The 140,718-nt window shown below is 35.7% G+C and overlaps 16 protein-coding genes across 25 annotated transcripts in view; 7 read left to right on the top strand and 9 right to left on the bottom strand.

Moving 5' to 3' along the window:
- Positions 1 to 3,427: 3,427 nt before the first annotated feature.
- LOC132054542 (protein BEARSKIN2) lies at positions 3,428 to 6,599 on the top strand. Its single transcript, XM_059446528.1, has 3 exons — positions 3,428 to 3,703; positions 4,871 to 5,139; positions 5,864 to 6,599. Exons 1-3 carry the CDS (start codon positions 3,538 to 3,540, stop codon positions 6,386 to 6,388), a joined length of 960 nt encoding a protein of 319 aa, XP_059302511.1. The 5' UTR covers positions 3,428 to 3,537; the 3' UTR covers positions 6,389 to 6,599.
- Positions 6,600 to 9,877: 3,278 nt separating this feature from the next.
- LOC132052132 (uncharacterized) lies at positions 9,878 to 25,854 on the top strand. Of its 2 annotated transcripts, none has more exons than XM_059443508.1 (18): positions 9,878 to 10,197; positions 10,907 to 11,054; positions 12,486 to 12,593; positions 12,976 to 13,157; positions 14,273 to 14,468; positions 15,491 to 15,748; positions 16,629 to 16,775; positions 17,011 to 17,089; positions 17,338 to 17,451; positions 17,518 to 17,708; positions 19,478 to 19,596; positions 22,183 to 22,306; positions 22,420 to 22,491; positions 22,911 to 23,037; positions 23,199 to 23,313; positions 24,885 to 25,075; positions 25,178 to 25,290; positions 25,426 to 25,854. In XM_059443508.1, the coding sequence occupies exons 1-18, from the start codon at positions 9,878 to 9,880 to the stop codon at positions 25,690 to 25,692; spliced, it is 2,871 nt and encodes a 956-aa protein (XP_059299491.1). In that variant the 3' UTR covers positions 25,693 to 25,854. The 2 variants fall into 2 exon arrangements, with proteins under 2 accessions (XP_059299491.1, XP_059299492.1); XM_059443509.1 differs by having other exon boundaries at positions 9,892 to 10,197; positions 17,539 to 17,708.
- A 1,918-nt stretch (positions 25,855 to 27,772) lies between these two features.
- Positions 27,773 to 39,450, top strand: LOC132052133 (CLP protease regulatory subunit CLPX3, mitochondrial-like). Its single transcript, XM_059443510.1, has 15 exons — positions 27,773 to 28,894; positions 29,518 to 29,579; positions 29,699 to 29,787; positions 30,580 to 30,659; positions 32,519 to 32,569; positions 32,767 to 32,841; positions 32,999 to 33,076; positions 34,948 to 35,004; positions 36,453 to 36,523; positions 36,618 to 36,717; positions 36,850 to 36,954; positions 38,361 to 38,423; positions 38,594 to 38,716; positions 38,821 to 38,976; positions 39,126 to 39,450. The coding sequence occupies exons 1-15, from the start codon at positions 28,025 to 28,027 to the stop codon at positions 39,198 to 39,200; spliced, it is 2,055 nt and encodes a 684-aa protein (XP_059299493.1). The 5' UTR covers positions 27,773 to 28,024; the 3' UTR covers positions 39,201 to 39,450.
- Positions 39,451 to 40,799: 1,349 nt separating this feature from the next.
- On the bottom strand, positions 40,800 to 42,023 carry LOC132053911 (putative F-box protein At3g10430). Its single transcript, XM_059446004.1, has one exon. It carries the CDS (start codon positions 42,021 to 42,023, stop codon positions 40,800 to 40,802), a length of 1,224 nt encoding a protein of 407 aa, XP_059301987.1.
- A 1,397-nt stretch (positions 42,024 to 43,420) lies between these two features.
- LOC132053912 (F-box protein At3g08750-like) lies at positions 43,421 to 45,279 on the bottom strand. Its single transcript, XM_059446005.1, has 2 exons — positions 45,121 to 45,279; positions 43,421 to 44,725 (listed from the first exon to the last, which is right to left on the bottom strand). The coding sequence occupies exons 1-2, from the start codon at positions 45,277 to 45,279 to the stop codon at positions 43,421 to 43,423; spliced, it is 1,464 nt and encodes a 487-aa protein (XP_059301988.1).
- A 6,209-nt stretch (positions 45,280 to 51,488) lies between these two features.
- Positions 51,489 to 53,758, top strand: LOC132052134 (chlorophyll a-b binding protein CP26, chloroplastic). Its single transcript, XM_059443511.1, has 6 exons — positions 51,489 to 51,799; positions 52,228 to 52,312; positions 52,429 to 52,479; positions 52,559 to 52,679; positions 52,795 to 52,929; positions 53,320 to 53,758. Exons 1-6 carry the CDS (start codon positions 51,580 to 51,582, stop codon positions 53,578 to 53,580), a joined length of 873 nt encoding a protein of 290 aa, XP_059299494.1. The 5' UTR covers positions 51,489 to 51,579; the 3' UTR covers positions 53,581 to 53,758.
- Positions 53,759 to 54,455: 697 nt separating this feature from the next.
- On the top strand, positions 54,456 to 64,810 carry LOC132052135 (protein STRUBBELIG-RECEPTOR FAMILY 5). Of its 4 annotated transcripts, none has more exons than XM_059443512.1 (16): positions 54,466 to 55,331; positions 55,960 to 56,092; positions 56,240 to 56,311; positions 56,423 to 56,488; positions 56,675 to 56,746; positions 56,832 to 56,903; positions 58,529 to 58,600; positions 58,669 to 58,734; positions 59,923 to 59,988; positions 60,061 to 60,374; positions 60,665 to 60,969; positions 62,278 to 62,549; positions 62,786 to 62,906; positions 63,947 to 64,083; positions 64,168 to 64,324; positions 64,440 to 64,810. In XM_059443512.1, the coding sequence occupies exons 1-16, from the start codon at positions 55,184 to 55,186 to the stop codon at positions 64,569 to 64,571; spliced, it is 2,205 nt and encodes a 734-aa protein (XP_059299495.1). In that variant the 5' UTR covers positions 54,466 to 55,183; the 3' UTR covers positions 64,572 to 64,810. The 4 variants fall into 4 exon arrangements, 3 of the variants coding, with proteins under 3 accessions (XP_059299495.1, XP_059299498.1, XP_059299496.1); XM_059443515.1 differs by having other exon boundaries at positions 54,473 to 55,331; positions 56,418 to 56,488; positions 56,649 to 56,746; XM_059443513.1 differs by having other exon boundaries at positions 54,474 to 55,331; positions 56,418 to 56,488.
- Positions 64,811 to 66,283: 1,473 nt separating this feature from the next.
- LOC132054543 (reticulon-like protein B22) lies at positions 66,284 to 68,172 on the bottom strand. The gene is made up of 3 exons (XM_059446529.1): positions 67,782 to 68,172; positions 67,010 to 67,079; positions 66,284 to 66,729 (listed from the first exon to the last, which is right to left on the bottom strand). The coding sequence occupies exons 1-3, from the start codon at positions 68,157 to 68,159 to the stop codon at positions 66,617 to 66,619; spliced, it is 561 nt and encodes a 186-aa protein (XP_059302512.1). The 5' UTR covers positions 68,160 to 68,172; the 3' UTR covers positions 66,284 to 66,616.
- Positions 68,173 to 69,189: 1,017 nt separating this feature from the next.
- Positions 69,190 to 75,529, bottom strand: LOC132052136 (uncharacterized). Its single transcript, XM_059443516.1, has 5 exons — positions 75,062 to 75,529; positions 74,120 to 74,918; positions 71,847 to 72,257; positions 71,424 to 71,620; positions 69,190 to 70,022 (listed from the first exon to the last, which is right to left on the bottom strand). Exons 2-5 carry the CDS (start codon positions 74,550 to 74,552, stop codon positions 69,777 to 69,779), a joined length of 1,287 nt encoding a protein of 428 aa, XP_059299499.1. The 5' UTR covers positions 74,553 to 74,918; positions 75,062 to 75,529; the 3' UTR covers positions 69,190 to 69,776.
- A 17,632-nt stretch (positions 75,530 to 93,161) lies between these two features.
- Positions 93,162 to 108,511, top strand: LOC132052137 (V-type proton ATPase catalytic subunit A). Its single transcript, XM_059443517.1, has 21 exons — positions 93,162 to 93,294; positions 94,281 to 94,407; positions 94,599 to 94,654; positions 94,754 to 94,810; positions 94,942 to 95,053; positions 95,166 to 95,203; positions 95,319 to 95,420; positions 96,104 to 96,160; positions 96,264 to 96,335; positions 96,432 to 96,533; positions 96,652 to 96,714; positions 96,792 to 96,924; positions 97,307 to 97,413; positions 98,037 to 98,231; positions 98,306 to 98,391; positions 98,504 to 98,621; positions 107,399 to 107,496; positions 107,595 to 107,673; positions 107,927 to 108,015; positions 108,154 to 108,285; positions 108,327 to 108,511. The coding sequence occupies exons 1-20, from the start codon at positions 93,217 to 93,219 to the stop codon at positions 108,266 to 108,268; spliced, it is 1,884 nt and encodes a 627-aa protein (XP_059299500.1). The 5' UTR covers positions 93,162 to 93,216; the 3' UTR covers positions 108,269 to 108,285; positions 108,327 to 108,511.
- Positions 108,512 to 110,037: 1,526 nt separating this feature from the next.
- Positions 110,038 to 112,162, bottom strand: LOC132052138 (uncharacterized). 2 transcript variants are annotated; one of them, XM_059443518.1, is made up of 3 exons: positions 111,668 to 112,161; positions 110,563 to 110,671; positions 110,038 to 110,307 (listed from the first exon to the last, which is right to left on the bottom strand). In XM_059443518.1, exons 1-2 carry the CDS (start codon positions 112,047 to 112,049, stop codon positions 110,619 to 110,621), a joined length of 435 nt encoding a protein of 144 aa, XP_059299501.1. In that variant the 5' UTR covers positions 112,050 to 112,161; the 3' UTR covers positions 110,038 to 110,307; positions 110,563 to 110,618. The 2 variants fall into 2 exon arrangements, with proteins under 2 accessions (XP_059299501.1, XP_059299502.1); XM_059443519.1 differs by lacking the exon at positions 110,563 to 110,671 and having other exon boundaries at positions 111,668 to 112,162.
- Positions 112,163 to 114,332: 2,170 nt separating this feature from the next.
- Positions 114,333 to 119,440, top strand: LOC132052139 (uncharacterized). Its single transcript, XM_059443520.1, has 2 exons — positions 114,333 to 114,729; positions 119,200 to 119,440. Exon 1 carries the CDS (start codon positions 114,448 to 114,450, stop codon positions 114,706 to 114,708), a length of 261 nt encoding a protein of 86 aa, XP_059299503.1. The 5' UTR covers positions 114,333 to 114,447; the 3' UTR covers positions 114,709 to 114,729; positions 119,200 to 119,440.
- Positions 119,441 to 119,913: 473 nt separating this feature from the next.
- On the bottom strand, positions 119,914 to 121,222 carry LOC132052140 (uncharacterized). Its single transcript, XM_059443521.1, has 2 exons — positions 120,795 to 121,222; positions 119,914 to 120,270 (listed from the first exon to the last, which is right to left on the bottom strand). The coding sequence occupies exons 1-2, from the start codon at positions 121,118 to 121,120 to the stop codon at positions 120,042 to 120,044; spliced, it is 555 nt and encodes a 184-aa protein (XP_059299504.1). The 5' UTR covers positions 121,121 to 121,222; the 3' UTR covers positions 119,914 to 120,041.
- Positions 121,223 to 122,651: 1,429 nt separating this feature from the next.
- LOC132052142 (F-box/kelch-repeat protein At1g51550) lies at positions 122,652 to 126,364 on the bottom strand. 2 transcript variants are annotated; one of them, XM_059443523.1, is made up of 3 exons: positions 125,818 to 126,364; positions 123,056 to 124,048; positions 122,652 to 122,952 (listed from the first exon to the last, which is right to left on the bottom strand). In XM_059443523.1, exons 1-2 carry the CDS (start codon positions 126,248 to 126,250, stop codon positions 123,078 to 123,080), a joined length of 1,404 nt encoding a protein of 467 aa, XP_059299506.1. In that variant the 5' UTR covers positions 126,251 to 126,364; the 3' UTR covers positions 122,652 to 122,952; positions 123,056 to 123,077. The 2 variants fall into 2 exon arrangements, with proteins under 2 accessions (XP_059299506.1, XP_059299505.1); XM_059443522.1 differs by having other exon boundaries at positions 122,652 to 124,048; positions 125,818 to 126,363.
- A 2,549-nt stretch (positions 126,365 to 128,913) lies between these two features.
- Positions 128,914 to 135,731, bottom strand: LOC132052143 (uncharacterized). Of its 2 annotated transcripts, none has more exons than XM_059443524.1 (9): positions 135,348 to 135,731; positions 133,650 to 133,913; positions 133,437 to 133,539; positions 132,662 to 132,741; positions 132,503 to 132,580; positions 131,018 to 131,109; positions 129,942 to 130,053; positions 129,609 to 129,734; positions 128,914 to 129,525 (listed from the first exon to the last, which is right to left on the bottom strand). In XM_059443524.1, the coding sequence occupies exons 1-9, from the start codon at positions 135,648 to 135,650 to the stop codon at positions 129,409 to 129,411; spliced, it is 1,275 nt and encodes a 424-aa protein (XP_059299507.1). In that variant the 5' UTR covers positions 135,651 to 135,731; the 3' UTR covers positions 128,914 to 129,408. The 2 variants fall into 2 exon arrangements, with proteins under 2 accessions (XP_059299507.1, XP_059299508.1); XM_059443525.1 differs by having other exon boundaries at positions 133,650 to 133,847; positions 135,348 to 135,729.
- Positions 135,732 to 139,262: 3,531 nt separating this feature from the next.
- LOC132052144 (uncharacterized) overlaps positions 139,263 to 140,718 on the bottom strand; it is a 4,078-nt gene continuing 2,622 nt past the window's right edge. For 2 of the 3 annotated variants that reach the window (XR_009413943.1, XR_009413942.1), the window contains one exon: positions 139,263 to 139,461. The gene's annotated coding sequence lies outside the window, so the exon portion shown is untranslated. Of the gene's footprint in view, positions 139,462 to 140,531 lie in introns of those variants that run through there. The other variant, XR_009413944.1, reaches the window with a different exon arrangement.

Consider the following 140,718-nt stretch of genomic DNA (forward strand, 5'->3'; position numbering starts at 1 on the left):
TCACAAGTCAAATATACATCAAAGTTCAATGGGACTTGGATGGCTTTCATAAGTAGCGCCTATTGGCCACTTTCGGGTGTCATGTCTTTGAAAAAATAGTCATTTTCATGGAGTTTGAGATGACAGTGGCTATTTTTCAATTACAGGGGTTGAAAATTGGCTAATTTGTATATTTTCTACCTCCATATGTGTGGAAAAAAAAAAAAGAGGAAAACTTGGATCACAATATTTCTAAAAACTTTTGACTAACACAACCGCTATATATATAAATATATATAGTCTTCGTCCTTAGAGAATTAAAAATTGTTAAAACTGAAATGTCAACTGTCATGCCACGTGTTCCATCCTATTTTTTTTTCTTGGGTTAAAGTGAACGTCCCATCCTATATTATGAGGGAAGTACAATAGAAAGTCTGCAAAAGAAGATATAAGTAAATTTTTTGAGGAAAACAAAAACTATTACCAACAGTTAAAGAAATAATAAACGACTGTTAAACCTAGGTGATTTAATCAGTAAATCAATCAATGTTGGAGAAACACAAACAGACTTGTTCAAGAAATGTCGATCGTCATGCTAACGAATTTTTATGTGTGCATGGAGCAAATCATATAGACACATTGCTTTTATTTTTTGGAAAAATATGTTTAATCCTCATCAATGAATATATATTATTCAGTAAATTAACAAAGTGGGATGCTCTTTAGTTATCTGTTTATTTGCATCCAGAATCTCCTGCCACTCTTTTGTTGCCCTCATGAGAACTCACACATCAGTGGTTTCTCATATCTAATATAATCAAAACATTACTCCTTCTAGTTGAAGACAATTAAGGTTAGCCATTCTAATAAATTTAACATATATATATACTGTAGTACTAATCCCTGGTTCAACCCGTAGCAAGCAGTAAAACATTCACATGCATGCGTGCTACATTAATAATATCTGTACGTAAGCATATACTTTAAGACTTATGATTAACCAATGGTACTACAATATTGACAGTTTCACCTTTATTAGTTTTAAGTTCAAACATCATCAGGTATTACTGGACTTTAACACATTACGACACACGCAAAAGACAAAAAGAATCACTGATTTCCCTGATCCGTTTAAACTTGTCTTAAATTTGGTATGATCAGTATCCTGGAAATGTTTGAAAGTCATTAAATGTGGTTATCAAAAAATCATTTTCACCAAAACGGAAAAAATGACTTCTCTTCCTTCTTGGCAGAAGTCATTTTCTTGCAACTATTCTTTTTCGTGATTTTCTTACACTTAATTATCTTATCCTCCATATTACTTGCTTCAATTAACAAAACTTGGTTATTATTACTAATATTCAGTACTCCCTCCAGTTCAAAAGAGTGTCCACTTAATTTTTTTTTTTTTGGTTAAAAAAGAGTGTTCATTTACCAAATTAAGAAAGAATTAACCTTATTTTTTTCATATTTGCCCTTATTAAGTGCTAAGTGACCAAATCTCAATATCTATTTAATTAGGGGTAGTTTAGTTAAATTATCTATTTTTTAGGAGTTAGAATATTCATAATAAGTGGTGTTTTAGGCTTTTTATTTTATTTCAAAATAAGTAGTGCTTTATGATTAAAAAAATAAATTGATCTTATTCTTCCAAAATCCCCCTTATTAACATAAACTTAGAAAGAGGTAAAATTTAATTAGAGGTAAGTTAGTAAAAACACTCCTAATTTTCTAAGAGTGAGCAATTTCTTAAGGGGTGTACATAAGCTAAAAACATCACTTATTACAAAATGGAGTGAGTACTCCATTACTATTGCGGAAAAGTGTTATTCCGTTATTTTCAATGAAACATGACCTTCATATCATGCCTCGTGAAGAGTTTAATCAAACTTTCAAACAATATAATCAAGATTTCAAGTCTAATTTATGCTCATATATATATATATGGGTTGTGTGAAATACAGAGAACTTGCCACTTATTTTGTGATGGTAAAACAGAAGGCATATATAAAAATAAATGAAAAGAAAGGAAGCGTGAAGTTGAATCAATGAAATTAATGAACTTCCTTAAGGTCGTCCCCAAACATGTGCGAAGCCCGAGCTATGGAGACTGCATACTCCAACTTTTCACATTATATACAGGTTATTAGGATCCCCAGAAGGTATTGTAGCTGTTTTTCGCCAAAGTTTGCTTAATAAACAATCAAATGTCCCTTTATTTTATTTCCTCGGGATCATTTATTTCTTTTAATAGTACAGGAAATTCAGGTTAAAGTTTGTAATGGGACGCGTTTGTGCAGCAAGTGGACTTTAAACAAGTTGATTGATTGTATGCAGGTGCATGGCCAGTTTCTAAAATTAAAATTGAACCCGGAATTCATGCAGCACCCATGACCAAGGGCGTTGGTCAATAAAGTGTACTCAAATATTTTAGATAATTTAGGGTTTCAAAGTTAGGAGGGGAAAAATAGGTGATGAAATTCTTTCATACGCCAAAATTTTGATGCGCAAAGTTAGTTTTAACTTCGACGTAATAATCGAAACACACACAAACTTATACTCAAGTGAAATAATCGAAGTGCGCGTGCCAGTTGAAACCTGGTATATATTCATGCATGCATGATGGAGATTTACCCTTGATTTATGATATTATATATTGCTTCTTGTGCTAATAATAGTAGCTAAGGCTACCTGGCAATTCCATGCAAACAATTGAATTCTTTTTCTCAAGGGATAGAGACCAAGTACCTACTATATATAATAGATAGAGATTGTCGCGTAAAATCACCTTGGCAAGTTGATACTATCTATTCATGTTATATATTGTTGGAAGAAGGGAAAATTGCCATCAACAATAGAAACGATATAATATGACATGGGAATAAGGCTAGTTACCTCAGTAATTCTTATTAAAATGGATATAATTTACTAAAACTTCTCTACTAAACCTAGCTGGACTAATAAACTAGTACAAGCAGAGGCGTATGTAGCATTGTATGTAGGGGTTCAATTGAACCAATGACTTTCGATACTGATTGAAAGATAAATTTATGTGTATAAACCTACTAAAATGATAATGAACCCCTAACTTTAAAAATATAATGGGTTCAATGCTAAAAACTTAAGCTTTTTCAACCACAGCATAGCTCAAATCATTGATCAATCTCTGAGTACAAGTAGTAAAATACTTGGACATGTGACTACCTCCATTTGTCTCGTTCACCTAGCTAGTTTTATGCGTAGAGTTAATATAATATGTCGTCCATACTTCAATCTCTACATATGCGCGTATATATTTAAGTCTCATGGTCATATTCTATAACTTGCAATTTACTTAAGCTTTATGAGTTAGCACCGGCGGCGTTATCGGACGTCAACTTTCTCTCCTCACAATACCTCGTTGACAGTTGGAGACAAGAGGATCTATATAAAAGCCCATCTCAATCAAATTTAAAGAAGGAAAGAAAGCTTCAGAGGGAGTAATATTTACACAAAATTAAGAGATCGTAATTAATTTTTTGGGGTCAACTACTGTGGGAATTAACAAGTAGAGTTTGCATGGCAACATCTTCAAATGGCGGTGTTCCGCCAGGGTTTCGATTTCATCCAACAGAGGAAGAGCTTCTTCATTACTATTTGAAGAAGAAGCTTTCATTTCACAAGTTTGACATGGAGGTTATCAGAGAGGTCGACTTGAATAAGATTGAGCCCTGGGAATTGCAAGGTATGCATATATGGAGTATCATTTATAGTTAGGTAAATATGATCAATTAATTATATTCATAATACCATATATAGTGGTATTTTCTTGATAGTACTATCGTTTAGTTCGTAAATCATTTTAAGAAAATGTAAGTAGCTACAAATTTCGTTGCTAATCTTTTGCTAAATAACTCGTAGCTAACAATTTTTTAATAATTTGTCGCTAATTTGGCGTTAAACCGTCGCTAAATAGGATTAGCAGTAAATTATGTTGTTTAGCTACAGAATCAATCCATCACTAATTCCTACTCCTCTTTTTCAATTTGTTTATCTTACTTTCCTTTTTAGTCTGTTTCAGAAAAAATGTCTCTTTTCTAATTTGGAAACTCTTTAATTTCAACAAGCTACATGACATTTTTAAGACTACAAGATTAAGAGTATTTTGGTACATTATACATATTTTTAATTTAAGACCATAAAATTCAAAGTCATTTTTACTTTGTTAAACTTTGTGCCCAGTCAAACTAATTAAGTCAGACAAAATTGAATGGGGGGAATACTTTTTAGCAGGGAATGGAGCTACGCTTACCTAAGCACGAGAGAGTTTATCATTTCTAAGTTTGTATTTTTGGATAACTAACTGAAACAAAATTCAAATTATAAACGATGCCTATATTTTTATTTACTTAATTATGTTCTCAATATATATATATATATATATATATATATATATGATCGAAACTTAAAAGCAGTTTACTTTACTTACTCCCTCCGTTTATTTAACACTTTTCGTTTTATATATATATATATATATATATATATATATATATATATATGATCGAAACTTAAGCAGTCAAAGAGAACATATACTTACTTTTATTACTCCCTTCGTCCCAAATTGTTTAACACTTTTCGTTTTTCGAGAATCAAACGAGTTGGTCTTTGACCGTAATTTTTTCATATGTCTTTTAAATATTTTAAATTATTAATTATGGTGACTTATAGTAGTTTTAACGTAGGTTCCAAATATATAAATTTTATTTGGAAAAATTTAAGGATTCTATGTTCAAACACACGGCCAAAATTAAGAAATTTGACTATGAGAAAACACAAAGTGTCAAACAAATTGAGACAGGGAGTACTTAATTATCTCTTCAACAGTTTTTATAAGGCAATATTTCATGTACAGAGAGGTGCAATATTGGATCAACACCGCAAAACGAGTGGTACTTTTTCAGCCACAAGGATAGGAAGTACCCGACAGGTTCAAGAACAAACCGAGCAACAAATGCCGGTTTTTGGAAGGCTACAGGGAGAGACAAATGCATAAGAAACAGCTTCAAGAAGATTGGTATGAGAAAAACCCTGGTCTTTTACAGAGGAAGAGCTCCACATGGCCAAAAGACTGACTGGATCATGCATGAATACAGGCTTGAAGATGCCGACGAAAATCAAAATGTAAGTTGATCCATCTCCATTTCTCCTAAACTGGCCTCTCAAGGGGACACAAAAAGAAATGTTCCCTTTTTAATTTGAAAGAAAAAACAATTAGGTACCAAAACAAGCATGCATGTGGTGTGGACATGTGGCATACGTACATATTGCTGGTTGAAGTCTTGCATGGCAATCGCACGCATGTATGACAGTCAAAGTAATTAAATGACCCTTATAGTGGTGATTAATTAATCAGTGAATAATTTCCTGACTTCACCTTTTTACCACAAAATCTTTGATTGTGAGTGTCAGCAGTTCCCACCCTGCGTGTGTCCAGGAATTTGTTATCCATAACAATCTCATTTCAGCTGAATTCTCGAAATAGCTGAAGAGGCTAATAAATGAAAACAATTTTATAGAAGTGTTTGAACATCCCATTTAAAAGATGTGATTTATATTCATGGTTCAGAATTGCTCTAATATATGTATGTAGAAGTGTGTGATCATGTCATTTAAAAGTTTAAATTGTCAGAACGATCGCATTTGAAGAAAATATACGCACCCCTTCTTCATGCAGTGCAACCTATTTATTTTTTGTGTCAAACACGTGAATTTTTTTTAATGTATAATGGGTGGGGTGACTCAAACTCATCAAGACATTTGTCTGATCTAATATCATGTTGAAGTACACATTTTTATTTATTTAATTATATTTTTAACATTACGTACTTAATTTTCAAATGTCCAGGAGGATGGCTGGGTGATTTGTAGGGTTTTCAAGAAGAAGAACCTCTTCAAAGTAACTGGAAATGAAGGTGGCGCAGCAGCTTCAAGCCACCAACAACCTCCTCGAACCAGCTTCACACACAATGATCACAACCCATATCTACTACACCAACTACCGCTGCACGGCCATGACTTAAACTATTCCCATATCCCAGTTGCTACTGATCTGCCACAATACTATTCACACAATAATACTAATATTCAATTAGCACAAAACTTCAAGTCATCATTGGGATATCATCACCAACACGAGTTCTCATCATCAGGCGCTCAGTCAGCACCTTGTGAGTCCGGCTTGGAGGTAGCAAGTCACGATCATCATCAGATCAATATGAATAATAATGATCAGTGGGGAGTTAATATTGATCGCCAGCTTGTTGATGAAGATTCATCCAAAGTTGCACTAGCTATGGGATTTGATCAATCTAATCAAATCAATCAGCTTTCGCTGCGTGGAGAGATGGACTTTTGGAGTTATGGAAAATAAAGCCTATATATACACAATTATTCTTTGTATTAATCCTGTTTAAATGATTATATTTTGCGCAGTATATATATTGAAAAGACGTCTCACTTAATTACCTAATTATAAGCTTGTTTGTGTACTACTATTGGATTCGGAAAAAAAATTGTATGTGATCCTCCTTATTTTCTGTTAGTTGTATGCTAGCTAGTGATCATCACTGGAATGTAAATCTTCATTTTATTTTATTTTCCTTTTCAAAAATTCAATTTTTTTTTCCTCTCCCCTTCAAAGCGGCCGGCATTTCTCAAGGCCTTAAATTTATCATCTTCTATTTTCTTCATCTTTAGCTTCTTGTAGAGCTGGGATAAGGATGACACTAAACATTGTTACCTTCTTCAGTTAGCCTTTCAGAAATAGTTCCACTGACATCAGTAGGAATTAAATGTATCTCCTAATTTTTGAAAAGAAATCAACTCATGTGCCAGCCACATGAGTTTAAGGAAAATCTTAATGACGACCATTTTGCAAATCCAAATGTTCTCAACAGTTTTGAGAGATAAGATGATTGGGCGAAGCTTGACGAACTGTTTGAGGCTTAGAAGAATCTCCAGTGATAAAAAATGGCGTCGAAAATTAGGGAAATAGTTTTGGTTAGAGTGCGATTAGGATTCAACTTACCTTTTTTTTTAAATATTGGGTAAATTAATAATTATAAATTAAACAGGTAATTGAATCATTTAAAAATTATTATAATTACTTTTAAAGTTACGTGATAGTGTAGAAAGTTGTGTACACTGCCAATGCACAAAACTTAAACTCGTTCAAAAATTTAAGTTATATACACTATCGTCATATATAGTGCGAAAAATTCTATGATGTATGTAACTTAAAGGGGCCGAGTAGATTTATATACTAGTAAATCATCGGAACTACTTTTTTTGGCGGTACAATTGGAACTACCAGTTCAAGGGATTTATTACATACACTAAATAGAGTTATGCACAACATTCAAACACGATTCTATATCAGTTTCTATGAAATCGACTAGTTTTGGTAGTATTGTTGTTTATTTTGGTACCTACCAAATACGAATACACATTTATTTTAAAATGCATTTGCTCCTATAATAACCTGTAAATCTATACAATTAAAGCGAGAAAATGCTTAAACAACTGACTATATATAGCAATTGAGACAATGATATGGATGAGTATTCCGGAGTCACAAAAGAGAACACACAAAATTCAAGTCAATCTACAATCTTGAGAATATAAGAGCAATGTTATGAAGTTCAAATCTTCACAAGTAAAAATTAGGAAGAACAACGAGAAAGAGAACAACAAGAAGAAGATCGAAGAACACTTTTCTTTGGAAAAGAAACGATTGCGTGCTGCTGCCTGCTGATATATGGAGGGTTATTATTGTTTCCCTTTAAAGAGTGACTTTGCAATTAGTTTTAAAACGGTGGCTGATTTTTAATAAAATTGGTTAATAGTCAAAATCCTTCGAAATATTTAGGGAAAATTATATTTGGGCCCTTGTGTTTTTGTCCATTGGGTAAACAGCCCATGGAGCATCATTAATTGGGTTATTTTCACTTTTGTCCCTATTTTGGAAGTTTTTGTACGGATTGTTCTTCAAAACACCGGTCTTTAATTTTTGCCTCAGCTGCTTATTTAATAAAAATATTCAGATTTACTTTGCTCGGCATAAGTTCATTAATATTTTTATCTTTGAAAATTGAACGGTTGCCTCGCGCGGCACAAGTTTTGTAGGAATTAAGTTGTGCAACATAAGTTGTTTAATATTCTTCAGATTATGTTAAGTATTGAAAGTTTTATCTTTTTCAGCATAACTTGTATAGATGTTATGATACATATGTTGAAGCTCAACACAACTATGCCGAGCGAAATCTAAACTTATGTCGTTTTTCAAATTATGTTGAATGCTGAAAGTTTTGTCTTGTCCGGCATAACTTATGAGATATTATGATACATATATTGAAGCTAAATGTAAACTATGCGGAGCATGCAAAACGTGCTGAACAATAAAAATTAAAGACCACAAATTTGAGAGACAAAAATTAAAGACCACCCCAAAACAGGGACATTTGTGCAAATGATGCTAGTCTTTAATTTTTGTCCCTCATACAAATAATTTTTCGCTAGGCATAAGTTTATGTTTTCACGTAATAATATTTCACAAGTTATGCTCCGCATCCTTAAAAATTTATGCCCCATGCTCTTATAGAATTTACATATTTTTGTGCAGATTGCCCTTCAAGCGCACTGATCTTTAATTTTTGTCCCTCAAATTGTTGGTCTTTAATTTTTGTCCTTCGCTTAAAAAGTGGCTGAAAATACCTCGAGGTTCTGGGTTTGAACCCCCACTCATTCAAAAAAAAAAAGAAAAGAGAAGTTGCCTTGAGAAACCTCTACTTTAAAGCCTAACTTTTGCCCGAATAGGCCTAATTTGGGGCAAAAGTTAGGCCTTACGGCAGAGGTTTGTCTTGCCTAATTTTGGACAAAAATGCCTTAAGGCCTAATTTTGCTACGAAACTCTGCTTTACGATTTTTTTGAATTTTTGACTAAGGCGGGGTTTGAACCCAGAACCATTAGGCGAAGCACAAAAATTAAAGACCAGCAATTTGAGGGCCAAAAATTAAAGACCACCTCGAATAAAGGCAATCGTGCAAATTGCCCTAGAATTTAGGGGACAATTCGCATGAATGCCCTTATTTTGAGGTGGTCTTTAATTTTTGTCCCTCAAATTTGAAATCTTTAACTTTTACCCTTCGCTAAAAATTTCTTAGTTTAGGGTTCGAACCCCGCTCAATCAAAATTAAAAAAATAAAATTGGCAAGGTAGAGTTTGAATTCGCAAGGCATAGTTTTGCCTTCAAAACTCTTCCTGCATGCAAAACTCTGCCTTAATACCAACAATTAGTGCTAAAATTGCAAGGATAGCACCACCAACTGCTGCTCCAACAATAATACATGTACTACTATATTTCTTTTACTTTACGGATGCCCCTGGATAACAGCATACACATTGACTCAGACTTCTAACTATCAACTTCACTAAGATGAAAAACTAAGATGCAGTTCCATAGTGTTCCAAACAATAATTTGAATTTTCAGCAGTCAATTAATGCCTAAGGTAGAGTTTTGCGAATCCAAATATCTGCCTTGCAATTTTTTTTTTTACTGAGCTAAAATTCAAACTCAAAACCTCAAGATATTAGGCGAAGAGCAAAAATTAAAGACCATCAATTTGAAGGGCAAAAATTAAAGACCACCCCAAAAGAAGGGATCCGCGCAGAAAAAAAAAGGGAATTTAGGCTGTTGGATTTTGAAGGGCAAAAATGAAAGACGAGCCCATTTGAAGGGCAAAAAGTAAAGACCAGCCAATTTGGAGGGGAAAACGTGCAATTTCTTCAAAATCAAAACAAGTGCTTTAAATTGGGAGTTATTTTTTTCTTCCATTGAAGGCGTTCACGAGTAACAAGCCATGGAAGAAGAAACAAGTGCTGAGTTTGATGCCTTGGAACATCCCATGGAATTAGAGAGAGAGAATGAAGGAGATAACTCTAAAAAGGCTGACAATCAAAGCGAAGACGAAGATGAGGAAGACGAAGAAGAGGAAGAAGAAGAAGATGAAGATGGAAGTGGGGAGTATAAATTCCAAATAGGAGCAGAAATGGATCCTTTAGCATTCACTGAAGAAGATGCCAATGGACTCCAACCATACCAGCAGTTTGAGCGCCTGGAACACCAATACGAAGCTCTCGCTGCCAAAAAACGCAAAGCTTTAGCCCTTCAACCTCCCAGGTAGTAATTTCGACAATGTCAAGCAAAATAAAACAAAATACCTTAGTTTTTCTTGTATTGTAGTGATGTAGACGGGTTTTTTTTTTTTTTTTACTAGGATATACAAAAAAGTTTGAATTTTTGACATGAAAACTGATACTTTGCCCAAGTGCATGATTTAAATTTATTTCCAACTTTCCTTTCAGATAGTTCACGTAATCAATGCTCCCCTCCTCCTCCTTTTAGTCTTAAAATTTCAGCTCCAGAATAAACATAGAATGGTAAATAATGACCTTAATGGTTGCCAGAATTTTTTTATTTGCAGTTTTGATACTGAAAAAATTTGATTAACAAAATCTCTATCCGCATTATAGTCAGAATAGTGATTGGAGAGATGAAAGAATATGTATTGAGGACTTGTTGAATGCTGACACACACCAATTTTCTTTGAGATAAGTTAATACATAATACACATATTTGTAAGTGTCAAACACAATACTCAATGAAATTTGTGCAAAGTCTTAAACTTAACTCTATTCTAATTCTCATATTCTAGCACTTCTGACTAATTTTGTGATTCTCGTAACTATGAGTGGGGGTGGTGTGATTAATTATCTCTTTGATTGCAGAAGTGTTTACATGCTTCTTCTGGATTTTGGACACTTAGCCGCTCATTGACCTTCATTTTGTATTAATTTCTTATACCATGTTTGGGGGTGGGTGAGTGCAGTGAGGTCCCAGCCAAGAAAGTTAGGCAAGAAGACCCTCAGGAGGATGGTCCTAGGCAAGAAGACCGTCAAGAGGATGGTCCTGGAGCAACCTATGATGAAATATTGGAAGCTATGAATTATGGGATGAGGAGGAGAAAATCAAGGAAGGTATGATATCCTGCTTGTTGTTTGCTTTATAATCTGTAGGGTAAGGTATGTGTACACTCTACCCTCCCCAGATCCCACTTGTGGGATTACACTGGGTATATCGCTGTTGTTGTTGTATTTAGCAGTCTGGGCAAACTTTGACACTCCATTTACAAAATACTAGATCTAATCAGACCATAGGCCCAGACCATGGGCCGAAGCCCAACCTTGACATTTCATTTTTTTTTTTTTTTGCAGTCTTTTATTTTTGGGTTCTTGGCTATTATTTTTGTTCGAAGAATTCTTAACCGAACCATAAAAGAGATTCTATAATAAACCTAAACATCTTCAGCTTATTAAAGTTTAGAAGACCAGAGAATAATTAAAATGTAAATATTTTGTTTAAATTCAATAGTGTAACTGATTGCATCAAGGCAAAGCATATTGTAAAGAGACACATTTTCTTATGAGTAGTCATTAGTTGAAAAACTAGAATCACCAAAACATAGTACTTTATTTTACCATTACCACCTTATGGTTTCAGATCCTTATATGAGGTCTTAAAGTCAAGGTCCTTAATTTCAAGCTTAATATCTCTAATTGTATCTCATTACAATCAGTTTCTTTTAATATGGTTGTTAAACGATAATGAATTACATGTAGCATTAATCAGTTGGTAAAAAGATTACAAAAGCAAGCTGGTCATTGGGACTTAACTTGGACTTGGAAGATGTTATGGAAGACTAAAGGTCCATCAAAGGTGGCACATTTTGGATGGGTTGCAACTAGGATTCTGGGAGTGCTTGTTTAACTCAGAACAGATTACAAAGAATTGGTTATGCCATATGCAGTAGATTAATCATTAATGAACACTATGAGTTTTGAGCATATGCAACAACGTCTTGCTTACCTAAGCTAGCTTTGAGGATAAGCTTGTTGATCTCCAGTGCTAAGGTTATGTCACACCAAGAGACACTTCCAGCTATAAGCTTAGCTAAGCAAGAACTCAATGATCTCAACTGGTAGTGGTTGTGGTGCTTACCCAATGAGCTTTTGGCCTTGAAAACGTTTGCACTATTCATGGAAGTTATATGGTTTAAGGAATTACTAAACTTACTGATTCTAGAAGAATGAAATGGATTTTTACAAATTAGTTTATGAATTATTGTCAATGTTTTCCCTATCCAATGCTCCTACCTTTACTGTTCACGCACCTTGTGAAGCTATCAGTTCTTAATATATTTTGAATGGGCTTTGGCTATGTTTTGACTGCTCAGAACAGTCTGCGCTGTAGCCTTTTTCATTGCAATCAGTTTATTAGGTAGTCTTTTGCAACCTGTCATTTTTTCCCCTCTTTATTCTGGTTGCAAGTTGTTTTTGTTTTTGCATATTGTAAATATTGTGCAGCCACTAGTAATCTTCTACTACTATTTTATGTTTTACCATATGTAGCTCAAGAAGAGAGGTCGGCGGAAGGGATCAAAGAGTAAAGTTAGTCCAGAATTGAAAAGAAAACTTGGTGATGCCACTCTTCATTACGCACATGGCCGTTACGAAGAGGTATGCAGCTAGAGTCATGCATCCTTGTTCTGTAGCCTGATCTTGCTTGATCTGCATTTATATTTCTCTGCTTTGCATGTAGACATGATACCAATATGGCATGAAAAGCACAATTTTATAAAGATGGCACTTTCACTACACAGTAAAATATATGAATTGACACATGAAGTTGCTATTTTCTCTTTTTTGTTGTCGGTAATGGTCCTGCTAAAAAAAATGTACCTATTTTTTCTTCTGAACATTTGTTCCTACTTGTTTTTTATTGATATTTTCTGTCAGTTATATGTAAAATTTGTGCATACCTGTTGAAGAAGGTTTTTTCCCCGTTCTAGATGGATTTGCTTTAGGAAGGGTATCTCATTGTTAGTGTCCTCTGTTGCAGGCCAAACGTGTGTTGCGTGAAGTCATTCGTCTTTCACCAAACCTTCCTGATCCATACCATACACTTGGCCTGATTTACAATGCTATGGGCGACAAAAAGAGAGCTATGAACTTCTACATGCTTGCAGCACATCTTTCACCAAAGGATGCATCTCTGTGGAAGCTCCTGGTCGCTTGGTCCATGTGAGAATTCGTTGGACTTCTTGTATCATTGTTTCTTTTTCTTTTTATCCTTTCTTATCTTTTTTTCTGTTGTATATATATTTCAAGAAAATTGCAGTTGCGCTGTTTACTCATATATGGTGTAAAAATATGTCATCCTTTTTCCTTTTCTTATTTCATATAACGCTTTATTATCATTCATATGTGGAGTAGATTCCTGCATATATTTCGAGATCCAGTGGTTAGGGGGAAAAGGTTATCAACTTGTGATCAAATCTTTGTCCCTTAACCGTTCAGTGATATCCCAAAATGCTGATCCCTTTCTGAAAATGGGCTTCCTCTGTCCCGTTTCAACTATGGAAGTTATTTATTATTCCCTAATGGAAGGGCATCCTTTGCCTCTCTACCTCCCAAGGTAGGGGTAATGTCTGCGTACACTCTACCCTCCCCGAGACCCCACTTGTGGGATTACACTGGGTATGTTGTTGTTGTTGTTGCTGAAGGGCATCCTGTGAAAACTAACACCAAAATTCCATTATCATCTACTGGTTTCTTTAACCTTCTGAAAAAGTGAAGGAGACAGATATGCTGAGATGGACGGTTAAGGGTTCTTTGTGTCACTTTTGGTTATTAAAGACATTGCCAGAGATGAACCAAAAGGATACAAATATATTTACTCCTTGTGTGATGCTTAATGATAGGTCCTAAAGGAGCTCAAATTGATATATTTGTGGGGTGCATTTGGTATCATTCTGCATTAGGAATTAAGAAAGCGTCAGCTTTGTAACAATCAAAAAAACAATCGAAAAAAGAAAGCATCAGGTTTGTGCATGTTGTGATACTGATGCACAAAGTTCAGTTATTCTACATTTTGAGTGACGGAAAGATTTCCTGTTGTATCACATCTCTTGGTCATTTAATTTTAGGAATGCTTTATGTATAAGACAACAGGCATCTGACCTGTTTCCTTTTAAACCCATGATGAAATAGCGGATATGTAATGTTCATCATGTTTTTATTACCGATATTGGGTTTTGTTTTCAAAATTGTTGTCTTGCTCCCTGGTTCCTGTTTATTTTGCAACATTTGGTCCTTCTTGAGTATTGACATTTTAAAGATAACTTGTAACTGTTCAGAGAGCAGGGAAATAGGAGACAGACCAGGTATTGTCTTTCCAAAGCAATAACAGCAGACCCTGAAGACATTAGTCTTAGGTATCACAGGGCTTCAATATATATTGAACTTGGAGATTATCAAAAAGCTGCAGAGTCATACGAGCAAATTGCTCGTCTATGCCCTAATGAAGTTGAAGTGCTTAAGACAGCTGCTCAGGTGTCTGTATCTATCCTTCCTTCAGAATCTGTTAAACTTTGCTGTCTCATTGATTTGCATAAAGTTGTTTTGCCCAAGCACCAAATGGTTACATGTTGAATGCCTCACCTTCTGCTATTTTTGATCCATTTCATTTTCTATAGTCGTTTTAATGTTGATATCCTTTGTCTTTTATATTACTGAAGACAGCATGCTTTACTTTAATTTAGGTGTGAGGCTTAGTCGTACATCAAGTAAACAAATGATCTACAATTGACTTTTATTCAGGGAGAAAAGAAGCTATACATGAAGTAGAATTTCGTTAGACTACATATGCTGATATAAATACTGTTACTTATTCCTGAAAATTTGCACAATGGAAGTAGGAAAATAGTTTTATATGACTGTCAAGTTAGACGGCACAAACATGTGGACATCACATTTCTAGAAGATACAGGACACTGCAACAGGTGACATGGAAAATATTTAATATTACTAGACATTTTAAGAACAATAACAATGATGAAGAAATGACAATAGTAATAATAATAACAGGACATGACAATTCCAATTAAACTTCGGATTGCAAGGTAAAAGAAAGAAAAGTTACAGTCATGTCACAAAGGTCATTTCTCCGGTTCATTGATGATTGAAGACAGGAAAAGAATATCTGGTAGATAAGTTAATCAATCAATCAACTATTTCTTAATTCCAAATTAGTTTGGATCGACTATATGAATCCTCTAAATTCCATTTTGCTGTATTCGGGCTTATTACATTCCAATATTGGTAAATAAGTTGTCTTTTCGGGCAAATTAGAAGTTCTCTAAAACTAAGCCTAACTCTGTTAAGAGTGAACTTAGATCTGGAAAATTGATGAGAACATGCGCAGAGAATCATTATGAAAAACTGTTGCTTTAGTCCGATGAATACATGATTTTATCTTTTTTATTTTGTCTATATATGATTAATGCTGCATCAAGTAGAACTACACTCATATTCCACTGTTATGTATGAAATTGACTTGTCGTCAACTTCTCCAGTTGTACAGAAAATGTGGCGAACATGAGTGCTCTGTTAGTGTCCTGGAAGACTACCTGAAAAATCATCCAACTGAAGCTGATTTAAGTGTGATACATCTGTTAGCTGTGTTACACATGGAAGACAATGCACATTTAAAAGCTCTTGATCTAATTGAGTGTGCAAAGCAGAGATATTTTACTGGGAAACAGATGCCTCTTAGTTTAATTATCAAAGCTGGAATATGTCATCTACATCTTGGCCATATAGAGGAGGCAGAGGTTTGTTGGAGCTTGATCTTAAATTTTCTTGTTGCTTATAGAAGTGCTATCACTCGTAGTAACTTTGCCATGTTGAGTTCTTTATGCAATGTAAAGGCTGATCAAGTGCAGTGGTCCGTCCAACAATAATTGAAACACAATATTCTGATGAGTATAACAGTGGAAGTCTGACTATTGTTCTCTTCTCTACTCGCTACTGGAGTCCTGGCAGCTGCACTAGCTTACCAGATGTGTTCTATTTTCCTCTTATTATTACATGCGGGTGTTGCTGTTCAAGGGAAAATATCCATCTGAGATTCCATTTGCAAGCTCCTGAAAATTTCTATAACATAACGATGGAAAAGCTAAGTGTGGTCGAGATATGTTTAACTAAAACTTTGTACCATTAGAAATTAGAAAGCTAGTTTCAGTTATTTGAGACCATAACTAGATGTTATGGTGCTAGATGGGATACTAGGTTAAGTTAAAGCTAATCTACTGGGGAGACCATACAGAATAGGACCCAAAGGGGACCTATAACTTCAAGCTAATGAGCTAAAGTGACTCTAAAGTGGCCCAAGTACTAGGGTAGTTATCCGAGGTGAAGATTGAGGCACAGGAGGACTCTGACAAAATGAGGCCTCCAGAAGTACTTATACATCTCAAGTTTGGCTAAATATTTGTTAACTATGTCCTCATACCAGAGTTGGAACCCTGTAATGTCACAGGTTGTAGACTTCTTTAGTCTTTAAGCCCAGAGCTTAATCTAACCCTGAAGTGATATCCAATCTTACCTTTTCCAAATACTTTATTGTGTTGTCTCTGAAAAAAATATATGCTAATTCTGTATGAATTTGAACTGAAGTTATAAGCTATTCTTACTTTGTCAAGCAATGTGCAGATTATTTTCAGTGCTGTACATTATGAAAATGCATCTCAACATCCTGACATAGTTACCGAGGTCGCAGACTCACTTATGACCCTTGAATATTATGAATCAGCTTTGAAGTACTATATGATGCTTGAAGGAGACGACAACAAGAATAAAGTAATGAAACAACACTCCCCCATTTACTACTTCTATGTACATTGCGATATTTTATCCTTGCACTTGGAAGCACGTGTATATACGCCCTTTCTGTACTATCTAGAAGACTGACCATGCTCAGTTGATCTTTTATTGAGAGGAACTCTTGTTGGAACTATTAATTAGTAAAGCATATCCATCTTTTGAAACTCCTTTTATTATCTTTTGGTGGATAATCAATTTCAATCCTTTTCAGGGCTATGTACACTTGAAAATTGCTGAGTGTTATGTATTTTTGAGGAAAAGAGTACAAGCAATTGAGTACTTCTATAAAGGTATCCACATAGCATATGATATGTATATGTACATATGTATATGTACATATGTATATATATATATATAGTGGGTGTGTTTATGTATCGGTGCATAGAAATACTTATAGCTCTGGTGAGACATAACCTACTTCCTCATCTATGTACCGTCCTGCAGAATTGGTTCACTTTATGTTATGTTAGTAATTTCCTTAGTCTGTTGATGCTTCAAATCTACGCTATGTCTTTATCTGATTGATTTTTCTTTTCAGCTGTAAATGAACTTGAGGATAGTGTTGATGCTCGATTAACTGTGTCATCGATCCTCCTTGAAGAAGGCAAAGATGATGAAGCAGTTTCTGTGCTTTCCCCTCCAAAAGAATCAGGTATAAATTATTTACTTGGGATACTTTAGCATTCTATTACGTGGATCGTTGTAAACTTCTTTTAAGAGCTCTGTGGTTCATTTCCAGAATCTTCAGTTGACTCAAGTTCTGATAATCCAAAATCTTGGTGGCTTAATAGCAAGATAAAGCTGAAGCTTTGTCAAATTTATAGAGCTAAAGGGTCACTCGAGACTTGTGTGGATGTTATTTTTCCTTTGATTCGTGAGACGTTGTTTCTTAAGTCTGTCCAACCGAAGGTAAGCTTACTCTTTTCAATTCTCAGAATGTGCTAGTGTTAGGTATGTTTCTTTTAAGTGAGGGGTTTTGGGGTGGGGGAAGACATGATAGTTTCTTCATGCAGCACAAAAGATCTACTTATAAAAGAAATGAAAGTTCTAGAGTTGAAACTTGCATAGCAGTCTTTCATTGTCACTATACTTACTAGCTTACACCCCTGGGAAACTTGCTCGGGAAGCTGCAGTCACAACTTCCTGGCTGGGATTTAACTGGTATACTGCATCAGTCAACCCTAATAGTCCTTGCCCTTGGATTCCTGGACTTCATGGTGATGAAAATGAGAGTCAAAGCAATAGGGCTCCATCCATGTTGAGTTGTTTTACAAGGCTTGTTGTGAGTGATTCTTGCCTCGCCCAATCAAAACTCTAGAGAAGAGATCTTCATTTATGCAGTAGATTCTCTTTATGCGAGGAACAATCAGAGGGTTCGAATAATCTATGTTACACTGCAAAGTCACCTTTCAAATCTGGAGGCTTTTACTAAACATCCTGGGAATTAGTTGGTCAATTCCTAACGCAACGGTAGAATTTCTAAAATGTTGGAGCAGAAGAGGTCTCAACAAAACAGAAGCAAAATTTGGAGTGCTGTTTGTTTTTCAGAAGGGTAACAAATATCATATGTGTAGCACAAAGGCTGCGCTAAAACCTTCTGCATAACTAAAAGAAAACATAAAGATATGTTACCATTATTAAAAAAAAAAAAAAAAAAAAAAAAAAAACATAAATATAGCTTTCTTCTACCTCCTACTACAAGGAATCAATGATATCTAACATTGAATATTTGAATCAACATCCTTTACAAGATCTTCCTTGCACCAAAAGTAAAACAAAAAAGGCAATTCATCTAATCTTTAGAATGGAATTCTTGTTCCCTTAAAAAACCTACTGTTTATCCCTCTCCAAATGGCCCATCATATGCATCCTGGGATAGTCTTCCATCTCTTTTTTGTCCGCTTAATCCTCGAGCTAAATTCGAGAAAGCAAGCAACTCCGCTGTGGTCCTAGGCATGGTTTATGACAGTCCTTTCATACTCAAGAAAACCACATAGTGTATAAGTAGGTGACTGCTACTTTCAGCTTCTTTCCCACACAGATAACACCTTGAACACTATTGCATTCCCCTTTTCTTTAAATTGTCTTGTGTTTCGCAAACATCTCTTACTACTAGCCATACAGAACAAGCTACTTTGGGTGGTATTCTCACTTGCCGTACAAGCCATAACCAATACTGGAAAAATATGTGCATTTGCTTTTAAGTAAAAGTTATTTAATCAGCTTGAATAAATTTCCAATTGTTAGCATCATTTCAACTCCCAGAGATTACCTTGTATCTAACTTGTTCTGAGTGTTGTTAAATGCGCACTTAAGCCCTAAAACTCAGTAAAGTCCATGTTGTGCGCTTCGCCGAGTTTAGTTAGCGCTTTAGTATACGTGTCAAGGATCTAAGGCATGTGCACCTTCACCAATGGATTTTTTTCTGTAAGGGCATATACATAGCTTAATCATAATTTTTCTTTCCCTTTTTTCAAATAACTATTGTTTGGGCTTATAGTTGCACTTTTTCTGCATTGGCCATTTTTTACTTCATTGGTGCTTTTCTTCGCTAAAGCCCACACTATAATTGCACTTTGCGCTTAAAGCTCCAACATACATTTTGACGCTTTTTTTGCACTTTCATTTTTGACTACTCTGCTTGTTCTTTCTTTTAATTGTTGGATATATTTTTTTAGGCTAAAGTGCGCCGGAGGCTGTCTAAAAGTGTTCTATCTCAAAGAATCAAGGTTTTGGATGATCACCAAGCAGATACCATCTTTCATGGCTTTAAGCCTGTAGCTTTGGCATCTGATCTGTGAGTTTTACTTTTACCATGTTGTTCTTTTGCTTTCCACTTTTAAGCTGAAGATTCTACGGGCAAAAGTAGCCAACCATCCAGTCTTGTTCATGAAATGTTTTGAAGAAAAAAGATGTTCTGTTCGCGAATGATTTGTTTCATTTACACTTATATCATTTTCTTAAATATTACTCCCTCCGTTTCAATTTGTTTGTCCTAGTTTGACTCAGCACGGAGTTTAAGAAGATAAAGAAGACTTTTGAATCTTGTGCTTTTAAACTAAAGATGTGTGTAATGTACAAAAATGCCCTTTGAATCTTGTGGTCTTGAATACACCATGTAGGAGGTTGAGGGTAAAGAGTTACTAAATATAGAAACCGGCATTCTTTTTTAAACAAAATAAAAAAGAAAGTAAGACCAACAAATTGAAATGGAGAGAGTAATAATAATGTACATAACATTCTTCACGATTTTCTTGATTTTCAATCAGCTCCTAATCTCAAGATGGCGAAGCAAGTTGAGTTTGCTTATTTTGAATACAAAAGATGCTAAAAAGTCACTGTAGTATTAAACAATAGCCGAATAGTATTGCCAGAATGTTCAACAATCGCTCAAATGAAAATTGATGCTATAATTCTTTCCTTCAGAAAGTTCATGGTAATTGTACATGCACTTAGAAAGATGTAATCTTAGTCACCAAAGAGGGTACCCTGACACAAGTGTTCAGACATCATAAGGGTAAGTTTAATTTATGACTATTCTGTAACTGGAAAAGTCGCTAAAACAGCAAGCGGAAAAGTTGTTGTATGAATGCTTGCCAAATAGATTTGGTGCCACCAGAAGGGCCACCATAAAGAGGCTTCATGCTGCTAGAATAATCATTGATAGAGATGTAGTAATGCTGGACTGCGTATTGAAGATGTTATTAAAAGAATGACAAGAATAAGTGAATTGTCAGCAAAACAGTCATCGGAAAGAGGCATGGTACTGCCAAAATGATACCACTCGAACGGTTGCCCAGAAAGGTGTGGTGTTGCTGGAGTCATGCAAAGAGGTCTGATGCTGTTGAAACAGTTACTTTAAAGAGCGTGGTGCCGCCACAATCGTCACCATACAAAGACTAAGATTAAATTGTACTATGAAAGAAAGAGAACTTCGGTTGAATAAGTAACGTATGAAAACCACAGTTAAGCAAAGTTAATTCGTCTCCACCATGATTGTAGAGATCTTGGTACTTGCAAAACGAGAAAAGAAGATTCGATTTTTTTTTTTTTTGGACATTGGTAACATTAAGATTTTTTTTTTTTTTTAGGACATTGCAAAACGAGAAAAGAAGATTTGAAATTTGGTTGGTAATATCAAACAAGAGGACTCCTTGTATAAGGAGTTTAAAGCTATACTCTATCTATCTCATTATATGTGATAATTTGATTAAACATGGAGTTTAAGTTGTTTGTTTGACTTATGTATTATACAAATGATAGTAGAAGAAAATATTAGAGTGATGGTTTAAAAGTTTATATGATAAATAATCATCACATTAAAGTTTAATACGTGAATAGTTCTATTTATTTGAAGTCTTGAAGTTAATGGCAGAACCTGGATTTTCACTAAGGTTATTCAAAATATAAAGAAGTAAATACATGAAGAAGCCAAAGAGATTTAACATCTACTATATATTCATAGAAAATAATAATGATCGTGTATATACGGTTTATGGGCAAAGGTGGTCCAGATGAACCCCCTAGCTCCGCCCCTGCTTTAAGGTAATAAAAATGGTATAAAAATGTAATGCTCTTAAACATTTTGGGACTTCACAAAACAGAGTGCGTCTTGTTTATGGGGATGATGGGAGTATTAAACGAGCAGTGTTCCCTAATTTGTGAGATTCCTAATTATTATGGAGTATTCTACAAATCTTTCTGATTCCCATGATGCCATGACTTCAAAAAATGACATAATCATTAAGTATATTCTACAAATTATGATTCTTTTGACTTTAAATAATAGGTTAAGGCTCTTTCTCTGTAGGGAGGGAGGGGCGGCTAATTGGTTTAGTTAATCCTTTTAGGTTTTCTACTTGAGGTCTGCAAATACCAATTAATGTTTTAAATTCTGCTGAGTTCGATTAAATTACAACCTTATGATGTGATGCCTATATGATCGGGGGAAAGGGGGTGGGGGGGTCTATGTTAATCTCTTTGTTTTTGTCATCCTGATATTTTTGTTACTTTCTCCGAGGCCCATCTTTTGCAAATAGTCATGGAGAGAGCTCCAACAGGGGGAACTAGAACATTTGATCTTGTGCATTATGTTCTTGCCATATGCATATCTATTTGAGAATTGTTTGTAGATTTTGGAACTTGTATAATTGGCCATTTTGAAATTTTAATTTTCTTGTTTCCCTTTTGGGCATTTCCTTAGTCTTCGACAAGCCCCTATTTTTCTTAAATTTACCTGAGTTACCTTTGAGTAACTCTTCTAAGCTGCTGAGTTTTCCAGTGCAATCTTGTTGATCACGTCCGTAATGTTTATATTGATCTGCAACACCTATGGCTGGCCGGTAATGTCTGAGCAAATAATTAATCTTGTTGCTTTTGATAGGTCAAAAGCTGCAAGAGCAAGAAAAGTGCTTCGGAAGAAAGAAATGTTAAAGGAAGCAAAAAAAGCTGCAGCTTTGGCTGCTGGTGCTTCCTGGAAAAGTGATGATTCGGACAGCGAGTCTCCTGTGAGAAGCTTATAGCCAATGTCTTCCGTAATTGTACATGTCACCTTCCGGTTAAACCCTTGATTTTGACCTAATATTTCCTCTCTTTCTTGTATGCTATCGTAATTCTTAAGGAGCACGTATACCAAGAGCCTCCACTACCAGATCTTCTCAAAGACGAGGAACACCTGTGTCTTATTGTAGATGTTAGTATTTCTTGCTTCCCATCTCATCTCTTTCTTTTATTTTTTGAATACTTCCTCTCCTTTCTTTCCTTTTTTTGATTGTTATCTCTTTCTTTTTCTTTCTTTTCCTTAATGAGCATGTAAGTTTCATGTGATTGTTGCTCTTGTTCCGTTTTCACACATTGATGCACTTATTGTTTTTATTCTGTTTTAAACAACACATGCTTACAATGTTTATATCAGTACAGAGAAGGTCATTTAGTCTAAGCAGAGGTATGAGATGTCTTCTTTGACATGTGTAGTTGGATATGACAACATACGCAGGAAATTTCGATGCTAAATGGATCTCCAATTCCCTTCTGATTCATTGCTGGCCCTTTTAATAAGTACTTGTAATTCTGTCATACTGGAAATTTTCATTTAAAAGTTCTTTTTTGTAGCTCTGCAAGGCTTTAATATCCTTGCAACGGTATTGGGATGCACTAGAGATCATTAATCTCTGTCTAAAATTGGCATCCAGCACATTGTCTGTTGAGAAAAAGGGGGAGCTGCAAGCTCTAGGAGCTCGTAAGTTTCAACTTTTAGTGTTAGCACTCTCTCCCTTTGCTTTTGTTTGTATAAACTACTTAGAGATATCTGTTGACAGGTTGAGATATACTTGGTTGAGTAATGTTGTAGAGTGAGACAGAGATGCATGCTTGCTAAAACGTTCTTTTTCTATCTTGTAGAAGTAGGATATAACATTGCTGATCCCAACCGTGGGTTTGATTGTGCACGTTCCATTGTCAGTGAGCATCCTTACAGCTTTGCAGCATGGAATTGCTATTACAAAGTAATATCAAGGTATCAGCAGAATTTTATCAGTATTCTGAACACTGTTCTGTTTTCGTGGTTGGTACTATTCGAATATGTCATGCTAGTGGAAATAGTTTCTGTTTTCCTTGTTCTATAACAGGTGCTTGGCGGAATTAACTGAATAATAGAGTAAATTAACTGTTTGTAAATGTTTGTTTGCACCCTCGCTGATTCTGCTGAATTCCTGTGAGTTGAGACTGGGAGTGTGTGGCACATAAGTTTCTTGTGCCTAAATTATGTTGGAAATATTTCGTACGGTGCATTTAATAGATTTACAGTATTACATGCACCATTAAAGTAACAAGGATTGTGTTTGCGTTTGGGCATTTTGGGGACTAAGTAACAGTCAGCAAGCACCGACATAGATTGTTTCTTAGGATTTATGTATCCTAAATGCACTACAGAAAGTTCTTGGAGGGACATGGCCGTCATTGGTTGTGTTGGAATTCACCGCCCTGTCCAGTAGTATTTTGAGTATCACATTAAAGCTTTCTTTTTTTTTTAATCGGTAAAAGTTAAGAGTATCACATTAAGGCTATCAATAGCTATTTGATTCATGCTCCTTATTTGACTACTTTCCTTTAATAGAATAATAATATTTTGTGTTATTTGAATTCACTTTGACATCTTTAAGCTTCCTAGCTTTTCAGGTTTTCCAATTATTATTTCCTATAACAAATTAAAGTATAATGATGTATTCACACCCGCTTGTATTAATATTTTTGCTAATCTTGTCTTATTTCCCACTACCTCATCCCTGTTGCAATCCAGCAGCCTGCTTGTCCAGTAGCATTTTGAGAATCGTAAAGACTATATTGAGATAATTGTTTATGCTCCTTTTCTACTTTGTTTAACCTGATTTCTATTTTAATCTGTAGATTGACTTCTGTCCTGCAATAGCAATTTTACGATTATCAAAAAGTTAATGGACATAAATAATAGTATTGTATATTATTTTGAATTCGCTTTGACATCTTTAGATTTCTAAGCATTTCACGTATTCCAATCAATCTTTGTGCTTGCTAAAGTAGGTTGTTCAGTTTGGGCAGGAGGGACTATTTTATGCATTTAATGAAAATACAGTTGTCAAATTTGAACTTTAACACAATTAATTGCTTCTTTTTAGTAACTTCAGTTGGTTTGTCAGCCTAGTAGTCGACTAGTCATTCAATTGTTTTCCTGCAGTTTTGAAACTATAACATCTCTGCGATCTTGCCATATTTTTTTGAATGTTATATTCAAAGCATTCTGTGATGAATTTTACAATCTCAAAAATTCGATTATTCATGCATTCAGTCCTTTTGTAACTAAGCGGTGATACGCGAAAAATTGATTTTCAGTTGAGCATCAGCGGAAAGTAGTTACTTGAGATTTGATAGTGCAGTAAATCTTGGCCAAAATAAGATTTGAAGCCTTTCAAGATATAAAAGAAAAAGAAAACCCATCCTTAACGAACAAATCAAAAAGAGAACCCTTTTTTTTACATATTCATGACTGCATGATTTTATCTCTGATTTATATTGTAACTTGTTTGTTTGATCATGGATGATCATGTGCAGACTAGATAATCGAAATCCAAAGCATAGCAAGTTCTTGAACAATATGCGTATCAAACACAAAGATTGTGTACCACCAATTGTTATTGCTGGACATCAGTTTACCACGATCAGTCATCATCAAGATGCGGCTAGAGAATATTTAGAAGCTTATAAGCTGATGACAGATAATCAGTTGATAAATCTCTGTGTGGGTATGGATTTCTTCTAGCAATCAAATTAAAGAAGGCAGAGTTGACATCGTTTTTATGTTTCATGATATCTATTCAAGGTTTGACTTTTGCCTTTGTTTCCAGGATCTGCTTTAATAAATGTAGCTCTTGGATTCAGACTTCAGAACAAGCATCAGTGTGTACTACAGGGAATGGCTTTCCTGTATAATAACTTGAGGCTTTCAGGAAACAGACAGGTTCTACTTTACAAACCAATTTGACATTCGACTTTTTTGTAACGACCTAAATTTTTAGTCTTTTTCTTTTCCACTACGTCAACGTAGTTAGAAGTGTTGGGGCATTTAAAGGAACTCCTTGAATTTCTTTTGCAGGAAGCGCTGTATAATATTGGTCGAGCATGTCATCATGTTGGTCTTCTTTCTCTAGCTGTCATATATTATCAAAGGGTACTTGACACTCACGAAGACGATTATCCCATCCCAAAGCTTCCTAATGAGAACCCAGATCCCGTAGAAAATAGAAAACCGGGTTACTGTGATCTGCGCAGAGAAGCAGCATACAATCTGCATTTGATTTACAAGAATAGTGGAGCACATGACCTGGCAAGACAGACATTGAAAGATTATTGTACAGTATGACAATGACAATATGTGCCATAATGGAACTTATTGTTCTTGAAGATTTGAGTTATCTGCAGCCTAGACCTACTACTGAAGTTATTTCGGGTCAGAAAATACATCTCTAGTGTAGTACCGAACTTGTATGTTATAATTATTCGCCTCTATCAAAGTGATCTTATCCTGATTGGATATGGATCAACAACTTAAACCAAACAACCAACCGACCAAAACAGCGTGAGCAAAAGAAGTTAGTTTAAACGCTCCCATCGTGAGGTGAACTCTAAACCAAATATTCACACCATGATTTATTCACATTCTTAACCAAACATCCTCATTCAGAGAGAAATGAAATGTTAGTATTGTAAAATGTCAATATAGACATGCATCAATTTTCTTTGACAAACCCAAAAAAGGATGACATAAAATAAAATGGTGAGATTATCTCGGATTTCCTTATATGGAATTTACACGTTTGATTGTATAATATGGTGGGTGATGGAGAAGAAGAAATTTGTATTAAATATATAAACGCCATAAACAGCATATATGAAGGAGCCGTCAAGAGTGTGAAAATAGTAGTAAGAGATATATAGGAGTTTCCTGTGACAATGGGTCTGCACTAGGGATCAACATTGAGCTAACCAACACAATACAAGATGTGGTTCTATAGTGTATACTATTTGCTTATCATATTGTGTGATTGACGAAACAAGCGAGAGTGTCAACCAAAAGCTTGAATCATGGAGAAGCACCTTAGATGCATACGCTGCAAGTTTAGTCAGCATAAGATGAGCGATGTTGATGTGAGACTAGCCGAGACTCTGGTGCCAAAATGCGATTAGTTTAGATACCTAGGCTTGTTGTTTCAAGAAAACGGGATAATAGTTGAAGATGTTACTTATAGAACTAAAATTCGATGGTTGAAATGAAGAAGTGCTACCGGAGAGTTATGTGATAGAAGGATGCCTACCAAAGTGAAAGGTAAGTTCTATAGAACAACTATATGAGCATCAATGTTATATGGCAGTGAATGATGGGTTGCTAAAGTCCAAATCCACAATATAGAATGTCGCAGATATGTGGATGCTAAGATCAATGTGCAGCCATACAATATTCGCTAAAATAAAAAATGAACATACTTGCCAGAAGGTGTAAGCAGCACGCGTGAGATGGTCTGGTCATGTCTTGCATCGACCTACAAATGCACTGATCAGCAGGTGAGAAACTATGGTAAGTGAAGTTTTTTAAAGAGAATGGGGTAGACCTAATATCACATGGAAGAGCATTATCTAGAAAGATATATAAATTCTTGGAACGGGGTAGACCTAATATCACATGGAAGAGAATTATCTAGAAAGATAAATAAATTCTTAGAATCAATACATAGTTAGCTAAAGATACGACATGATAGAAGAAAATGGTGTGATATCTACTAGTTGGACATATATCTTAGACTTGTAAGAGAGAACTTTTAATATTATTACTATATATAACTTATTTTTCATTTTTTATTTGATATGATGATGACATGAATTGAATGAAACAGTAATGATTAATGTAGATAAGACATTGAAACACGCCTAAACTATAGTGAAATTGATAACTACACATTTAAACTATGCCCATATGACCAATGATTAATGTAGACAAGACATTGAAACACACCTAAACTATAGTGAAATTGTTAACTACACGTCTAAACTATGCCCATATTACCCGCTGGACTTTCTTTTTAGTATTATTTACCCCTTTGCTAATAGCTTTGGTAAAGAAAATAAGTAAAAACTTAAAATATCCATACCCGCACCTATACAAGACCAAAAAGAGGGGTCTTAATAATTAGAATATACTGCATTAATTACAGGAATGTTGGTGGAAAAATAAATTACAGGAGTGTAAATAATTTACAAAAAATTACTTAATTTAACATCGTGGAATCTACATTAACCGCGGTAGTTCACAGAGGTTGCATCGGTAAGTGGATGGTAACTGGTTATCCGTGGGGTTCGTGGCAAGTAAGAAATGAATTATGACGCGGTCAAAACTCAAAATTTTTGTCCCATACCCTTCACAATTTTTTTGGTCTAGAAAGTAGAAACTCTAGTGTCATTTTTCCACATTCGTACAAAAAAGCTCTTACCTTTATCTTCTTTTTTTCATTTATCAATAATAATACTTCATCTTCAGTTATACTCTTTCCGTTTACAAAAACATCACCACCCTGTAATAACAATACTCTAATCATCTTCACAGATCCCAATCTCACATCCTTTTCTAATTTAATTTTATGTTATTCGATTTAATCATATTGTTTGGATTGAAGAACAAGTTCAGCTCGAGGTAATAAACGATGTCAGGGATATGGAGATGGAGAAATGTAAAATACACACAAGTAGTGCAAAGAACAAGAATAACCACCTCGATTTATCGAAACCAAGAAGACAACCAACGACAACATAGGAATTATGTGAATTGGTTACACGTGGGTTCACATATGAAGCGTAGAGAATCACTAATTGGGGTACAGGAAAGGTACAAATGGGACCGAGGTGGTGGTTCTTCAGATGAGTATAGAACATCACCAAGAAGGATTAGGGCTGAAGCTTATTGTCCTCGTTGTTCTAAACATATGGATCTTTTGTTTAGTAATCGTCATCATCAACTAATTCCTCCTTCATCTAATAATGATGATTATGACAAGAATAATAATAATAGTAATAGTGATTCGAAAGAAGGGGGTTCGGGTCCTTACCAAGCAGTGAATCTATGTCCTAATTGTAAAACAGCTTATTATTTCAGGCCATATAAGATGGCACCATTACAAGGTAGTTTTTTTGAGATTGGGAGAGTGAAAAGTAATGGTAATGGGAATGGTAATAAGAGAGTGAATAATGAGGACGATAATGGGAAAAGGCAAAGGCCGTCGTTTTGGGAGTCGTTGAAATCATATGGTGGTGAGCCACCTGAGAATTGGCCCCCACCACCACCGGGTAATGGGTTGGCGGTGCATACACCTCCTGGTCCACCATTTGCGCCTGGATTGAATCTGATTCGGGCTGCTGGAACTGAGGGGAAGAATGGTGGTGGTGGTGGCGCGGATGAGGGTAGTGGAGAGAAGAGTGGATGGGGTGGGTCGAATTTGGGGAAGAATTTGCCAACGCCAAAGGAGATCTGTAAGGGACTTGATAAATTTGTCATCGGTCAAGAGCGTGCCAAGAAGGTCCTTTTTTCATTTTCTTATTCTTTGAATCTGTTTGTCATTGTTTATTCAGTGAATTAGTCAATACTGAGAGTCTGAAACTTTAATCTTTAACTGTGATCATGCAACTGAATTATATGTGGTATATCTATTAGTTGTTTGTTCACTGAACTACACAAATTCTGAAAGTCTGAAACTTTAGTTTGAACCTGTGATCAAGAAACAGAATTGAGTCTATCTACGGGTGCGCAATCCAATTGAACTTTCAACTTGCAATTTCAATTAACAGTACTTTCATATTACTGATGTCTTTGTAACTGTCTTTGCTGGGAGTTTTGAGGGTGGACAAATGTCCCTTCTTCTCTTTTCCTTGAGAAGTCTGTTACTTTGGGAGTTTGAGCATAACATATTTCCATTTTTCATTTTATGCCTAAGGAGATGCATATCGTTCCTGGGAGTCAGAGAGTAAATTGGACTTTGATGTTTATGAGCTTCAGGCATAATCTTTTCTTTGTTGCTCTGTTTAGAAATGGACTAAAGGGTAGACTTTCTCATTGTTTGCACAATATGTTCTACGTGAGATAAATGCTTCGAATTTGTACTGTGTTTGCTTCGTTTTTTTCACAAAGTGATTCATTTGGCAGGTGCTTTCAGTGGGTGTTTATAATCACTACAAAAGGATTTACCATGCTTCATTGAAGAAGGGGTTAGCAATCCATTGATTCATGATATCTTTGTATCCTATTGAAAAATTCTATTATCTTTCTTTTTCCTTTCTCTTTTTTACTTTATTTTCTCCATATCAACCGTATACCTCTGTGTTAGGTCTGGAGCAGAATCGGCAAAGGATGATAGTGAAGAAAATGTGGAATTAGAAAAAAGCAATGTGCTTTTGATGGGGCCTACTGGATCAGGTAGAAATCAACTTTTCGTCTTGTACTTCCAGTCAGTTACTTATGCAGATCCTTTTTTGAATAAGAGTTACTTATGCAAATCCTTAACCTAAGAACCTTCAGAGATTGTCAGCTAACAGAAGTCTCCATACCGAAAGCTATCTGGCTTTAGTTTTTCTGAAACAGGAAACTATTTGCAAATCCTTAGTTGTTTTTGTGAATGTGCCTTTTTACATTCTGGTACTTCGTCTGTTGTTTCCTTAAACTTTTGTTTAGCCCTGGAAACGTTGACCTTCTGTCAGTTGATATTTTTTGTTATCAGGGATGTTCCAAAATTGAGAACCTTTATTGAGAAACTCCCTACTTACTGTGTCTGGAAAATTGGGGCTGTAAAAACGACGGAGATGTGGGAACTAGTGTTCCCCTCATTGTTCAATGAGAAATGATAAAAAGAAAAACAAAGGATGAGAAAATGTTCTCTCGTTGCAGCCATGATTCGTTCTTCATCAGAACACCTTGTCCACTATTTCTTGTTTTGTCTACCAACCTAACCAGGGCAAATTGGAGTTTCTTCTTCTTTTTCCTGTACTTATTCTTCAACAAGAGTTTAATTTTTTTTTGTAACGCAGTAAGAGTTGCAATAAATATAGATTGCATTAAGAATGTGCTCAGTTTCATTTTATGTTTTTTATTTGTACCTTCCTTAAACTAATGTGTGTTCTCACTAACCAATCATATTTTCTGTTGACAATTTCTTATTTGTGTGGAAGAAGTTGTGAAACTTGGAACTTTCTAACTCTGCTTTTGGAACAGGGAAAACACTACTTGCAAAAACCCTTGCACGTTTTGTGAATGTGCCTTTTGTTATTGCAGATGCAACAACCTTAACTCAGGCAAGTAAGATGCTACTTGATTTGAACTTTCCTCACTTTGATTGTTTCTGTTCTTATTTAATGAAGAATAAATGGTGTGGAGATTGGGGTGGTGGCGCAGTTGGCTAGCACGTAGGTCTCATAGCTTCTGAGTAATCCTGAGGCCAAGAGTTTGGACCTCTCTCACCCCATATCCAATTTACAAATTATTAAAAGGACTTGATCAAAAATGGTGTGGAGTCCATCCTTTTACTGGCAAGGTGCTTGCTCTTCTTTTCTGGCCCTTTTGCTGTCACTGACCATTGCTCCTCTGTAGCTAGGTTATGTCTAATTTATCCCGTTACTCAGTTTCATTCTCAATGCATAGGTGTTCTTCTCTTGAAGGTCAAAGAACATAGAACCTGAGTGGTTGTTTGGGAACTTTTGATATCACAGATCAGATATAATGGAACTCTAGGTTGGAGTTGATTTGGTTGAATATTCCCCAGTTCATGTTTGATCCTTGTTTGGCTAGATCTAAGTGTTGTGATTTTACCAAATCGTAGTTTGGAAAGTCATCTAATATAAAAACTCCACAATACCTCTATATCAATGTGTCAAACAGTACATGCCAATGCCATATAATGACTGATAGAATATCTCAGTAAGCTTTAATTTACAGGAAATATATGACAAAACAACAACAACCACCCAGTGTAGTCCCACAAGTGGGTCTAGGGAGAGTAAGATGTACACAGACCTTACCCCTACCTTTGTGGGGTAGAGAGGCTGTTTCCAATAGACCCTCCGCTCAAAAGAGAAGTATCGATTGTAAGAGAAGTGACAACAAATAGCAAGACACAAAACAAATGCAACAACAAATAGGGGAAATGATACTTTATTATCCAGTACAAATTTAATCCATTATTTATGTATGATGATAAATCTTTTTAATCGTAAAGAAGAAAAAAAAAAAAAAACATCTTCTTCTTGTGCTGGTGGGAGGTAGTACCCTGGAATTAGTCAAGGCGCCTGCAAGTTGGCCAAGACACCATGGTTATAAAAAAATGTTGGTGGCTTCACAGAGCTTCAATAACCAGTTAGCACGTGTGATGAATTTCGAAGCAATGCTAGAATATGGGCTGAGAAAGTACACTCTAGAAATGAAAGTAAAAGGACAAAGGCTAGTAGTGAAAATTCCTGAATCTGCTGTTTCCAGATCTCTTACTAGAATATGGGAAAAGAAACAGCTTTAGCTAGGATCATGTGCTTGCCACTGTGGTATACCGTATAGGGAACAGGCTGCCTGAGGGGCTGCAGTCCTCAATCCTTGGCACAATCTTGCAGAACCTTAGCTGGTTGCAGCTGCAAGTCTCTGCAGAATCTTCTCTTCACAGTCCATATTCTAGTGCTGTGTGTATACTTACTTTTCGTACTAGACTTCAATTATATTTTACATGAATCCTTCAAGGTAGAAAATAACTGCTTAAACAATTGCCAATAACAAACTGTTTCCATTTTGCCAGACCAAAATTGCCAATAACAAACTGTTTCAGAAATCACAGAAATATTTCTACTATCACATCTTTAAAATATTTCAGCTTGAATCAAGCTACCTCATGGAGAAAAAGAATTAGATTTTCCCCTTGCTAAACTATGATTAGAAAATAGGATCAAGTTTCTCCCACTATATCTGGATTTAAATTGTTCCCAAGCGGGAACACCTACATCTAAAAGATTGAAATGATTGCTATCTTTTTATTAATGCTCCAAGTGTGAGAATGTAAGCACAGCAGAATCAACTTGTAAATGCTATTTAGTTGACATTTCCACATGGTGCTCGTTCTTTCTTCATTTACTTTTTAATGTCCAACTGAGAAGCATTTTTACCTATCTTACAGGCTGGATACGTTGGTGAAGATGTCGAATCCATATTGTACAAGTTGCTTACGGTATAATTCCTATTAAAGATTCATAAGTTTGCAGATTACTGGCTGAGTTAAGCATGTGTTTGTTCTACATATTCTTGGTGCTCTGAATTGTGGATGTCTGCTGAAGAAATTTGTTTCTTCGGGACTCTTTTATTTTTTGTTTCATACGAGCTTATGAAATTCTGGAAAGAACTATTAGCTTTTAATTTAACATGCAGGTTGCTGAATTTAACGTGCAAGCAGCACAACAAGGGATGATCTACATTGATGAAGTTGATAAGATAACAAAAAAGGTGATCTCTTTTGCCTCTTTTTTGTATATTATAATTATTTATAGCTTACTTGAAGAAAATTTGTATGCCTTATGCTAAAGAAATTTGATCACTGTGTAATCTTTTTATCTGACATTTGAAGGATATCACAACTGACACCTATTTTATTCTTATGCAGGCTGAGAGCTTAAACATTAGCAGAGATGTTTCTGGGGAAGGAGTTCAGCAGGCACTGTTGAAAATGCTAGAAGGAACTGTGAGTGCTCTTGGTCTTGGGCCATTTATTAATTTTTTTTCTTTAAAATAATAAACAAAGTATTCATTGGCTCTCTTTGGCTATTAATAGCTTCCAGATTTGTGTTCAACTAGGTTCTTGCAGATAAGTCCAAAGGCTATTATAGGTTTCAGTTCTTGTATATTAGGGTAGGATGAGTTAATTTCTGCTGCAAATTTATTAGAAAGCTATTAATCAGGATATGCAATCCTATCTAAAACCACTATGTCTCAGACTCAAACAAGTTAGGTCGGCTATATGAATCCTCAATAACCACGTTTCTCCATTTAAATTCATCTCAGGCAAACATTATAAAATAAAAAGAATGTACTGGAAATTCTCGACATTTTCAACTGGCATAAAAATCTCTAATAGAGCTAAAAGGCTTCTAGAAAGCATAGGGACCTATAATAAACGTACTAACACTGAAACATACTCCTGGCTAATTGGTATTGCCTAAATGGATCTTTTTATTTAATTGTAAAATAAGAATAGATTCTGAACTGCAACCGCCATCTAATTAAAGGAAAAAAAATATAGACCTAGCACGTTTGGAAGAATTCAACTTTTAATGATCATGGTTGAATTGAAGACTAGTAGATTTTCTGATTGACACTAGTCTAAGATAGAATACATAAAAGAACTTGAACTTTTTTTGAATTGGTCGTGAATGAAATGAGAGCTCCCCTTATTGGAGTTCAGGCGACATTAAATAAGGAAATTTTGGATTAGACTATATAATATAAGGGAAGTTTGGACTAAGGTAAGATCTTAAATAAAGGAAAACTGCACATCTTTTTGTTTATTTTTGGTGTAGTTTGGAACTTGTAAATGAAGCTGATACAGTGTTAGACCTACTGGAATCCCTACAGAAAAAGTTCTTATATAAAGAAGTTACGTAAATTCTGAGATTCCTAATTATGACTGAAGTACAAAGAATATTCTACAGTATTAAGTTAATCACGTTAATGCATTTTAGCATATAACTAAATTAATTATCTCGCCCTTCAACATGCCCCTCAAACACGATGTAGTGAAACAAGTTGAGTTTGCAAATCATAACAGGAAAGTCCCGGCGAGTATGCTGGAAAAAGTTATTGTCGAAGAAACAGTCATCTTAATAGTATCGTTGAAATAATCTCGCCAAAATAGTGAACAATCACCAAAAAGAAAAGCATTGCTAGAATGCTTTCGTCTTAAAACTCGCAGGTAATTGCACAACGAAGAAATTGCTTTGTTTCTTGTATCACACACGCAAAGGAATTTATCAACTTTCATGGTTGATACTTACAATGTGTGCTGGATTTCTATGAATTTTTCACTTAAAAAAGATGTTTATCCAACTTTTTTCTTGTTAATTTTTATTTCTCATTTATGTTTCCCACGGTGTATAATCAGTGGTTCCGGATCTGTTCCCCCGCAAAAAAAAAAGGGCGTAGAATGTTACCTTCTCAAAAAAAAAAAAAAAAAAAAAAAAAGGGCGTAGAGTAAGCCTTGGTATTATTTATCTTTTGTCCTTAATTTTCTTGGCAAGTTCCATAGAGCCTGAAAATATCAAACATGAAAACTGTTCAAAGACTGTCTTTTCCATTTCGACATTTGATTCTAAAAGATCTTAGACGAAATCTTTGATTGTTATCATGTTAAGCTTCACTGTCCTCAATTTGTTTTCTTTAGTTTCTGTATTGCTGTAATCGTGATGCTTATCATTTGTGCTTTAAAAGTTTGGCAGTATTACGAATCTTGCTGCTATATCACTTAATAATTCTCTTGAAAACAGCATCGTCCTTAGCTAATGATGTAGGCTGCTGCCCTTGTTAACCAGCAATAACAGAAATATCTCTTTAATCCAGATTGTGAATGTACCTGAAAAGGGGGCAAGGAAGCATCCTCGCGGTGAGAATATTCAGGTAAAGTGGATGAGAGTGTGTTCGGTTCTTCTTTTCCCTTGTTACCATTTTCAGAGTTCCGCAACCTTTTTATTTTTTTGGGATAAAGTTATAATTTTACCCCTGTAAAAGGAAAACTCTAGTATACAAGACGTATACAGAATACTGAATCTCACCAAAAAAAAAAAAAAAAACATGAATTCTGCTGAGTGGTTACTTGTTGTTTATAGTCTGAACCTCCTCAGTGCTGAAGGTCGGAAAGAGATGTGTATCAAGTTTTGAAAGGTAGCCCTTGTAAGCAAGCAAACAACCTTTTATACTAATTTGAATATTGTTGGTGCTTTAAAAATTTACAAAACAACATAAATGGTTCCCAGAGCTGTACAACCATGTTTTCTATCTCTTCAAGAAACCTGTAAGTTCCTTTCCTTCAGAGTTGTGCAAGTTTAAGATACAATGTAATGTTTTACATAGTAATGCATGGCTACTGTATAGAGCCTGAATGTTTTCTCTCAATCTCAACATTATATACAGTCAGTTCATTGTTTGCAGTAAGCCGATGTTCTTTTGACCTGTCATTTTTTTATAACTCTACAACTGTGGATGTAGTAAATTGTACGGATCTGTCATTCTTTTATTGGGGAGATAGATAATAAGGTGAGGAATCAATAGGGATGGAGGAAAATTAGGAAGCATTGAGGATACCGATATTGAAGCATAGGGCAGAAAGTTATGGAAATTTGAGCACAATAAATATCAGAGACAAGGTGAACAATGCACATTTAAAGTAGGTGCAATCTACCAAGCAAACTATTTGATTCTTTTATTATATAAGGAGATACTCCCTCTATTTAAATCTTTTTGTCTGACTGTCCTTTTTAGTCCGTTTCGAAAGAGTGCCTCTTTCCTTTTTTTTGCAACTCTTTAATTCCAACTTTTCCACATGGCATGTTTAAGACCACAAGATTAAAGGCCATTTTGGTACATTCCACATATCTTTAATTTAAGACCACAAGATTCAAAAGTAGTCTTCTTTACTTTCTTAAACTCCTTGCCAAGTCAAAACCAGACAAACAAATTGAAATGGAGGCAGTAGACAATAAGGTGAGGAATCAATAGATAAGTTAGATGAGGCGACGTCCTATAGATAATGTTCCATTCAGAGATGTTAAAAATTGGATCTCATGCTCTGACTTAAATGTAGTGAGACTTGTTGTAGATGGATTTGTTGATGGTCAACATCCTTAGGTCCACTTCTAGATGTTAACAGGCATGTCAATCAGTTCAGACAAAATAAAGTCAGGTGCTACATGTAGACACTTTCTTTTTCTGAAGTGGAACCGTAAATACATCAATGATTTTTAGCAAATTTCATTAACAAAACCGAGTGTCTTTTATGCTTCACTTATTGGATTCTTTTTTATTTCTTCCCCTATGAATTTTCAAATAGTATTGCAACATTTATACAGATAGATACGAAAGATATTCTTTTCATCTGTGGTGGCGCATTCATTGATTTGGAGAAGACTATTTCGGAGAGGTAATTTTATTTTCTGAATTACTTTCTCTAAGCGCATCAGGAACTATGACTTTTGTGAACTATGATGGCTGACAAAGGGTTCCCCTTATTACAGACGACAGGATTCTTCTATCGGTTTTGGAGCTCCAGTTCGTGCTAACATGAGAACTGGGGGAATAACAAATGCAACTATAACATCATCCTTGCTAGAATCTGTAAGAATGATGATCTAATTTTAATTTATATTTTTTTTATATGCCTGAGACTATGAGTTATGACTTGTGTGTAATAGAATTTAATACCTAGTCAGCTGCTGTTCCTGAAAAAAAATCCTTTCATGTTTCCAGGCTGAAAGTAGCGATTTTATTACATATGGCCTCATACCAGAGTTTATTGGACGCTTTCCTATTTTAGTTAGTTTATCTGCACTGACTGAGGACCAGCTTGTTCAGGTATTTTTATTTTCTCTGTTGCTTTATTTTTATTTTGCTACTGTAATCATTTACTGCATTGTATATGGAAAGTAAGCTGCAAATCATTCAGAATTGGAGGTTGTCTCTCATTCCGATGGTTGTGCAATTGGTCTACTTCATAAGTTTAGTTTACCTAGCAATTGTGTTTTCCTTTTATCAGAAATACTTTATCTGGAATAGCTCTGTTATGATTTAAGCAGAACAAATATTGTTAAAGTCCAGTTGGCTCTCTTATCATCAGTTACCATGAAAGACCCTAGATTTATAAATGTTGAGAATGATTGGTTATTGGTTAATTGGCGTAACGTTTCTTAATATATCCGTTGATTAAATTTGTTAAAAAAATGTTACTATATCAACTGTTTTAAGTGTTAGAATTTTAGAAGTGTTCAAGTTCTTAAGTTAGATGTTTCCCTACATTGAATAAATATCAAATGTTTATTCTGGTTGATACTTATAGATAGGTTTCTCTTCTATCCATAAAATTACCAAGTTACCACTATATTCTCCTCTTGTTTTCTCAGTCGCCAGATTTATGTTCTTAAGTTCGATATGGCCAAAGTTTCTCTTTCTTCTATAAATGTACTATTCGTGTATATTTCGGAAACCAGATGCACCACTAGAATGCCTTGCGAGTGCTTGAGTGGCGCCGTTCGTATTTCTGTTAACTAGTCCCAGGGTGCTGTGCCTTCAAACTTTCACTGACCGTTCCGACGGCAACACTACTCTTCCTGTGAACATTTCTGTGGCACCATGCCTGTTTCTGATGACCGTACTGGTGTGGTCGAGTCTCTGGCAATATTTTTCAATCACTTTCCTAAAAACTTCCTATAGAGAATCCAATTAGAATTTTCCAGGATTTCCCAGCAACTTGGCCTGACAATGTTCAGGAGGCTTTTGGGTGGCTGGTCAGTATAGCTGTTAATTACTCTTTTGTGTTTTAGCAGAGTCAAATCCAAGTTGGTTTGCCCATGCTGGGACATTAGTATTAACATTAGAAATTGTAGTGTTCTGTTCTGAAGTTAGAAATTGCCCCAAGGTGGACAAGTATGTTTGTTGTGTTTTGACACCTCTAAATAGGTCTTGTCTTCATTAGATTATCAAGTTTTAAACACATGACTTCTCTTTTTAATTTACTCTCACAATTAGAAAATTTACAATGTATCTTAGTTCCAATTATACACCCCCTCAAAGGATAGTAGCAAAAGGCTGAGGCCTAATTTGTTATTGTTACTAGTCCCCCTGCCTAATTCTTTTTGTTCTCTGTTTCCTTGCTTTGATTGTTCTTCTCTTCCCTCATATTTTTTTATTTTTTTTGGTCTTGAAGTTCCTGTTTTTTTCCATATTATCAAGTTGGTTAACTTCATGTTTCTTTTTTCTGACAGGTCCTCACGGAACCCAAAAATGCTCTTTGCAAGCAATATAAAAAACTATTTAGCATGAATAACGTAAGTAAACTATGTTTCATTCCTCTTTTCTCACTCACACCCACCTCTACAACCCCTTACCCAACAAACCCAAGGGCCAAAAAAAACATGAACATGCACATCCTCGAATCCAGAAGAGAGACATTTGAATATATTACTCAACTGATTTGGACTTTCACATGCTTGTTTAGACTAAGCTACATTTTACGGAGGGAGCATTAAGATTGATTGCCAAGAAAGCAATGGTCAAAAATACTGGTGCTAGGGGATTGAGAGCCTTACTTGAAACCATCTTAACTGATGCTATGTATGAGGTAAATAAAATATGTCCAAATCTATTTCTGACAGGAGCTTGACAAATCTATAAGAGCATGAGCAAGTGTTTTTTCATATTTGATTCGCTTGATTGAATGTGCAGATTCCTGATGTCAAAGCTGGAGATGATAGAGTAGATGCCATTGTGGTGGATGAAGAGTCAGTAGGTGCAGTAAATGCACGTGGTTGTGGTGGAAAAGTACTTCGGGGAGATGGTGCTCTGCAACGGTATCTTGCGCAGGCACACTTGGTAGATAGAGTATGATCTGAACTTTCACTTGTTTAGTTTATTCTCTCTATAGCCCGTCTCTTTTCAACGTAATAATTCTTCTCATAAGAATAAGCTTTAGATTGTGTAAGTGGACATACGTGCACACTGTTTGACGTGTGGATAAATTCGATTGCCAGGAAAATAATGGTGCGGCCGAAACTGAGCTGCAGGAGGGTGAGTCTGAAGTCTCATCCAGAGCAATCAGCATGTAAGATTATTAGAACCACACTCCTAGGATTTCATACATGGTTTTTTTTTTTTTTAGAAAAAAAAAATTCCATTTGTTGTAAAATGTAAATTCATAATACAGGGTGTTGATCCCCTTGTAAAACATCATAGCAATCTGCTTCCAGGAAAGTCAATAGAAAATAGAAAACGGTATACAAGGAAAATGTAACCATTCTAATTTGTAGGCAGCAGTGTACCGATTCTTTGGCAATGAGAAAACTTTGATTCTTCATATTTCTCAGTGATTTTGTGAAGCAAGAGGTGGTCTCTTTCGTGGATCATAGCAATCAAATTCTATTGAAAGGCAAGAGTAATACCTAATACGGTTTATGAACTAGAGATAACAGAAACTTTTCAGACTGACAGGAATAACTTCTCACTAGTAGGAAGTTGTCAATTTTTCACAATTGCGGGAACAACTTTTCACGAGTAGAAAATTGACAAAATAGCATATTAAGCGGGTGTTTGGCTAAGCAGATAAGCTGGTCAAATTAGCTTAGTAGGTTCATCAATTCTCACCTCTCTATTGGTGAATTGGAGTGTCAAAATGTTATCTCTCTCTCAAAATTTTGAACATTGCTATAAGTTGTTTAAAGTAATTTCAAATGTGTGAGATAAAAAAAAAAAAAAAAAAAAAAACAAGGGGGTGGGAGGGAGGATGGTGATTTCAGATACTACATCAAGTGTGGGAAAACAAGAAAGAAATAATAGTGTTTTTATATATTAAGATGAGAAGAAAACTATTGTCATTCAAGGAAGACGTCCAAACGGTTAAATATTCTTTTAGTAAGAGTAGAGAAAGGATTTGTCTCGGCTAAAGGAAGTACAACAATAACCATGTCTATTTTTCAAATAAGTTGGGGTCGATTATAATAATTACTTGCCATGTTTCGTTTAATTTCATCTGACAGCAACATATTGCAAAATCAAAAGCAATAAAAAATATTATATATTTCCTATTGATTACACATGACGTGCATTTACTGATTTGATGTAAACATCGGATGTAGGTAAATCTTTACATATTGACACTGGAATATTAGATGCGTCCATGGAATTTGGTTGTTTTAGCGAAAGAATGCCATAACATCATTTCCAAGAAACGAAATCTTAAAAAGCAAGTGTTGATCGTCATTGCCCAGCGATTCTATTCAAAATTAACAATTGGTTAATTTAATAATCACTTACAGAGTTCTTTTATTGTTCAAAGTTATGACACAAATTTCACATTCTTACTTATTTCACTTTCCTCTGGAAATAAAATTTGATTGGTCATATAGATCAGTCCAATTACATATATTGCAAAAGGAAAAAACATGATGTTATTGAACAATTAAAAAGAGAGAGGCTGATAATCAAGAGGCTAAAATAGAAATTTAAAAGATCCAATAAATGAACACAGCAATATTTCTAAAACAATTCTCCAATTGTAGCAGATGTGAAGGACTTATTTCTAAGGTGTTCTGGGGTCTCCATTGAAGTCAATCAAACAAATTAAAGAATAAAATGGAAACTAAATCAGTACTTAATAGTGCCATTGCTCTATCCAAAGGATCAGAAGTAGTAATCACAAACTTGTTATTTCAGTATCTCTGGCCATATCCATCTTCAAGTTCCAAGCTCTCAAAATAGCGCCCACACAGTGACATAAACGATCTTAAATCTTGTTCCTTTGGCACATGAAAATATTCCATCTTTTTGGTAACCAGATCATAAGAGTAGACTTGCTTGAGAACACGAGTTTGTAAAACAACGAGGAGAAGCTTATCAGCATTCCAGATTCCCAACGGGATTGTCCTTTGGGGGAAAGGTTCTATAATGAATTCCTTAGTCCAAGAATATGGTTTTAGGCCACTAATTTTATTCCTCAGCATCCATATCTCAGTATCCCTAGAACCATCCTCAACGGAAACAATCATGGCAAGGGATCCCCTCAGAACCATAAGCCTTCTACGAACAAGTTTAAAATCAAATCCACGATCATCAGGAACGTCTACAAGCTTAAATTCGTCCTTAATCAAATCAAAACAGACAATACATTCCACAGAGAATGAATTAGCCAACCAATACACAAAGCCATTCAGAGAAATCTGAGGTCCCAAAGCAACAGTTTGGTTAAGCAGAGTGAACGGTATTGTTTTCCATGAACCCGAACTCAGGGTATAAACCCAAGCCAATTTCGATGATTCATCGTTACTCCGAGTCTCGAAGGGGACTCTCAAAATTTTATAGTCATTACTTTGTTGTACATAACCTAGTTTTAGATAAGTAGATCTGGAACCTAGTTGTAGATAAGTAGATCTGGTAAATCTGGAGCACTCAGAAGGTATATTAATGAATTTCGATCTCCGAGTTGCAGGATTCCAGAGAATGAGTACTGGTGAGGTATAAATATCCTTCACCAAACAGATTAAGCCATTGTAACAAAACACTAAATCCGCGTAATCCTTAAGGTCATCAGTACCAAAAGGTAAAGGCAATTGGTGGTTAATAGTGAAATTATATTGCTCAATGTCGCATGCAATGGGATGAAGATGGAGCAAAAAGAGATCAGGCCATAAACGGCTATGATTCTCCCATGCAATAATGGGTGAAGCAGGACGAGAGATTTGATGAGTAAGGTGTAATTTAATGAAATTAGGGCTTTTGAGGAAATTGTACCATGATTTGCAGACAGACCTAAACCGGAGCAACACCTTAACGGGAAGCCGTAAGAGTATCTGCACCACTGCGTCTTTCGGCAAATTGCAGGTCATGATTGAGTACTCTTCTTCTTCATCGTAGTTACTGTTATTTTGATCCGCCATGGAATTAAGCTGCAAATCCGTTATTAGGGTAAAATAAACGAAGCATACTAAGAAGGTGTTTGGCTAAACTTATAAGCTAGGTGAATTTGAGTGTTAAAAGTATTTCTCTCAAAATATTCAACATTGTTATAAGATTTCAAAGTATTTAAAACAATTTCAGATGTAAAATCACATCAAGTTTGGAAAAACGTAGAGGAAAATTTTACCTTTAAATATTAAGAAGAAAACTGTTTTCATTCAAGGCAAGAGGTCAAGTTGACGTAGGGGTCTATCTTGGCTAAAGGAAGAATTATTTTGTTATTATCAAAATACTATTCAACTATTTTCTTCATCAGTTGCTTTACTACTCTTCTTCCTGCTTGTCATTTTCTTTTTTAAAGCATATCAGAAATATAAACGATGAATGTTTTTTCGCGTCTTCCCAAACCGATATACCTATTTGTAAGGGGCGCTTCAGTTTGGGTTTGGATTTTCGTGCAATATAAGTACAATAATAACTATGTTTGTCCCCAAATAAGTTGAAGGCCTGTTATATAAATCATCACTGATCGTGTTCTTTATTTAAATTTATTTCAAACCAATATTTTATAAAATAAAAGTGAAAAACACTGAAAATTTTCTATATTTTCTACTTACATAAGAATCTCTAATAGGAATAAAAAGAACTCCTAGAAAGCCTCTAATAGGAATAAAAAGGACTGCTAGAAAGCTAGGGTCTACAAATAAATGTACTTGGAAATACGTAGCACATACCACAAAATGGCAACTATTGACATTGCTTTGGCATTGTCAAAGGAGAATACTAGACGCGTCCATGAAGTTGGTAATTTAACGAAAGAATGCCATAACCTCATTCCAAGAAACGTCATTTCTTAAAAAGCATGTGATCATCATTGTCGAGCGATTTTATTCAGGAGATACAATTGGTGAATTTAATATTCACTTACAGGACTCTTTTATTGTTCAAAGTTATGACATAAATTTCAGATTCTTACTTATTTTAATTTCCTCTAGAAATAAATTTGATCTGTTATATAGATCAGTCCAGTTGCACATATTGCAAAAGAAAAAAACATCATGTTATTGAACAATTTAAAAAGAGATAGGCTGATAATCAAGAGGCTAGAATAGAAATTTAAAAGATCAAATAAATGAACTCAGCAATATTTCTAAAACAATTCTCCAATTGTAGCAAATGTGAAGGACTTATTTCTAAGGTTTTGGCGTCTCCATTGAAAGCACAGTAAAACTAATCAAAGATAGAGGAAGTTAATCAACGTAATTAAAGAATAAAATGGAAAACAAATCAGTACTTAATAGCACCATTACTCTATCCAAAGGATTAGGAAATAGAAAATCCAAAAATTAATAGTAGCAGTAGTCACAAACTTCTTGTTTCAGTATCTCCGGCCATATCCATCTTCAAGTTCCAAGCTCTCAAAATAACGCCCATGCATTGATATAAAAGTTGCTAAATCTTGTTCCTTTGGCACATGAAAATCGTCTCTCTTTTTTGTAACCAGATCATAAGAGTAGACTTGCTTGAGAGCACGAGTTTGTAAAACTACAACGAGAAGCTTATCAGCTTTCCAGATTCCCAACGGGATTGTCATTTTGGGGAAAGGTTCTATAATGAATTCCTTAGTCCAAGAATATGTTTTTAGGCCACTAATTTTATTCACCAGCACCCATATCTCAGTATCTCCAGAACCATCCTCAACAGACACCATCATAGCAAGAGATCCCCTCAAAACCATAAGCCTTCTACGAACATGTTTGCAATCAAATCCACGATCATCAGGAACGTCTATAAGTTTAAAGTCGTCCTTAATCAAATCAAAACAGATAACACACACCACCGCACCTGAACCAGCCAGCCAATACACAAAACCATTCAGAGAAATCTGAGGTCCCCAAGCAACAGTTAGGTCAAGCAGAGTGAACGGTATTGTTTTCCATGAACCTAAACTCAGGGTATAAACCCAAGCCGTCTTCGACGATTCATCGATCCTCCGAGTCTCAAACGGGACTTTCAAAATCTTATAGTCATTACTTTGTTGATGATAACCTAGTTTTAAATAAGTAAATCTGGAGCACTCAGAAGGTATATTAACGCATTTATTTCTCCGAGTTGCAGGATTCCAAAGAATGACTACTGGTGAGGTATAAGTATCCTTTACCAAACAGATTAAGCCATTGTAACAAACCTTGAAATTCGCGTAATCCTTAAGGTCATCAGTACCAAAAGGTAAAGGCAATTGGTGGTTAATAGTGACATTATATTGTTCAATGTTGCATGCAATTGGATGAAGATTGAGCAAAAAGAGATCAGGCCATAAACGGCTATGATTCTCCCTTTTGTAAGCAATAAAGGTTGAAGCAGGACGAGAGATTTGATGAGTAAGGTGTAATTTAATGAAATTAGGGCTTTTGAGGAAATTGTACCACGATTTGCAGACAGACCTGAATCGAAGTAGTGTCTTTACGGGAAGACATAAGAGTATCTGAACTACTGCGTCTTTGGGCAAATTGCAAGTCATGATTGAGTACTCTTCTTCTTCATTGTAGTTGCTATTATTTTGATCTGCCATGGAATTAAGCTGCAAATCAGTTGGACTACACAGAAGTATGCGCAAGGTATTATTAGGGTAAAATCCAGCAGTCACGTTGGACTCGAGCGGTGCAACAACGGTGATTGCTATCTACGATTGAGAACTTAAATGAAGTGAAATATAGTACTGTACTAGTAAGCAAACAAGTGAAGTGTAATTAAGGTGACAAAATCAGCCTAGCGGGTCATAAGTTTGGGCTGATTATCGACGTTTCCCATTTATGGGATACCTAAGATGACATAATAAACATATAGTGGATGTTGACATTTAGTAGCTATAGTTTAACTTAATTACTTCTCATAGCAAATATTTATATATTAATGACATTTAGTAACCGTATATATATATATATATATATATACACACACAAAGTAGAATACCCATCACACTATTCACTTCCAACCCAACCCTCCCATCTCTCTCTCTCCTCTTCCCCACTGTTCCACCGCCGGCCACCACCGCCGAGCTCCGGAATCGATTTATACGTTTTTGAACGAGCTAAAGAGAATATTGACGCCGCCATGGTGCATAGCTGAAAAGGAAAGCAAGCGGAGCTCCGGCAAAATAGATTGACGCCGGAGACGGCACAACAACCACACGCCGCCAACCACCGCCTCTGTTTTACGACTCCTCTGTTGCGCCATTGTTCTCCCGTCTCCGATCAAAAAATTTCAGATCTGAAGGTGTAAGTGATGATGACGGAGAAAAGAAGGTGTACACAGATATGATTGAAATTTTTGACCGAAAGTTTTTTTCCAGATCAGTGTATACATACACTGTATACATATTTTTCGGAAGTTTTTTTTTTCAGATCTGTGTATACATATGGTGTATACATACACGGTATATAATATTTTTCGCATTTTTCGAAAAAGATCTTTTTGTATATAAATGAATAGAGTGAATTAGCGCCTGTATACAGATGAATACAATCAATTTTATTTTTTGTATTCAATATTTTGAGTGTATTAGTTTTTTTTTTTTTTTTGTGTACATATGTTGTATACAGTGTTTTTCACCTGTTTTTGTTAATATTTTTGGTGTATCTATGTTGTATACGCCTGTATTTGTTGTATACATACCGAAAAATATGGCGTGTTGTTAATTTTTGGTGTACATATATTTTTATGTATTCATTTTTTACTCGCTGTATTTATGAATATAGCAAGCTAATTTATGAATACAGATAGTCATTTTCATGAAAACAGTGAAAAAATAGGAAAAAAAAACTTGTTGTATTCATGAATACAGCGAAAACAAAAAATGAATACAGTGAAAAAAACGTATACAACCGTTGGTAGCTGGGTTGGTGCTACAAAATGTAAATATTGAAACATTTGCTATGTGGCTTGATTAAAGCCCAAATGTTTGTCATTTATGTAGTTTGCCCTTTATTTATTGAGAAAATTACATCATTTTTTTGTGCGGATTTCCCTTCTTTCGGGTTGCTCTTTAAATTTTGCCCCTCAAATTGGTGGTCTTTAAGTTTTGCCCTTTGCTTGAAAAGGTGGCTGAAAATACTGAGGTTCTGGGTTCGAACTCCCGCTGAGGCATAAAAATAAAAATAATTTCGCTAGGACAAGACTTTGAAAAAAGTTTGCCTTATGCGGCATAAGTTGCCTTAAGGCATAACTAAAGTTATGCCGGATCCGGCATATGTTGCCTTAAGACATAAGTAAAAGTTTGCCTTATACGGCAACCTATGTTGGCTCCAAAGATAACTTTAGTTATGCCTTAAGACAACTTATGCTGTCTCCGGCAGAGATTGCCTTAAGGCATAAAAGTCTGCCTTATAAATTGCCTTAAGGCATAAAATTTATGCCGGATCCGGCATAACTTTAGTTATGCCTTAAGGCACTTATGCCGGATCCGGCATAACTTTCCCGAGCTTTGCCTTGCGAAATTATTTTTTATTTTTATGCTAGAGTCGGGGTTCGAGGGCAAAAATCAAAGACCACCCCAAATGAGGGGCACTCTTGCGAATTTCCCAAGTTACATCATAAGTCAAGTTTCTAGAGTTAAGTACATAAATAGTACAACATTTAAATTTCTTCGAAAATAACAGATTTTATGCGTTTAAGGAAAATATTATACGAAAAAGAATCCGCTAAATTAAGGATTCAATAATATTTACTTATTATTTTTTATCATTTATCTTCCTACTGTTGGGGATAAACTAATCTCTATCATATCTATTTATCTCTCTTTTTCAACAGATAAACATCTATTTTTTTCTCACTTGTCTTTCTTATACACACCTCAACTGCTACTACATCTTCTCTTTCTTATATACACCTCAATTGCTACTACATCTTCTTATTCATTTCCATTCTTCGGTATTGGCTGTTGAGAGTTTTCAAGGATTTGGGTAAGGCTAAGGTTAGAAAAAAATAGATTGACTTACGTTAAAATATTTGTTAAGAAAAATTAAAAATATATTTAATTAAAAAAATAAATACATTTCAAAATAACATATTCAAAAGACAATTATCATATGATGTATAACTGCATATATAAATATTATTTGAAAAACACAAAATTAAACGAGGTATAAAAATTTATCATACAAGATATAATAAACTTATACGTGATATGTGAAATGTATGCAAGGTTTAATAAAAGGCATATGATGTATAAAAAAATTATACAAGATATATAATATTTATTATAATATTTATTATACAAGGTATAATAAAATGTATATATGATATAAAAAATAGTTATAGAAAAATTCACATATTCATGATATATATTTTGTATAACTTTATTTCTGATACAAATTTAATTTCAAAATATTACTTGTATGATATTTATATAATAAAAAAGAATTACAACCATGTGTATTCTCAATATTTTGTATATTTTCTAACGACAACAATGCATATGCTTAAAATATTACTTATCATACATTTATACAATATAAGTAAGATCAAATTTTGCTTTATATATTTTATATTTAATAAGGATGAAGAAGATATGGTATTGAAATTGAATGTGATCGTTTTGGAAGATATTGGGAAAAATGTAGGAACATAGGTTTCCTTATAGTACACAGGAAGTTGCTTTAGCAAAAAAAGTAGGAGTGTATGGAGGCTTCCTTATACATTGAAAGTTGTTTTGCTATAGAACTCTTAATTACACTACTAGGAAATATTTGCTGCACTTACTTGTTATCAATATTTTTATATTATATGTAAATATTTTTATATTCTTTTCTACTTACGTTTTTTTCTCTTATTTATTCGCTCATCCCATTTCAGTCCATAAAAATTTGGGTTGATATGCAGTTCAGATTGAGCCAAGATAAATCTTGTCAAAATATTTTCAATTTCTTTTATTTGATACGTTATTTATAGCTAATAAAGAAAGAAAATAATTTTATTAAATACTAAAAAATTATAAAAGAACAAACAAGAAAATTAAAACATCATAAGAATTGGACGGGTTGGGCTAATGATCCGCTTTTTAGCCCATTTTGGTCCAACTTATTTTAGCCCACTTAATTTTTTTAAGTGAAACTTACATAAACAAACTTTATTTTTAATAAATTTTCTAACAATTTATACTACTTTTCTATATTTACAAACCGTAGCTAGTTTTTGTTGAGTTCGGTTGTATTTCGTATTTTTGAAATACACGGAAATACAAAATCCGGCAGAGTTCGCGTTTCTGAAATACATGGAAATACAAAATCTGACAAGGTAAAAATAGGTTGTATTTATGGAACAAATTCTCTTCTTTTATTTTAAATGGTAAATCAAATTAAATCCGACATCACACATAACTATCAAGTTCCATAATGACTTTCTCTCTCTAAATTACTCCATTCCAAACTTTTTGAATTCAAAAAACTCAGCACGACGATTTTCCAAAAATACAGAAGGCTCCCAGAATACATCGTTTTGTTGGATTCGATTGTATTTCAATTTTTTTAAATGTACCCAGAAATACACGTAAATAACTATGTTTCAATGTATTCGGAGACATTGTTCAGTTATATATAGATCATTCAAACAACACATACAGTCAAATACATCTAATTTTCCCAAAAATATAATCAGTCAAATATATTAAACTTATATTTACACTCAAAAAAGGACGAAATACACTCAAATTCTGAGATACAAAGAGATAGAAGCAGGAGAAGAAACCATGGATTTCGGTTAAATCTTCGGTGAAATACAAAAAAATACACAAAAAAATGACAAATACACATTTTCTCCTTCGAAACATCAAGAGCCAAGTATCCCTTATTTTTTATTTTTTTTTGCCACCATGAACGGAACCAATACCATCGCTATCGTCGCGGTTCGCCCACATTCCTCTTCAACACATCTCTCCATCATTGATTCCAACTCCTAAACAATTGCGCTTCCCGGCCTTCTGATACAACTTGATCGGGAAAACTATTACCTTTGGCAATCTACTGTATACTCTGCATTTGAAGCCTTTGATTTGGAGGCTCATCGATGGATCTAACATTCCATCTGCCACTATCTCAATCACTGCTCAAGCCACGTCTGAATCCACACCAAATCCGGCCTTCACAAAGATGGAAAAAGCGGGACAAAATCCTTCTTCTTTGGACAGAGCAGAATCTTCCATGGGTGAATAGGATCCATTTTTACTTCAAACCACAAAGTACAGTGAGATCAGAGAGAGAAAGAGAGGGGTGAGATCTCATAGATCTGGGGGTGAGGATAGGTAATGGAGAGAGATAAAGAGAGGGGTGAGATCTCACAGAGCTAGGGTGAGGAGATGAGTAACTAATCGACCGTGTATTTAGGGATAGAGTAGCTAATGGACTGTGTATTTAGGAGATAAGGAAACACAGTAACTGAATATAGTTGGGTAGCTATGAAATGTAATTTTAGAATAATATAGCTGCGAAAATTAAATATTAAATAAGGTAGTTATTATTCATAATTATATTAAATAAGGTAGTTATTATTCATAATTAAGTCTTAGGGATAACTATGACAAGTAATTTTCCTTTTTTTAACCCGCCCATTTATTAATTCAGCCCATTATGATCCGCCCAAATTCAGCCCAACCCGTCCATTTGACATCTCTAAGCGTAATGAATTCTAAATTGAACGTACTAATGGTTTCTTATAGAGAAAAAAATAATGGTTTCTTTATTTTAAATGGCTCATGTGCTTCAAGTAAACTATATTAACGATAATTATTTCTGTGTATATGTTCAATATATAACAGGGGCGGAAAATAAATCAAGAGAAGTACGTCCTGATGGTTGCTTCATTTTAAATGGTTCATGTGTTTTTCACAATTAAATTTTAACAAATATAGTTACCTCTATGTATACTTAATATAACAGGATACAAAATGAAATTACTAAGGTGTATATTTGAATGACTATTTTAACCAATCGGAAATATATTAAAGAAACATTGTATTAATCAAATTCAAGATCGCTTTCGAACATACAATCCTAAATCTCAAATTCAAAATTAATGATTATTTTGCTCGTTCTAACTTCTAAGTCTTATTTCAAGTCATATAATCCATGATGTTTCCTTAAAATAATTACTGTGATATATTGGTATGATAGTCTTATTTTCCTATGTAGTCCCCACTCTCTTCAACGCAGCCCTTTTCAAGACAGGCGCATTGAACCGTTGCCTAAGTGAGCGAAGCACCAAGGACGGAGGTGCACCTAGCTTGAGATCTAAGTAAGTGTGGAGTCAGAATTTTCTCTACGGGGTTCAAAATATCAAAAATTAAATATATGAAGAAGTCAAAGGAGGTTCAATATCTACTATATATACATAAAAATAATTTTAATCATGTATAAACGATTTTTTTCCCGAAGGCTTAGTTATGAACCATGTATAAATGTTTTTTTTTTTTTTTGGTAGGGGTTCGGATGAACCCCTTCGGCCCTATGTGGCTCCGCCCCTGAGTGTCACGACTCAAATGAATTTTAGAAAAAAATAACTTTAACTATGCTAACAAGAACATATGACAATAATTATCTTTCATGAAAATGCTTTCTGAGAAGTATGTGAGCAATGGCGGAAGTAAGAAATTCTAATGAGGTGATTAAAAAATATTACGTTAATTACAAAATTATATAAAAGAAATTCAATAACTTATTATATATACATGAAAAAATTATTACTTATATACATTGTACAATTTTCCGGCAGAAAAATTCAATTGAACCACCGTTCCCATGTATAGCTCCGCGGCTACATGTGAGCTATTTAAATTGAAGAACCCATCATCATGGAGTTCTAACATCAAGCTCTTCCTCTATTATAGTGCTTCTAATATAATTAGGCTTAGCTGTGAAGAGAATTAGAGGAGGATGTAGAGTATCGGTATCGGTTTCATTAAAACTCAACTTTTGATGTAATGTATAAATTTATTTTTAAAAATCTATAAAAATTGCAATAAATAGTAAATATGAACTCATAACTTTATACCTATAGTAATAGTTTCAATACTATGAACCTTAAAGGTAGAACCATAAAATTTAAATTTGAGTCCACCTTTGAAAAAGAAAAATACCTGCACCAAAAAGAAAAGGGAAAAAAGAAAAATGCTACTCCTAATTAAAAATAGTGCATAACAATAAAAAGAAAAGTTATACTCCAATAGAAAAGGAGAAGGTATTGTTGCAATATGGATAGGGTCACGTTATCCAAGTCTCGTCCAGGAGTTTTGAGATGCATGCCATGTCAGCACTATCATCTGCCACATCAGAAACTCCTTCCTATCATAACCCTGCATCAGATTACACACCTATTCCCTGGAATTCCAATCACACCCCGACATTTGGCACGCCCACATCCACCAGAACAAGCTTTAAGCCAGTGTTTCTACTCCAAATACCATCCTCAATTCTCATTTCTCATCATCAACTCTTCTTCTTGTACAACTGATCTCAACCTCCGTCTAGGCTTCACCGCTAGCGCGCCATGGCTGCAGCTACCTCTCTCTACGTGTCGGAGATGCTCGGAAGTCCGGTCAAGTTCAGCGGTGTAGCAAGGCCAGCTGCTCCTTCTCCATCATCCTCTGCTACCTTCAAAACTGTTGCCCTTTTCGATAAATTCAAAAAGAAAGCTCCTCCCCCTCCCCCTTCCAGAGCTAAGGCCGCTGCTATCTCTCCTGCTGACGATGAGCTCGCCAAGTGGTATGGTGAGTAACATTACTCCTTCCTGTTGGTGAATATATAGTAAATTACAGTCTTATATAGCAGTGTTTGATTAGACATGAAATTTAATGAACATACTCATAATGATTAGTGACTGTCAGACAAAATAAAGTTGAGGAGTATGACACTTTCTCCCTTTATTTCTCCTAATTAACTAACTACCCGCATGTGCTTGCTGCTATTAATTAGCCGTACTAAGCTGTCTATATAGAGAGCAAGGTACAATTTCAAGTGAAGACAGTATTTTTGACATGGAACTTAAATATAGTACAACAACAGGAATACTAAATTAAATATAGTATGTGAAAATTTTCACTAAATTTTGAAACAGAACAGAAGACTCCCCCCTGCATCCCATTTTACATCTTCTCTTTTATGTTTATATATGCTTAAACTGTGCGAATACTTTCAGGACCTGATAGAAGAATTTTCCTGCCCGAGGGTCTCTTGGACAGATCAGAAATCCCAGAGTACTTGAACGGAGAAGTTCCCGGAGAGTAAGCTCCGATCTACTTCAATCTTTGCTTGTGTCCACACATTTCTCTTCTTGAAGTACTACATCTCATAATTTCTACGAGTATATATGTGAGAATTTTGTTTGTACTTGCTGCAGCTATGGTTATGATCCCTTTGGTCTCAGCAAGAAGCCAGAAGACTTTGCCAAGTAAGTGTTCTGGTGAAACGAATTAATTAGACTCTCAGCCTATTTCTATTCTAGTATTAATATGTTCGATCCACTGCAGATATCAGGCATACGAGCTGATCCACGCCAGGTGGGCTATGCTTGGTGCTGCTGGGTTCATTATCCCTGAAGCCTTCAACAAATTTGGTGCCAACTGTGGTCCTGAAGCTGTTTGGTTCAAGGTATATATCACCATCAGTTGCACCTTTCATTTGATCCCCAAGAAAATTAAATTTCCGAAATTGAAAAAAAAAAAGATACTTATACAATCCTGAAAATGAAATTTCCTGTTTGTAGACTGGAGCTCTGCTTCTAGATGGAAACACATTGAATTACTTTGGAAAGAACATTCCCATCAATCTTATCCTTGCTGTCGTCGCGGAGGTTGTTCTTGTTGGTGGTGCTGAGTACTACAGAATTATTAATGGCTTGGTGAGCTCCCGGCCCTTTTACCACGTTAATATTACTCCTCCTTATGTGACACACTTACCCCTTTTAGTCCACACATTTTTAAATCTGAAAAATAATCAATGTTACACTCCTCTTCTTATCCTTAATGAGGAATTTTTACAAGTAACTACATAAATCTTATGACATGTTTAAGGCCATAAGTTTCAGAAGTCTTCCGTTCTTCCTTAAACTCCGTGCTGATTAAAACAATTTCACATAAATTGGAAGGAGTGCTTACAATAGTAAAGTTGGAATAGAGTCCAAGTTTCCACCTAGACACTGTTTGCGACAATGTAGCCTGGTCATAGCATATTATGTTTTCTAATAATTAATTAGAGTACTGTGGTTGTAATAAATTGTATTGGGATACAGGATTTGGAGGACAAGCTACACCCAGGTGGTCCATTTGATCCTCTAGGCTTAGCAAAGGACCCAGACCAGGCAGCAATATTGAAGGTAAAAGAAATCAAGAATGGAAGACTAGCCATGTTTTCTATGCTTGGATTCTTCATTCAAGCCTATGTGACAGGACAGGGTCCTGTTGAGAATCTGGCTGCCCACTTGAGTGACCCCTTTGGCAACAACCTGCTCACCGTCATTGGTGGTGCTAGTGAAAGAGTCCCCACCCTGTAATTTTCTTACAAGTTCTTTTTGGCCTGGAATTGTACAATTCTGTAATACGTTTCAGAGCTGTATGTGAAAACCAGGTTGTAGTTCATGAAGACAAACTGTACTTATTTTCATAGAGCTCCTTCCGTGGCCACATTATTCGTCCTTCAATATTCTAATCACATAACGTTCGTCATATTCATTGCTGTTTTGTTACTATTTATTTGGATGGATGACACTTATCTTGTTTAAATTTCAAATTTCTAGGTTAATATTATTCTAATCATAGTTAAGGAGAAAGATTTTGGAAGAATAAGAAAATCTCATCTTCCAAATCTTTTGACACCCATTAAAATCATTACTTTCATTTACATTGTACACATCGAAAAGCAAATTGGGACGGAGAGAGTACAAGTTTCTGTGTTTTAACTAATATTATCTCTGTTTCAATTTATGTTTTTTAAGTGTACAAAAGATGTGACTTTAGGATAATTTATAATTTAAATAATTTAGAAAAAATGTAAGGAAATGTAATAAAAAAAATTATCTCGTAATTATAAGAATAAGTCACAAACTTTATACTAACTTTTATCATAAATTTTCATATACATTTTTTAAGTTTATAAAAATAAAATTTATATATTTAAAAACTACATAAAAGAGGTACTATAAGTTATGATAATTTATAATTTAAATAATTTAGAAAAAATGTAAGGAAATGTAATATACTTCTTCTCAACCCGGAAACGAAAAAAAAATTATTTCAGAAAAGAGTCAACCGAAAATTTATGGTGTTTCAACATGCCACTCCCTATATTTCAAATAGAATAAGCTCACTTAAATCAAAACGAAAGAGATTTTGTCAATTTTTATGTAAAAAGTGGCTAAAGATGGAATATTTCTGAAACACCGGTTAAAACTTAATCAGCGGTCCAAAATTTGCCATTTGCCAACTTCTCCCTAAAACATAACTATTTGTTAATTTTACCCGATTTTCAAATAAACGATTCAAACCCTCAGGCCACAGAAGCATCACCGTAACCAAAACTTAAGTATATATATTCTGTTATTAATCAGTGTTTTTGTTCCCTTCATGCACTCTCACGAATGAATTATTTACAAATACAAATGAAGCATGGATCAAAGGTTGTCCTGCTTTTGGGGCGAAGCAACAGCCAAATGGCAATCCAATCACAAAAATTGCCTGATTTCATTCCTTTTCACTCCCTTGTCCAAATATTCAGCGTCGTTATCCTTTGGAGCATTTCCAATCCCAATTCAGCTACCACCATTGTTCATCACCAGTCACAAAACATTCTCCAATTTTCTCCTCATAATTTTGATTCTACACCTTCCCTTCAAGATATTATCACCTTCTCTCTCTCCAAGCCTCATTGTTCATGCATTAATACATTTATTCGTCTGTTTATCATTCCCTTCGCGCAGTGGGCGATTGGGGAATGATCTCAACTTGCTCTTCGCGTAGGGCAACAACATACAAAACCTTGCATCATCACTGTCCTGGATTCCTTCTAATTATGTAGTATAATTTACTGATCTCATACTAAGGATAATAACGTTGTTTTTATTGGTTTGCAAAGTACTTATATATTTTTGGGCACCTATAATGATGATAAGGGCCTTTATTGAGATCCTAATAGATATGTTTATTTTAAGAGCAAAGTTACTGCTTCCATGCACTTTCCTTTGTTGGATCATCCTTACAAGCTCCTTCACCGTTAAGGTGGTGCTTTCAAAAACAGACTCCCGCCAAGGTACTATCATTTCCTCTTTTGAATTCTTTATGATGGACAGATATTTACATTGCCGAAGTTTAAATCACCAACTCAGCTTTCTCTTGGAAAGTAATGGACAAATTTTCAATTACTTAGAGCTATAAGAAGGGGAGTCTTGGAGCAACGATAAAGTTATCTCCGTTTGACCTATATGGTCACGAGTTCGAGCCGTGAAAGCAGCCACTAGTGCTTGCATTAGGGTAGGTTGTCTACATGACACCCCTCGGGTGCAGCCCTTCTCCGGATCCTGCTAACGTGGGATGCTTTGTGCGGTGGGCTGAAAGGATAAGAAGGATCCAAAATTTTGAACTTAATGTGTTCAACTTTTAAGATTTTTTGCATTAAACTCATTTTACTGTGAAATTTATGGGTTTAGATCTATATTTAGTAGGTGTTTACGTATATGTCTATATTCCATTTCAAAAATTCTGGGTTCAGATGAACACAAAGCCAAGGCATCCGCTTCTGATAAGAAGAAGAAGTCTTGATAACTCAAACTTGAATCTTCTCGAGCAACATAACCTATAAAATCCAAGAAGTATTTTAGCTTGCATGTTATGCATTTCCTCTTTAGAAATGTGGATATAAATTTTAATTGTCTATACAGTTTCAGCCCTTAACGACATGTACCAGTATTTGAAGCCCCAATCCAAACTTGATGGATGGAAATCGGGTGGAGGAAACCCTTGTGATGATTCTTGGCAGGGTATCAAGTGCTCCGGTTCAGATGTTACTGAAATGTACCTCTTTCCTTTTCTTTCCTTTTTATTCTTGTCATTTCGTTTACTACTTATACTACAATATTACATAGGAAAAGAAAAAATTGCCTTCCGGTTCTTTTATTAATCCATGATCTGCTTGTTCCAACATTCTAAATAATGTTGCAGTGATCTATCTGGCTTGGGGCTTACTGGATCGCTAGGCTTCCAGCTTGATAAGTTGGACAAAGTCACCTACTTGTGAGGCCCGACAACTCTTGGATATTGGAAATTGGGTTTATATTATGTGCTTTAATATGTCGACTGAAAGAACTGGTCCTGACAAAGATGAATTTGAATGTCATAGTGCAGTGATGTGAGCAAAAACAACCTGAAGGACAACATACCATACCAACTTCCTCCTCACACACAACACCTGTAAGTAGGTTGTAGACATAACTGATTGTGAAGTTTCTCCTAAGGCTGCAACTTTTTGTCACCTCCTTTCGGTGTCTTATTGGTCCGACTATTTATTATACTATCTAGCATTAAGCCTTATCCAGAAGATTTTTTTTCTGTTGATATGGCGCCCCACCAGTCCCTCATTGGGTTCTTGTTCAGCAGAGATCTTTCTGGAAATCAATTCGGAGGAACTGTGCCTTACTCAATTTCTCAGATGACCGAACTTAAATCACTGTAATGGTTTTTCTCTTATTCTTTTTTTTTAAAAAAAAAAATTGGGCTTCATATCAGGTGTCGATATGCTCTTGGTGTTGTGCAGGAATCTTAATCATAATAAGTTAAGCGGATCACTGAGTGATATGTTTGGACAACTTACAAAACTCACTGAGATGTAAGTATTCCATATTTAGCATCCAGCTACTCCCCTTTTGCCTTTTTCTTTGGTTCTTTAAGGTCTTGCCTTCTGCAAATTATTTCATGAATGGCTGCAAGTAAATATTAGAGACGGACTGTGGAGTGAATGGTTCTGGAAGTAGAAAAGTTCATTGGTATTAGTTGTTCCAAGAAAATGTTTGCTTTGCCTTTTCCTGACTATCCTTTGTCCGCTGTCTGTTTATTTCTGATCTGAATCTACAACAGCAATTAAGAAATTGTTGCTAGATGTGGAATGAGAACGAACAATGTAGATGTGTTAATAGTGGGTTCCCTCGTCATATAGATTGATCCTTCTTCTTTGCTGCTTGTAGTGCTGGAGTATGGAATCCACATATCTGTGATTATTCATAAAGGTGTGGGAAAATATGTGGATTGACTCGATTAGTCGATCGAGTAAAGTCTTAACTGATGGAGAAATTCTGATCGCCGCTCTATAGCCTGGAAATTTAATTTATAAAACTCCTTCATTCCAATTGGAATCCCCATATGACTTGAAACGAGTAGCCCTGTGCACTAAGCTCCCGCTATGCGCGGGTCCCGGGGAAGGGCCCGACCTCAAGAGTTTATTGTACGCAGCCTTACCCTGCATTTCTGCAAGAGGTTGTTTCCATTTGACTTGAAAAGAGGTTGTTTAAAATTAAAAGAGAACAACTATGACCTGCTAATCAGTTTTCTTGTTAATGGATTAGTGAAAATTGTATACAATAATATACCCAGTGTAATCCCACAAGTGGGGTCTGGGAAGTGGGGAGGGTAGTGTGTACGCAGACCTCATTCCTACCTTGTGGAGGTAGAAAATTGTATAGAGGTGTAAAATTGTTAATGCTACTTTTTTCGAGGATTTTGGGGATATCATAAGACTTTATTTCTAGGGAGGACATTATTTCAAGATGGACCAAAAAGGTAAGTGAGACATTCAATTAGAGAGTTTATTTGTTTTCTGGTGGATTCTTAGTGTTTCAAATACTCAGCATAACCTCTTTCCCCCATGAATGAGGGAATGAGGTTTTACTTGAATATTCTTCATAGGTGTTTCTTCAGATCATTACTTTCAGTACCAGAAACAGCCTCCATGGCGACAAGTATCACCTTTGAGAATAACCTTTGCCCTTCTTCAGCACCATATAACACTAGTGTATCATCAACATATATGATATGTGATATTTCAATTGAATTTCCGTTTATACCATCAATCCAATCCGTGCAACCATTCATGTTAATCACTCTGTTGTGAATCAAGCTGAGAGTTTTATTACTACTAGGAAACCAAAAGTGCTAATGGATCACCTAGTCTCAATGCCTAGACAGATTAGTCCTCATAGAAGCACTACTGATCCGATATTTAGTCTAATTTTCATTTGTACTTCCTACCAAACAACATATAAGTTAAAATTATCCTGTTAGTCCAGTCCCTCTATGATAACGAAGTCAAGTAAGATAACGATGCTTCTACGGCACCCTCTCGCTTCTCTGTCTATACATTCCTGCGTATCAACATGCATATATATATTCATAAGTGTTGTACAGTGTCTAGTAATATACTTGTCTAGTATATCAACTAACTGGTGCAATTTTATCCAGGGATCTCTCCTACAATTCAATATCAGGCAGTTTGCCTCAGAGTCTTAAATCCCTCTCAAGCCTCAGCAAATTGTAAGCTAGTGATTACTATTTGGGATCAAAATCTTCATTGGAGCTAAACATTTTCACTCTGCATGCAGGCACATACAGAACAATCAGTTTACTGGACCAATAAATGTTCTTGCCGATCTTCCGCTTGATGATTTGTAAGTTGAACTGTTAGTACAATTACAATTCTAAGTCATGGTTCTTGCAATTCCAAAGTGTATTAAGTTTTCCTGCATTATGCTAAAACTACAATTCTAAGATGCTCAGCACCTTTCTAGCCCCATCTCTCCAACCTTCTCCCCTCCCACCCCAAAAGAAAAAAAGAGGAAAATTTCCAATAAAATGCAAAGCAAGCAAGTTTTTCATTTTTCTTCATTTATCTTATTTTCTAAATCTGAGTATAATTGGTGTATTAGGTTGTCTTTTGGGTTATACCATTGCTACTGAGTTGATATATGCTTATTCTGTAGATCAGATGCCACCTTGTATGCCTCTTTATTCTAAAGTTAGCTTTGATTTCACATTTGTAGGTTATGGTTGATATAAGTTTGTTTCAAATGCAATACTTGGTCTATCTTTAGAGTTATCTTTTGTTCCTTGATAAAGCTAACCAACTGTAAATTGAGGGGCAAGCATCAAGACACTTTTGCTTTCTGCATTAGAATTACATATAGCATATTTACTCAAATTTCAAGGGCTCTACAAAAGGACCTCCTGCTTAAGTAAGAAGTCATATCTTTGATCAAAAACTCTGTTCCACCTTTCACTTGGTTAACACAGCTAAAAAATTGTTGGACTTCCATTTTTCCATTGGCTGTACAATGATCATAATATAGGTTAATGAGAAGGTTCTTGATAGTGGTCATAAATCATAATGCTTATGCCAGAATGGAAATAAGGTACGCCAACAGTTACAGATTACAGCACAGACTCAAGCACTGTCTAACTTGTGTAGCCCAAGTTTTACTATGACTTCTAGTACTTTTTCTTATGAAGACTGTGACTTCTAGTACTAAGAGGTCTATGATTCAGAAATATACTAAGAGGTCTATGATTCAGAAATATATTTCTCTTTTTTCCATTTGAGAGAGGTGAGGTTTAACTGCGTGACTCCATGCATCTTCCCAGAATGCCTCTTGTCTCTGGTCCAGGCAATCAATATACAGAAAAAGACCTTCATATGACACCGATAGAATCACTAGTAGGGAAAATTTGTAATCACGTACTTTTTCTCATTATGCCTTAAATGCTAGCTTGGATTTGAGTAAGAAACTATCGCAAAGCATGAAGTGTCCTCGGGTGTTTATATGTAGCTAAGGCAGTGTATTCAACAAAAATGCTGGCAGGAATGTAGCAAACAACCAATTTAATGGCTGGATTCCTGATGAGCTGAAAGACATCAAAAATTTAGAGTGAGTGCTGGATGAACTACTGGTTAGTTAGTTTCTTCTATAATGCCCTGATATGTATATTTTTTCTTAAAGGACTGGAGGGAATAGGTGGTCTTCTGGACCAGCTCCTCCTCCGCCTCCAGGGCAGAAATCTAAACCACACAGCAGGAAGTCAGAAAAGGAATCTGGGAAGTCCGGCGTGAGTATAGCAGCCATTGCTGGGATAGTACTGGGTGTTTTGTTGCTACTTGGTGTTATAATTGCTCTATTTTCAAGAAAAAGATCTTCATCAACTTCCTCCCATTTTGTTGAAGAAGATAAGTTTAGCCAGTGTCAACGTTTTACTCCCCTTTCATCTCAGGAGTTATCTAGTGGCGTACGTGCCAACAGCCATGACGACTTCCGAGGTAATTTTACGTTTGGGTTTCCAACCCCCTTTTCACAAAAAGAGAGACATAGAGATTCTTTGTCCTCTCAAATCTCAATAGTGTCTCTAAATATTAAGCTAAGTTTAGGTTGTGCTATTATTATTGTTTTTATTTCCCAGGGGCCAATAGAGATTTATGTCCACTTTCCCCCTTGATGACGAACTTGAAACCTCTTAGTTGAAAGTGGAGGGCTCTCCCCACTAGAGTAACCTCTCTTGTTGGTCAGAAGTGTATTATTTTGTGCTTCTGACAGAAAATTATGTCCTCAGATTCATCATCCGCTACAGAAAAGCATTTGCAAACCTCTTCCTCAATGAGTCTTAAGCGTCTTGCTTCAGAGCGTCACAAGTCATTTAATCAGAAGAAGATGACAAATGCTCCACCTTCAGATCATCTCAAGTCATTCAACGATAAAGAGGCAAATCCTTTGAATGTTAAAAGAAGCAGTTCAGTTAACTTAGCTCAGTATCCATTAGCTGATTTGCAGAATGCAACTGGTAACTTTTCAAGTTCTCGCCTTCTTGGTGAGGGATCAATTGGTCGGGTATACAAGGCAAAATATCCAGATGGCAGGGTAAGCTTGACCTGATTTATAGTGCTGCTTAGTTTTATGGTATATTTGTTGGTAATTCGTTCATGAATTGGTCGCATAACCTCCATTATACATCATGAGGGATAGGATACACTAGATAGATTAGTCAAAGGAAAACAGAAGAAAGACAACACACAGATATATATGTTTAGAGCTAATACTGTTCATGAGTAGTTGAAGATCTTTGATATTTGAGCTTTTTCTCAGTTTTGAAGGGTTCGTACTCATGTAATACATAAGTTCATGCACATTCTTTTCCATCCTGCTTTGACATTCAAAGTAATGTTTTCTACAGTCATTTCTAGAGGAAAAAATCCTGTTGGGATCATTGGTGTTTGAGAAGGGTACCAGGGAACCAGCCCCAGTCTGGAGTTTGAAGTGTTCCTTTTGAAAGATTGAAATAAAGATGGAGTCCCTTATCTTTATAATTCTTGAAACCCTCATGGTAGTACTTATGGATAATAATACAGATGGTCTTCTACTGCTGCACGGGAGTTAAAGTAAATTAACTTACATTTATTGTGCCGGCATAATGCTTGAACCCATCACGTTGTCCATGTTAATCATTGCATAGATGATCATGTTCCACTACATGTGAACTGTGGTAAACTGACTTAAATTTCCTGGTTGGCCAATAGCCTTTGTTTATCTAAGATTTGACCTCTCATTGTTTCCTTAAAACACTATAGAGAGGTTCTGTTCAACGAAAGTGAGTTTCTTCCAGACCTTTAGCAGATTACTTGCATGATAAAGTTTGTTCAGCAATATTTTTGTAGGTACTGGAAGCATACTTGTTGACCATAGAAATTAGTCTATAATGATGGATGGATGTGAGCTCACTTCTCATCAAAGTCTTTGAATTTCTTATATCAGGATTTTATATCCTAAAGATAGGGATTGCTCAGATATCTCTGCATGGGAATTTTACATATTCCGTTGACTTCTACTTTTGGAACCTATAGCACATTTCCAACTTGACTGGCAATAATCTCTAGTTGCTTTTATCTTCTTTCGTTAGCTTATTATTTCAAAGTCCCTTGAGGGACAGGTTATCTTGTTTTTCTATTCCTTGCGGCAGATAATTGTAATGTGAAAGTGAACATAATATATGTCCCAAGCAGATATCTCATGCTTGATTCAACTTAAACCTGAAAAATACTTCTGGTGCTACTTATTGGTTGGCTACCATTTCTAGGGAGGTTCGCTGATGTTAATATGGTCTAGAAGTATTCAATCAGATCTGTACTGTATGATAAACATAATGGAGAAATCTTACTTTTGAATTACCAGGTTCTGGCGGTAAAGAAAATAGACTCCTCTTTTTTCCAAGATGGGCCGCGCACAGAATTCACAGAAATTGTTTACAAAATGTCCAAGCTTCGCCACCCAAATATAGCTGAAGTTCTTGGTTATTGTTCAGAACAGGGACAAAATATGTTAATCTTTGAGCATTTTATAAATGGTTCACTCCATGAATTCCTTCATGTGTCAGATGACTTCAGCAAACCGCTTACATGGAATACAAGAGTCAGAATCGCTCTAGGCGCCGCTCGTGCTCTTGAGTAAGTCAAACTCTTCGTGTTGTTTCTCTTGCAGTTGGTGCTTTCCTTTAGTGTTTGGTGTTGGTAATAAGTACTATTTGCACTGATTAGTGCATGTCTTTAATGGTGATTGACATTACGGTTTACACTGTAACTGATATTCCATCGAGTCCCACATGATCTTGATTTATAAGAAACACTCTGGTCAATATGGTTCTCCTAATTAATCCTATTACATGATTTTAACTTGTATATAGGTACCTGCATGAGGTTTGTTCTCCATCCTGTCTCCACAGGAATATAAGAACTTCAAATATTGTGCTAGATGCTGAACTGAATCCTCGTCTCTGTGAGTGTGGCTTGGCAATGTTTCATGAGGTATGTCAAGATAGGCCTTTAGATACTGCAAGTATTGTTTCCACCAAGTTTGTATTATTTCTGCAGTTTTGGATGTTAGGAAGCTGCTAACTTGCAAATGTGATCACTTGAAACAGGAAAAGGATAAAGTCATTCAGAAAAATAAGTGGGCCGCATGTAACTTTTAAATTAGAGCATATGATATGTGGAGTCTCTTGTTTTTTGATATCTTGAAGTTTAACGAAAAATGTTGAGGTGTGTAAAAGTGGGAGTCTTGTAATGCTTTGACATATATAATGTGGCTAGTCTTCGGTTTGAAAATGAATATTATGGTGGGAAGACTCGAAGAGGAAATGTGGATATTGTGTATCTTTTCTTGGCTAAGGATTGTGATTGAATTTTTGAGCTGCTTCATAATTGGTGTCCGCCATAGTGTAGAATGTCACTGACACGAGCTCTTTTCCAAATAGAATTCACTTATACCAGGTTCTTTTCAAAGTCCATGTGGCCTCCCTAATTTTCTTCTTCACTCAGCTGTGAATGGTATTGGATGAGTAATAGATGCATGATTTGGTTTAAATTTGTGCAGTTTGACATGGCGATCAAGTTCTAGTTTGAGGAAAAGTGCTCATGTTCTGAGTAACAGATATGGTGCTACATAAATAAATATGAATATATAAGATGGTAGGAAACCAGGCAAGATAAACAATAGTAGTCTGTAAATTCAGGGGCGGAGCTAGCATTGGAAGTACGGGTTCTAGAGTTCAGTAAATTTGGATCAAATCCTATATATTTGTTCAGAAATTGACTGAATATGTACATATAATAAATTTCATAACCCAAACTTCAAATCCAGAACCCATAAACTTCAAAAGCTAGATCCACCTCTGAGTCTGTTGAAATGCATACTCTGCTGTCGGTACCTAGGGTTAATCCGGATTGGTCCACATTTGCTAACTTATGCTTTAGATAATTCACTTGGTGCTTAGGTGTCTAGTAGAGTCACGTCATTCTTAATAAGTTTATCTAACGTTTTCAGCTCTTGTACTTCTATAATTCAGCGTGCAAGCAAGAACTTGGATGCTGGATACACTGCACCAGAATGCACAAAACCTTCTGATTATACTTTGAAGAGTGATGTTTATAGCTTCGGAGTTGTTATGTTGGAATTATTGACGGGGCGAAAGCCTTTTGACAGGTGCATCCCTTACATGCAACGTTAGTTTTTATGGCTATCCATCAAAACATGAATTGTCTAACATCTTCCATATTGATGCCTCAGTTCAAAGCCAAGATCAGAACAGTATCTGGTCCAATGGGCATCGCCGCAACTACATGATCTTGATGCCTTGGAGCAAATCGCTGATCCTGCCCTGCGTGGACTTTATCCGCCTAAATCTCTCTCTAAATTTGCCAATGTGACTGCTCTGTGTGTGCAGGTTAGTCACTTTTTCGGTAATTTCAAAAAATTGAGGGAGTTGCAACCATTATCTCTCTATCAATAACCTAAAGAAAAAGATTCTTGACTTACTCGCGATTATTGAATGTTGTCAGTCGGAGCCAGAATTTCGACCACACATGTCTGAGGTGGTGCAAGGACTAGTCCGGTTAGTTCAAAGACCAAATTTGAGCCAGAGAGAAGATCTAAGTGCATCTCGGCGGACAGATGACGGTGATGATTACTGATTCTTTGAGGTTCTCAGCCAAAACTGAAGCCACGCCTCCTTGCGAAATGAGGAAGAGGATGTGTGTGTTTCTCTTTCTTTTTTCATTTTCCTTATTTCGTTCAGTACTTTTATGTCCATTGTTAACTCTGCATAAAAGGATATGCTACGTTTGGAACTGGGACAAAGTATATCTTCCTTGCAGTATGGCTCTTTTACGGCACAGGATTGATTCGATTAAACAACAGACTGTAAACACGATCCCATCCCCACACGAAAAAGAAAAGGAAAAAGGGAAAATCCACAATCTGATTGGAAATTACACTCTGCTTCTATGTAGCATCATATATGTGGCTAAAGCTCCCCTCCTACCCACCCCAAAGAAGATGGAACGAGTAACTATAATCTTTTCAGACAAACGAAAAAGTGAAAACATTATTTTATTTTCTTATTTCGGTCTTCTTCCTTAACAAATTGAAGTGTTAAAGTTGTATTGCTTTTACCCATCAAATGACCAAAGACCCTTGTTGTTACGTGGGATGAGTATTTTGAGTGTTGCAAATCGCACAGTAGACTATTCTTGATCTCATATGATCCCTTTGAAGTCTAGTTATGAAAGCATTGATCGGTTTGTCATGGCACATCACACCAATAGCAGTTTCTTCTCTTGCCAATTGCCATACATGTGGGGGCGTACAATGGCTAATTTAATTTAACCTTTTTTCTTTAAGGGCTTCTTAAACAATTGTTGCATCAAAAGCTAGGACATTAGGTCGGACGTGATCTTTCTCCTACAAGAAGTCGTCCACCAATTTTCGATCTGTGTTTTCTGTAGTGATGCAAGATGGAAAGTCCGTTTGTTTCCGTTTCAAATTAAGGAGAAGGGCCAAATGCTCTTTCGTGAAATTTCTTTAAAAGAATTGCTTTGGAGCAATCAATTCTTGAGCATGTGGTCTTGTCTTGCCCAAAATTCTAGGCATCAAAACAAAAATGCAGTAGTTGTTAACCACTAATCAAGGCAATGCACAAGTTAAATGCAACCATTTTCATTAAACTCCTAGGTGAATTTGCGGTCAAGGGCCAAGGAAAAAAGGCGCAGTAGCAATAACGAAATGGGTTGAGAACTATAAGGTTCAAATTTCAATCTAGACAAAAATACTAGGTGATTTCTTCCATCTGTCCTAGCGTTGGTGGACAGAGTTACCTTGTACCTGTAGCTGGTGGCGGGTGGCAGGCAGGGGCGGCTCAATAAGATCGGTGGCCTAAAGCCAACTTTAACGGGAGGCCTTATTTTTTTGCTCCGTTTGAAAAATTAACCTATAAATCTATTATAGGTAAAATTTAAGCCTTAACCTCTAGTTATAGGTCTTGAGTTTGAGTCTTAGAACAAAAAGAATTTTGATAGACAACGCTTCCCTCTCTAATCGTCGGCCTTGCGTGTCTCGAAATCGAATTAATCGAAAAATTAAATCTGGACCCAGCAACTTGAGAAAAAAAAAAGGGGGGCCCCTAAAATTTGGGGGCCTAAAGCCCCCGCTTTAGTGGCTTGGCCTTCGGAAACTGCTACGAGTGACAAGTAATTGGAATTAGTCGAGGAAAGCGTGCGAAGCCTGATCCCACACCATGGTTATAAAAAAATCAATTAAAAAAAAGCTCTCTTGTTCCTTAAGCTAATAAGCATGATTTAAGCAAAAGCTAAATATTTGCAAACTAGAAAGCATTATGAACAGCGAGTCAACAACCAAACTTGGATCCTTGTTACCTAGGGAAACAGTCATCTGTCGGACTGGGAATATTTTACAGAGACATGTAAAGAAATTACAAGGCTGCACAACGAATTCACATTTGCAATAGAGAAGCAAAATCAAACAGATAGAACAAATGGTCCAACTACATTACTTTTTCTTTTTCATTACTTCCATGTGTGGCAGCACCCCTATTGTTGAAATGGTCCACAGGTGCCCTTTTTTCCTATGGTACTATAGTTCCTATTCCTATCCCTTCATTTCCTCTTTTGGTCTATCTACAATCAAGGAAATTCATATGCTCCGCAGACAGAGCAAAGCCCTAGTCGCTCTGAACTGTATCTGTTGAGTCCCTTCTCCTTCGATGACTCGACAAACATGTGCTGATCAGTTGCGAATTCACAGCAAGCATGTAAAGGCAAAGAAGGCAGAGTCCTGCATAAGGAGTTATCAATACCAAGATTGGATAATTTCAATGTTAAATCACGAAAAAGACAAGTATACACCCTCCCTACAACTCCAACTAAATCACAACAATGTGCTACCATTGAACTAATTAAAAAGTTTTTCACACAATGTGACCACAAAGATATAGCAACAGTATAAGCAGTGAATTTCTGAATGAGCTGCCCTGAGGTGCTCCAAATTGAGGAAGCAAGACTGAAACTGATATTATTAGTATACTGGAAATTAAATAGGAGATTAAATGACTCGCCAGCATAGGCAATGGTAACACCTGACGCTATCCTTCCCAAAACTGATAGCACATAAAGAGTAACCACAACCTGGCAATGTAGGATAATTAATAACGTTCATCAATCCATTTTCAGTTAGTATCAAATATAAATATTGGTTGATCGTATAAGTTATTATAGTTCTATGATTCAGAGTATTCTTTCCTATTTGATCCCTCTGAATTCAACATTTGAAGTTACGATCGGATCTATTCGTTAAAAAGAATTGATTAAACTCATTTCTTATGTACCCATAGGTACTATATTGGACGAATCAGATTTCCGAGCAATCTATATTGAGTGACTGCCTAACTACAATTTAGTTAGATTTATTTAATCCATAATGGATTCAATCAAGTTTAGTGAGATAAGCAGAGTTGATTTTTTTTTTTTTTTTTTTTTTTTTTTTTTTTTTTTTGGTTTTAATACAGTTTCAATGAGAAACAGAAATAAGTTTTTGAGTTTCTGCATTAATTATCCTAAAGTAGTGAAGTTGGTTAAACATACAAGTACATGAAATGTATTAGTATCAGATAAAACAGGGTAAGTAGTGCCATTTGAAGATGACAGAAATCAGGACCTAGGTACAAACCCAAACACCGTTAACTTTTACACTAAGAAATTCATTAAATATATTATATAGTACATTTGAAATTTATAACCCAATTATTAGCACTTAAAGTCGTGTTCTGAAGCTTAAAACTTACTTATAAAATTGAAAACCTGGCTCGGTAACAAGGACAAGGTTAGTACCTTAATGAACAAGCGCTTATCATGTCCCGTAGTAGAAACCCGGAGAACAGACTCAGCAGCGCCGACAGTATTAGCAAGGCAGGCAAGGACGCGGTTGGCAGTGTCCTGTGAGATCTGCCATTCTAGCGGATCCACAGGAACCGAGATATTCATCTGGCGAAAGAGGAGGCCGAGAATGGCAAGGGAGCAAAGGATAACAATAAACACATCTGAAACGAGAGAGACTATACTGGAATTCCGATAAGCACAATGGTAGTAAACAAGAGTGCCGCATATGATGAGTATGAAAGGCACTGGACCACTCACATTCTTCTTCTTCCTAGTGTTTATTGTACTTGTCGATGCTCTAATCTCATCGTTGGCGTTCAATTCTTCCATGGCAGGTATTTTTTTTTTTTCTTCTTTATGCCTTAATTAGAGAGGCGCTAATATGGATGGAGGATTTATTGGTGGGTCGATCACGAAGGCTGCTTGTGAAATTCTTCAAAATCTGCGGGCTTAGTTAAGATTATGGTTGGGATTAGTTTATTCCAAGTGTTTGAATTCAAAGAGAAGCTTCTGAAGAAAACTGCCAATGTCCCTTTCATAATATAATAGTTTCCCATAATAATATTCTACTACTCAGAAACGACTAACGAGAAAATCGTTGGAAAATATTCAGGAGCGAACATGTCCTTTCCCTCATTTTTTTATCCTTTCTTGTTTACTTATTGTGGTATTATAATTATAATATCCTTTATAGAAGAGTTTACTTGTATAGACGCCTATCAAAATAATAACCAGTAAATATATATTTTTAATATATACCATATAATATACACATTTTATAGGTAATTAATATTTAATTTTTTGAGTAATTAACTAACAGTTGTAATAATATTGGCAGAGAGATCAATGGGTTAAAAGCCCTTTTTTATACTCCTATGGTCCTGCCTAACGCTCCACGGAATGATGTTGCAGCTTATAATTAGGACTTTCTCTTCATTTTAATTTTTATCTAAGCCAAAATGAATCCTTTGGTCTACGTCAATCTCATTTTGATGTGAGGGTTTAATTAGGCAGCGAGTTAAAAAGAAAAAATAAAACTTGAAGTCTTAAATATGTGTGACAAATTTATAGCAATAAACTCATGTCATTAAAGATAAATTAAGAAAAATATCTCTTTTTTTAACAAACAAAGAAAAGAAAGTGTCCCGTAAATTGAAATGTAGGAAGTCGCAGATCCAGATCACAGTAGCTTACAAACAAAGAAGCAAGTTTAAAAAAAATACAAATAAAATACCGGTCCCACAATGACCGCTATACATAGATTATCTAATATCGCAGCACCAAGGGTCGTGATCAGCAGAATCATGTGACTTGGAAAAGTACTTTTAGGCGACACATTTTTTAATTAGGGTTATAGGTCAGGGTTATAGGTCAAACTTGAATGCACCTTGATTATTCTACAGAATGCATGCAAACAAGAATAAGTACCTACTCCCTTAAGAGTAGTACTTTTTGTCCCAACCAACTGGAACCTGAACCTGAAGATTTTGTGGTTCTCCCACAACATTAATTACTAGATCAGACCCTTGGGAGTTGTTGAGAGACACAAGTGCTACCTAAAGAGAACCTAAACAACTACATGTTTGCTTTCTAAGAGGCCACGGCCCCCTGATCATCTAAAGGAAATTTACTGCACATGGATAGATCTCCAATCACTCTGTAAAGCTACAAAAACCTAAAAGAACTTCCTATTTGTTTCCTAGTTTTGGGTCTAAAAAGCAATGGCAAAAATTATGTTAAGGGGGGTATCGTGCATTGTCCCCGCTTCTACGAGGCTTATTAACAACGTGGAACACATTGCTAAATAAAACTCGGTGTCTTTTCAACTAGAAAACTATCATCGTCAAACAGTCGATGAAGAATATCCACCCTATTATACAGCCAATACAGAGGGAAAAAGAGGATAGGTGGTTTTTCTAGCAATTCAAGAGTGTTCCTGTTCACCTGCTAACAAGGAAATAAGATAATAGAGGGGTCTCTCTGCAGCTTGCCGTCATTTATATCTAGCTTCTTCATCTTTTCTTCACACCAGAATAATTGCTCCTTACTAATTCTTTCCATTCTTAGGACCCTATTCATGACTTTAACATCAATTAGGCCAAGCAACAGGTCCACATCCCCTGGCATGGTAGGCCATGATTTCTTCTTCAGGTTCTTTGTTCTCTTCCGTAGTTCCTTCAGTTTCACCTTTTTCTGCATTAGATGACTCAGAGGTTATCCAAAAAGCAACATCAAATTGTCTCGAAGTAGGCATTGCTTGACCATCTAGCAAGCCAAAACAAAATGCAAACAGCACGAGCTTGCTCGAATTAATATTAGCAACTCGGCATTACAAACAACTACTGAAAATAGAAAACGGATATCAAGTTAATGATGCCAGGTCAAACTTTCAAATAGATAAGATCAGAGGAAACCTAGAATCTCCTAAGGCAGACTTACTAACACTGACAAAACTATGGGTTTGTCAGTGGCCAACACGTCCTCGGTTTTTATTATTTAAGAATATTTCGCTAAAACAATCTTTTACTTGCGTATTAATTTATGGTTCAGAAAACCTGTTTGGAGGGAACTTGTTGCAAAAATAGTAAAACATCCACGGGTGGTGGTATGTGCTAAAAGAGAGAAGAGAATAGAGCCTTTCAAATAGTATGAGAGAGACAAGAGAAAGAATTAAGTCAAGAATTTTGATTAGACAGATTCGAAAGCAAAACCTCATTGACTGATGGTATTACCCGTCTTTTCATCTCAAGTGAAAAATCTGAGAAACAAGTTCGAAGCCTTCCCTAAATCTGCTCAAGTTTGGATATTTTCTGAGTGGATTTCAACTATTTTATGCAAACACGCGTATTTTCAAATGAGGAACACTGATGGCAGAATCGAAATTTTGCCGAACAAGAGGTTCCCCACTCTTCTTTGATCCGTCTTAGGACGGAGTGGAAGCCTCGACCCGAGCGGAAGTGCGATGTGTCTGGAAACTCGAGATCGTTCTTTTTTAGGGAGTCGGAGAGGATCGAAGAGGCAGCAAAACAGGAACTTTCGATCAGGGAGAGGTATAGCTCTTAATGGGCATGTAGCCGTAGGCGGGAACTCTTCTTTTTATCTTATTCTTTGGTCAGGCTGGTAATCCCAACCAAATAAGCAATCGCAATCGCTACAAGCAACCTATTTCGTATTTTCTATATTTCCTGGAGTATGAAAAGGAAAAAAATCTTGAAATTCTTCTTCTTCTTCTTCTTTTTTTTTTTTTTTAATGACATGGGAATCGCAGCCGCTACCCTTCGGGTGCACACAAGGTAAACCCAACTCCTGTGTAATAGCTCGCAAACCACACAAGAGAGATAACCCGCACTAGGCAAGCCGCGTGCGACGAGCGCGACCCGGAAGGCAAATCCCCCGCTGTCGTAGGTGGGGGGTTTCGAACCTGAGACCTCCATTATGAAAGCCCCATGCTCAACCAACTGAGCCACCCTTGCGGGTAATCTTGAAATTCTTCTATACCAAACACAAACCATATTTCCTCATAAAATATAGAGTGACAAAAGTAATGTATAGGCACAAGGATGGTTCAACAGAGGATATCAAACAAAGCCTTACCTTTTCAAGAGAACATTGAATCTGATGAACGGGGGTTGCCATCTGGTTCTGACTTCCGAAAAGATTGCGTACACTACTAGCCTTCTTATCCATCTTCACCAATAGACGAAAAGTAAGGATTGAACTTTCAATCACTTTAAGTAGCTCTGGAGCAAGAACTGGCAACTCATCATCTTCCAATTTCTTTTGATCAGAACCTAAACTTGAGACATTAGATTTCTTAGCCAGATCAAGAGGAAATCAACCTTACAAGCTCCAATACATCAATGTTCATTTATGCATTAAATACAATGCAAACTTTTGCAGAGTAGATAGCCTTAACAAGTCCAAGTCATTCGCAAGGAAAAAGAAAGTCTCTTGTCATTAGGAAAATAAATGAAAACATCTAATAGGAAATCAATCATAATCAAATATCAGCACTACCTTGGACTTTAGGAACCTGAAGTAGCATAGGCAATGCATTTCTCATGCGAGCATAAATTTCAGGCCTTGTACCCGGTTCAAAAGGTTCAGTTTCAATAAATCGTTGTAACAAGACCAGGAACTGCTGAAATTGCTGAGCGCTGTGATTATAGGAGATGGAACTATCAGGTTGGCAAGAAATTTTCTGACTCAATTGCGTGTGTTGACAGTGAAGAACTTCCCAGGTCAAGCATAACTGAGCTACATAAGCGGTTTCAAGATCTTGATGCAGGTCAGCCACAGGCTGGTGCAAGTGCTCAGTTTCATCTTGAGATTCATCCATTTTTTTCAAGGATAGGCACCGAAAGGGGGATACAAGCTTTTTGGATGCAGATCTTGGACTTGGAGAAGAAGTAGATGGAGTATGCAAACCTGGAAAATCCTAAACTTTGTTAACCACTTAGAAATTTGGAACTCTCGAAGCTTTAAATCAGCTCTGTTTTAGAGATGCTACCAAACAACAGAAAACTTATTAAAGCACCATTATAGCCAGAGTACAGAACATGATAAATGAGAATTAAAATATAAATAAACTAGCATGCCAGGAAACACAACAAGCAACCACGTAAGGGAATTTTCCTAAAAGTTCATCTAGAGGGAAAATAAAATAGAAACATAGATTCAAGTGCTCAAGATAAGCAAAAACTGATTCTTTGCACACCGAGAATCTGGCCCCATGCATTTGCCTAAATATTTAGGTCTAGAGCAAAGTTGCTTGAATTTGCCAGATTTCTAATGGCTCGAGGAACAAAACTTGTCTCCAATAACTATAAAAAATGTCTCAATCTTTGATCCAAAAAAAGTCATCACTACAGTCTGTTCTTTTTAAGGCTCGCCTTTAAAGAATGAGCGTCTCATTTCTAAGTGCCTTTAACATGACATTCTGTTGTGAATTCACAATACTAAACAGTTTTTTATTTTGTAAATCTACTTAAAATATTTGTTTCAGGAAACTGTTTGAGTTAATTTTAAATTCAAAGATAAGGTAAAGCAAATAATCAATTTACCAGTTCAATTGAAAGGAATGATTCTATTGGCAAATTTAATTGAACTTGTCAATTGAGTCTTCCATTGAAACAGCAAGTAGAGTGTTTGGTGGGAATGGTTCATCGATTGTTCTCTCGAAAATTGTATTTTTACAAATGCCCCATTCTTTTGCTGTTATGACAATAAACCTTGATTTGAGTTCTAAAACACAAATATGTCAGCAAGATGGCAGCTTAACATTTGCATTTCTCCATATCATTATCATTCTTAGTAAATAGAAGTCAATGTCTCAATGAAGGGTAATTCTAATTTCCTTCTGAAGCTTGTGCAAAACGAAGAAGTCTCTATTGTTCAAGAGGCAGTATTAGCTGAATCTTGGCTCTTGGGAGGGTGAACACTGAGGAACCTATGCACAAGATGGAATTTTAAATATAGCTCCGCGTTGCCTCTATAGATAAGTGAATTCTTCTATTTTGCCTTCTTTTTTTTTTCTTCTGACAAGGACTTTGCTCTATTCTACTCTAATACTTCCTATTACTTTGTTATATTTTGAATGCCTTAGCTAAGATACCTCCTCTACATTCTTGATAGCCCATCTTTGTCTTAGTAGTCTTTCAAAGGCACGCCTGGGTCCCCTTCCCATTACTTAGAAAAAGTGAGCCACCGGTACAAGATATTATCATTACCATCTGAACAATTAGACATCTAACTCCTAAATGCAACAACTTAATTGCAAGAGCATGCTCTACCAGCTATATTTGAATGATTTAAATTCTATATACTCCACTAACTATAGAAATTCCCAGGGAATTCGTTAGAGGAATGTTTCCCCAAAAAAAATTGTTAGTTCTTGCATATCCGATTATCCGTACTGTTTTCCACATTAGTACCAATCATTAGTGTGATTATCCGCTCTCATTGCGCTTCTTTTAATCGCCCACCAAGAATTGTAAAATCATCATTTAAGGAAAATATTTCTTTGATAATATCTTGAGCCAAGGGTCTATCAGAAACAGCCTCTCTATCTCTGCGAGGTAGGGGTAAGGTCTGTGTACACTCTACCCTCCCCAGACCCCACATTAAACTGAGTATGTTGTTGTTGTATTTCTTTGATATTATCATATATTACTAGACTTTTTTCTAAATTGTAAAGATGGTTCCAGTTTCAAATCTGGAGCCAATAGTACAAAGCAACAAACCAAAGTTTATTTCGCGAAGGAAAGCAAAACAGAGTCTGGAACTATTACCAAATTCACGCAGCTGCTGAGCATGTAGGCGGTCATAAAACAGCATTTGTTCAGAGTATTTATCGTAAACGGCATTGAACCCAGACCAAAACTGTCGTCCTTCTGCTTCAACATCCCTCCAATCACTCGGATTCATGTTCGCCTGTTCTTCTTCATCATCTGCTTCTTCATCTTCTGGAGTTGACTCTTCAGGAATTAATACCATAAAACTGTTTCTTCTCAGTTCCTTCAACCTCCTCTTTACCTCATTCGTTATGAAATCATCGTCATCGTCTTCTAGTTCAGCATTAGTCGAATCAACATCAGCTGATTTTCCCACATTACCATTCTCATTCTTTTGCTCTCCTGGAAGCGGAACAGGTTTGTCCTCCGTATCCGTCCCTGGTTCCGGTTTATGAGCCTTTCTGAACTTCTTCACTTTGAAGAAATCCATTACGAAACAAACAACTTCCTTTTTTTGGATAAATGTGGTGTCTGGGCTAGCTTGCGCGCAAAACAAACAACTTCCTTATCAATGTCTAGGCAATCACGTGTTTTATTAGTCCGTTGAAATTAGAAATCTCGCTTAGCTAACCGCAAAAAGATTGATTTGCTCTTCTCAACAACCCCGAAATGCAGCAGAAACAACACCAGAAAGCAAAAGATCTCCAGTTTACATGCTTTCAGCAAACTTGAGAGTACTCAATCAGATCCATAATCTAATTTAACCCCATTTTAAATCTGTGTAACCTCAGATTCCACAGCAATGATCTAGCTTCAGGTGTAAAATGCCCAATAAACTCCCAACAACATACAGCATCTGCACACTTTTGTAATTAGAAAACTGAAAATAACACTTCAAACTCATAGAGTCCACTAAAACTAAAAATAATCATATCAACTTATATCTCAAAATTTGGGGGAAATCATTAAAAAGAGAAAAAAAAAAAAAGGTACACTTACAGATTTATGTGAAGTACACAAAGCTAAGTCACTTGTAAGTACAGTAGAAACCCTAGAATCGTAGTTAACAAAAGAGAATGAAGTAAGCCGAATAAAATAGGGTTCAAAAAAGGGCAACAAAAACAATGGGTGTTTGAGTGCGGTTTTACTGATACATTAATGTGATTTATGCAGAAAAATGCAGTAATGTTTTCATCGATAATGTGTTGTTGTTACGCGTTACGATGCTGAGCCAAAAAAAAAAAAGGAAAAATAGTTAATGGAGAGAAAGGACAAAAAGGCAAAGTTTTGATTCTCCTTTTTTGGACAGTGAAACAGTAATACATAAGATTAATGTGAGGGATTGGATTTGATGAAAGACGAAATGAGATTTGGATTTAAGTAAAGTAAAGAGATGGGGTCACGATTTCCTAGAGGAAACAGTTTGCATGGGGTTAAGGCTTTTTCGTACAGAGAATATTGTCAGAATCACTGTCACCCAGAAAGCCGCGAAAACGAAGAAAAGTTTTGACTTGACTTTGGCTTTGATTTACGTAATCCGCCCCAAAAGTTGCCAATACTGTTGATTTAACCACCCTTTCTTCTTAATCCCTCATTCACTTTTGACTGTGCACTTTACACACTAAATAATAAATAAAGTATTTAATTTATCATGATATTTATATTAATTGGTGTTATTTTTAATGAATATGAAAGATGATTTGAAATAAATAATTAATACTATAGGTAAAATAGAAAAAAAAATATCTTCTCTTGATATGATAAAATTAACGAGTAAAAGTAAAATCTATTTTTAAAATACTGAATAAGTAAAAGTGAACGGAGGGAGTATTTATAATACAAAACCCGTGTATTTTGTAATGCACTCCCTCCGTTCAAATTGTTTGTTTTACAGTTCTTTTTAGTCCGTTAAAAAAATGTTTTTTCCTTTTTTTTGGTGACTAATTAGTTTCAACTTTTCACCTGTCATGTTTAAGACTATAAGATTAAAAAACATTTTTATACATTCTACGTATTTTTAGTTTATGATCACAATATTTAAAAATCTTGTTTATTTTCTTAAACTCCATATCAAGTTAAAACTAAACAAATTAAAACGGAGAGAGTAATAAACTTCTGGACACTGCCTTAAAAAATAGATTTTCATGCCTCAGGAGTTCATCTTCTTATACAAGGTAAAAGGATTTGCTTGAATTTTATAAAGTACTAAGAGAGAATTGGACATCCAACTTGAGAGAATTGTATATCAAATTTAAGAAGTTGATACTTATAGAATCTTTTACAGCGTACAGATATGTTGAGAATAGTAAAATACATATGTTCCTCGTCATGTGAAACCACCTAAAATGGAGTGTGGGGGATATTTTTATAGTTATTCTGGGGCATTTAGCACCCTAGTTAAAGTTTTGTCACAAGCTACCTGTGTATTTTATGAAAGGAAATCGCCTACCTTAAAAATAGTTTGGAGGTATGATGTACAATGGGAACTGGGCGTATTGAGCTTGCAAAAGATGCCTATTGTGTTGCTAATTGCTATTGTGTGAAGTTTATTAGTCCTTCCGTTTACTTTTACTTAGCACTATTTTCTTTATAGATTTTCGTTTTTTACTTTAATTTTCACGTATCAAGGTAAGACAAAAAAAATTCTTGTTTTACCCTTAGCATTTATTACTCATTTCAAATTATTTTTCCAACTCCAATACAACTATACACCATTTAATAGGGGTATTGTGGTAAAATACCTATATTAATCATTGTTTCTTAAACAACGTGAAAAGTCAAAATGTGACAAGTAAAAGTGAACGGAGGGAGTACTATTCAAATCGTACTTCCTCCGTTTACTTTTACTTGTCCATTTTGGATTTTTCACGTTTTTAAGAAAATAATAAATGAAGCACATAATTTATCAATTTACCCATATTAATTGGTGCATATTTTTATTGGATTTGAAAAAATGATTTGAAGTGGGTATTTAATACTATAGGTAAAACAGGAAGAAAAAAGTTATCTTATCTTGATATGTGAAAAATGATAAGCAAAAATAAAAATCTATTTTTGAAATAGTGGATAAGTAAAAGTGAACATAGGAAGAGGGATATTTATTTATTAAAAAGTGATTAGTTTTAAATGCTTGTAAAAAAGTGGTTGAATAAACAACAACATTTGTGCACTTTAAGACTAGTTTACCTGGAGCATTAATTGTATTTCTTACGCAGGGAGATAGATTAAACGAATCCAAGAATTTCGTGATTCACCATATGCCAAGAGTTCTCATGATCTCTCGTAATGACAATTTGAATTGTTATTTCCTTGTGCGGTAACATTACCCGTGCATTTATTACTAGTTTGATACTTCCTCCGGATCAAACTTGAATCCTCTCTAATGCAATCCAGAAAGTACCTCAAAGGGAAATGGATAAAAATTTATTAAATTGTACTCCCTCCGGATCAAAAAGAGTGTCCACTTAGCTATTTGCACACCCTTTAAGAAAACACTAATTCCTAAAAAAAATAAGTAATTTAACTAAATTGTCTTTAATGAAATAGGGGCAAATCTGAAAAAGTAAAGTTAATTCTTTCTTAATTTGATAAGTGAATATTCTTTTTTACCCAAAAAAAAAAAGCTAAGTGGACACTCTTTTCTATCCGAGGGAGTATAATTTAATAAACTTTTATCCATTTCCCTTTGAGGTACTTTCTGAATTGCATTAGAGAGGATTCAAGTTAGATTTTTTTTTTAATTAATTTTAGTTTGTTCATTGATTCTTCTATCAAAATTCTTGATCTAAAATTGAACAGTGATGGAGATCATTAATTTATTTTTAACTTTTTGGTTTCTTCTTTTCCAAGTTGATGTGTTTTTGAGAGGTTTAATTATCCTTTTTTTTTTCTTTTTTTTTTAAATTGACATGATATTATAAATAATTATGTGTCATTACAAAAAATTGTGTTACTGCAGACCGTAATGTTTTAAATAAGTGCTACAAATACATTTACACTAGTATCATAACGTTTTGTTAAGGACACAGTTCCTAATTTGTCTGCCCATATTGTTCCATTGGCAAATGCGAGATTACGAGAGGAACAGTCACAAATGTGATGTCTCTTCAAAATATTCTTTTATGCCCCTTACTTCGCTTGTAGGTCCACCCTTAGTTGTTGCCTCAAATTTTGTATTCATTTTTTTTTTTTTTTAAAACTAGTGGTCAAAGTTTCATTACAGCATCTCAATAATTTTAGTGGGTATTTATTTTCTATTGGTGAATAGTTGAAAATTACAATAAAATGAACAAGAAATGAATAAATAAATATTGATTAAGCGCGGATGTCTCGCTCTCTCTTAAGAAAATTCAAGTCAACGTGACATAATCTTCAATGGCCAATGATATACTCTCACTTTCTTCGGGATACTAATATCATTCACGACGTTGTGTACTCAAACAATCCGACTAGTTGAACAGTTCAACACTCCAGTATGAGAACACCTTTCTTCAACTAAAAAATATTCTCTTTTAACTCACTTTTCATGCACTTTATATTTTTCTCTACACCCCACAAGGTAAGGATAACTTCTAATTTATAAGTGTTGAAATTCATCCTTAAATTAAATTGGATGAGAAGTGGATCAGTGAGGTATTAAATTCGTAAGAACGTGGAAGAATAATGAGTAGAAGTTACAAGAGTTACAATGAAAATCAATGGTCACTTATGGCCATTTTTCAGCCCACATTCAGCCATTCTAAATGTAAGAAGCGAAAGTCACTTCTGCCATTTTTATGGCCACCACCACGTGTAGGAGTTAATCAGACATAAAAGGAGTCCAGAACCCAAATGATTCATTAAAAATCAAAGTGAACCAAAATATTCCTAAAAAAAATTTGGTACAAAAGTATCTTTAGCGCAGTATTTTACTGTGCTAAAGAAAATTTTCTTTCCCCTATAGCGCAGTAAAATACTGCACTATAGGACTCCAACATAATCTCAAAACAACCTCTTGTTACATTTTCACACCTTTTTACGTAGTTTAGCCGAATATTAATCATGCTTTGAGACTCCGGAACTTCAATATTTTATGTAAAACCCTACTTATTTTTGTGTGATTAATAAGGTAGGCTCAATACATCAAGGATACGCAAAAATTCGGATTGTCGTTTTAGTATTTGAAAAGTGCTCGAAGTCCTTTTTTGTTTGAAGACTTGTAGTCATTAGCTTTACATTATTTATGTTTTAGGATTTCGTGTTATTTTTAAATTAATGTTTAACTCTATTTCGAATGTGTCACATTTTTTTTATTATTATTATCAATTTAAGATGTGACACTACAAACAATAATTAAGACTAAGATAATATTTATAAATATAAATAGAAACGCAAAAAATATATAATATTTACTTAAATTGTACAATACTATTGTATATGCACTATCGTGGATGGGTCCCACATGTGGTATGCCTGAAACTATCCCTTGGCCTAACCCTCTGTTTGGATGGTTGTTTCCCGTGGTTCATTAATGTACAGTATGGTATGGTAGAGTATAGTGTTGTATTGTATTGTATTGTATTGTACTGTATTAATGACCACAATGTTTGGATAAACTGTATCGTTTGTTGTGATTTAATAACATTTGTATTGTTTGGTTTGATTTGTATGGTAGTCTTGTATAATAACTTGTAAGTTTACTAAAATAACCTTAACTCTTAATTAGAAATTAGTTTATATATATTAATAAAACTCATGTAAAGAATAAAATAGGAACTTTAAAAAATAAATAGGTAGTGAGTGGGGGTAGTAAAGCGGTGGGTGGTGTAAGGTGGGTGGTTGTGAGATGAGGGTGGGGGTAGTGGGTGGGCGATGGTGAGGGGTAGTGGGTGGGGGTGGTCGAGGGGTGGGTGGTTGTGGGATAAGGGAGGGGGGAGTGGGTGGTAGGGTGGGTTGAGTGGTTGTGGGGTGGGAGTTGGGCGGTGGTGAGGGGTAGTGGATGGGGGTTGGGGTGGTAGGGATGGGAGCGGAGGAATAGGTGGTAGGGCGGGGGTGGGGGTGGGTGGATGATAGAGGGTGGGGGTGGGGTGGGGTGGATAGTGGAGGGTGGGTATAATAGAGAAATGAAATATGTAACCACGGAAAAACCACCAAATCCATGATTACAAAAATTGGGACTTTTCATGGTTATATAACCATGGGATGAACTACGGGTTTACAACACCATATCACATAATTTTAAGAACAATCAAAACAAACATAGTTTCATAGAGAATCATACATTAATGAACCACGGGAAACCACCATCCAAACAGGGGGTAAGGCTCATACCATCCCCACCGCCCTCGTCATCGTCTCCATCGCCCTTTTTCCTCTTAATAACCGGGCGTTCCAAGTCATGATCATCTCCTCTTCCCCTGGCCCGTGTGCCCTTGACTAGAATGTGCTTCTTCTTGGGATCTAGTCTCGCTAGCACGGTCAGAACCTCGGGCTCGTCGACCTCTTCCTCGTCGGGAGTCGCCACCGCAAGCGCTTAGAAGGATGAACACCGAAAAATATATAATAATTAGTACCATTTCTTATTTATTGAATTAAATACATTAACGTTTGTTGAATAATCAAACGTGTTAGGGGTGGGCATAATTACAAAAAACGGACCGAACCAAATTAATTCGGTTTTTCGGTTCGATTTTAATCTTCGGTTTCATTTAAAAAATTTCGGGATTCGGTTCGGTGTTCGGGGTTTAGTATTCGGTTTTCGGGTTTTCGGTTTAAAACCCCAAAAATATTAAATAGTCCAAGCCCATGCCTATTAAATTTAAGCCCAAAATAAATAAAACCCAAGCCCACTTTTATTATTTTGTATCAAATATCATTCGGTTCGATCTAACCTAACGTATCTCCTAATTTAATTTTCACTAGCAACTCGGTTACGAAATCTCTCGGCGGCGACTTCTCTTTAAGTTCCGGAAGCGACGGAGTAAGTATTTCTCTCTCTCGAAATTTCTCGACTAATCACGTTTGGTTGTTTTTAGGCTTCCGTTTGTTCTTGTGTTGTTTGTCGTTGTTGGGCGGGAGTCGCCACCTCTTTGCGGCAATTTCAGCTTTCTTTGCTTGATGGTAGAACAAGGAAACTTTTAGAGTTTGTCGATTGTTGTTGCTACTTGGTCTATTTTTTTTTCTACTTGCTAAAGAATATATATTCCGGTTAAAGGAAAATAATATTTTCTTTCGAGTAAAAGATGTGCCATCCCTTCTTTATATAAAAATTAGCTTATTCGGTAAATAATGTGAAAATGACATTAACGTTTGTTGAATAATCACCGAATTGAAAAAACCGTTAAAAAAACCGAAAGACAAACCGAACCGAACTAATTTGGTTCGGTGTTCGGTGTCCATTTCAAAACACCGAAACCGAAATATAACGAGGTGGGAAAACCGAACCGAAGAACCGTAACTTTGTGTATCGACAAGCGTATGCTCTGAGGTGGGTACGGGGCGTACGAGATGGGGCTGGTGCGGAATATGATGTAGTCTCATGAACGAAATGTTGTTCGAAGTCCAAATAAAGTTTATAAAAATAAAATAAATATTTACCTTATATTAATAAAATTGATTTCAAGTAAAAATATTGATTTCAAGTAAAAATCTTACATGTGCCTCGATAGTCTCATGAGAAGACACCTTTGCCTCGGCAGGCTGATGAGAAGGCTCCTGAATGGGTCGCTCCTATGGACCCACTGATGCCGAATCCTAAAATATGAAAAAATTAAATAATAAGTAACATACATATTTAAAATAAGTACTTTAAATAATCAAATATGTATTTTAAATATTGACCTTATATTGAATAAAACTAATTTTAATAAAAAGATTACATGTGGCTCGACAATCACATGGGAAGACACCGCTAGTGATCATCAGGCCCCGGGTGATCATCGGGCCCCAGGGGAACATTCGGATCCATGAAAGAGTCCGGTCTGTACAAACTAAATTAGTCATTATTCTTGAAATGAAAGAGAAATTATATTAACTAATTAATAATTTGTAGGGAATATGTGAATTATGTTGTATTATATCTTGTGAATAATTAACATGGGATAAACAATTTCACAAATAAATAAAATAACAACGACGTAATTAACATAATAGGAGATTACTATATTTTGGGGGTATGTAGTCTCTAAGTACGTGCGTTGCATGAATATTTCTTGTCAATTTTTATAATATTATTATATTCTATTGATAAGCAACTTGGAAAAAAAATATCTACTTATTATCTTGAATACAATATTTATTTTGAATGTATAAATCTTTATTAGATAGTCTTTTCCAAAAATTACTTTCACTCTCCAACCAAATATTGGAAGAAAATAATTATTTTCAACATAACTTTCATCATAGTAAATGTGCAGTAAATTTAATATGTGATAGTAAGGACACGGGGTTTTGAATTATGTGATGGCAAAGACTTTTAAGTTAATTAGTTTGGGAGTCGAAATTCAGCAGTAATATTTGTTTAGAACTCTATTTTGAATATGTGATATATTTTTAGTTGACCAAATAGCCAACACAAATATGATAAAATTAGACTAAAAGAGTATATTCGTCGACCACATATTTTCCTACAAACTTTAAATTTTATCGTTAACGTATGTATTTATGAAATTCATAATAATTTTTATTTCCGTGAACATAAATATTAAAAGAAGAACTTTAACTATTCTTTTTTAGATAATCTTTTTTTATTTAATATATATATTCATGCTTTTAAAATAATATAGATTTAACAATTCATAATCGTTTACAACTTGTTTGGATGGTTGTTACCTATCGTATTATATTGTGTTGTTAGTTTAAATATAATGTTTGCTTTGATTTTTACTTTAATTTTATTGTATCGTATCGTTAAATCCATCTTTACGTAATGACGAAATGTCCTATTTTATGTAACGACTGATTTTGTCCTATACAATACAACATAATACGATACATTATGAAACAATAGATAACAATCATCCAAACAAAGTGTTAACAAAATAATAATTCATTAACAATCAACTTCTTTCAATTCATAATCAATATTTAACAACTAATTAATTCATAATCAATATCTAACGAATAATCAATTAACAAAATAATAATTCATTAACAATTAACAATTCATAAACAATTAACAATTCATAAATAATTAACAATTCATAAACAGTTAACAAATTAACAACTCATAAACATATAACAACTTTACAATTCATAAACATTTAACAAATTAACAATTCATACACATTTAACAATTAATGAATTAGCCAAAAAAAAAAAAAAAAAAAAAAATCGGAACAGTGGCAAAAGCCACTGCCCAGCCCGATCAAACCAATTTTTTTTTTTTTTTTTTTTTGGAAATTAACGACGATTAAATATTAAACATGCGTACAATATAATGTATATAACAAATTAATAACAAAAGTTCATAGTAGAAAACCTTAATCGAAGATTTTTGTAGAGTTGTGTTAATCAAGTTGTACGCCGCTTTTTTTCACAATTCGAGCTTAGAATCTTGCTCCTTGACTTGAATATACCAAGAATCTAAACTTTCTCGACGAAAATTAATAGAAAACGACGTATTTTTATGTGGGGACCACCTTAAAATCGCCTCCAATGCCGTTTTTGAAATTTTTTTACGCCACTGGAGGGACCAGTGGTGGAGCTGAAGGGGTTTTATGTTGGAGTCCTATAGCGCATTATTTTACTGCGCTATATGGGAGAGAAAATTTTCTTTAGCGCAATAAAATACTGCGCTAAAGCACTTAACGGTGTCATCACAGTTATGTGCTTTAGCGCAGTATTTTACTGCGCTAAAGGTACTTTTGTACCAATTTTTTTTTTTGGGATATTTTGGTTCACTTTAATTTTTAATGGGTTATTTTGATTCTGGACTCACATAAAAGGCACTTTAATGAAAATATTTGATAATATTAAAATGCTCAAAACCCAACAATCCCCTACTCATTTTAATATTAAAAATAAGAGAGTTATCACCAACTTAGTTGAATGGAGACTATTATGCATAATGAAGGTATGCTCTGCATTGAACCTCCACTTAGCAAAACAGTAACCTTTACTCCAGAATCAGTAGTGTGCTCCGCATTGAACTATGACTGCTTAGGGGAAATAAAGTATCACTACTTACACATAATAATCAAGGTGTTGACACGAGCTTTAATAGCCAGCACAATATGGCCTTGTGCCATCCCAGTTTTCATGAGTACTTTTGAGAACAAACACAATTCATAGGAAGCGGCCTACCTCCACACTTTCATATAGGTGAAATGCAATCAAGGGATACTTGTAACATCCCCTTATACGAGCTACAGAATTTCATTAAGAGTTTATGAACTCAACCTCCACAAATTGTTACAGAATAAATGCACTCACATCATAGGGAGGGAATAAAAATATAATAGTGCATTTCAAAACAAGTCATCATACGATTCATTTTTCCCATTGAACCTGGTTATAAGATCTCTAGTCCCCAGGTTGGGTTTCCTCATACATGACTTAGAATTTTTTGGGCTTTAATCTTATCCCCTCGATGTGCTCCAAACCCTCTCTTGCAAAGGCCTTTGTATATAAATCTGCAAGATTATCACAAATTACACAATCAATATTTATGGTATACCACTTTTCACAAAGAATCTCACAATATTATATGTTCTCCTCATGGGTCTGAATTTACCGTTGTGAAAACGGTATTGAACTCTACCAACAACAGCGGTCCTTTCACATAAGTTAAAATTAGAGGAATTGGTTTCTCAAAATAAGATATTTGCAGTAATAAATTTCTCCACCAATTCTCTTCTTCACTGGCTGAAGTTAAAGTAATAAACTCATCCTCCATGGTAGAGTTACAATAATAATTTTTTATTTCCAACAAACAACACCAAATATTCTCATCTGCATCAAAAAAGTCTCTGAGTACAACAAGATATTTTTTATATAACAAGCCACCAACTTTCTTACCAAGTAAATATACTTGGTTTGCTTGTACCTGCTAAGTCCTTCTACTGCATACATAATATCAGACCAAGTGCAGTCAGTCACATATCTCATATTTAGGCTAGCATACTCCTTTTTTATTTATCACAATTTTTCACTTTGAATTGGAAAGTAATGAACACTTGATCAAAAGGAATTGCAACACATGTACAATCCAAAAAATTGTGCTTCACAATTTCCTCAACATAATGTGACTGGTTAAGAAAAGTTTTATCACATGCTTTTTATATTTTTCATTCTAAGAATGAAATTTGCCTCATTCAAATTTCTCATGTCAAAATGGCTGCTACACATACTTTTAGTTTAATTTAACCACACCAATATTAGAGCCAAAGGTCAACAAATGATCAGCCATTGAGGCAAAAATAACATGTGAATTTTCAAATCTAATATATGCACTTGCCACACTTTTTTAAAACATTCTCAAGGATGCAAAAATCATTTTTCATGATATATAATTTTCTCACTTCTTTAGCCCCCACTATTTCGAGAATTTAAATGACAATTTATACTCTTGAAAAGTAGTATCACTTTTAAAAATACTAGGTAATTTTTTTTTTTTTTTTACCTTTTCTCCGCTTGAGTTGAGTAAGTAGAAAATACTTTACCCTTCCATCTCTTAAAGATATCTAGCGATGTCGAAGCGGAACAATGTTGACATCTCCTTTCTTGATATCCGCGATTTTTCCAACTGCAACAAAAATGGATCTCCTTAAATTTTTTGGTGAATATACCACAAATTATTACAGCTGAAAATTACAATAAAATGAACAAAAAATGAATAAGTAAATATTCAGGCTAAGGCGCGGATATCTCTCTTTAAGGAGATTCAAGCCCACTGCGGCATACTCTTCATCGGTCCAGCAGTAATACTCTGACTTGTTCCCTCCAGGATACAATAGCCCGTCAACGTCGTGTGACTCAAACAACTCCGGACTAGTTGAAGAGTCCAAAGCTCCAGTATAAGAACACCTTCCAAAGCTCCAGTATAAGAACACCTTCCTTCAACTAAATAAAACTCTCTTTTAACTCACTTTTCATGCACTCTGTATTTTTCTCTACACCCCACAAGGTAAGGATAACTTCTAATTTATAAGTGTAGAAATTCATCCTTAAATTAAATTGGATGAGAGGTGGATTAGTGAGGTATTAAATTGGTGAGAACATGGAAGAATAATAAGTAGAAGTTACAAGAGTTACAATGAAAATCAATGGTCACTTATGGCCATTTTTCAGCCCACATTCAGCCCTTCTAAACGTAAGAAGCGAAAGTCACTTCTGCCATTTTTATGGCCACCACGTGTAGGAGTAATTAGACATAAAAGGCGCTTTAATGAAAATATTTGATAATATTAAAATGCTCAAAACCCAACATTTTCCCTTACTAGCATAAGTATCGAATAATTCTGTCCATCAATACTTTGACGAATGAAAATAAATCACCTAGCATTTTTGTTAATGTTGAGATTTGAACTTGAGATCTAAAAAATAAGCACACTTAATACTTAAGATCTTAATGATGAGTATATGTAATGAAAGTCTATGAAACTTAATCTTTACTACAACAACAACAACATGCTCAGTGTAGTCCCACAAATGGGATCTGAGGAGAATAGGATGGATGCAGATGTTATTCATTCAAGAACTTTTGTAAAAGATGACATTTACAACTATTGCAAGGCTGATCTTTGTTGCTGACCATCATTATCAACTATAACCACCCACAACAACGTACCATCATAAGCCACAATAACCACCACAACTATCATCACGAACTAGTTGTCACCATTCCTAGCCTCAATCTTTGTACAATCATTACGACCAATCATCATTACAACAATAGTTACATTACAGACAATTATCACCATCAGTCATTCATATATATCGCCAAATAACTACGATCAGCACCACCATTAATTATCGTTATCATTCACCATCAGTGGTCGCTGCCACTCATTGCCACCACCATCCACTACCATTAACCACTATTGCCAATTACCATCACCATTAATTACTATGTAACCAAGCACTACTAATCCTAGTCGGCATTTACAGTCACCGCTATTAGCCATTACCACCACCAACCACCTTAATTTTGTAATCTTTTTGTTGATATATAGTATTAGTATTTTATATAAGTATGTTATTAGTATTTTATATAAGTATGTTTATTTATCTTTAAACAAAGACATTTTATATATTTAAATATTGAGAAACTACATTGACTTAATTATATTCATATCTTTATACGAAATCTTAATATTAAGATGTCTTATAGCCTGTTTGGCCTAATTTCTCGGAAGCTAAAAGTATTTTTCATTTTAGAAAAGTACCTTTTTAGAGAGTTGAAGTGTTTGACCGAATTTTCATCAAAAAAATAAGTGTTTTTAGTTTTTCAAAAGTTGAAAAAATAGCTTTCCTCCCAAAAAAAATTTATAACCTTAATCAAGCACAAATTATTATTGTATTCTAATGATGACAAATAAGTTTTTCTAAAATTAATTGGTCAAACACAAATTGCTATAACTCCCTAAAACACTTATGACAACAAATAAAATACTTCTTAAAATGAGTAGATTCTGAAAATTTTGCCAAACGTATTATTATAATCTTAATAGACATTTTAATACTTAAATGTATGCCAAAACTCGATTTATCCCGATTAAACAATCGCGAAAAGAAGAAGAAAAGATGGTGAATGAATTCACGTTACACATGGGAGGAGGACCAGACACGCAGACTAGTACGACACGTGATTAATACAATACCGTGATGTGATGTCCCCATTTTATTAAGGGAAAAGTATTCAAAACACACTCGAACTATGGCCAAATTTGCCATTACACCTCAACTCTGCGGGGTCCTATGACCCCCTCTTATTTTTTGTGTATTATTTTCGCTTTCATAGGACAAAGTCACTCAACGAGTTTGAGTGTATGCTTCGCCACATAAAATTAAAATCGGACGGGTCATTTTTCATTATTTTGGTTTCCAAAATTTGAAATCCAAAATTCTCTCTCACCTTCCACTCGATTTGCCATATTAATCACTCAAATACCATTTTAAGCGCAAATCGTGTGAATCATAGTTAAACTAACTTTAGGTGGTAACATCGCGGTGGATTTTGACCGAAATCGTCGATTGATCTTCAAGCTTTTAGTGGGCGAAAAAATACCAGGTTAGTCTTGTTCTTTGTCGATTTGTACGCATAAAGTTTATTTTTTTCCATATTATATAGGATTTATGGAATTGTCGTATGAATTTCTAGGGTTTGTTAAAAAATTATGGGTTTTCTAGTTTAAATTGGGGTTATTTGGGGTTAAGAGATGTGTAATCTTATGTCGTGTATTATTCTTGTTGTAATTGCGTCCAATTTATTTTCACAAAATGTGATTTTATACCTTTGTTTGGCCTTGTATTGTCGGAAGTACGAATTTAATTGTTGTTATTTGATGTGTGTGTGGGGTTGTGATTGTTGTTGACCATCTATTGTTATTGTATATGTGTGTCTTTGTTTGTACTATTCTTGAATTGTAATTTCGAGGTATGAGTGGGTTTGTATTAGTAACATTGAGATGGCATCATGGTGGGGTTTTGGATGTTAGTAGTGGGCAACCAAAGTATGAGGGTGGACAAATAACAGAGTTTTTGGATATTGATGTGGATAGGTTGTCCTTTTTTGAACTAAGGGATTATATTAAAGAACTAGGGTATACTCTGAGTTGTTCATTTTGTGTTAGGATACCTAATAGTGATAGTGTTGTAGAAATCAAAGCGTGGGGACATTTTGAAATTTCACAAGTTTTGAAAATGGGGATACTATTGAAATCTATGTACATCACATGGTTGATAATTTAGATAATGTAGATGGTCCCGTTATGTTGGAATACATTTAGCCCCGATTGAGGAATCTTTGCTTTTAATAAAGAAAGGGATGGGGTATCGAAGGGGATAGGTTTGCTTTTAATAAAGAACCGGCCCTGCGAAAGCTATAATTCGTGTGTTTCCTATTCTTGAATCGACCGTCCAACTGATAGTTACGGTGACCAAATCTTTAATGAACATGATCTTGGAACATGAAAGTGATGATGTTCATGAAGAGTGTATAAATTTGTCGTTCGAGGAGGAGGAAAAGAGAGAAAGGATACCAAATGACCACTGGAGAAATTCCATGTTGGTGAAGTTGGTCCGGATACCTTTGATGAAGCTTCTAATACAAGCTTGAAAGGTAAGGTTCTTTGAGGATGAGCCGGTGTATGTCGGTTACGATGCATATAGTGTTGAATCGGATTGATGAGTCGGGGTCTAGGAGGGCTAGGAGAAGGATAATTTTTGACAAAGCTGTTGAAAAAGTGATGTGGGAGTTGGGGATGGTTTTTGAGGATGTGAATGAGTTTAGGGATCTTGTTACAAAATATGCACTTCAAAGGGTGTGCGGTTAGAGAAATTTGTCAATGAAAAAAGGTTAGGGTGAGGTGTAGGGATGGTACACGTGGGTACAGCATATGCAAGTCTTGACAAGAAGACTAATGATTTCATGATCAAACCTACGATCCTAAACATAGGTGTGTCGAACTACTAGAAATTACATGTGCAATGCTAAGTTCTTGTCTAAACATTACAAGAATAAATTACCAATTAGGATTTTCAAGTTTCGGCAGTTGATTAGGGAAGAACTTAATATACGTATTTGGAAAAACCATTTGCCAGGGAGAGCTAGAGCTAAAGTACTCAGAAATCATGGGTGATCATGTGTTAGAGTTTGGAAGAATATTTGACTATAGGGATGAAATGTTGAGGACTAATCACCAAGGTTGATGACTGGTGAAAGTGGTAGGTTGGTGTTTGAAAGTTTTTATATTTGCTTTGATGCTTTGAAAAAATGCTTTTTAGGTGTTTGTATGTATTGGTTTGGATGGTTGTTTCTTAAAGGGAATAACCAAAGGACAAATTTCTATTAAAAGATGCTAATAATCTGTTGCCTATTGCTATAGTGGAATATGAGAATAAGAACACTTGGACGCTGAAATTGTTGATAGGCAATGGCGGCAACTACCTTCTGTGATATCGGACATGCAAAAGGTATGACAATCACTTTTTTTTTCTTCGTTAGTTTACGTAATTCATTAAATTGTTTCTCAAAGTAGAAAATTATTGTTACCCTTTGGTGGAAGCACGGGGATGTGTCCATATCCTAAAAAGAATTAGAGGTCTTCAAAAGAAGGAACCATTTTGAAGGAGAGATTAAATAAAAATGAAACGACTCTGGTAAGGATATTGTTGCATTTTATATTGTGATAGTGTGGACAATAATATGTCTTGATGCCAGGCATAAAACCATTATCAACATGCTGATTAGAGTTAAGGTAATGACTAGAATAGGTCGGTTAGATTTCAAAAACAGGTTAACTAATATATCTCCAATGGCAACGAGGGTTTTCAACATAAAGAAGTCAATGGAATATAATATTGATTTGATGGTGAGAGGGGTTTGAAATTAGTGATGGGCCCAACATTTGAGAAATAGAACTTGCGATTGTAGGGCACATCGAGTGAATACCGTATCAGCATGCCACTTCACATGCCATATTATATAAGAAGTATGAACCCATTGAGTTTGTTGATAGGCTAGCTGCCAGAGACACTTGTCATTTTCTTCACTATGAAAATGTGCACGACACGTTGCCTTTAAAAACTATAGGAAAGGTCGGGGAGAAGACCAGTGATATAGTAAGTTGTCAAAGAAAAGGAGTTGACATGATGTCATGGTAAAAACCATAACAAAAGGCAGGGGTAAACTACATTTTTTATACTCTTTGGAGTACAACTTTTAGTTATGTTTAACTAAAAGTCTGCCGGGCCTGCCATTTTATCTTGAGAGACATTTAGTTATGCGGATCGTATAACTTGCTTCACAAGTTTATGCAGTTTTACCTTTAAAAGTACTTTGTCGGCGCCAAACTTGCTTATTGGATTTACCAAACTTATCTTGGAATTTGATTTCTAAATTAAGGGATTTCATCTATTTCAAACTTACATTAAACCTGAAACAAAAGAAAACTAGAAATAGATTAATGGTTTTGATTTGACACTCTTGTTTTTGGTAGGATTACGGTAGAACAAATATGGTCATGGACGGATCTCTTGCGACATCTCGTTTTCTTTGAATCAAGTGCTACACATGGGGAAGGCCCGTGGAGGAAAAATCCATTGGCCAGAAACCGTGCCTCCACTTCTATTTGTTCCTTCTCAGCACCAGAGGTATGGGAACAAGGAGGACAACCATTAGTGCTAAATGGTTTGAAAATGCAACAAGTTATGCACTATGGCTTCTCGGTCCCAACGTGAGGGGGAAGACCAAGAAAAACCTAGAAGCTTCTAGGTTGCGACCATTTTCTTTAACTCTCGGTCCCCAATGTGAGGAGGGAAGACCGAAAAAACCTCTCAAGCTTCTAGTTAACAATTGATAATGAAGAGGAAGAACTACCCACAAAGGCAACATTGGAATGGAGTATATTTGTTTGTGGATTTACAACATACAATGTAAATTTCTATTTGTTGGATTGGGTATATTTGTTGCAAGTGAGTTTACTAACTATAAACAATTGTTTTGCTTTGTCTCTGCATGGCTTGCCAAGTAGTAGGATAATTGATCTTGCTCGAAAGCATATAAGGTCGGTGATCCTTGGTCACGTCCATGCATCGAAGACGGCAGAAGATGAGGGTAAATAAAGGAAAAAAGTAACAACCCGGAACTACTATAGTAGTGTTAATATGTTGGTAGTTGGTAGAACAAGTTAATGTAGTTGTTAGTTTTTGCGATTCATTAAGTAAGATGCTTGTTTTGTGACATTGTCTCTTGCGGAATTTGATGAATATGATGCCTTACTTTTGTACAAACTTATATTGGTGCAAGTGTTTATATATAACGAGGTACATTTCTATTATTAAGTCCTAGCTTTTTCATAACATCGGAAATGTTGCAAACCAAATATTAATTATTTTGTGGGAAAAGGTTAAGGTGGTTGGGGTTAAGTAGTGGAATTTTTGCAAAAGACATTATAAATATAGGCTTTCACTTACACAAGTTTATGCCGGATCCGGCATAACTTTACATTCCTATGTTCTCTGTCCGCATAAAAGTTTGCCCTTTAAAGTATGCTTCGGCATGAAACTTGAAATTCCAAACTTTGCATATCATAGCCTTATGGGCAAACTTTTGATCCCTTCTTTTGATTTTATCTCTTTTGCATTTTCAATTTCGCCCCAGTTTGATTGTTCTTCCAGTCTGTAATTTCATATCACTTGTTGTTCTTCCATTTCGATCTCTTTCGACATCTCGGCAATTTCGGAACTTCCACGTCCTTACTGTTTTTCTTCTCTTTTGAAGCTAATTCTCCGTGCAAGTTCTGACTTTGGAATAATGTATTTCGATCTTTCATCAACTTTGGAAAGATCCACTCCGTGAAAAAAATTTTAACCGAACCATAGTAGAAGTAGAGACCAACAGTTGTTGTCGGACGGGAAGTCTTCAATGGGAGCAACACACCATGGTACATCGCACCTCCTCATTCAACATTGGATCTTCGTTGTCATACAAAGCTTATTCAAATCAATCTTGTTTCTTCATAGCTAACTTTTAATCGGAAATTTGGGGAAAGAAACTGTAGAATCAATCTTGGGTAAGAATTGAAACATGAAGGAAGAAATTTACCAAAAAATTTGAAGAACTCAATGTGGAAGAAGAGAGAAGATGTAGCCGTTTGTGGGGATTTAAGATTGGATTTGGGAATTAAAAACGTTATTTGGACGGCCATGTGGCAAATATACTTAGGTCCATATAGTTTTTATAAATCTCTTCTGTATCACTTGATCACGAGGTTGAAAGCGAAAATAATACACAAAAATAAGTCAGTGGTCATAGGACCCCATATTAGTGTGTTATGGCAAATTTGGCCATAGTTTGAGTGTGTTTTGAATACTTTTCCCATTTTATTACAAGTAGCCATTTCATTTGCCACTCTCTGCAGTTTCCTTCTTTGTCTGTAACTGCCTCGTTTCTATAATTTCATCTATAGTGTTCGATCGTGAATTGAGATTTCGGTTTACTTGAGTTTGCTACAATGCCGTCACTCTTTGGAGGTCCTCTTACTACATTTGAAGATTCTGAAAAGGAAAGCGAGTATGGTTACGTTAGAAAGGTACCATTTTGATTTTGCTTTCTGTTTGTGATCCAATTATATTCATTATTCCAACTACTATTTTGATTGTTTCTCTCCAAGTATTACTGCACGTCCATTTAAACTATTCTATGTGCAGTTGGAGTAGTATATGACCTTTCATGCTTCCTTCGGTTTGATGAGTATCTGTTTTATTTGAACTCTCATGGAATGGAATTGTATGTTTTGTTGGATCGTTTTTAGTTTGCTTTACCTTGGAAGGACATGGTTTTATATCATAGCAATTTATAGTCGTGCATAAGTTTTCTGTAAATGCTGAACGTGGTAGTACCTGTTTGGCCTTTGCTTTAAAGAACCTCTTTTTCGAGAAGCTTTTAGAGTAAACAGTTTGCTGCTTTCTTGTTCACGAGTTAATAAGCATTAAATCAATTGAACTTCTCTTTCTTTCTAATATGATTACTGTAGTTGCTGTTGACCATTAGGTAATAGTAATACTCCCTCCGTCTCAATTTAAGTGTCTTACTTTCCTTTTTGCATTACTGCATTTGGACAATTCAAACATCATACGTGGCAAGTTTAAAACTGCAAGATTCAAAGGACATTTTAGTTCATTACACATATCTTTAAGACCACAGGATTCAAAAGTCTTTTTTTATTGCTTAATCAAATTAAGCCACTTAAATTTGGACGGAGGAAGTACATCTTAACTTTCTGTTGCCTGTGCACTTGCATCTGCTCACTGCTTGCTTGAATTGGTTATTGTTAGTTTCCTTACGAAATTAGAGCCTTCCATTGTTGGGTTTTTATTTAGCTTTTATATTTTGCTTACAATGTAGATGATCATGCTGATATGGGATTATCTGTTACCAGATTGCTTTCTTGGTTTTGTGCTCATTGAATGAAATACTGTGCCCAACATTACATGGTTCTCCAACTCCAAAGTAAAAGTTGCTGTTGCTAGCACTTGCAACTTATGTTATTGCCCGCAAATTGTGCCTTTCCTACAGGTGTCTGGACCAGTGGTTGTTGCTGATGGAATGGCAGGGGCGGCCATGTATGAACTTGTTCATGTCGGACATGACAATCTTATTGGTGAAATTATTAGGCTGGAAGGAGATTCCGCTACAATTCAAGGTATGTTGTTGAACTTCTTTAATCCTGCTAATCTCTCTGCCTTTCAGCATCCCTGGATTGTTGTATTTCCTCCACTTCTATTCGTTCCTTCCCGATTTTTGTAAAGGATATGTTCTAGCTTTGATTTCCATAATCAGAGTTGAATTGAAATTTCAAACAAGGTTTCTTTGTTAAGATCTACTTTCTTGCAGTCTATGAAGAAACAGCTGGGCTGATGGTGAATGATCCTGTCCTACGTACATGCAAGGTAAAAAATAAACTACTACTTCTCAGTTTTATTGTTTTGTTTTAACTGTTGGAATATCGGATTTCAAATAGGCAAATTGATGTTTTATTCAAATTACAGCCCCTGTCAGTAGAGCTTGGTCCTGGAATCTTGGGAAACATCTTCGATGGTATTCAGGTTATCATCTGATTTTTATCTGAATTTCTTTACTGAAGCTTGTCGGAATTCAATTACTTTGTTATGAAGCCACAGCAGCTCCAGTTGCATGCTTACTTTATTTTTGTATGTTTATTTCGCCGATAATGCAGAGACCTCTGAAGACAATTGCAATAAGATCTGGTGACGTATACATCCCTAGAGGTGTATCTGTTCCAGCCCTTGACAAGGATAAACTCTGGGAATTTCAGCCTAAGAAAGTAGGTATTTTTTCTAGCCTTTGACTCTGTAACTTGTTGGACTTTGAGTTATCTTTGTCAAGAACTGTCACTTTCATCATTGATGACTCTGCTCACTATAATATTTCTGGTGCCAGGGGAGGGAGATGTCTTAACAGGTGGAGATCTGTATGCTGTAAGTTTGATAGAATTGAATTTCTTTTAAAGAAGTTTGTTGAGTCCTTTTCCAAAACTGTATTGAAGTATCTTCCTTTATGTTTGAATCTCTTTCTGATTATTTATTTTTGCAGAACGTCTTCGAGAACAGCTTAATGGAACATCATGTTGCACTTCCTCCGGATGCCATGGGAAAAATTACTTACATTGCTCCCGCTGGTCAATACTCTTTGAAGGTCCGTGAATACTCCCCAAACTGCAAGCATCTATGCATTTGGTACAAGTGTTCTTGTTGGATCAATAAACAAAAATATAGATCCATGGGTCATTATTTCTTCTTTTGCATTGCATACATTATGAAGTAATTTTCTTATAAAACAGTGTTCATGTTTTAATTTTAAAAATGGTTACAGTGTTAATGAGGCATGTCTAAATAATACGGAACTTTGCCACCAATTGTGGCATGTTTTAGAACTGGTTCCTGAAACAAGGACGTAGGATAAGGAAAAGGATTAGCTATCTATTTTTCCTCTTTTCTGTGAACTTATAAAAAGAAGGGAAGATAGATATCTATTCCTTTTACTGAATTAGGTCCTAAAGGCATGTTTATTGTCTCTGATAGTTACGTCTTCTTTATTTTTATGTTATATCTATCCTTTTTGATAAGGTATGTTATAAAATTAACCAAACTTAAGTTTGGTTATGAGGATATTTATTTGATCAATTTAATTTTTTAATGTGTTTTTCTTATCTGGTAATACATTTATGCCTCTCTTAAATTGGGAAAGTGGTAGATGGGTGTAGGCTATGAATTGCCAACTTGCCGTATCATTTGAGCATAAAATAAGATATTGCAAGCAATACATCAACTTTAAAAATCAGGTGGTGTGATAGATTCCTCTTCTCATTGATCATGCAGGATACAGTTCTTGAGCTCGAGTTTCAAGGTGTCAAAAAGCAGTTCACTATGCTTCAGGTCATTGACATACTAGTGACATAGGATTCTTAAATTTCCTTTTAATCTGTTATTCTGTCAGTTTCAGCAGTGGGGTCTGACATTAATTTGCCCATATCTCTAGAGTTGGCCTGTTCGTACACCTAGGCCGGTTGCCTCAAAGTTAGCTGCTGATACTCCTCTTCTTACTGGACAGGTAATAAGTGCATAGAATATTAAGCTCTTTTTGGATTTCATAATTCATGTATAGAATCTTGGACATCTTCGATATAATTTCTCTATTTCATGCCAGCGTGTTCTTGATGCTCTGTTCCCTTCGGTGCTTGGAGGTACTTGTGCTATACCAGGTGCATTTGGCTGCGGGAAAACAGTGATTAGTCAAGCTCTTTCCAAGGTGAGTCTCATTTTGCTTTATTTTTTACTTTTTACTTTAATCTCGGACCTACAGTTAGATGTTTATACTTGTTACACTTCATCAAGTTCATCGGATTCATGTTGATTAATGAATGCAGTACTCTAACTCAGACACTGTGGTCTATGTTGGTTGTGGGGAAAGAGGGAATGAAATGGCCGAGGTATGCGCTTTTTGACTTTGTTTTCGGAGCTCTTTGGTATTATCTCAAGATGGATAACACAAAGTTGTTAATTTCAGGTGCTAATGGATTTTCCTCAATTGACAATGACATTGCCCAATGGACGTGAAGAGTCTGTCATGAAACGTACCACGCTCGTTGCTAATACTTCAAACATGCCTGTGGCTGCTCGTGAGGCCTCAATCTATACAGGTTGCTAATCTCTTTAATTCTCTAACTTTCTTGATGCTTGACAATTCATTGGAGAAGCGCCTTAATTAACTGAAAGAAGCCAAGTACAATAAGTACAGTTTACTGAGCTTTAGAATTTTAAATGCTGATATGATTTTATTCCTCACTAGACCCCCATTGAAACGATATAAAAGATAAGTACATTAAATGTTCCACTCTCTGCTCTTTGCACCTTCATGTTTGATATGCACAAAAGTTGCTGCTTGCTTTGCATTTCTGGTCTAACTATCAACTCGTCTAAAAATGTGTCTTACAACATGGTAGTTCTTTTATTTTTATTTTTATTTTTTTGATTAGTAATACAACATAGTAGCTCTTGACTTTGTATCAATATCCTTTTCAGGCATTACTATAGCCGAATATTTCAGAGACATGGGCTACAATGTGAGCATGATGGCAGATTCTACATCTCGTTGGGCTGAAGCTTTACGTGAAATTTCAGGTCGACTGGTGAGTATTTATTCTTTCTATTGCCACAAAGTCAAATAGCCTCTTCTATCTCAGCAGCTCAAATATCCTTGTTCTGTTTTCGGAAAAGCTTTCTGTTACTTTTTGGTTGCTCGTATTATGTTTCACATTGTCATAGCTTATTCGTTATAGTACCCAACCAATTTACAAAGCAACAGTGCTACTTATTATCTGGCTTATGTGTGACACCAATCTCAATAGAATCACGTGGAAATGGTGATATTATGGGGTTCGAAGTTCTAATTAAATCTTGACTTCCTTTATTTTTTGAATAATTTATAGTGTTTCTCGGTAACCGTATTTTGAACTTTTGGGGCAGCATAGTCACAATGACGACTAAAAGGAAACTTTTTATATTACTTTCTTTCTTTGGCTGCTTTATTCTCTTATTTCATTTCTTAACGGACGTTCCGTACTGCATGTGGCTTGCTGCTTGTGTAAGCATCAGTTTTTCACAAAATGGGCAATGCCTAAAACCATGTTTTCTTGGATTGTATAAAACTAAACATACAGTTCTACGGAAACGACTGCCTTCCCAATCTGGAGCCAAGTGTTATTCACTTATTTGTATCGTCTTCTCTTAACATACATTATGCACCTTTCAGGCAGAGATGCCTGCAGACAGTGGATATCCTGCTTATCTCGCTGCACGTTTGGCATCCTTTTATGAGCGTGCTGGTAAAGTTAAATGTCTCGGTGGACCTGAGAGAACTGGGAGTGTGACAATTGTTGGTGCTGTTTCTCCTCCTGGAGGAGATTTCTCAGATCCTGTTACATCTGCGACTCTGGGTATTGTTCAGGTTGGTGAAGCCACAGATCTACCCTATCGGTTGTTTCTCTTCCTTCAATTTTCTCTAATATTACTCTTTTCCAGGTCTTCTGGGGACTGGACAAAAAGTTGGCACAGAGGAAACACTTTCCTTCTGTTAATTGGCTTATTTCCTATTCAAAATACTCAGGGTTGTGTTGTTTGGATATTCATGTTGATATTCTTTATACAGCAAAACATGCTCATCATCCACCTTTTGCTGCTTTTAGTCATTGGTTATATACTGCTTCTCGCTGACTCAAGTTTTCTAAATCAGGCCCTGGAGTCCTTTTATGAGAAGTTTGATCCTGATTTTATCAACATAAGGACAAAAGCCCGTGAGGTGCTGCAAAGGGAGGATGACCTAAATGAAATTGTGCAAGTATGTGCTTATGTTGCCTTTTATCTTTTAACATTTCTTCTTGAGTTGTATGTCATAAAGAGAAGCCCATCCAGTTTTTATCCCTAATGGTGGGGTGGGGGTTGGGGTTGGGGGGGCATAGGGGAGGTTTTGGATGTAACTAAACACATCTGCACAGTCTCGACTAGAGGAGCAGTTTTAGCTGTCTTCAGACTGATGATTGTTGATTAGGACAAATTATTCATGACTTGACTATTTCCTATGTGCTTTCTATCTTCCTTGTTCGTGTTCCTGAAAGATCAAACTTAGAAGTTTGTTTTGTGAAAGGGAATTTATATCTGGAGGGATTATGTGTTGGGTGTGGAATTGGCCAACAAGTCAATTCTTTTGTTCACATAGTCGTGATGTAAGCGCTGACCTCATCATAGGAAATTCATTCCTATAAATAGACACCAAGATCATTTGCTAAACACAACACAAAAATTGAAGAAGACAACACATCCCAAAGAGAGAAAAAATTCTAAGAGAAATACTCTTAGTGAAAGGCCTAAGTAAGAGAAGGTCTTTGAGAGAATTTTTCTCACAGAAAATTCTTGAGTGTAATTGACTGGGTTGTGAGGTTGAGTGTTGTAAACACTTGTAATATTTCTTCTTTAATAAGATCCGCAAAGAAGAACGTGGACGTAGCTCTCCTACATCGAGGCGAACCACTATAAATCCGGTGTGCTATTTATTCTTCGCTTACATCACGCGTAAGTAGGTTCTGCCTAAGGAGGTTGGTATTTAAGGGTCTGGTCCAAGCGACCCTCCAATCTTTCCCGAACTCGCTTACAAAGGTCGATTTGGGATTTAAATCCTAACAATCCCAGCATCGTAGCAACAAAGTTGTGTTGTGATTTAGAAAAGATGGGAGGGCGAAGATGGTACGACGCACCCGGCATCGGAAATTCGATGGTATAGATTTTGCGTTCGGAGAATGCAAATTGAAGATTATTTATATAGCAGAAAGCTTCATGAACCTCTGAGTCCTAAACCAGAGGAGATGAAATGCTGCATTGGAATTCCTCGGGAGACAAGTTCGGGAGTCATTCGCCGACGCTGTCGAAGAACGTTGCTCACAACGTGGCAAAGAGAAGACCACCGCAGATATGATGAAGGTATTGTCTGATATGTATGAGAAACCTTCGGCAAATAATAAGGTATTTCTCATGAAGAAACTATTTCATCTAAAGATGATGGAAAATGCTCATGTTGCTGCACACATAAATGAATTCAATACCATTGTAAATCAATTGTCATCGTGAAAATTGATTTCGATGATGAAGTACAAGTTCTAATTTTGTTGGCATCCCTACCAAATAGCCGGGAGCCAATGAGAAAGAGCGGTTAGTAATTCGTCTGGAAGTGACAAACTAAAGTTCAACGATGTTGTGGATCGTATCCTTGCCGAGGAGGCGCGCAGATGTATTCTCGGAGAGGCATCGACGAGTTCTCGCTTTTAATGTTGAAAACAAGGTAAGGCAATTTTGTTGCAACTACAACCTAAATAAAGTATCGAAGTCAAGGAACGGCGGGGGTCAATCCGTACCAGACGAACACACGAGTGTTGGAACCGTGGAAAACTGTGTCACTTTAAGAAGAACTCAGGCGCCAGCATGAGGACAAAGAAGTGGGGCCGGAATCAACGCCGTTGGCGCCATCGGGCGATGCACATGCTACATATATTTACCGACAGACTTCGGGTGCTCGACTCCAGAGCGTCCTTTCATACCACCCCACATCATGATATAACGACAAACCACGCGTGGTCGGGGAATCTCGGCAAAGTTTATTTAGCCGATGGAGAGCCGCTAGACGTTGTCGTTACCGGGGAGACATTAATTTGAAGATGTCAAATGGATCCTCGTGGAAGATTACAAAAGTTAGACATGTTCCAAAGTCGACGCGAAACCTCGATCTCAAGAGGGTCACTTTTGATGACGAGGGATATGATCTCAATTTTGGTAACGGGTCTCGGGAAGTGGCGAAAGTTATGGTAGTGGTAGTCGTCGAGGAAAGATTGGCACTCTCTACACGACGACTAGCCGTCGTGATATCGTCGTGGTTGACAACACAAAGAAGACAGATTATGGCATTATCGGCCGGGACATATCACCGAAGGGGATGAAGTCACAGACAAATGGCTTAATTCTGAGAGTCGAAGATTCCGTGGACCTTCATACGCGTGAGAGCCGCATTCTCGAAAACAAAAGTCGAGTAAGCTTCTCAAATGCAGCAGGAGTCAAGGTCGAAAAGTCGGAATCGGTGCACACGTACGTGTGGGGACCTACCACCGTTCCCTCTCTTGGAGGATCACACTACTACGTGACCTTCATTGATGATTCAACCAGGAAGGTGTGGGTTTACTTATGGCGAAAATAAATCGATGTGTTTAGTGTATTCAAAAGATGGAAAGCCATGGTCGAGAATGAAACAAACCTCAAGTTGAAGTGTTTGAGGTCCGACAACTACGGAGAATACACCGATGGTGATTTCAAACGGTACCGTGCCGATAATGGGATCAAGATGACGAAGACTATTCCCCGAACACCGCAACAAAAACGGAGTAGCCGAAGAATGAACCGAACGTTAAACGAGCGTGCTCTGAGTACGAATACACTGGATCGCCCAAGACATTCCGGGCAGTATGCAATAATACCGCGGCCTTCTTAATTAACCGAGGACCGTCAATTCCCTTGGATTTCCCGTACCTGCAATAAGTCCGGAGCTGGCAAAGAAGCGCAAATCTTTCATTTCCTCGAAAGTTTATCATATGTTCATAAATGATGATACTATTAGAAGCAAGCTTGATCCAAAATCAAAGAAGTGTTACTTTATTGGCTAGCGGTGACACCGAAAGCTTGGTTACCGATTTGGGATGAACAAAATCGGAAGATCATCCGAAGCAAGAATGTTGTCTTCAACGAAGAGGTACCGTACAAAGACAAGTTGCAAAATTCAGAATGTCGTGGACAAGGAATCGGAAATGGGGCCGATTTGAGAGACTTTCCGACACCGAGCCGGAAAGCCTGCACAGCCGAGGAAGAGGAATAAACAATCCGAGAAGGTGTCAATAAAGTGCCGATTCCGAAACAACCGCGTGACGCTAATCACAGAATCGCGAGGATCATGCAGATCGTGAAGCCGATTCGACAGTACGATCCCTCAACTACATTCTACTCACCGATGTAGGAGCCGGAATGTTAGTGAAGAAGCAATGCAAGTCGATGAATCGACCAAGTGGGAGCAGTAATGAAAGATGAGATGGATTCACTATCGCAAATCATACGGGAGCAGCTTCAGTTGCCAAAGGATAAGAAGGCATTGCAAAAACAAACGGGTTTATCTGACAGCAAGAACCCAATGGAAGCAAGCTATAAAGCAAGGCTGGTTGCAAAGGATTTCAACAGAAGAAGGCATCGACTATACGGAGATCTTCTCTCCCGTAGTCAAGACGGTGACTATCGTAACCGTTCTTGACCGGGTAGCAAAGGAAAATCTACATCCGCAAATGTACGGACGATGAAACCGCATTTCTTCACGGCGATCTAGACGAGGAAATCTACAAGACAAATTGAGGGATTCAAAGTCAAAGGAAAGGAGAGAACTGTGTAAACTTCAAAAGAAATCAGACGACTAAAACAGCTCCAAGACAAGCAGGTATTTAGTTTGACACTGGCGAAGAAAGTCGATTTTTTCATAAAGTAGGCAGACGACCGTCGTTATTTCAAAAACGGAATACTCGTATACGATATCGTTACCTATGTCGACGACATGCTAATCGTAGGAGCAAACCTGCTGTGATTGACCTGAAATGCGTGGTTATTTCAAGAAGCTCAGAATGTAAGATTTTGAGTCGCAAAGCAAACTGGGACGAGAATCGACCGTTGTGCGAGGCATCAAACTCTCACAAGAAGAAGACAGTTATCAAAAGGTTCAACATTTACGATGCTGCCGCCTCAAAGACTCCTTGGTTGACACTTTGCTATCAAAAGGAATAAATACGACAACCGAGGACGCAGTAGCACAGATGATTGCAAAGATACCTTATGCATCCGCAATCGGTAGTCTTATGTATGCAATGATATGTACAAGGCCGTACATTGCACATGCAACAGGAGTTGTACCGATTTATGAGCAATTCTGGAAAGAACACCGGGAGGTCGTGAAGTGATATTCGTATATCCGAAAGGGCAACAGTTCGGCAGTATTTCCGAAAATCAAAAACAGATTGCTAAGATGTTGACGTCGACAACGGTGGTGATATTGATAAGCAGTGCAGCAGCACATCCGGGTATGTTTACACCTTCGGAGGTACCGCAATCTCTTGTTTCAAGTTGCAAAAGATAGTAGCTCTCTAGCGTCAGGTAGGCCGAGTACGTTGTCGCGACGGAGGCCACACAAAGGAAATGACGTGGCTACAATCTTTTCTCGCGGGAATCGGGACTTCAGACCACGAGGGAAGGTGCTATATTGTGATAGCCAAAGTGCCATTCATTTGGCAAAGAACCCGGTTTACCATGCTCGAACGAAGCACATACAACTCCGTACCATTTCATTAGATCACTTTGGAAGATGGAGCGCTAGTGTTGAGAAGATCGCAGGGAGTCGAATCCGAACTGGTATTACGCTGACAAAGGCAATGACGATAGACAAACTGAAGCTATGCTCAGCTTCAGTTGGCCTGCACGAAGTATGAAACTAGGAAAGAGGCCGTGCAGATCGATCAAAGTGTGAAGACAAATTAAAATTAGTCTTCAAGTGAGATTTGTCATGTGGAATTGGCAACAAGTCAATTCTTTTGTTCACATAGTCGTGATGTAAGCGCTTACCTCATCTTAGTGGATGTAAGCTGACTCATCATAGGAAATTCATTCCATAAATAGACACCAAGATCATTTGCTAAACACAACACAAAAATTGAAGAAGACAACATATCCCAAAGAGAGAAAAAAATTCTAAGAGAAATACCTTTAGTGAAAGGCCTAAGTAAGAGATAGTGTCTTGGAGAGAATTTTTCTCGGTAAAATTCCTTCGAGTGTAATCGATTGGGGTTGTGAGGTTGAGTGTTGTAAACACTTGTAATATTTCTTCTTTAATAAGATCTCAGCAGAAGAACGCGACGTAGCTCACATTGCGGTGAACCACTATAAATCCGTGTGTGCTATTTATTCTTCGCTTACATCACTGCAAGTAGGTTCGTCAAGGAGGCTGGGGTATTTGGGGTCCGTAAATTTCGTGACCTCCAATCTTTCCTGGGAACCTGCTTACAAAGGTCGGATTTGGGATTTAAATCCTAACATTATGTTGGGTTGTCTATGTGAAGGGTAAGTGAAGAACGTGAAAATCAGGTATGAGAATGAAAAAAGCACAAGCCACCTCGTTCGTGCTCCAGTGTTCCTGGTTCATGACCTCAGCAACTTTTGGACAATCATGATCATATTTTGTCAAGAGATCTATGTGTATACTCTCTTTTGAGGGAAATTGGCTGCACCAAAATAAAAAAAAGGAAACTAATTATGAGTTCTGCTTGGAGACAAGGACCCGGAGCCAAAATGGCTTCTTTTTACAGCCATTACATCAAAATGGCATGCCTTTTTTTTTTAAACCCAAATGGGTATTTTCGTGCAATGTTGCACGAAATGCAACAAATTTTTTTTTTTTTTAATTTCGTTTTTAATATAAAAACGAAATTAAAAAAAAAGAAATTTGTTGCATTTCGCGTAATCGTCCAACGAAATGCAACAAATTTTTGTTTTTTTTTAATTTCGTTTTTTATATTAAAAACGAAATTAAAAAAAAAATTGTTGCATTTCGTGCAACATTGCATGTAAATGCAACAAATTTTTTTTTTTTTTTTTTTAATTTCGTTTTTAATATAAAAAACATCAAATTCTTCTTCTTATTTAACCCCTCCCCCATTAAAATACACCATAACTTGAATTTCAAGCTTTTTGTTCTCCTTCTTTTCTAATTGTTAAATTTTCTCTCTCAATTAGGGCTCGTATATATACTTCAAAACCTAACAATAAATTGTTCAATTAAGCGAATAGTAGTTAGTATCTCACGTTAATGACAATGGGTTCGTGCCTCCGTGGTTTAACAATTAACATACCGATATACAATGCAACCCATAATTAGTTTGGAATGACAAATACATATATATGCTTCAAGGCAAAGTCTCGCCATAAGGCATAAGTATGCCCCCATCGGCATAAGTTTGATAATTCGTTAACAAATTTATGCCGATGGGGGCATACTTTTAATTGGCAAACTTGTATTGGACCCGATAACTTTCAGGAAGGAATTATCAAAGTTATGCTAACTATAACTAAACATAACTAAAAGTCCTTCTAGACTTTAGTTAAACACAACTAAAAGTCACGGATCCGATAACTAAATATAACAAAACACCAACTAACATTCAATGCAAACCCGAACAAAACACCAACTTCAATGCAAAATATGGACAATAAACCAAGAATCCGCACTATATGCAAAATAACCGGATGAGCACTAATTGTCAACAAAAACTACCAAGCTACATTGTTTGCTTACATATCCAAGTTTCACCAAAATAGCTAGCTTAAACATAGAAATAACAGACTACTTCATCGGAGATTTTCCTTTTCCTTTTCTTGATCTTGTTTGAACTCCAAGAGCCTTTGATCTTGTTTGGATTCTATGATTAGCACTTTGCACTTGGAGTTGTCTGTAATCAAGTTTGTTCCTTTCCACTTCAATCCTTTGCCGGGTTTGTATCCAATATCACCCGTGACTAAGGTCAATTCATTGCCTTAGATGTGGACACCAACCTCCGTCGCTAGGCATTCCTTGTCGCAATTTAAATTGGTTAGTGTCATAAAGTGGCTAAAAATAATAACAATGACTTAGATGATTGAGAAACACTTACATTAACACATTTGTATCCAGACTCAGACACAAATACACCCTGTCCAACAACCCTTGGCCTCTTGTACTTAGTCCTCGCCCTCCCATAAGGCATAAGTATGCCCCCCATCCGCATAAGTTTGATAATTCGCTAACAAATTTACGCCGACGGGGCATACTTTTAATGGGGCAAACTTGTATGCCGGACCCGCATAACTTTGTGAAGGAATTATCAAAGTTTGCCGGACCCGCATAACTAAACATAACTAGTATACCTCCGGCGTTTTTAGTTAAACACAACTAAAAGTCCGCCGGATCCGCATAACTAAATATAACAAAACACCAACTAACATTCAATGCAAACCAACAAAACACCAACTTCAATGCAAAACATGGACAATAAACCAAGAACTGGTACCATATGCAAAATAACCGGACAAGAGCACTAATTGTCAACAAAAACTACCAAGCTACATTGTTTGCTTACATATCCAAGTTTCACCAAAATAGCTAGCTTAAACATAGAAATAACAGCTACTTCATCGAGATTTTTCCTTTTCCTTTCTTTTTTGATCTTGTTTGAACTCCAAGAGCCTTTGATCTTGTTTGGATTCTATGATTAGCACTTTGCACTGAGTTGTCTTTGTAACTCGCTTTTGTTCCTTTCCACTTCAATCCTTTGCCGGGTTTGTATCCAATATCACCCCGTGACCAAGGCTGAATTCATTGCCTTAGATGTGGACACCAACCTGCTGCTAGGCATTCCTTGCTGCAATTTAAATTGGTTAGTGTCATAAAGTGGCTAAAAATAATAACAATGACTTAGATGATTGAGAAACACTTACATTAACACATTTGTATCCAGACTCATTAATAAATACACCCCGTCCAACAACCCTTGGCTCTTGTACTTAGTCCCCGCCCTCCCATAAGGCATAAGTATGCCCCCATCGCATAAGTTTGATAATTCGTTAACAAATTTGGCGCCGACGTGGGCATACTTTTTAATGGCAAACTTGTAAGGCCGGACTGCAGATAACTTTGGTTTTTAATTATCAAAGTTATGCTCTTAATCTCGCATAACTAAACATAACCAAACATCAGTTTTCCCAAGTCACTTTTTAGTTAAACACAGCCTAAAGTCTCACGGTGATCCCATAGATAACTAAATATAACAAAACACCAACTAACATTCAATGCAAACCTGAACAAAAAACCAACTTAAATGCAAAATATGGACAATAAACCAAGAACCAAGACTACAATGCAAAATATGGACAATAAAAAACCAAGAACTAAAGATTAATATCAAATTTAAAATGTAACAAATTTTGTTTTTTTAATTTCTTTTTTATATTAAAAACGAAATAATAAAAAAAAAAAAAATTTGTTGCATTCGTCGGGAATGTTGCACGCAAATGCAACAAATTTTTTTTTTTTTTTAATTTCGTTTTTTATATTAAAAACGAAATTAAAAAAAAATTGTTGCATTTCGTGCAACATTGCAAAATACCCATTTGCGCTTAAAAAAGTTAGCATATTTCGGGTGAATTGTAAAAAGAAGCCATTTTGGCTCCGGACTCCTATTTCCAGTATCTTAGGTACGTGATGGCTCGGTAGTTGGTAAATCACTTCAACTGTGTTCTAGTATCAGCTGTCACTTTAGGGACTCGTCCTTCTTTGAATCTAAGCTTTCAGTTGGATTGCATGATGTGTGCTAAAACAGCTTTTATCCTCAGAGAGCTAACAAAACATTTCTTCTCAATTACCCTGCTCCTGCCCACCCATTCTTTTCCCCCTCAAACCTCAGTGGTCTACAGGAGATAGCTACAGCTGTCATTGATATATTGTTTTCTTATCTTCTGCAGCTTGTTGGGAAGGATGCTTTAGCCGAAACAGATAAAATCATTTTGGAAACTGCAAAGCTTTTGAGAGAGGACTACCTTGCACAAAATGCATTTACTCCGTAAGTGTTGAAAAAGAAAATCCACCATGATATGCTTGCTAATTGGGCTTGTTAATTGGGATTGTTATGATCTCACGTTCTTTTGTCTTTGCTAACAGGTACGACAAATTCTGTCCTTTCTACAAATCTGTTTGGATGTTGCGCAATATTATCCATTTCTGTGACTTAGCCAACCAGGTAGAGTAGTCTGGCTATGGATACATGTCTTTTCAATGTTGGGTGCCCTTTTATCATTTATAGACATAATCACTATCAATTTTACGTACGTGTACTGTTATTTTCGTGCTCACAATTCCTTTTGCCGCACTTGAGTTGAGATTGTTTGGAGATGAATAAGATTCAAACTTAGTGGTCACTTGATTAATAAAAAAAGAGAAACTTGTAAGGGGTATTTGCTTGTGACATTTGTGGAGTGTCGTCTTTTACGCAGGCCGTTGAACGAGGAGCTGGTATGGATGGACAGAAGATTACCTACAGTCTAATTAAGCACCGTCTAGGGGATTTGTTCTACCGTTTGGTGTAAGTAACTCCCAGACTTTGTTACGCGGTATCATATTAAAGAAATAGATTTTTCCGTGTTGCTTGTCTGGTGCTTTGTCTCGCCCTGCCCCTTCTCTTTTTTTCTTTTTCTTGCCTTTTACACCTTCTTCTGTGCAGGTCCCAAAAATTTGAGGATCCAGCTGAAGGAGAGGAAGCTCTGGTGGCCAAGTTTCAGAAGCTTCATGATGATTTGATTGCTGGATTCCGCAATCTTGAGGATGAAACTCGATAAGTCACTATTTAGTAAATGTCTTCAAGTTCTTGGACGGATCCACCCAGCTCCAAAGTAGAATAGAATTTTCCTCGGATCAGTCGCATGGCGTTGTCCTCATTAAGATGGCCGTTTGGATCCTTGAATTGGACAAGTAAAATGAGAAGGTGCTTGGCTCGGCATTTTATATGTTGTTTAGATGGTGTCTATTTATTTAGCTGCACGCTCAATCAAAGAGCTCGTTTAGGCAAATTTATTTAGTTTCAGGCTCGTTTAGGCAAATTTATTTAGTTTCAGTCCTCTCTCTATCATCAGACTTGAAAAATAAAGGTGATGGGCATACCTACCTAAGCGCTATCACTCAGGTGTAGGAGTAATATATTGTTCTTTGTTCTGATATTGCATGTGCAATAAGTTGTACTAATAAAGGTCTAGACTGCACATGTCTGGAATTTGCTGGCCTCCATTTGATCTACAATTTCAAGCATAGAGTTGGTTCAATTGTCTGACCTCTGTGCACCTTAACAACCTTAACCTCCTCGTCTTGATCACGTGTGTGTCCGTTGGGACATGACTTCTGGCAGAAATGCACGAGCATTTTTTCAAGTACAGACGGATAAACTAGCTTCTTTGAGAAAAACCCACATAAACGCTTTTATCAGCATAAGTGTCTAGGAGTTGGTAGCATATCCACTACCATTCAATTGTAGGCATGCAATTCCTGCTGGTCCCCATTTGCATTGCTTTCCCCTCTCAAGCGACATCCGGTGATTAACCTATCGAACCGAGTTAAAGTTCTGCTATGGCCTAAAGAGAGATTAGACTGATTATCATTAATGATTCATAATTTCCTCTAGCTTCTATAACTCAGTGCAAAGGCAATAATCTCGATAGAGATCAAATCAAACCTTTTTATAGAACGAAAGACGCATCAGTCCTTATCAATTATCCGATTTTATTATTTGTTCCGTGCTAAGGGCGGTCGCACCTCCTCAAATATCATGTGTAAAGCTGAAACCTAACGCTCTCATGTGGAAGCCGAAATTCATTTGTTCATTCCCACAAATCTTACGAGGAGAAAAACATTTATATTTGAGAAATCTCTTCGATACCAATTGGATTTTTTAATCTGCCAAGGTTTTTAGAAAATGGTTAAAATCACATTATCATGCAAGGCTAAAAGCACTGATCTGGAAGAAGAAAGGGTAATGCGTGTCTTCCAGTTCAAATAATTCGTCGAATGCCAGTTCTTATTCAAGTTGTGGCTCTGTTTCAATACCAAGCAGGATGCTACAAACTAAGCACTTCTTGTCTCACCAACAAACACAACTCACAACTGATTCTCCAAAAGTCAAAAGAACACACTCGTCACCCGATGCTTAGAGGACTGGTATATCTGAAAGTTCGTTTCATGTTTTTCTCCTTTGCTATCAAATTAGGATGGCTTAGATTTGCAGCTTAGTCTAATTAAACACATGCAAATTGATAACTAGGGAGTAGAAGAGTAATTTGCTAGATGCTCCCATTTGGACCAACAATAAGCAACGGAACGAAAAAGCATTTTACTGATCCCACATCATATACACTAGACACCGGAAAACAGTTATAACTATGCTATTGCTCCCTTTCCCAGTGACACCACCACAACATTCAGAAACACCAAAACAGACATTCAAAAATAAATACCCAGAAGATACGACATATTTCTGGTTGTTTTTTTCTCTTTACCACCAAGAAGGCTGATATGATAACATCACATAAACTAGGTAAGGTGAGTACAAGAAACAAACAACGGACAACCAGGTTTATTTCTAGTATTTACAAAGGCTAATATGTGATAACATTACATTAATTTAGGGCATACAGCAAAGAGCTTGTATTAGAAATACCCATCACCTTAAACCAAGAAATTTGGATTAGGGCAAATTAAATTAACTTCTCCTACATACTACACTGTACATTCGATGAGACTTACTGCTCTCCTAGTATAAAAGAAAGATGACAGAAAACTTGTATGTACTCTGCTCAGCTACGCAACCTATGTACAGAAATTTATAAACCTGCATTTACAAGAAGAAACATTTGAGGATCTTGCAACTGCCAACTCAGTGGTGGCTCCGCGGCAAAAGGCATAAGACAGGTGACAACGCATACAACAAGTGCACGTAGGTCTCCCAAACACTAACTGAATCAAGAATGATTTTCAGCAAAAGATAAAAAAATGTGTTACGATGTGTAACCTAACCCTCCAGCTATGAAGGCTAGAATTTGCATATGACCATTTTGACAGCAATAAATCTCATGTTCTCACCAACCTTAACAACGGTGAGGCAGAAGCAGTTGCTTTCCGCATTCATGCTCATGCTTGCAGTTAAACCTCCTCGTCCTCAGACTGGATTTCTTTTTTGGACAAGCTACCCTTCTCTGTCACAGAAAAGAAAAGAATTGAGAAGTGAGAGAGCAGTCCTTAGGTTAATGAAAAAACAATTGCACAAATTTTAACCCTTCAAGATAGACAACATTGTTTTGTGCGTATATTGTCATATAAATAAATCAACCACAGACTTCTGAATAAGCAAGACAGTTAAACCATTGTTTCACAAAAGTACAAGAGAACTAAAATGTCACTCACTCTATTTCATTTCATGTGACCCCATTTGACTCGGAAAGGACTTGAGGATGACTTTTGAAACTTGTAGTCAACTCTTAAGCATGCCAACTACATTTGCGTGACCATAGAAGCTTGGTATTAAGCGAAGAGAAAACCTAAAGAACTCAATCTAATGTTGATTCAAAAGTCACATACCCATGAAGATCTCCTCAAACTAGGGGCGAATTTAGGAAGTAAATTTGAGACACGTGAACACATGGTCTCTCCGTAAAATTAGGTATTTTATGTATATATTTTCTAAAATTGGTATAAAATTACCTGCTGGAGCACATACTACAAGAAAGCTAAATGGTGCACTTGATCAAAAGTTGAGTAATTTACCTCGAGGACTAGGGATCAATTCCCACTACACACTTTTTTTTTTGGTTGGTGGTGACCTATATTCTAAAAATCCTAGATTCGCCCTGCCTCAAACTACAACTCTTCCGAAACAACACAAACTTGGGAAACGTTAGACTATCCTGACAACTTGTTCGACGCTTTAACGGGATAGTGATGACTGATTTCATATTTCTTCCATTTCTGGCAAAACATCCTAATCCTAATCCCATCCAGCAAATCTAGCAATAGTTCAAATCGCCCTCCCCATCAATAAAAATTCAAAAGCCCGAGTTATCTATTCCAGACATCTATATCAAATTTCAGATCCATTAAATCGAAAATCAAATTTGAGATATAATCAATTATTACGACCAACACACAGCTTTGCCAGAAAAATGCATCACAGAACAGCTACAAAGTGTAATTACCGTTATTAAGATAAAAATTAGAGGAAGGCCATCCACGAAACGTAGCAAGAGACATAATCTCCTCTTCGGAGAGCGTATTAGCAAGCTTATGAACAAGATCAGCAATACCATACGAACTCCGTCTAGGTGGGACCCAATAGGACGCACCAGGACAGAACGGCAACCAATCAGGTGCCGATCGCCGCACTATAATCCCATGAATCGCATCTTCAATCCTCTGCACCGCAAGAGCCTCAGCCTCTGACGTGTCAGATCCGACGTTTCTGTCGATGTGGTGGGACCCAGTAGACTCGAACCGAGAAGATACGAGGAGAATCGCATTACGGTGGTTGGTGGTGGTGGTTCGGATTAGGGTTAGGGCTTGAGACATGGAACGGGCCATTAGAAATGAGAAGGAACTAGCGAGAGAGTTGTTATAAATAGAGGGATACGGATAAGGAAAGAGGGAGTGAGAGTTTTTGGGGGATGGTTGTTGCCGATAAAATCGACGGAGGAAAAGGGCTTCCGCACTATTTATGAGAGCAAGAAGTTTGGCGGTGCGGGTGGCGGTGTATGATTACGCGTAATAGTTTGGGTTGGGCTTAACTACATTTCTTGGCCCATATTATTTCTCGAACACCTTGTTATCGTTAGGGTCGTTTGGTTCTTGGACAAGTTACTGGAATTATAATTGAATCAAAACTTAAGTATAAATAAAAGGATAACTTACATAAACCACTATCTTTTAAAAAAATGAGCTTTTAACGATTAAAAAGGATAACTTACATTTTGATAATTCCTTAGCTACATTTTATGTATTTATATTTCACAGCTCTTTAGCGCAATTTGCTATATTTGAGTGTATTGCTCTTTAGCTTTTTAGCGCAACACACTGTTCATTTGTATTCAATATTATTTGATGTCGCATGTATTTGAATACATGCAACCTTAGTTCTTTGAATACACGTGTATTAAAAAATGATTGTATTCCAATGCATTTAAATACACGATTTCACAATTTGGAATTTGCTATATTCGAGTGTAGATTTTTAGTATATTTATATATTGATCTATCCTTTTGTTGTGGTTGTATTTGAATTTATTCGAGCTCCGATCTGAGATCGTCGGAAAATACACCAAATTCATATCTGAGAAAAAACCATGGCTTCCAAAGATTACCGATGGCTATGACTAATCCATTTTGGGGGGAAATGAAGATCAACAAGATAATCTATTTGGTGAACAAGAAGCTCTCTGCTGTCTTTCCCCTTTACGGTACTATTTTCATTCAGAATTTCACTGCCAATGGACAAGATCCATTTCCCCCCATAAAACCCAAGTTGATTTATCTAGAATTTTTGAATGTTGATTGTGCAGAGAGTATATGGTTTCGCTGTCTGTTTGCTCGCCAGTTTTAGTTTAATGCTCCTGGTACTAATTGGCTGCCGTGGTGCAACGGAGAGAGATAGGTGAGAGACGGCGGAAATGAGAGAGGGAACAGAGAGAGAGGGCCGAGAGGGAGGAGAGAGGTGAGGGAGAAGCTTGACACAGATAACTTTATGTACTTGTTACTTGATACAACTACGATATGTATATTAGAAAATCATTGTAGTTACGAAATATAAATAAATTAAATAGTAGCTATTATCAATAAATACTTTTTAAGAATAGCTATGGCAGGCAAAATTTCCTAAATAAAACCTATATTTGATTTATATTGAATAAATTTAGATAAATTTTATTTTAAACTTAATTTTTTTAAAAGAGTTTTGGAAAATGACAAATGTGTTATTTTGTTGTTTTATTCAAAGTTAATCTTCGGAAAAAAGATTGAGGTTATCATTTCGAAAAAATTATCTCACCTGGAGTAGTGTATGTGGTTGACTAGGTATGGAGAAGGAGAAAGGAAGCCGGAAGAAGTTTCTGGAATCGGAGCTGGCTCAGGTGTTATATACAATGCCGGTGATATAAACAGCATATTACAATAATGGTATGGATAATTTTCAAATTTTGACACTAAGTTATGAATATCTTCGTAACCAAACAAAAATGTACAAATTAAAAGCATTTAGTGTCTCAGCCACCTTCCGGGAAGAGTGTAGAGCAATCTCTTTAGTCTCTCCTTAGTCAAAAGCTTATCTTGATATGCCAACCAATGCTTAGCAAGCACTATAGTGCTCCAAACTAGATATGTCTCCCTCAATCTAGTCAAATTCCCCAGCATAGTAATGAAATGCTGGACACTAAATATATTCTAGAGCCCGTTTGGATTAGCGTTTAAAAAATAGCTATTTATACATGGGAAATTTGCAGGATTAGCCTTTGCTAGGGGTGGTCTTTAATTTTTGTCCTTCAAATTGGTGGTCTTTAACTTTTTCCCTTAATGTCCAAATTCTGCCTTAGCATGGCCAAATTTGCAAAATTTTGCCTTGCGATTTTTTTTTTTTAACTGAGTTGAAATTCAAACCTATAATCTCGGATATTAAAAAGAAAGGATAAAACTTAAAGACCACCAATTTGAAGGACAAAAATGAAAGGCCACCCCAAATGAAGGATAATCCGCGCAAAAAAAAGGTTTATACATGATCCAAAAATTAGCTATTTGAGTAAATTTTACCCGGTAATGTCCATATTGGGCCCAGCCCATTTGTTTCTTTACAGACGAGCAGTGAGTAGTAATCCATTTCACTTCACCCATCTATCTACAGAAAAAGAGAAAGTCAATCCTCCGTGAAGACGAACAGAGCAGCCACATCTTCAAGGGGTTAGGGTTTCAGATCTGAGCAAACAAAAACGTTTTAATGGCGTTGAGAAACTTGTACAAGGAGATAAAGGGCATGAAGGTGAAGGAAGTGCCAGCACACCTTAAGCCAATGCTCTCAATCGGTTACGCGAAGAATGCTATCAGAAAAGGATTGGATAATTACCATGCTAAGTACATTGAAACTAGCTCTGTCGACCCACTTCTCCATGTCTGTTTTGGAGGCATGGCTTTTTCGTACCTCGTTGCGCTTCCAGAAGAGCGACGCCACCTCGAGCATAAACAACATGGTGGACATTGATTGTCGGCCCGATTTTATAAGGTAACTGCTGTTTAACATTGATTCTGTGTTCGATTGATGTAATTATGACTTTTTTGTTCCGTTTTTATATTGGATCTGAGGTGGGGGATGCAGCTATTTAACTGTGGGTTTATCTGAACTCGGACATAAATTTATATGTAAAAATTCAATAAAATTGCAACAAATATAAGGTATGAACCCATATGTTTAAAATACAATAGTTTCAATGCTAAAAATCTCAAAGGTTGTAACCAATAGAGCTTAAATCCTCTGCATCTTCATCTGTAGGGTATTCATTAGATGCAATTACAACTTCTCTGATCAATTCCTGTACTGGATGTAATGTCGGATGTAACTATTTACCTGTGGGTTTATCTGAACACATTAATTTATATGTCACAATTAATCAAAATTGCAACAAATATTTGGCATGAACCCATATGTCTAAAATGTAATAGAATCTTAAGGTTGAAATCAATAGGGCTTGACTTCTCTGCCTCTTCATTTGTAGGCTAAAGGGATTTAATTAGATGGTCAATGTGATCGCCTTACGTTGAGGATGTTGTGATCCTATAGTTGAATATTGCTAATGTTCTTTTTATGTATAAATGCAGTTGAGATGTGTTTGTGAGGTTAAATTATAAAAAGAGGATTTGGGGATTACGAAAAACAATTTATATGTAAAATATTGTCAAGAACTGTGAAAGTAGTCCTTGGCCGCCATCGCTGTTTTATAAATTTATGGTAAAGGTATGTCTATGGTATGATACAGCCTCTCTACCCCACAAAGGTTGGGGTAAGGTCTGCGTACATGCTACCCTCCCCAGACCCCACTTGTGGGACTACACTGGGTATGTTGTTGTTGTGTGTCACTAGTATGAGAATGTGCATTCTTCGCTTATTATTTACTAGTGAAGCATCTTTTTTCCAATAGGGTTGTTCATTAGACGGAATTGCAGTGTCTAAAAGCAGATAATCAAATATCTAAGTTTGATGCTCCAGGGGAATGGTATAAAGGAGTAACATAGAGAATTGACATTGGGTGGTTGAAATGGAAAATCACTAATCCGAATTTTATGCGATAAGAAAGATGCCTATCAAAGTGAAAGGCAAGTCCTATGGAATGGTTGTGAAGCGGGCAATGTCATATACGAATGAATGTTGGGCTTCCAAGGTCTGACATATCTACGGATGTGGTCATAGAAATGCTAATTGAAGATGGATGTGTGTTCAGACATAATTGGATAAGAGTGGAAACAAACAATTCGACAACACACATAGAAGATGAAATGAGTGAATATCATTTGAGTATTGAGATGGTTTAGCATGTCTTACATTAATCTTCTGAAGCACTGTCATTAAGTGTGAAAGTATGGGGGTTGAAGATATTGAACATGACAAGTTAGACTAAATCACATAAAAGAAGTTACAAAATATTTACAATCAGACTAAGCAAAAAAAAATTGCACATTGGAAAAATAACACATATAAATGATACCAACTGTTTGAGATTAATGTCATAATCTTGTTTGCAGACTCACATTAGTCCAATACCTTTTTATTCTTGTTGAGCAGTTTGTGTGTTGGTAAACAAAGAAGATAGCCTATAGAGTTGGAGAACTTAAGAGTATTAGGATGAGATACTTCTAAATGAGAGGAAAATGGATAGTGAACAACATAGAGCCAGGCCCAATTAGCTTGGAACTGAAACTTTAAGAATTGTAGATTTTCGGTTTGTAAGGTAAATGATTTTTTAAGATCAAAATGGTCTGTTGAGGTTAATCTTTCCTGTGGAGGAAATTAGTGCAAGTTTGTTGAAGATGGTCTCAGTAAGACAGCTTAAACAGCACTGATTAATATTACGTGCTCGAAAATGCTTTTCTGTGAATAATGATCAGGTCGTTAATGGGTGGAGCTATTTGTCATTCATGAGAAATTAACTGTGTGCGCCCTTGAGATGGTTGGTTGTCTTTCGTGGAGAATCATGTTTTGTTGTAGATTCTCTATGGGAGTTTTTCCTACTGTTAATGATATTACTCCCTCCGTCTTAATTTATAAGAAGATGTTTGATTGGGTACGGAGTTTAAGAATGAAAGGAACACTTTTAAAACCTGTGGTCTAAAATAAGCCATAGATATTTGTGTGGTTATAAATCATCTCATTAAGGGTAAATGTGAAGTTTAAAGATCCTCCGTTCCAATATGAAAGAATTTTTGGAACTTTTTTTTTTTTTTTATGGTCCAAAATGAATGAATTTTTTAAAGTTTAAGTATGTATTAGTTATTTTTTTCTAAAATTACCCTTCTTTTTATGGGGTTTCATATTGCTTCATTAAATACTACTCCCTCCGTTCACTTTTACTTGTCTACTATGAATTTTGCACACCCTTAAGAAATAATAAACGAAGTGCATATTTTATCATGATACCCATGTTAATTGGTGTATAATTATATTGGATTTGGAAAATGATTTGAAATGAGTAATTAATGCTAAGGGTAAAACAGGAAAAACAAATTGTTTTTCTCTTGATATGCGAAAGTGGACAAGTAAAAGTGAAAATCTATTTTTGGAATAGCGGACAAGTAAAAATAAAATGGAGGGAGTAATCATCATGATCAAATCCCAGTATTGACTATCTCTAGTTTTAAGAAAAGTTTGGGAAGAATCAAAAGGGTAATATTGATAAATTACTCTTTGATTAATGTCTTTAAATATCTTTCTTAAGGGGTTTGTAACACCCAAAAAATTCAATTAAAAGGGTAATATTGACAAATTACTCCCTACATTCCAATATAATTGAATTTTTAGGTTGTGGCACACCTCTTAAGAAAGATATTTAAAAGACATTAATCAAAGGGTAATTTGTCAATATTACCCTTTTGATAATTCTCAAACTTTTCTTAAAACTAGAGAGTCAATACTGTGATTTGATTATGATGATTAATAATTAATGAAGCAATATGAAATCCCAACATTGACATATGTTGGCATCAATTCATCAACTATTGCTCTCTTGGAAATTTCAGTCGGATGAAGAAGATCCGATGTGAAACCATTAATCTAACATTGTTATTTAGAAAATAGCTGAAAACCCCATAAAAAAGTAGGATAATTTCGAGAAAAAAAAATTTATACTTCCTTGGATTTTGAAAAATTCATTCAACAACAACATACCCAGTTGGATCCCACAACGTGAGGTCTGGGGAGGGTAAAGTGTACGCAGACTTACCCCCCCCACCTGAAGGTAGGTAATTGCTTTCCGAAAGACCCTCGGCTAAAAGAAAACAAGGAAAAAGAGTCGATACGGACCGAAATCAAAACCATGAAAATGAGAAATAGCAAGATCAACGAAGTCATGATAAAATAACAAAGATAGATAAGATCAACACATAGAAGCAGGATAAAAATACTCCTAGTACGAGAAAGGAAACCTCGCGGCCCCCCACTAGCTCTCCACCCTGATACTCGACCTCCACCCCCTCCTATCACCGGGCCATGTCCCTGCGGTAGGAGTAACGCCATGTCCCGCCGAATCACCTCTCCCCCGGCCTTCTTTCGCCTACCCTCTCTCTCTTCGTGCCCACAACAACCTATCCTCTCACACCCTCCTCACCGGCGCATTCGCGCGCGTCTCCGCCGCACGTGGCCGAACCACCTCAACCTCCCTTCCCGCATCTTATCCACCACAGAGGCCACACCCACCTTATCCCGAATCACTTCATTCCGAATCCTATCTCTCCTGGTATGCCCGCACATCCATCTCAGCATCCGCATCTCAGCTACCTTCATCTTCTGGACATGCGCTTTCTTAACTGGCCAGCATTCCGTCCCATACAACATAGCTGGTCTAACCACCGCTTTGTAGAACTTGAAAAATTCATTCATTTTGGATAATAAAAAAAGTTTCAAAAATTCATTTATATTGAAAAGGAGGGAGTACCAAATATAGAAAGCCGCCATTCTAGACTTAATAAAGAGGAAAGAGTCACATAAATTGAGATGGAGGGATATTTACCTCATAAAAATCTCATGTCTACACTTCTATAAATATTTGTAGCATATGAATTGTATTGGTTGCTTTCTTAGAGTAACTGTCTTTTGGGTAATCAAAATACATTTGTCAGGTTATTACTTATTAGTGTGAATTATGAAAGATGTTTTACTGAGCTCTAGCATTGCTCTGGAACATGTGCATTGTTCGAGCTTGAGAACTAGCTCAGCTCATATAATACTCCTATTGCATCCAACAGTCTCACTTTGTAAGTTATTGTGGCAAGCTTAGTTGTCCATATGTACTAATTGAGTTTGAAAGATGCCACTCTCTCTTAGAGCGCAATGAAAATGAAGGGCGACATTTGAAAAGTACATTTACATGTGAACTACTAGGCAAATGTCTAGAGACTGGAGCTCTCGTAACTGTTTGAAATGTATATACATGTACGTACCTTATATTTTAATTTTAACTCATCCCCTTTTGCCTTTTGTTGACAGATTTGTTGGGAGTATGAGTAGATGGTCCAGCGAAGGACAAGCACATCTGTCTCTGTTGGTTGTTTTTACCCTCTTTCCAGTAATTGGTGTACCCTATGAGACTCATTTATGCAATACTTGGCTTATTGATTTAATAAATGTAGTCAAATACTTCTTCCCTCGCCCGTGGGAGGGATAACATGTGCCTTACCAAAACAGAGGCAGAATCTTTTTATGTGAATCAATGTTTTTTCACCCCCCATTTAAGATTTGTCCCCATGCTCTTAACAATTAAAATCATTTTTTTATGTTCTCCGCCATTTCCTTTTCGATTTATATTACTTTCTGATGACGAATCTTAGTTTTCTCGTGGCGGTTCATCTTAAAGATCGCAACGGGCATCAAAGGGTAACGATTTATGTTCGTCTGTTCAAGCTTTAATGGATAGAATTATTTGATAGGGTACCCGATGGAATTAATTGAAGTATGTTCCAGCTTGGCCCAAACATTACAGTTATAAGGATCGCAAGGGAGGTGCTTACTCGTAATTTATTCGTGGATTCTTATGGTTATGGTGAAAGACCAAACAAAATTGTTTATTGCAAGTTTGAAGTGAAGCAACTGTTGTTCAGTCTTGGAACATTTATTACACTCTCATTAAACCAAGCCTATGCCTCGTAGCAATTGCCTTAGCGACTTCTATGATTAAAAAATTATAGAAGAGAGTGCATGACAGACGACTATGAAAACCCAATGAAAGGTGCTTCAACACACTTACTCAAGTGAAGGAGTGCATAAATTATGAAACTAAGCTAGCTTCCAAGGTGCTAATTATTCACATTTATTTTACAAAGATTTTTTCATCAGAGCTCATCCGCTTGATGTTCATGATCTCTTTCTCCAAAAGAGAATGTTCTTTTTAGCTTATTCGTTGTCTTCTGCACTGCATCCCCAGCTAATTTTGCAGCTGATTTGGCGGATTCTTCTATGGCCTCTTTACTCTTGTCAAGGCTCTTTAGAACTGCTTCTTTCACCTTTTCACCTGCTGCTCCTCCTTCGTCCCTGCCTTCTGCTTCCTGGCTATCTCTGAAACTGCAGACTTTGCTCACAATCAGTCACAAACAAATTCTATATCTTGAAAAAAGACACATAACAAAGTCTAAAACATGCGTTTTAGACTTAAAAGTAAATAGACAAATAAAAGTGTTATATCAATAAGATTGCCAAGAATGGACTAATAATAAGGCCCGGTGGTGAATGAGGTGGGTTGAAAATCAGATGGCACCCTTGGGGTGTGGCTAAGGATGGCCATGGTCAGTAAAATGGATTGAGAACTGAGATAGTTACATTATTCCAGCCTAAACTAGGTGATTTTTCTTGTTTGCCCAAGTCTTGGTGGATAGAATTAGCAAATACTTTTAGGTTGACAAAGTTGAGGTGCTACGTTCAAATTTTAGAAGAAGCGAAAACCATTAGGTGACCCAGTTAGCTGGTACCTAGTATGGGAGGTATCAAATATCGTATCAAACATCCTAATTAATTGAGATGCACACAAGTTGATCCGAAAACTATGATTATAGAAAAATATGAGTGGATCAACGGTTGTAGGAACTTACTCGACGGTTGGAGGGGAAAAGTAGGCCTTGCCTTGTTTGAAGAGTGTTTCGAGTTTTCTCCAATAACTGGTTGGAGTTTGGGGGAAAGCAGTGGGGAAAGAAAACATTGTCTTGACTATCTCTATAATGGGAGGCTTACTCTTGCCCTCCTCTAGGTGGGGTTGTTGTTCTTGAAACTGCTTCTCTTCTTCTTCTTGTCCTCCTCCAACACTGCCAATAGTGTAGTGGAAGGATATGATAAACAGTAATAAGAGAAGAAACAAGGAGGAGCAGTTCCTAAATTGAAGATGGTTCTCCATATTGTTACCAAATGAGTTTAGAGGCATCGGATTAATCGATCACAAATTGATAATATGATTAGTGATAGAGTGCTAATTATACAAGCGTTGGGGACTCTCTCAAATTGCTATTTTATTGTTGGTCGACACGTTTTCACAATCTCTATGGATACACTCTACGTGGATGCTCTTGGGTTACCACTTGGCGCAGAACTGGACTGTCATGTGGTAGTCGACGTATTTCCTCTTCTTTTTTGTTCGGGGTCAGAAATATCTTTTGAAAGTTGCCCCCAGGGATTGTTTGGTTTGTTCACAAGATAATTCCGAATCTACACGGAGTTTCAGAAATAAATAAATAAAAAAAATTGAATTTTAAACCCGTGATAATATTTGTGGTTATAATATTTTGAAATTTGTGGCTTAAACATATATATCATAACAATCGCGTAATTATAAAACTTCTCATTAAGGTAATGGGAACTAATAAAGTTAATTGCTTTTAACTGTAGAAGTGAGTCATATTTTTTTTAAACAAACTAAAAAGTATGGTACACAAATTAAAACAAGAGAAGTACTAAATTATAAAATGTGGATTATATTGTACAAGAATGGGATTTATCCTGTACGCACCTGAAGATAGCGGCTGCGGATTTCTTCGTCATAAAAGAAATGTGGATTATATATAAATGATGACAGGATTATTTATTAAATATACTTTTATCACAGATGTTAGATTTATTACACTGAAAATGAGATATACAGGATGTAATATAAAATATGTATTTAGTTTTACACTAAAGGAAAAATTGGATAAACTTTTATTTTCAAATATTAATCTTAACTTAAAAAAAAAAAAAAAAAAACTTTGGAAGAAAAGCCTTGAAAGACATCTTTGTCATTTTATTGTTTTATCTCAGTATTGTTATTCTACCTTAAATGTGGTACAAAAATAAAACAACAATTGTAACAATTGTAGTATAAATAATTTTGGAATTATTTATATTAAAATAAAAAAAAATTCAACCAAACACAAACATTTTATTTCGAAGTTATTATCCTTTATCATTGTAACCAAATGACCCCTAAGATGATATCAAAAGATATGGACAGATTAGTTGAATGCGTGTTTTAGGGTCTTGCAAATTTTGGTCATCTACGCTATATCCTCACACCGTTTAGTTGATATGCCAAAAATAGGGTTGCACTCTGATCTTCATTTTCATGCATGCGAACTTCACGAATGAATCCAAAAATATGAAATCTGGTTCCAATATGTGAGACTTCGGTTGGGTATACCAATCTAGACGTCACTGAAAACGTATTATATTTCCTTTTATTTGCTCAAGTACAAATAAAATCCGACTGTACTATTTAAGTACTAAAGCTCACTGACAGGATGACTTCAGTTATTGTTACTTACTGATATGCCTAAAAAAATAAATGTGGACTTGCCATACATATAGTCGTCAACGACATTATTCGATTAATTCTTTTTCTCCTACTTTCTTCCCCTTGTCGCTGTAAGATTCACAATAGTATAACTAAAGAATGAATAGAAGGTAAGAGGAGGGGTCAAGTATAGCAGCAATACCCGTACTAGCTAGTAAAGATCAAGAATGTACATATTACATCAAAATTCAGAACAACTAATCATATGCCACAAGCTAAGTCTGGTCTACAGGACTTAATTTCACTCCTCAACTAGAAATTTACAGGTAGTTTCTACTAATTCCAGAGGGGATAGCTGGATCATGAAAGCTCGGGGCTGGTATGGTGTATCACTTGGCTGACTCTAGCTTCCTCTAGAAGACAGAAACATACCTTAACAATTCTTCAGATCCAAAGCTAAGGCCAAATTACATACCTTTTTACGTCTTTTCCTGTACACAAAGCAACATGCTAGCTGCTAAGTTTTCTTACAAGTGGGACTGATATTTACATAACATGCACATTGGCATGTAAAGCAGCAGCATACTTGTTTACCTATAATCTCCTTGCGATTCCCCTAGCACTGAAGCAAAAGCTCCACAAGAAACAACTCTCCATCAAACCTCAACCCCGAGGATTCGGCAGGCTGAAGTAAACCATCTACCATGCCACCAAAGACATACAAGTTACGACCTGAAGGATCCACACAAGCTCGGTGAAATGATCTGCCACTAGGGTTATCACCTTTGGACTTGAGTCGTCTCCACAGTTTAGTCTTTGATCTCTCTGGGCTTGGAGGAGTCCCAGACTGCATAATGGATGACACTGAGCTGATATCCAACACCCAGAAGTCATTTTTTCTGTGTCTGTAGGAATCTTCTCCTCCATAAATTAGTAGTCGTCCACCTATGATGAGATTGGCTGAGTGACCAACTCTAGGCAAGGCCAATCCGTGGGGTATATTTTGCAAGTCAAATACTAACTGTACCCATCTCCAGTGACCTTCAGATGTATCAAAGAGCCATAGATCATTAAGCACCTCATAGCCTAAACCCCTTCCGCCAAACAAAATTGTTTGGTTTCCTCCAACAAGGGTCAATGTATGTCCAGAGCGAGATGGAGGAGATGGATGAGTCACAATTTCTTGCCAAACTCCAATATGAAGATTCTCGGACAGTTCCAATACCCATGTATCTCCCAGTCGCAGGCCAGACAAACCAATCCCTCCTTGAATCAGCATCCTCCTTTTATCAATGCGACATGCAGCATGAGCACCTCTTGGTGGAGGCACAACGGAACCAACATCAAGTAGCCTCCAGGACAATGTGATACCAAATGCATCATGTACCGCTACTTGGCCAACCCATGTATCATTTTGGCGGCCCCCATGATCATTTATTCCTCCAAAGAGCACTAGACAATCACCAATCACGACACATGAATGCCCAAAGCGGCCACTTGGTATTCCTGATCCAATCTTGTTCCACTTCAAAATTTTCTTGAAGTCATTCCCAACATATGCAACCCATGTATCATCGAGATGCCTTCCTAAAGTAACAGATAACACTACTTAAGGAAGAAATATTACTCATAAGAAGCCACGATTATCTACAGATAGAAAACATCCGTTACCAAATTACTGCATATGAACCCACGATAATTTACTGTTCAACAGAGGCAATCTCATGAAAAGACCAAATAACTGAAACTTAAAGAGTCAACTATCAGGTTGAGATTAATTCAGAGTGTGACCAGATGGTTCTTCATGAAACAAGATATATTGGCTGAGCAGAGTTTGATGGCCTTTCCCTCTTTGTCTTACTTGTCTTTCGATAATGCACAAATATAATAATAGGGAATGATGAATTTACTACTGATTATGGCATGTATCTAGACGCTTGTTGTCATATGAATTCAAGTATTCATGCTCTGTGTGGTGATGAAAGAAATCTTGAGTCTGTGGTCCATGTATAACTTTAGTTCATTTCTCCCCTTAAGCCAACTCTATTGCAGTCTTCCAAAAATTCTCTTGGAAAATTGCAATTCGTTTTAGCAGCTTTTAATTACAAAAATACAGCAGAATTTGTATATGCATCCAAGAAGAGATGAAATTTGCAACCGTACTTGTGATGCTTCATGTGTAAAGTAAAGGCGAGACATTGATCACATGAATATCATTCAACTAGGTCCACTAATTAGCCTAAATAAGAGTATCCTTCCCAGTTTACGTAAATATCTAAGTAAATATAAAGATCTCAGCTCCATTAATGTAAGAAGCAGATAGCTACTAGCAATACAGAAAAAGCTATATCAAAATCGTCAGCAGCATCCTATTTTTTTCCCGAATGGAACACCTTAAGAAGAAGCGAAATGAGAGAAAAATCTAGGCTTAAACTAATCAAGAGAAAGATACCTTATTAAATCACCGTAAAAGGCTGAGCTAGTAAAAGAAAACAAGCACAATAATAAAGGGTTAACAAGACACAATGGCCAAGCATATGCACTAGCTGAGCATTAATCAATCAGAACATGAGCACAAGCAAAAATGATACTTGGAAACTGACTTAATCGAATATACCAAATTCTTTTAGCACCCATCTATATTGAGTGACTGCCTCCATTATGTTGTTGCTAGCAAATACCACCATTTTTGGTTTTGGATCTTCCAAATCATTCCCGCATTTTGACTACTTTAACATATTTTCTCATACTAATTTCAACTTTTACCTTCTCGGAGTTCATTCTCTGTTTGATTGTTGACTTAATGGTTCAGTTTTCTATATCTCCTTTTCATTTCGTTTTCAGCAGCGAGGGGTCAAGCTAAACAAGGCAAAAAAAAAAAATTTGCTACTCCTAAATCCTTTCAGATTGCAACAGAGAGGACAGACATCTTTCAAAATTGAGAGCAACCAAAACCCTTGCAAATGCAGTACTAAGATTTATGAACACCACCAACAACGACATACCCAGTGAATCCAACAGGTGGGGTATGGGGGAAGGTAGAGTGTACGCAGATCTTACCCCTACCTCGTAGAGATAGAGAGACTGCTTCTGATAGACCCTCAGCTCAAGTAAAGCATTTCAAAGCAGTTTGAAAAAGGGAAATAATGCAATACGGAAAGCAATACATAGCATTCAAAAAGAGAAACATGCGATAACTGAAGCACAAGAAACACAAGTGGTAACAGAACAGAAATCCAAGAACAAGAAACTACGAGAATACTGCTACGAACACAGCAACGATTTCAGAGTAGCAAGAAATTTAGTCCAGAAATCAAAATCTACTAAAGTTGAAAAAACACAGAATACTGACTTACCTCCTTCACAGCCACCACCAAAGAGAACTAAACAACCAGACACAAAATTAAGAGAATGAGAAGCTCTAGGCCTAGGAAGCAACAACTCTTCTCCTCCTTGTGGATTTTTCAACAACAATCTACGACAGTAAAGAGAATCCAATTGATAGATTTGCTGATAAAGCTTCTTCCAAGTAAACTGCTCTTGTTTACTATCAACGGCAAAGGATCTGAGGGCATCAATAGAAGAATTACCCCAATCTCTACGACAAAGAGATTCCCAAAAAGAGTCAGAGTAAGTTAAGGACCTGAATTTCTTACAAGTCATAGCAAAGCGAAAAATGGAATCTAAAGGTAAGAGAAGTAAGATAGAGAAGAGATGGTCTTGTGCTATTTGTGATATTGGTGATGATGATCCATTGCTTGTATAAGGAGTGCTGCTTGTAGTAGCCATGGGGGCTTTTTTTTGTTTGAGACTTGAGAGTGGACAACACACGCTGTGTTGTTGTTCTTGTTGATGCTGGTTGAGGATTTTTGTTTTGGTTCTGGTTTTTTTTTTTTTACCTTGTTGGGTGGTGTGTGGAGTTTCTGTTATTTGCTCTGGCTCGTCTTGTGTTTTTTTAGCAATAATTCACCTTATATATATACAGACCAAGTGGGTAAAATAGTTACTTTTAACACGTTCTATTAAATACTCCCTCGGTTTCAATTTATTTGAATCTATTTCTTTTTTAGTCCGAATTAAAATTAGTGACCTCTTTCCTAATTTGGAAATAAATTCACTTTATGAATGATTTACAGCACACAAATTTTGAGGGCTTATTTTTGAACCAAGTTTCAAAAAAAGTCTTCCTCTTTTCTTAAATGTAAATGCTAACAATGGGTTCATATAAATTGAAACGGAGGAAGGATGTTATTAGTCCCTCATTTCAATTTAACTTGTCCAGTGTTCTAAGGACCTGTTTCGCCATGAATTTTTTTTATTTTTTGCTGAAAAATTATTTCACTTTTATTTGAAAATTAACGTTTGGTCATGAAAATTCTAAAAACAACTTGAAGTTGTATTTGAAATTTAAAAACCACATAAAACCTTGTTTTCACTTTCAATACATTTAAACAATCAAATATTCCTAGCCAAAAATTATAACCAAACACAACTCCAACTTCAAAATTTCAAATAAAGTGAAAATTATTTGGTTTTCGTGGTCAAACACCTACTAAAAATACGTTTTCACTTTTAGCATATCAAGAGAAGATAATTTCTTTTTTCTTGTTATACCTATAGTATTAATTACTCATTTCAAGTCATTTTTTAAGTCCATTAAAACTATGCACCAATTTATATGGGCATCTTGATAAATTATGCTTTTCATTTATTATTTGTTGAGAGGTGTGCAAAGTTCATAGTGAATAAGTAAAAGTGAACGGAGGGAGTATTTTAAAAGTTACTATACTGTTATTCTCTTTGTTCTAACGTGACAGTTTTCGTTTTTTGAAATTCAAACAATGTAGCTTTGGCCGATGTTTTACAATGTATTTTATTTGTCATATTGATATGAGAAAAATTATAATTGATAATACTTTTTCGTTTGGTTTTTTAACATTTAAGCTTTAATTTTGAAATATTAAGTTAATTTAATGCAATTTAGCTTCAAAGATTAGTCAAATTGACTTCAAGAAAGATGAAAAGTGTAATATAAATTGGGATAGAGGGACTAATTTTTAGCCAATTTTTTATATGGAAAAAGCTTCGGATAAAAATGTCCAAGTAAAATACAGAACAAGTCCAGCAAATTATGCTGGAATTCAAAGGATTGAGAAGTGGAACCAAGAAAGATTCATTGGTTTTAAAAAATTATTTGAGTTTTACAATTAAGAAACGATTTATGAGGTTTAAATAATTATAAGTTTTCTTGTATCTTAATTTGAAGTATGTTTTTCCGAATTTAATTTTTGTATTAAAATAGTGGCTATTTTTAAAAATATTTTTCAAACAGTGGCTAAAAATAATACTCCCTCCGTTTTTAAATGTTTATCTTACTTTTTTTTTAATCTGTTTAAAAAAGAATGTCTCTTTCCTTTCATGACAACTCCTTAATTCCAACTTTCCACATGCTTAAGACTACAAAATTAAAATGATATTTTGGTATATTTTACACATTTTTAATTTCAGATCACAAGATTCAAAAGTTACCTTACTTTCTTAAATTTCGTACCAAATTAAAATCAGACAGATATTTTGAAACGGAGGAAATAGCAAACCTGAAAATTGGCCATTATGATTTTTACTGAGCTAGAGGGGAGAGCTAGAGCATAGCAGTAACCTATTTTTGGATTGTTCGTTTGTTTGTTTGTTAAGTGGACACTAGGACAACAAGAGTCGGGGAGGATATTTGTCATTTTGTGTTGTGCCAGAAAAATCCGTTTCATCCTCATCATCTTGGTACTAGGCAGTCCAATAGGGAGGGGACCTAGTTCACAAATCAAATGAACTCCATTGTCGTGTCGCTATCTAAATAATGTACATTCTAATCAACATTTTGTTTTAGTCTTAACGAGTCAAAGTGGGATAATCATAAGGCTAAGATTTTCCATGAGTAACCCCATTGGCCAATCAAGGGTCGAATTTCTTATTGAAATGAAGGATTTACAGATAGTGTGATTCAATTAGCACTCGTGTGATTAGATCTTTTAGTGATAATCCCAAATCTTAACAAGACCACTTCATCACCTTGCTTTGCCAAATCACGAATCTAAGTATCCACATAGTTCTAGCGTGTCTAAAATAAAGGGTTCCAAAAATAAGTTATTTTCTAGCAAACAAACACCATAATAATAAACTTACACTTTTCTCCGATCATCATTTGAAATAGTTTTCAAAATTTTAGAACATTAAATAGTGAGACAGAATTTCTTCCGGGAAAATATTTTATCGTACCAAACAAACACTAGATACTACTCTTTCAGGTCTCTTCAGACCCATACAGGAAACAAAAATAATTGCATCTACAGTTACTTCTCAGTTAGTCAACAGCTTGACGAATTGCTGAGAAAACCTATCACATTACTGGTCCTTACCAGATGAAAAATAATAAAAATAAAAATAAACAAAGTCACTTCTGGTGGCAGAAAATGCATTTCAATTAACATTCAGCACCAAACAGTAAAATCTTACGTCTGTGCAGATAATTTAGGCAAGAAAAGTGATTCTAATCCCATAATTTATTCTCTACATGGAAATTAGTAGCTGTTTGAAAAACCACCGAATTCAAGCTAATGGACTTTAGTTTAAACCTCAGCCCACAAACACCCACGCAAAAGAGGACCCTTTTTAATTGCTACAAGTTCACACTTTGTCAGGAAAATGTGATGAGAACATTCTTGAAACACCATCACCAACAACCTTACACTGCAAATTTTAAGTTGGTAGAAGTCAGTTTTCTGTAGAACTTAGCCCACCCACAACCATAACCTCTATAAGACTATAAAGTTAATACTTCCGCAGAAAAAAGTGACGAACTGATTCTTGTAACAGCATCACCGACAACCTTACACTGGCTATTCCACCTATTGTTCCGACTCCTTAAGTTAAATAGATGCATACTGCAATTTTCATTTCTGCAAATTGTAAACTCGACCTCCATTTATCAGTTTCCAGAGTGCTGCCTTGGCTTCTTCTAGTGTTTCAACTGAATGGCCTTCTTCAAATGATATTCTCTGTACGTTAAACTGCAGGAAGTAAAGTGAAAAATAAAAGTTTAAAGGGAGTGTAATGAAACAAATGACTTAAATAAGCAGCACATAGGAAGTACCTGTGCACCTTGGCGGACACGGACATCTGTCCCCTTGCTATCTATGGATATCAAAGCAGCATCATCCACCTCAGCTTCTTGCGATAAAAGATCTTTTAGAGGCTTTGAAAATAATGCATTGAGCTCCTATACGGATCACCAAACACATTCGCAGATTTAGTTGAAGAATGGGAAGGAGGTAAATGAAGCCCTGTTTCACTACTAGAACGGGAAATGCAGTCTACATATTCACTTACTTCAGAGATCTACCACTACTTATAAACATATAGCACCATGGGCACATTAATCAAGTCAATTAGTGATTATCAATTCCTCAAATTCCCAAAAACATACCTTAAGATATTGTTCGCCACCATCAACAGCAATCTTATCAGGCCGAAGTGTCTCATACTCCTGAACATCCACCCAAGCAACAGTGCCAAAGCCTCCAATGAAATATATATCGCTGTTATAATTGATAAAGCAAGTAAGTTCTTTGAGCTATAGATTGCTAATTAACCTCTCAGCAACATTCTGTAACGAGAGCTTGCCTTTTGTTTCCCCCTTTCAAATAAAACATTCAAAGAAAGTGCAGCATGGTAGATGAATCTTTTCAAATTCAAAACATGGTAGATAACTCTTCATGTTGTTGTATTCAATTAGCTGAGCCTTTTGAATTGAATCTTTTCATAAAAAATTCTGCCCACCGCAAAATTTTAAATAATCCAGTGGTGTCTTATATTATGCACAATAGCTGCGAAAATTAGGGGCCGTAGAAGGAACAGCACAGCGAAAGGATCACATGTGTCAGCTCAAAGATTTACTAAGTAGATAGGATGCTATAAGCCAGCAGAGATCCACTCTACAAGTACAAAATCATATAAGCACTAAAGCGCAGCAGAGCACAAAACTTTGAAGTGAGATGCAAGAGACTCCTGGCAGAAAAGGTGTGGAAGCGTGATCTATCCTCTTTCTGTTTCTCGACATTAACGTAATCAGATTCCAGAATGAAATTCTAAGTTTACCACTGTAGAAAGAAATTGGAAGCAAGAGAAGTCATACTGAACTGCTATAGACGGTCGAGTTCCACGAAACTGAGTTAAGCTATTAACCCAAATTGTACAGTAATAATTCACTAATAAAGAGATTAGGTTACAAACAGGTAGCATAAGAATAAAACGCTTATAATGAAAATCAATTAGTAATCCACAAGTTTGGAATATAAGGTGCACATATTAATAGTAAAAAGGCATTTGCCAGATGCCAGAATGCACACTAAGGAACTTAAGTGAAAAGATGAATTCAAAGTCAAATATTCCGAAGAGGCTCATGGTGTAAAGAGCTAGAAGTGAGAATGCACATAATAATCTGTATTCTTTTTCATTTGAAACACGAATCCAGCTAAATTACTTAGAAGGAAAGGAGCTAACCTTATATTTTGCATCCTAAAGTAAAAAAAGTTTCCCCATTGTTGAGAAGGACCTTGCTGATGTTTTGCTATATACTGCTTGTGTGCCCATTCCTGTTGAAACAATCGAGACAGTTGTTGGATAATTGTAACGTTCATAACATTTAGAGAGAATTCTATAACTTTGGCTCAGCCAACAGAATATAAGGGCAATTACAGCTTTAGTATTCAACATAAAAATAGCAGAATTCTACAACTGGCATCTGATAGCAGAGAGGGCAGCAAGTCATTCTTATTTGTTTAATTATTGGGGGACCCATCATCTCTTAGTTTCGAAGGCCACGGTTGATCCTAAAGGTTGGGGCCAGACAGATCTCTCGGTGTCAAAATAAGCAAGTTTTTTTAATTACGTAAAGTTTAGTTATATTGATAATGGAAAAAGAGAATCTACATAAAGATATGATTCCAAGGAGAACAGGAAATCGTTGAAGGGAAACTTAAGAAAATTGAGCTAGGCAGAAGAAACTTTATACACCATGCAGAAAATAAATGTCCACCTTCCCATCTTCATCTATTCCAAGATAAGCATTCCCGGAATGGACAGTTTTAAAAATGTTTTAAACCAAAAGTTACATAAGTTGTCTTTACAAGCACCATTATTACACTTCACTATGCTATTTATAGATCTATTCTAAGAAAGGAAGTCTTAAAGGAACCTATGGGCCTTGCATGTGATTTGTGAAGTTCTATATTTTTTTCCAAACAAATACCAGTACTCAACTGTTATCTTACTACCATACTAAGTCAAACACGACAATTCAACATGGGATAGATTATTGAGGAAACGAAAGGTCATTTAGTTGATCATAATAACAAAAAGATGTCACTCCTCCTCTATGTAAACTGTTCTTGACCTAGTAAATGATGAAATAATGAAATAGGATTAACTCCGTAGTCGAAGAAGTTGATAAATCAGGCTGATGATTCCATCAGCAAAGACGCCACTTAAATGAATTTGATATGACTCCTTGGAGGTCCGCTTCATACCACTTCCTTCTTCAAAGTGTATCAAATAAATCCTACCTTCCACTTACAAGAGTAGCAAGTGAAACAGGAGAGGAAGAGCGAGACCACAAGGGTCTGATGTAAGAGTTAATTCCTTTTCATATATCAACTGATCAAAATACACGGGTTGATGTGGGACGATTTACATCAGTAGAAAGCTAGAGGCATATGTGAGGCTTTTTCCCTGATGCCTTTTTTCTTTTTCTCATGTCTTTTGTTGTTATTGATTTGAACAGTATCATACAGTAAAGAACAAAATGTAAGAGACAGTTAAGGAAGACCACATAGATCCAGTGTACATGAGCATTTAAGCAACCCGAATCACATTATCTTTTAGGAGACAAAAAGGAGAGCTAAGTTGCTTAGTATTTTATGTCAGTGTATGTATTTGATGTTAATAAGAATCTGAAACTGATCACTATGTGTTGAAGAAGGCAGCTACCTGTTGATCTTCAGGTAGTGGATAGACATCACCAAATATCGTTACCCTTGCATTAGATAAACCACTCCATCCAGGGATCTAAACAGCCAAAAGTTCAAGAAACTCAGAGACATAATATAAGCCAAATGTACTTGACGTTTGCTGAAATAGATCACAAACCTGTACAACCAGTGTGCATCTTGGGTCAGCTAGCAAATTACGGGTGTGTATAGCTAATGGTGAGAACGAAAATATTGGATCTGCCAAAAGAATGAGAAATAACTAATGGAGCATTGTATGTATTATAAATAGGAAAAGACAGCATATAAATTATTGTGCAGATAACAAAGATTTGCTTAGTTGAACATCAAATATAGAACAACATTTTTACATTATTTTCAATAATTAAATATTTTTACTCCATGTTCAATTTATATACAACGTTAAGGTACGCTAATGCTGGAAACTCAATTAGTTCAAAAATATTTACCAATAATATACCAAACAATTTTCAGGTGCAGTCTAGACAAGTTTCTTAGTCTTCACCATTTTGGCACCACAACCAACAAGGAAACTCAATGCATCAAGATGAATTGATTCCAAATCGTTAGTCACAATGTTCCATTTAAAATGTTCAAAGTAGTCAACAAATGAACTTTAACCAAGACCAAAGTGATACTTTTATAAGAAAGTCTTTCTCCGTGGAAATACTAAAAAAGAGAAGAGCTTTGTTCAGCCATGTGGGGCAGCTATGCCAATTTCACATGGGGTCAAAGTGGACTACACTTATTGGTAATGAATATACTCGAAATATAGTTCTGAACTCGATTTCTTTTTTTTGATGAAGAAGTTCTGAACTCGATTTCTTATTCTAGCCTTTCTACATTTTGATCATAAGAAAACCCATGAGAAAAGTTTTTCCAAAAATTGTTCTGACTCTAGAGTAGCAACTTACGCCCCATAGAATCTGGCGCAAAATCTACAAGTGTGCCAAATGGGTAGCCTTCTCGCCGATGATGCATCCGCGACATCACTGTGCATAAATGAGCAAATCTAGCCTACAATAGTGGTGATATAACGATACATAACGATGAAAAAAAAAAAACACAAAAAGATTTTACTTTTACAAATCTCTGAAAAACTACATCTGCCAACACAGGGACTTTACCTGCTCCATTAGATTGCGGACAGCTAAGGCAGGTTTAGGTAGGCCATGAGCTGAGGTTGCACTTTGTACACCTCCAGAAATGGGAGTTCTGAAGAGACCAGCCCTTGTTCCCCCACCAGTTGAGTGCTCAAGGGGTGTAACCACTTTTGGAGCTTGATTCAAATCATTTTTGTTTGTTTCTCGTTTATCTGAATTACCCTTCAGAATATGAGAGAGTCCATCACAATAAAGCTGAACTAGCCATTTAGCATTACGAGTAATGGACTATATCAAGGAAAGAAAAGTATGATTCATCATGCAAAAGGGAAAAAATAAAATTAAAAAAAAAAAGAGATTCTTCGGAACTATTGAACTTCAATTTTTGGATGGGTAATAGTGATAAAATATCCAGGTCTACATATTCGGATCTAAAAACTTATTCATTCAGTAGAGATAACATTTTACCACACAACGTTTCTTTTTTCATTTTATCTTCTGTTGAGGGGGCATGTGGTTTGTTGCGTTTACTTGATGCACCAAAAAAACATCTTCCATGACAAAGTGGAAAACTACATATGGAAGAGTGGTAGGATCACTATTTGATCTTCTTTTAGACACATCTATGTAATATTTTGAAGAGAGGGCATTCTTGATTAACATGTATTTTATCTTATTAGGAAAGTAACTTTTTTTTTTTTTGGGGACAAGGTAACGTAAGAAAGTAACTTATTTCCTAGGCTTTAAATCACATCATAATGTGTTCAAGAAAAATACCATAATGTAGAGGACTAAACTTGAGCAATCTTTGTGTAAGTGTCTTAATAACTTGGATAGTTGTTATCTATTGTATCGTATTGTTATTTTAAATACAACATTTGTTTTAATTGTTACTTAAATTTTATTGTAGCGTATTGTTAAATTTATCGTTATATAACAACAAAAGTCGCATTTTATGTGACGACCGATTAGGTGTGTTTGCGTTGTCACCTTCTTTTTTCTCAACTTGACTTTGCTTATTATTTAATAATCCTATTTTATACTTTACCCTACCTTTTGTACTATAGTAAAGTTTATTCCTCAGATTGTTTATGTTTGGCATTATGCAACGACGGAAACGATATAATCTATCCAAACGTTGTAATCAACAAAACAATACAATTATGAAACTATGTGTAACAACCATCCAAACAAGATGTAAATATCAATTGTGCTTACGTAAGTTTTTCTTGGATAAATCTTTAGTCAGTTGCCCAAAGTATTCAGTTGCCTAAAGATACTTCTTTTTTATGAAGTAAGGGTTGCATTGAAAGGCATCAAGAAGATGCAAGAAGGTTACATCATAAAATAGGTGATAACTCCAGTTACTGCAACAGTTGCCTAAAGATACTTTGGGAATATCAAGTTGAAATATTCCTAATACCTATAAAGGGCAAATAATATTAGAAACTGACTAGCAGCAACAACAACATACCCAGTGTAATCCAACGAGTGGGGTCGGGGGAGGGTTGAGTGTACGCAGACCTTACCCCTACTTTGTTTGAGAAAAGGCTGTTTCCAATAAACTAGCTAGAGACTGTCTAGCTAATTTCAAGAATTTCATAAATGGTTCCTAGACCTTAAAGGTTAAAGGAGAAAACACAAATAAAAAGTTTGACTTTTAACGATTATCAGGAGAGAAAAAAAAAAAAGATCAGCAAACATAAACCTGAGAGGTTTTACCTGGGACAAGGAAAAAGTTGGTTCAGGAACTAAACCAAACCCATTATCATTCTCCTCTTCTTCAGAACCGGTTTCACCAGAAAGGTCAGCCCGGGTAACCACTAAACGGGTTGACCCGCCGCAAAAGGAGCTGGTAGTCGGCGGATTAAAACTAATTTTGAGATAACCAGTAGTGCTGCGCCTGTTAGACTGTTTGATGATGGATTGAAATAATGGCGGCGTTTCGGAAAACCTAGAGGAGACTAGATTTGAGCTTGTGAGGGCTGCTTCCATGGAGGAAGAGAGAGAATGCGAGGATGCCATGTTAAGAATTGGGGGCAATGTGAGCTGAAGTTAAAGAGGGAAAGAAGGTTACAAAAAAGGGAATATAAAAAAGGTTGTAGGAAAAAGGAGGAGGGCGTTTGCATAAAGCTAAAGCAATAAAGCATCATTGTGAACTTTGCCGCAGCGGAGTTTGATCGGGCCTACCGGGTTATCCGGCCCAAATAGGTAAAACATCTGTATTTCTTATTATTTGCATTATAGATGGCCATTTTGAGCGGTAAATTTTACAAAAAATGGGCACTTTCCATCCTAACTGAGAAGTATTTAACTGTCATGGAATTTCAAATATCATAATTAAAATTTTAGGTGTTTAACCTTCAGACGTAGAATAATTAAATTTATACGTGATGGCTAAAGAACTATGTGCTAAATTCAATTCAAGATTAAATAGTGAGGTATGTCAAGAAAGTGAACAAAGATATTTTTGCAAAAAGAGCACTTTAGATCTAACCAAATGTTAAATACGTATGACCTCGGGTATAGAAATCGAGGTCGATACCCTTTATTACAAGCTCTCAAGAGGTATAATAAAAATGAACTTAAGAACAAATTACTTAATGGGAAATTCAATTGTGATTTAATAAGATCCTTATGATTGTTGATGTAAACTATTTCTCTCCTTGCTATTGACAATCCCTTTCATGAATGATGACCTCCTTTTATATAGTAGAGGAGTTTCAACCCAATACAATTCTAAATAAAGCAAGTAAATACGGTTTTGGGTATTAAAGGACAACATTTGAAGGCCAAGATCGACGGACGAAATATCCGCTATTGCATTAGATGTATTTTTGACGGATATTTCGATCTCTCACTAATGGCAATTAATCGCCCTTTTTTTCCAAATAGAGGGGTATTTTTGACCCTTTGCCCTACAAGAAACATAGAGAGAGAAAATCTTACCTATAATGATCCAATTGAGTCTATCGTGATTATAACAGTGTTTTAAAAGATAGTTTTGGGGCTTTGGATAGTTTTTGGGGCTCATTACAAGAAACATAGACACAAAAAAAAATCTTACTTGCAAAACACTCTCGAGGCTCGAAAAGGGGTCTTAGTTCACCCTAGGCTTACGCCCTAAACGACTGATTATACACTCTAAACATGCCTAACGCTCGTGGCTCGCCTGACAGTTTTCTTAGACAAATTATGTGTCGAATTTCTTAGTTAACACCGTTGACCCTCGTAACACTTTAATAAAATGAATGATGCTTAATAGTTTTTTCATTAAGATTGAAAGTAACTCAAATAACAAGCCATAGGATTGCATATTTACTATTTGAGAACATCGTGAGGGTGAATATCACTTAACATTTCTTTTAAATATACATAGATGAATTTTACATCTTCAATTGTCATTTGTCTTCATGTTTTGTCCTATGTATCAAAACTACCATATTTTATTCTTTCGCCTTTTGAAAGTAATTTTATTTTTATTCATGAAGGAGTGGTGATTTAACTATAACAATTATAAAATCTATTAATTATTTTCATTTAGGAAGGTAAATTGCATAGTATGATAGTAATATGTTTTAAGAAATTGTGATTATTTTATTGTTTGGAAGTTAAGATGTTAGAGTTGTTGCAACTCATCATAGATTTTATATCATTGCATTATTTATACTTGTAAAATCATGTTAGAAGTTTTGTTTTCTTTGAGTTTCTTTAATCATGTTTTTAACTTTTTAAAACTATTGATGTATTTTTTCTTATAATTTTTATGTTATTATATCATTTTACTACATTATAAATTAACATTTTAAAGATCCATGGGGCTTACGGCCGGCTCGATGCAGAGCAAAGCGCCCCGCCTTTTAAGAAACTGATTATAAGGCTTACAATCAGATACTATAAAAAATTTCCATATAATAGGTGTGATTTCAATTTTTGCTATCTCATATAAAAAATTTCTATATAACAGGTGTGATTTCAATTTTCGCTATCTCATTTCCCTTTCTTGATCCCCGATGTAATAGAGATTTTAAAAAATTGTCTCGTCTTACAAACAGAGTAGTTATTATTGAATTTATGGACTAATTAGACATTCCCATTTAACATGATAGACTTTTCAGTTGGACGTTTCTTTTGAATACTAGCACGGGCCCAATATGGAATTTTTAATTTACTCGGTATCTTTTTTCATCTTTTATGCTTTTACTTTTTTATTTTTTGTAAAGTCGGGTTAAACATTTAAAACAGTCAAATTATTTACTGATAAGACAGACTTCTTAAGCAACTAAATCTTATGGGAGCATTTAGAAATCGAAGAATTCTAAAAGATTAAAAGTCGAAGAATACTGATAAGAGAAACTATTTACAGGGCAATTTGTATAAATTTTTTAAATCTTTCTTATTTGAAATTTAACTTTAAAGTAGTTTGATTCAGTTTTTCGAATCTTCTTAAAACTCTTCGTAAGCTCCTTTTCAACTCAAAATGAATTCCCAAAGAGTTAAATGCTCTCCGCATTAAAGAAAGTTCAAAAGTTTCTTTTTATTTTTTTACTTCTTGTATATAGACCAAAAGCTAGTTTTCTTCAACTTTTATCTGATTCCAATTTTTATTTTATTTTATATGTTTTCAAATGTTTTCTAAACAAAATGCACATTAATTAATACTCTTATATTACTAATTTTTATCTTTTCGCGCGTGTCCTTTTGGACTTTTGGTTTATATCACCATGTCAGTTATGAAAAAGATCAGCTGAAACATTACTTGGAGTATAGGTTTGTTACATTTCTCTAAAAAATGGAGTAAAACTCTATTATATTGTTACAATCTTACTGAGTTTAGGAGAGCCAAAGACTTATACTATGGTGTCTAACAGTTAAAAAATTGTGAAAAATGTTATTTCAAAACTAATTTTTCATGTATAATTGAAAACAAGATATATTTCTCTTGGTAAAATTACTTTTAATGTGTGGTTTTCTAATACCTTTATTTCCCAAAAGAAAAGTTATAGGCGGATCAGTGATTTAAATTTTATGGTCAACATATTAAATTTTTAAGACTAAACCATTATATTTCTAAAGTTATGGTTTCATATCTACTATTTATTGTAATTTTAATAATTTTTTACACATAAATTTATCTCCGCAGAGAAAGTTTGGCTCAATTGACCCAAGTTATAAATATTCCATCCGCCTCAAGAAAAGTATTATCTGCATGCCTATAAGGAAAAACAATATTATTCCATACGTTAATTTTATTAGAACATTTTTTTTTTTGCCTTTTTACGTTGTCTTGGTAGTTTTACCAACACGTGCATGTTCTACCTTTCTTTAAATATTTAATAATTGTTTGGGAAAAGATTTTTCTTTTGTGATAACATCAGGAGCTGCATATAATGTTGTCATTATCTATGATGAAGATGAATCACCATCCCTTGGTAATATTTCCGATCAATAAGGATTCAGTATTTTCCTAATTAGTCTAATAATGAAGGTGATTCTGTTACCATTGTATTGCTAGCTTGTAGATCCAATAGAAGTATAGAACTCTTCTCATCGTCACATGTATCGATTCTTTCCTAATGCTTTAGAAATTCATTTTCAATTTCTACACAAGAAAAGAGTTGTACTATCCTGAATAAGCTGTCAATACAAATGAGTGAAATGTGAAATTCAATGGGGCCGTTGTTTATAGAAAACTAATGGTTTTAAAATTGCTGCAAATGCAGCGCCTAAAATACATAATTCAAGTGAGGCCCATATTTGCTAAGAGAAGTCATTAACTTCCAAGATTGCAGCAAATTTGAGGGTGTGAAGTAGCAATTCAAGTGGGCCCTGTTTCCTGCAAAGTTAGTTCCACGTTTAGAGGCTTTCATGTCAAATGACGATTTTGTTCTTGCAAGCACGCACGAGGACCCCAAGCTCCTCAAGTTAGTGCCTTATATATACAAGTAGTGATGAAGTAATATAACCAGAATGCTTGAGTTTGCACTCCTAAAAGATGCATAGTCTTATCGTTGGGCTTCATGTGAGAGCAAATGTGCCAAAGGCTGCAATTCGTTTTGCTATGTGAGCTGCAGAAGAAGCCCAAACCAAAGTACAGATAATCATTGAGATGTTTTTTTCTTCTTCCAATTATCTTAAAATTAGTTTGGAATTTGGTTTTGAAAGTCCATGAACTGTGGATAGCTTCTCGGAGATCCAACAGTATATAGCTTCTTCTTTTTTTGTTAGTTTACATATATGTTTTTAGCCTTGTTTAAGTAATGTGTAGAAGCAGTGTCTTTTAATAAGTAGGTATTTGGACATGAATTGATATGTATTTGAAAAGAATAAAATTAGAAGTTAATTTACAAACGAATATTTGGAAGTTAAAATTGTGTGTTGGACATGAGCATATTTGAAATTTTGTGGGTGAAAACTTCTTTTAGAAAGAAAAGAAAAAAGACCTCCTGAAACTTATTTTTCAAACTTCAAATTCCATATTACGAGTTTGAAGTTGAAATAATAGACTAGTTTGATAAACAAATACTTATTTAAAATAACCTCCAAATAGTTTGAAATTTGATTTAAAAGTTCAAAAGCTTGAAGTCGAAGTAATTGGTTAGATTGAAACAAACAAACACTAATCTGGAAGCCATGTTACGGTTAAAAGGATTTGAAATTTCTATACATAAGAAGAATGAAGAAGCAAATTTGGGATATTAAATGTAGAATAAGCAAATAATTTTAAACAAGTCCTATTTAAAAAAAAAACAGTTTTTTTTTATATGGCCTATGTTATCAAAAATCCTTTTTTTTTTTCCAAAGACCAATTTTTTGATGTATCATTTTTTTTTTGGTAATTGAAAAACTAAACAAACTTCCAACAAATAACAATCTTCAACAATAGCCTTGATATAACGATATTGTATGTCCTTCTCTTCGATTACCTTGACAATAAGTAAATAGTTCATCTTCATTTCTAATTATTTGCAGTCATTTTCTTATGCTAACTCGAGACCAATTTTGATGCTCCATAATATTGTAATGAAATTTGTCATGGGCAATGTCTTACATGAACACCCCAATGTTCATTATCCTTTGTTATCCCTAAAGG

Source organism: Lycium ferocissimum, chromosome 4 (assembly GCF_029784015.1).
Source record: "Lycium ferocissimum isolate CSIRO_LF1 chromosome 4, AGI_CSIRO_Lferr_CH_V1, whole genome shotgun sequence".
NCBI lineage: Eukaryota > Viridiplantae > Streptophyta > Magnoliopsida > Solanales > Solanaceae > Lycium > Lycium ferocissimum.

Coding starts and splice junctions, on each gene's coding strand:
- LOC132052138 (XM_059443518.1), bottom strand. CDS start 112,049: ATGGCCCGTTCCATGTCTCAAGCCCTAACCCTAATCCGAACCACCACC. Junction 110,672..111,667: donor TAATTTTTATCTTAATAACG/GTAATTACACTT, acceptor TTTCTGTGACAG/AGAAGGGTAGCTTGTCCAAA.
- LOC132052142 (XM_059443523.1), bottom strand. CDS start 126,250: ATGGCTACTACAAGCAGCACTCCTTATACAAGCAATGGATCATCATCA. Junction 124,049..125,817: donor TGGTGGTGGCTGTGAAGGAG/GTAAGTCAGTAT, acceptor CTGTTACTTTAG/GAAGGCATCTCGATGATACA.
- LOC132052133 (XM_059443510.1), top strand. CDS start 28,025: ATGTCAGGGATATGGAGATGGAGAAATGTAAAATACACACAAGTAGTG. Junction 32,570..32,766: donor TATTGTACAAGTTGCTTACG/GTATAATTCCTA, acceptor TTTAACATGCAG/GTTGCTGAATTTAACGTGCA. Junction 33,077..34,947: donor TGAAAATGCTAGAAGGAACT/GTGAGTGCTCTT, acceptor TCTTTAATCCAG/ATTGTGAATGTACCTGAAAA.
- LOC132052143 (XM_059443524.1), bottom strand. CDS start 135,650: ATGGCATCCTCGCATTCTCTCTCTTCCTCCATGGAAGCAGCCCTCACA. Junction 133,540..133,649: donor TCCGCAATCTAATGGAGCAG/GTAAAGTCCCTG, acceptor CCACTATTGTAG/GCTAGATTTGCTCATTTATG. Junction 130,054..131,017: donor TTTAGGATGCAAAATATAAG/GTTAGCTCCTTT, acceptor CAATTATAACAG/CGATATATATTTCATTGGAG.
- LOC132053912 (XM_059446005.1), bottom strand. CDS start 45,279: ATGGCGCAACAGAGGAGTCGTAAAACAGAGGCGGTGGTTGGCGGCGTG. Junction 44,726..45,120: donor TCTTTAGCTCGTTCAAAAAC/GTATAAATCGAT, acceptor TCTCAATCGTAG/ATAGCAATCACCGTTGTTGC.
- LOC132052135 (XM_059443512.1), top strand. CDS start 55,184: ATGATGATAAGGGCCTTTATTGAGATCCTAATAGATATGTTTATTTTA. Junction 58,735..59,922: donor GATCTTCCGCTTGATGATTT/GTAAGTTGAACT, acceptor AAATGCTGGCAG/GAATGTAGCAAACAACCAAT. Junction 60,375..60,664: donor CAGCCATGACGACTTCCGAG/GTAATTTTACGT, acceptor TTATGTCCTCAG/ATTCATCATCCGCTACAGAA.
- LOC132054542 (XM_059446528.1), top strand. CDS start 3,538: ATGGCAACATCTTCAAATGGCGGTGTTCCGCCAGGGTTTCGATTTCAT. Junction 3,704..4,870: donor TGAGCCCTGGGAATTGCAAG/GTATGCATATAT, acceptor TTTCATGTACAG/AGAGGTGCAATATTGGATCA. Junction 5,140..5,863: donor ATGCCGACGAAAATCAAAAT/GTAAGTTGATCC, acceptor TCAAATGTCCAG/GAGGATGGCTGGGTGATTTG.
- LOC132053911 (XM_059446004.1), bottom strand. CDS start 42,023: ATGGCGGATCAAAATAACAGTAACTACGATGAAGAAGAAGAGTACTCA.
- LOC132052137 (XM_059443517.1), top strand. CDS start 93,217: ATGCCGTCACTCTTTGGAGGTCCTCTTACTACATTTGAAGATTCTGAA. Junction 94,811..94,941: donor ACATCTTCGATGGTATTCAG/GTTATCATCTGA, acceptor CCGATAATGCAG/AGACCTCTGAAGACAATTGC. Junction 96,336..96,431: donor CTCCTCTTCTTACTGGACAG/GTAATAAGTGCA, acceptor ATTTCATGCCAG/CGTGTTCTTGATGCTCTGTT.
- LOC132052134 (XM_059443511.1), top strand. CDS start 51,580: ATGGCTGCAGCTACCTCTCTCTACGTGTCGGAGATGCTCGGAAGTCCG. Junction 52,313..52,428: donor AACGGAGAAGTTCCCGGAGA/GTAAGCTCCGAT, acceptor TACTTGCTGCAG/CTATGGTTATGATCCCTTTG. Junction 52,930..53,319: donor ACAGAATTATTAATGGCTTG/GTGAGCTCCCGG, acceptor ATTGGGATACAG/GATTTGGAGGACAAGCTACA.
- LOC132054543 (XM_059446529.1), bottom strand. CDS start 68,159: ATGGAAGAATTGAACGCCAACGATGAGATTAGAGCATCGACAAGTACA. Junction 67,080..67,781: donor ATAAGCGCTTGTTCATTAAG/GTACTAACCTTG, acceptor CTACATTGCCAG/GTTGTGGTTACTCTTTATGT. Junction 66,730..67,009: donor TGTTACCATTGCCTATGCTG/GCGAGTCATTTA, acceptor CTCCTTATGCAG/GACTCTGCCTTCTTTGCCTT.
- LOC132052136 (XM_059443516.1), bottom strand. CDS start 74,552: ATGGATTTCTTCAAAGTGAAGAAGTTCAGAAAGGCTCATAAACCGGAA. Junction 72,258..74,119: donor TCAGCAGCTGCGTGAATTTG/GTAATAGTTCCA, acceptor AGGATTTTCCAG/GTTTGCATACTCCATCTACT. Junction 71,621..71,846: donor TCAGGTTCCTAAAGTCCAAG/GTAGTGCTGATA, acceptor TCTCAAGTTTAG/GTTCTGATCAAAAGAAATTG.
- LOC132052139 (XM_059443520.1), top strand. CDS start 114,448: ATGGCGTTGAGAAACTTGTACAAGGAGATAAAGGGCATGAAGGTGAAG.
- LOC132052132 (XM_059443508.1), top strand. CDS start 9,878: ATGGAAGAAGAAACAAGTGCTGAGTTTGATGCCTTGGAACATCCCATG. Junction 11,055..12,485: donor GGAGGAGAAAATCAAGGAAG/GTATGATATCCT, acceptor TACCATATGTAG/CTCAAGAAGAGAGGTCGGCG. Junction 25,076..25,177: donor GTTGATAAATCTCTGTGTGG/GTATGGATTTCT, acceptor CTTTGTTTCCAG/GATCTGCTTTAATAAATGTA.
- LOC132052140 (XM_059443521.1), bottom strand. CDS start 121,120: ATGCCTCTAAACTCATTTGGTAACAATATGGAGAACCATCTTCAATTT. Junction 120,271..120,794: donor TTTTCCCCTCCAACCGTCGA/GTAAGTTCCTAC, acceptor CAAAGTCTGCAG/TTTCAGAGATAGCCAGGAAG.